At 44.3% G+C, this 135,394-nt stretch overlaps 5 protein-coding genes and 1 pseudogene across 12 annotated transcripts; 3 read left to right on the forward strand and 3 right to left on the reverse strand.

The window, feature by feature from the left end:
- The first annotated feature begins 2,621 nt into the window (after window positions 1–2,621).
- Window positions 2,622–4,624, forward strand: COMTD1 (catechol-O-methyltransferase domain containing 1). Its single transcript, XM_036438169.2, has 7 exons — window positions 2,622–2,837; window positions 3,005–3,132; window positions 3,356–3,461; window positions 3,549–3,667; window positions 3,742–3,796; window positions 4,034–4,167; window positions 4,381–4,624. Exons 1-7 carry the CDS (start codon window positions 2,744–2,746, stop codon window positions 4,531–4,533), a joined length of 789 nt encoding a protein of 262 aa, XP_036294062.1. The 5' UTR covers window positions 2,622–2,743; the 3' UTR covers window positions 4,534–4,624.
- A 2,300-nt stretch (window positions 4,625–6,924) lies between these two features.
- Window positions 6,925–21,943, reverse strand: VDAC2 (voltage dependent anion channel 2). 3 transcript variants are annotated; one of them, XM_036438163.2, is made up of 10 exons: window positions 21,552–21,943; window positions 21,294–21,348; window positions 19,912–19,980; window positions 18,581–18,630; window positions 14,259–14,411; window positions 14,115–14,167; window positions 12,712–12,939; window positions 11,105–11,255; window positions 8,046–8,103; window positions 6,925–7,479 (listed from the first exon to the last, which is right to left on the reverse strand). In XM_036438163.2, the coding sequence occupies exons 2-10, from the start codon at window positions 21,322–21,324 to the stop codon at window positions 7,388–7,390; spliced, it is 885 nt and encodes a 294-aa protein (XP_036294056.1). In that variant the 5' UTR covers window positions 21,325–21,348; window positions 21,552–21,943; the 3' UTR covers window positions 6,925–7,387. The 3 variants fall into 3 exon arrangements, with proteins under 3 accessions (XP_036294056.1, XP_036294060.1, XP_036294059.1); XM_036438167.2 differs by lacking the exon at window positions 18,581–18,630 and having other exon boundaries at window positions 21,770–21,835; XM_036438166.2 differs by lacking the exon at window positions 18,581–18,630 and having other exon boundaries at window positions 21,552–21,763.
- A 22,790-nt stretch (window positions 21,944–44,733) lies between these two features.
- On the reverse strand, window positions 44,734–105,201 carry SAMD8 (sterile alpha motif domain containing 8). 4 transcript variants are annotated; one of them, XM_045581700.1, is made up of 7 exons: window positions 104,977–105,062; window positions 96,886–97,013; window positions 70,955–71,547; window positions 58,638–58,733; window positions 54,170–54,287; window positions 49,377–49,527; window positions 44,734–49,219 (listed from the first exon to the last, which is right to left on the reverse strand). In XM_045581700.1, exons 3-7 carry the CDS (start codon window positions 71,530–71,532, stop codon window positions 48,915–48,917), a joined length of 1,248 nt encoding a protein of 415 aa, XP_045437656.1. In that variant the 5' UTR covers window positions 71,533–71,547; window positions 96,886–97,013; window positions 104,977–105,062; the 3' UTR covers window positions 44,734–48,914. The 4 variants fall into 4 exon arrangements, with proteins under 4 accessions (XP_045437656.1, XP_036294048.1, XP_036294049.1 ...); XM_036438155.2 differs by lacking the exon at window positions 96,886–97,013 and having other exon boundaries at window positions 104,977–105,198; XM_036438156.2 differs by lacking the exons at window positions 96,886–97,013; window positions 104,977–105,062 and adding an exon at window positions 76,196–76,360.
- Window positions 55,801–57,360, reverse strand: LOC118719110 (heterogeneous nuclear ribonucleoprotein A1-like). Its single transcript, XM_036438158.2, is given in 2 exon segments — window positions 55,801–57,094; window positions 57,097–57,360. Coding segments are annotated over 2 exon segments (1,113 nt in total). The 5' UTR covers window positions 57,260–57,360; the 3' UTR covers window positions 55,801–56,144.
- LOC118718971 lies at window positions 93,996–94,330 on the forward strand (annotated as a pseudogene).
- A 2,962-nt stretch (window positions 105,202–108,163) lies between the features above and the next one.
- On the forward strand, window positions 108,164–121,434 carry DUSP13 (dual specificity phosphatase 13). 3 transcript variants are annotated; one of them, XM_036438159.1, is made up of 7 exons: window positions 108,164–108,303; window positions 109,807–110,014; window positions 112,237–112,440; window positions 113,816–113,916; window positions 117,674–117,847; window positions 119,891–120,111; window positions 120,979–121,434. In XM_036438159.1, exons 2-7 carry the CDS (start codon window positions 109,928–109,930, stop codon window positions 121,179–121,181), a joined length of 990 nt encoding a protein of 329 aa, XP_036294052.1. In that variant the 5' UTR covers window positions 108,164–108,303; window positions 109,807–109,927; the 3' UTR covers window positions 121,182–121,434. The 3 variants fall into 3 exon arrangements, with proteins under 3 accessions (XP_036294052.1, XP_036294053.1, XP_036294054.1); XM_036438160.1 differs by lacking the exon at window positions 112,237–112,440; XM_036438161.2 differs by lacking the exons at window positions 108,164–108,303; window positions 109,807–110,014; window positions 112,237–112,440 and having other exon boundaries at window positions 113,816–113,920.
- Window positions 121,435–135,394: the final 13,960 nt, after the last annotated feature.

Below are 135,394 nucleotides of genomic sequence, written 5' to 3' on the forward strand. Positions count from 1 at the left end.
TCAGGGAAGCACCCCGTCTCCTCTGCCTGCAGGAGCCTGTGGGCTCACTCGGCCAAAGAAGCCGCCGAGAAAGGCAGCCACGTCCCGCTCCTCCCGGGGGCAGCTGCCCGCACCCACACGGCCCTGTGGGGGGGCCACCTCCCAGGTAAGAGGCCAAAGCCGCTCTGTCTCCCGGCCCCTGGCCTTCAGGGGCAGGCCCTGCGGCGGATTCGGAGCCCACACTCTGCTGCCCTCCCCCCCCCCCCCCCAGCTGCGGGCGCTGCAATGGAAGAGACGGGAGAGGAGGAGTCAGTGGGGGAGGGAGGCGGAAAAATTAAATTTTGCATCATCAGCAAGGTTTCAAACAATCGCTCGCCAACTGAAGTGGGTGCCACGTCCATAAGTCATCCTGTTTTATAGACCATTAGGATCTCCAGAGAGAACCTGCGCGGAGACCACTGCTTTTTGTTGAAATTAAAATGTCAGGGAAAAAGAAATAGAACAAAACAGGGAATCTGCAATTAATTACCAGGCCATAAAAATTCAATAATCAGGAGGCAGCGCGGCCGAGGGCCCAGAGGTATCAGAGCCAGCGTAACAAGAATGGAATACATTAATCTTTTCAAATTAGTTTTTTAATCTGACGGGGATATATGGTGACATGCCTCCCCTCCCCGCCAGTCCCCCCGCCCCCGCCCCTGCCCCCACCCCCTTCCCGGGCTCCAGACCGAGGCCAGGCCAGAGCGGGAGGTGGCGGTGTGAGGAGGGGAGCTGCCACACCTGGACCCCAGACAGGGGAGAGAATGGGGTGCGCAGCCCCAGCTGAGCCCGGGGCCCGCTTGCCGGCTGGCCCTGGAGGCTGGCTCCGGCAGAGGTCCGCTGAGCCAGAGCAGCTCATCCGCCTGTCCCAGCTCCAGAGGGGGTCGGAGGGCCTGGGGGGTACACCCTGGGGGGCCCTAGGGTGGTCTCTGAGCTTTGGTTTCCTCTGCTGGGCACCGGGACAGTGTCACGGCCTCACAGGGACGCCCGGTGCTCAGTAAAAGCCCCTGCTGCTTCTATGCTCACTGCCTAGACTGCAGCTCAGGCTGCAAGGAGCCCGAGGCACCGCCAGCACACAATCCAGAGTAGGGGTGTCGAACTCAATCAGAGAAGGGGCCAAAATCTAAAATCCAGCCTAAATCGCGGGCCGAATGGTTTACTGAACAGTCATAAACTGTCCTTGTGATGGAAACGCAGCGGAGTGCAGTGATGACAGCGCGGTGCGGGCCACATTGCAAGGCCTGGCGGGACGGATTTGGCCCGCGGGCCTTGTGTTTGACACGTGTGATCCAGAGCATTTATTTAGCACCGGCTGTGTGCTCAGCTCCGGGAGAGGAGACCAGCAGCCTCAGGCCTGGCCCTGGGGACAGAGGGACATGTATAGGGCCAGGCAGGATGCAGAGGGTCATGGGGAAGTGGCTCTGAGCAGGACGCTTGACTGGTGACAGGGAACTGGGAGGTGGCGGACCGGCCCACATGGGCCACCAGCACCCAGGTCCAGCCACGGAAAGCAGGGCCTCCCCGCACCTCTGGCCGGGTCTGATTGGAGCCACGCCCCAGAGCTGGCCCCTGCGTGGTTCCCACAGCTACGGTCAGTCCGGTGTTCCGAGTTTGTCTCCAGCTGGGCCTGGTCGTCAGCCTCAGCCAAGGCCCTCTCACTAACGGCTCCTCTCCCTCCAACAAGCCTGCCTCCGGGCCTTGCTGGTGCTGAGCCCCGCCTGGCAAGCCCCCGGAGGCGCTCTAGCCTGTGGGGTTACCAGCTGGGACTATGAACAAACGCATTTCACAGGAGAGGAAATGGTGAGGCCGGGGGTGCTCACGGATAGTGTGTGTCCTATAGTCGTCTCCGAACCCAGCCTCACTAGTACAAGCAAGGGCAGGCCGTTTCTCCCGCCTCGTCCAGAGCTAGGCGCACAGTAGGTGTTCAACCGATGCTAACTAGACCGTGTCCCTGTAGAACAGGCTTGCAAGGGGCCTCACCTGCCCTCCAACCTCTTCCCTCCCCAAGATGCCACCACTCCAACCTTGAATCGCAACAGCAGCTGTCAATTATTGAGCACCTACTGTGCGACCGGCTGTGGGATCTGGTGCCATTTGCAGTAAGACTGTGGTCCCCGTTTTCACAAAGGAAATTGAGACTTAGTCTGACTGGGCTCCAAGATGTCACACTCATGTCTCCTTGGCTCCCAGGATTCTAAATAAGGACATCTCAACGCCCCATCAACCCGACCTGCGCAGAGCTCTCCAGTCGGCAGCTCGTTGTGTACCCCCAAACCCGGTTCTTCACTCCTTCAACCTGATTCCCATGGTCATCTCTCCTCTGATGCTCTCAGGAGCTTTGATTTCTACCACTTGTTACTCCTTACTCTCCTGCTACACCGATGGCCCCCTCGCCCTCCCACACGTGCTCCAAGAGTCTCAGCAGAAACGGTAGGGACGAGGGAGAAGCATATCAGGATTTTCCTCCCTGACCAGGCTCCCATACCCTGCAAGCAGGGAATTTCCCCGCCGGGCGAAGTTCCGAGCGCAGCCACCAGATGGCGACCGACGCTCTGTCGGGCAGGGCTTGCAGTAAGGCTGCGCGGCCGCCAGATGGAGCCCGAGGCCGCAGCCGGCCAGCAGTGCGGGGGACGAGGCAGAACAGGAAGGCCCGAGGGTCCGCGTGCCGCCCGGGGAGGGAGCGCGAGCACCAGGGACTTGGCCACCGCCGCGCCCTGCCCGCGCCATGATCCAGCCGATGCCCCGGCTCTCGGTGCCCGCCGCGCTGGCCCTGGGATCGGCCGCTCTGGGCGCTGCCTTCGCCACCGGCCTTTTCCTGGGTGAGTAGAGCCGAGCCGGCGGCTCCCGGTGCAGAGGTCCCGCGGGCGGGGCGGGGCGGGGCGGGGCAGAGCCCGGGGTCCCCGGGGCTGCTGCTGCGGCTGAGGCTCGCCCCGGGCGGGCGCGCTGGGGTCCCAGGCCCTGACCCTGCACCCCTCCCTCCCCGCAGGGAGACGGTGCTCTTCGTGGCGACTCCGGCGGGAGAAGCGGCTGCTGCCCCCCGAGGACAGCCCCCTGTGGCAGTACCTGCGGAGCCGCTCCTTGCGGGAGCACCCGGCGCTGCGGAGCCTGCGGCTGGTCAGCGGGGCCGGGGCGGGAGCGGGCGCCCACCCGGCCACCCCGGCCCCGCGGGTCCCACGTGGCGGCGTGACCTTGGGCTGGGCGGGACCCGTGCGCGATGGGCGTTCCCGGGGCCGGGCGCTCCCCGGGGCGGCGCGCACAGCCCGCCCTGCCGGAGGGGGCCTCCGCCCGGGGAGCCCGGCGGAGCTGGTGCGACCCTCTCTCCGCCCCGCACACACAGCTGACCCTGGAGCAGCCGCGGGGAGAGGCCATGATGACCTGCGAGCAGGCCCAGCTTCTGGCCAACCTGGCGCGGCTCATCAGGGCCGAGAAGGCGCTGGACCTGGGTAGGGCGCGCGGCGCGACCCCCGGGGGTCTGGTCCCCGCCGGCCCCTCCCCGCTGTGGCTGAGCCCGTCCCTGTCCCCGTCCCCAGGCACCTTCACAGGCTACTCGGCCCTGGCCCTGGCGCTGGCCCTGCCCCCGGGCGGGCGCGTGGTGACCTGCGAGGTGGACCCGGGGCCCCCGGAGCTGGGGCGGCCCCTGTGGCGCAAGGTGAGTGTCCCTCCCTCCCAGGTCCCCGGAGGCCGCAGAAGGACATGCCGGCCCTGACCCCTCTCCATCCGCAGGCCGAAGAGGAGCACAAGATGGACCTGCGGCTGAAGCCCGCCCTGGAGACCCTGGGTGAGCACCGGTGTGGACGGGGCCCTCGGGCGCACGCTGGTGACCGGGCCCTCCGGCGGGCCTGGGGCAGTGACGGCCCCACGGGACGCGGCCACAGGCAGGTGGCGGCAATGCTGGCGGCGTCCTGGAGGCCGGAGTCCCCGAGTGGTCACAGCAGCAGGACTGGCCGGGCCGGGCTCTGGCCACGGGGACTGCGGGCTCAGCCACATCTGCCCTCCCCTCCTCCTCCCCCGCAAGACGAGCTCCTGGCCGCGGGAGAAGCCGGCACCTTCGACATCGCCGTGGTGGACGCCGACAAGGAGAACTGCGCCCTCTACTACGAGCGGTGCCTGCAGCTGCTGCGCCCGGGAGGCGTCCTGGCCGTCCTCAGGGTGAGGATGGGGCTGGGGAGGAGACCCTCAGGCTGGCAGTCCCCTTCCTCTGGCCCCGCCCGAGTCCGCCCCGGGCCCGGGTAAGCTCCTCCCTCGAGGCATTCAAGCCGATCCCCTAGGCCTAGGGCTCACCGGGCTCTTCAGGCTCCAGTCCGCGCCGCCTCCCGTTAGGGCACCGCCCTTGGGGCACCGCCCTGACGCCCGCCCCCGCAGGTGCTGTGGCGGGGAGAAGTGCTGCAACCCCAACCGCCAGACTTGGAAACCCGGTGCGTCCAAAACCTCAACGAGCGCATCCTGCGCGACGCCCGGGTGCACATCAGCCTCCTGCCCCTGGGCGACGGCCTCACCTTGGCCTTCAAAATCTAAGGTGGCCCCAGCGGTCCCCTCCGTGGAGGGGACCTGGGAATCCCAGCCATCGACCCGTTTTAAATGTCAATAAAGTGGGTCCTAGACACAACCTCTGAGCTTCCACTGAAGTGGGGTAGGCAGGGGAGGTCCTGCACAGACGGCTTCTGGAGCAAAAGGCAGCCTTCGGGTGAGCTCACCGCCATGGCCCCAGGCCCAGCCACGGGAGCCGCCCGCTGCCTAGAGGCTGGGCGGAAAGAAGTTTTAATTGACCCGCCCACACGCAATTAGACAGAGGACCCCGCTCCTCAGGTGCGCCTCTCTGGGTCAGGGCTAGGTGCTGGGTACAGCCGCCTTGGTCTCCCTGACGTCTTTCCAGGAAGGATACCTGAATGAAGTCCAATCCCAGTGCTGGGACCAGTGGGGAACCATGCCTGGGATCTGACAACGGGCCTCGCAGGGGAGGTGAGACCAGTTCAGCCAGCCACTTGCCCATGTCTGGCCTGCCCAGGTCCTGAAGGAGGGCCTGGGTGGGATCGCTGGCCAGAGGTTGAAGCAGACCAGCCTACATGTACGGCAACTGCTAACAAGTGCCCAGAGGAAGTTAGGCTTTCCAGCACCTGCACCCGTGAGCAGGAGGTGGCAAGGGAGCCTGGAGATTTCTTGTTTAAACTTTCCCAAATCCTGTAGGACGTCCAACCAACAGATGAAGGTCATGTTCAGCTAGTAAGTGTTCTCACTAACCCTGCCTCCGCCTAGAATAGTTAGGTTTTGCTACAACCTGGTGAGGCCTGGTTGGTGGAAGTGCACTGGAGGGGGCTATAAGCAAAGCCACAGGAGCCCCAGGTGGCAACTTCCATAATCTTACCGGCCCTGTAATATACCTTGTTTCAGCATCTCTCAGCCCCTGGCTATAAACCCATCCTCTCTCCCACTAAACGCACATAAGGTGCCCGTAGGTGGACAGGTCTAATTTTGTCTGTGTAGATCATTGGCAAACTGGCATCTCATTTGTGCCACACTCCACAACGTATGGGTACACCCAGTCGAGTACTGGCCCAGGCGAGCAGCCTCAGCATGAGGGTGGGCCACCAGTCAGCTTAGGGGCCACAGGCCATCCAGGGGCCCCAGGTGTTGCCAGGCCTGGGAACCCTCTTTCTCCCCGCCCACCCAAACACCACCAGCAGTTTGAGACTTTCCTGATCTACTTCATACCTTTCTTTAAAATATATATATATATTTTATTGATTTCAGAGAGGGAGAGGGAGGAAACGTCAATGATGAAAGAGAATCATTAACTGGCTGCCTCCTACACACCCCCTCCTAAGGATCAAACCTGCCATCTAGGCATATGCCCTGACAGGAATCAAACTGTAACCTCCTTGGTTCACAGACCAACACTCAACCAGAGCCACACTGGCCGGGCTACTTCATACGGTGTGTCCCCAAGCACAAGAGGCGCTTTCCGTTTTTCCTCACCTAGCAATAGGTCCCAACTCAAATAAATTGGTTCAAATCCAGCTTCCTGCCATTAAGTCATGTGTGTCTGACTCATGAGGGCCATTCTAGTCAGCCCCTTAGGACAGACAGTGAGGCCAGAAGGCATCTTTGTGCCCCCAGCACACCTGGGAGGGGGGTTTTATTAACCTTCTAATTCCTCATCATTCTTCTTAACCAGGAAATGTTCAGCAACAATCACTTTTTGAGTAATGAGTCTCAAAGCACTGTCCTATCTGTTCTTCATCTGTACTTTAGGTCTGTATAATGAATTTAGGTCTGTTAAATAAATCTCCCTTCTTTAACCATTGTTCCCATTCTTCAAACTAATCCTCCCATCAAAAAACTTGTTCTTACCTACTTTTCCAACCAAAATTATCTATTAATTTCTATTATGCAGCACAGGTCAGACGAAGGCCATGGGCCACACAGACTGAAGATGTTGCCTCTGGCCACAAATTCAGGCCCGAGCTTTAGTCAGGAAACTGCCCCCTCTCTGGGCCTATATACTCCTCTCCCAGTCCCTCTGGATCCGGGTACTGTCTACACCGTATTTCATCTTCCTACACCCAGTCTCCTCTCACCTAGTCATTATCCATAGCAACAGCACACAGGGTATGGTGTGTGTATAAAACTTCTGGCACTACCCTTCATCACTTACTCTCCAGTGCCTCCTGCAGTTAACAATGATCCAATGTAATTCTGCACAAACTTACAAGCTGAAGATGTAAAAGGCATATATATCCTCTTACTTTGTGACCTAAAAAGCTCAGAGTTACTCTAGGGACACAGTGTGGCAGAGGTTTTGGTAAAGAGCAAAATGCTCACTGGAAAAATTAAATATTAGCTAGATAACCAGGGAGATTTGACCCTGGCTAGCAAACTTTTAACTCTGCAAATACTTGGAGTCATTAATTACATATAGTTATTTTATTCATAATTTGTCATGTTTTAGGATACCAAAAGTTATTCTAATAGTTGAAATTAACAAGAAAAATTTAACCTCATCTTAAATTTGCTGATCCATTTCATTCAATGGCAATATTCAATGTTAAAGGGAACATAAAAACAACATGCACACAATTGTACAGTTTTCATAAAGGTCTATTTCATTATTGGTGGGTAGCGCATTTAACAGTTAAATACATTAAATAATGTATAGGTGACTGCAGGACTGCCGCATTGGTAACTAGATAACCAATTCAACTAGAAACCAGCTAACAAGTAACTGTCTACATACATATTTAAAACACAGCTCTTGTTTAGCTCATCCTGTTTTGATCACCTTCTTGGAGGGAAAAAAGCCTGCTGGTCACACTGGAAATATATTAAGGCCAAATCTTCTGATATCCATTCCCAGAGGTTGCTTTCAGCTGGATTAAGCCTCCAACTCCAGGGCAAGCCCCAGCTTGTGGCCACCAGCATTAATGCTCTTCCCATCTACCAGAGCAGACAGGGTGAGCTTCACGCCTGTAAACAAAAGCAGACAAGCAGGATGTGAATGAAACACCTCGTGAGAACCTACAGTCTTCTTTACTATGTGCCTCAGCCTGCCTATCACTTTCCCTCCGCCTGTCAGATGACCTGTTAGTGCCAGCCACCAGAGGGCACTTGTGAATACCTGAGCTAGCAGAGAGAATTCTGTTGACACCATCCCAGGTAAGGTATCAAGTCACAGAACATAAAAATGTTAATTATAAAGTACAAAGTACTCTAGAAAATGCAATAATGTTCAACATACTATCAGACTAAAGAAAATCATAATATGGCATCACTGATAACGGAACTGAATTATGCAAACAGGAGGATGCTCTTATTCTGAGGAGACATGCTGAAACATTTTTAGGGAAGTGTCATGATAGCTGCAATTTCAAAACAGACCAGCAAAAAAAAAAGAGAGAAAAATACAAAAGTAAACATGCGTTCATTGTACTCTTTTTGTCAATTTTGTATGATTGAAAGGTTTGTAAAATAAGAAATAAAAACTAACTTTTATAACACTATCAGAAAAACCATACTTTATCAAGAATACTTACCAGGCCTCAGAGTCTGAGTGTAGCCCACTCCAATTAAACTAGAGTTGTTGACTTTTGCCTAAAATAAAATGCAAAAACTATTAAGAAAAGCTTTGGAAAGGAGACAAAATCCCATACATGTTTCCCTATCATGCAATTATAGTGTGTTAAGCCTTTTTATTCACATAATAACATGTAATTAGTTATTAAGCCAAACAAAAACCAGGTACCACTTAATTCTTGTCCATTAAACTCAGTCAAATTGCCAGACACATCTACTGGAATGTGTCTACAGACTCCAAATTGTCCACATAGCACAAGAGCCTAAGCATTCTCATAAGAATCATCCTTGTTGAGTCTAATCTAGCAAAATTAAAACACATCACAATGTGGTAAATGGAAGCCCACTGGGCTCACTAGCTGTATGACACACAGTCTCAAAGTGTGGGGTGTGAAGTTTAAATTTATAACTTCAACACAGCACTTTCAAAGTCGTCCTAAAGAATCAAAACCATCAGTGTTCAAAATCTCCAAATGCTATGTACTTCCTCTAAGAATACGACTGACTAAACTCTTTGCCTTACATAACACCTGAGTCTTGGTCGTATGTAACTAGACTGTGTGGGAAGATGTACCAACGAAGCATCATTACCAATCCAAGCCCCTGCCCACCTCCCATAATTCTATTATTTTAGGATTTAGTAACAGACCTTCATGGGCTGAAAGGAACCCTAGAGAACAAGACACAGTAACAAGTAGCTGCATTCTCCCCCACTAATATCATAAGCCATCTCTAGGGCCTAGGAATGCTATGGTAAAGGTAACAAACTCTGAGTTCAAAACAGATTTAGAATTGATTTGATGTATACACTCCTTTACAAAGTGTATCATCAAAATAACCCAATCGAAGCCCAGCTGGTGTGGCTCAGTGGTTGAGTGTTGACCTGTGAACCAGGAAATAATGGTTCAATTCCTGATGAGGACACAAGCCACGGTTACAGGCTCAATCCCCAGCAAGGGACAAGCAAATCAATTATTCTCCCCTCATTGATATTTCTCTCTCCCCCCTTCCTCTCAATAAAATTAAAAAATAACACCCCTCCCCAAAAAAACCACAGTCCAATCCAGAGACAGAAATGATGTAACTATACAGGCAGAGGTCACATTAAACTGCACTTATATTCTGTTGACACAACAGTCAAGTTCTCATAAGCTGCCAACAACCATGTGAGTTCTCTCAGAAAGAAATGGGCCACCAGTGACCATCTTGTGCCCAACAAATTTAAGAGCCTCAGTAATTGGATTTAAGTTCCTACTACTTTAGTCAACCATGAAACTGTGATGCAGCATTAAGCAATAGCCGAAGGCGATGCCTGACTGGGGCAACAGCACTACTTAGGTGGGAAGTGGTAGATACATTTCCGAATAATCCCCAGGAATCACTCAATGGCACCCAGGCCCCAGCTTCCCCTCCCACTTCAGACTATAGGAGAGCTGCCTATTTTGCTGGCATTGACTCTGTGGTGGTGCCATAGGCATCTACCTGAAGAGATAAGTAACAAGGTAACTATCACAGAGTAATGTGCTGTGTGAATCCTGCCACGGTGCAATTAGAAACAGAGAAGGGAAAATAAATGAACCACTTCCTTGTCAATGGGAAAAGCATTCTGGGTCCTTCTCATTTCCTGATTTCAACTGCGCTAAAATAAAACAAGATTGAGGCTAAAACTTAACTGCCTAAATTATCAAAACACTGTCTTCAAAATGAAGATTATTTTATGTAACAAATAATTCTCATGGAAGGTTTAACTTTCTTTCATTCCCAGTACATTGGGTATAGGCAGTCCCTGACCTGTAAACACTGACAGAGGAGCAGCTGCTGATCTGCCTGAAATTGGAACCTACCCTCTACACCCCCTGTAACTGAAGAAAGCCTAAGGACAGGACCAGGGTGGCCACCAGACCCAGGCAACCTGGGATGGGGGGCGAGTTCTTGGGATGCAGAACTTTCAGTGATAACGCTGGGATAGGCCCAGGCAAAGCAGGACGATCTAGCTGGTCACCCTACACAGGAAGAAAATCAAAAGACAAGCAGTCTTGCCGAAACCGGTTTGGCACAATGGATAGAGAGTCAGCTTGGGGACTGAAGGGTCCTGGGTTCGATTCCAGTCAAGGGCATGTACCTTGGTTGCGGGCATATCCCCAGTAGGGGGTGTGCAAGAGGCAGCTGATTGATGACTCTCTCTCATCGATGTTTCTAACTATCTCTCTCCCTTCCTCTCTGTACAAAATCAATAAAATATATTTAAAAAAAAAAAAAAAAAAAGGCCAGCAGTCTTATCCTGGCTCTAACTACTCCCTTCCATCCCATCCCTTATTAGTACTGGTTTAAGTTCTTTCTTCAACTACAAAGTGGCATATAAACTACTGAACACTGAGATCAAATCTGAAGATATTTTGCAAAGCATAAAAAGATAAAGTCAGCCAAAACCAGTTTGGCTCAGTGGATAGAGTCGGCCTGCGGATTGAAGAGTCCTGGGTTCGATTCCAGTTAAGGGCATGTACATTGGTTGCGGGCACATCCCCAGGGAATGTGCAGGAGGCAGCTAGTTGATGTTTCTCTCTCATCGATGTTTCTATCTTTCTATCTCTCTCCAGTCCTCTCTGTAAAAAAAACAATAAAATGTATTAAAAAATAATAATAAAAATAAAGTCAAAGTATCAATTGAAGTATATACTCCCCAGCAGGAAAGAGAACTCCCTAGGACCCAAAACACTGGCTTCCTTGGGCTTAGGCAACCTTAGGACTCAGGGTTACTAGTTATATGGTTTTGAGGATTACTGTGGCCAAGATTATCAAATTTCTAACACTATCTTCATAAAAAAGCAATATTCAAAGTCCTAATCCCAATCTGTGTGTAAACTGGAGATTCTATGAACCACAGCTCACACTGTCAACATAGTAATTCAACAGACCCAAAGATTTATTTCCATAAAATATATATATATATATATATATATATATATATATATATATATATATATATATATATTCTAAACCCATATATACTAGTACTTACAGAAATGGAAGCAGTGCAATCCAACTGATATTTAGCTGCAATACCAAAGCGAGTGCTGTTGGTACCCGAAGTCCAAGCAAGGTTTACTGAAGTGTCAAGATCTTCACATACTTTCTGATAAATTGAGCCTCCAAATTCTGTCCCATCATTGCTATAAGATATTTTAAATTAATAAATCTAGAACAGACAATGTAATGTCTAAGACACTAGGTTGATACTATAGTAGCATTACATTTAAATAAAAGCCCTTGCTCACATGGGTCTCCAGTGTTCCACTGAAAATTTTCATTTTAAAAGGTCTTTTCCTGCGGACTGAAAGGTCCCGGGTTCGATTCCAGTCAAGGGCATGTACCTTGGTTGCGGGCACATCCCCAGTGGGGGGTGTGCAAGAGGCAGCTGATCGATGATTCTTTCTCATCGATGTTTCTAACTCTCTATCCCTCTCTCTTCATCTCTGTAAAAAAATCAATAAAATATATTTTAAAAATTTAAATAAAAAAAAAAAATAAAAGGTCTTTTCCCAACCTATGTCCAAAAACAAGGATTGATCAAATAGATCCAGTGGAATTACCAGCCACTAACAATCATGTTGTAGAATACTTAATGCTATCAGAACATGATCAAAATATATTAAGTACTAAGGTAAGAAGAAAAAGGGGTTATAAAACAGCCTTTTCAGTATGTATTTTATATATATACATATAAAAAGGTAAAACATTAACAATTAACAAAGATTATATACCTAAATGATAGGATTATATGAAATTTTAGTTTTCTTCTTTGTATTATTATTTTGTTATAAGGGAGAAAATAGTTTTTCAGTTCTTTTGACATATACATGTAATGTGGATTAGGCAAAAACACCATACATTTCAGACAAACCTATCAAATCAGCACCTCACACATCATGGACAAATAACCCAAATAAATGCACTACTGTGTTTCCCTGAAAATAAGACATCCTCCAAAAATACAGGTTTCCTTCTGAGTGAAATATAAAGCATCCCCCCGAAAAAAAGGTCCCCCTAGGCTCTGTCTCAGAATGCTATTGCTAAACATGAGATTTGGTCCACTGATTCTGAAAGAAATGGAGTCACAAGAAATTCACCAGGAAATTCAGGAATTGGATTGTTATGATGATGTTCCAGAAGATGATGACATGATTATCATTGAATGAGTAAATTCTTGATACTGTAGGATTCACAGTTTGTCTGGTTTGTGTTGACAACTACCGTACTACCGTACCGTATACAGGTAATAAATTTCCTTTATTTTCATTTAACAATAAATGTGTACCGTATTCTTCTTCATGGAAAAATAAGACATCCCCTGAAAATAAGACCTAGCGCATCTTTGGGAACAAAAATTAATATAAAACACTGTCTTATTTTCGGGGAAACTGGGTAGTAGAATATGGCAATGTCTTAGCCTCTCCTAACATTTTTAACTATTCACTTTTGAAGGGCACCCTAGAAATGCCCAGAGATGACCTCTTTATATGCTAAAAGAAATGCTTTAGGTTTGACCTAGATTAATAAGAAATGACAGAAGATATCAATGTCATTCTGAGATCTTACATCCTAAAATCCCACAAAAGAAATACTCACACATTAGTGTGCAGCTGGAAGTCCCCAGTCCTATAGCCCACTGCAAAGTTATTCCTTGTAAGCTTTGACTTGGCACTGTCAAAGGTCATCTGGTATCCAGCAAGCCAGCCTTCATAACCAAAGACAGCTGAACCATGGATTGCAGGTCCAGCAAAATCAAAGTCAACATCACATCCAAGGTTTATACATTCCCTCTTGTAAGAAGACTTGATTTTACCACTTTTCTTTCTGGAAAAAGAACAAACTGACTTAAAACAGATGCCAGTGGGAAAGATTTACATAACTTCTGCATAGAGAGGTTAAGACAGACAGGTTATCTGCAGTATAGCTGGAGTAAAAAAAAAGTAGCAGGATAATCATAATAAGCAATATATAAATATATGGTGTCTTGAAGGATGTGTGCTGGTTTCTGTCCTGAAAGAGTTACAGTTAATACCAGTCTCTGCAGATGACACATATCAGGATCTCCAATACTCAAATTGATAATCATTGGAACTGGTTTAGAAGAATGATGCAGAAAGGATATTCAAGTACAATCTGCCATGTATTTCGTGATTATAAGAGGTATTACATTTTTCATTGTTCATGAGCTGATGGCAGCTTTATAAAAGACGCCAGGAGTCAGAGGAAATCACCACACCCAATTAGAATTATCAAGGTTTCATTAGCAAGGATCAAATGGATGCCTTAGTAATGGAAAAACCAATGGACACCACTTCAGTATAATCTTCTATTAAAATTGGACATCCAGCCCAACCATTGTGGCTCAGTCAGTGGTTGAGCATCAACACATGAGCCAGGAGATCATGGTTCAATTCCTAGTCAGGGCACATGCCTGGGTTGCGGACTCCATCCCCAGTGTGGGGTGTGCAGGAGGCAGCCAATCAATGATTCTCTTTCATCACTGATACTTCTATCACTATCCCTTTCTCTCAGAAAAAAATTAAAACACAAGGAAAAAGAAAAAGAAAAAAAAAAGACACACACCTGAACATCTTTGGGCCTTGTTAAAGTCACTTGAGCATTTTTATTAAAAACAAATTGTCTTTAAAAAATAATAAAATAAAAATTAAACATATATAGCTCATTAACTAAAAGACAAAGGCAAACATGGGCTAAGTAGACTGCCATCAGCACAAGAAGGCTGCTTTGCATAACTGACAATCCATCACAAAAGTATATTTGAAACACATTAATTACCTAAGTTACTACCACAATGAAAAGAGGCAGATAGCTGAAGGCAAGCCAATGATGGCAACCATACTGTCCATGCTCCAAAGGCAGGAACAGAAACTTGCCACAAGGAGTCTGGATAAGCTATCAAACAGTAAATATGCATCTTTACTAAATATACAGAAGAGGAATGATTTGGAATTTAGAGCAGATAAAATGTCCATGCTTACCCTGTGTTTGGTGAAAAGGTGGTATCAAATGTCAGTTTCAAACCTTGACAAATCTGTTTAAAGAAAAAGAATGTTTGCAATTTTATTTCCTTTTTGAAATACAAAAATAAAATAATTAATACTAACACATTTTCAAAATGTTACCTGGTCTTCAATTGCGATTTCTGTTCCCAGGGTGTTATCAGTGTTCCATTTCTCTGTGAAAGTCAGACCATACTCACACCATTTATATTTGGTCTCCAAGGTCCCAGTAACTTTACCAGTGTCTGTATTAGATGAACCAGATGTTGTGAATTCCTATTAAGACAATAAATAACTTCATGAACTTTTTCATAAGCATTTAAGAATCCACCAACTCCCTTTCTTACACATGCACACACAGAGAAACCACTGACACACTTAGTAGCTTCATTAATCCTTTTTTTCTAGCTTGCCAAATATTCCTACCCTCTACTACTCAGTATACACAAGAGTGAAAAATTAACCTGTAAATTACTAACTGTTACCTTACTTACAGCTGACATTTCCAACCAATGATAAGTTAGCCTGTTATCTAATTCTCAAATGAACAAACTGTACAACTTTCAAGGAAACTTCTACTAAGGTGATTTTATTTGGGATTCAAAAAATCAGTGCGGGAGGCATGTGGGGGAGCAAAGAGAATGTTTTGGCACTATATCCAATATACTTGATATTGAATAAAACACTAAATAAGCCACTATGGTTATCATAGATCCCATCATTACAATAAAAGTTTACAGTAACATATATTGTATTTACTACAATTTGTTTCCTGGAAGTCCTTAAAAGGAAAGTATCCCACTGTAGGAATTCACACAGTGAACAAATTATTTTTCTAAATTCTTAGCAATCCAATATTCTGTTTCTGTGAGATAAAAAGGATCTTCACCAGGTTTCATGCCTTTCCAACCATCTTTCACATTCTCATTAAATAGGGAGCCCCAGCCAGTTTAATTCAGTGGGTACAGCAACAGTCTATGGACCGAAAGGTCCCAGGTTCGAGTCCAGTCAAGGGCACGTACCTCAGATGCAGGCTCAATCCCTAGCCCTGCTCGGGGCTCGTGTGGGAGGCAACCAGGTGAAATGTCTCACATCGATGTTCTCACTGCCTCTCCCCCTCCCTTCCACTGTCTCTAAAAGTCGATGGAAAGCCCTAGTTGGTTTGGCTCAGTGTATAGATCATCAACTTGTGTACCAATGGGTCCTGGGTTCGATTCCAGCCAAAAGCATGTATCTTGGTCACAGGCTCCTCCCTAGCCCATGCCCTGGTCAGGGAGAGTGCAGGAGGCAACCAATTGATGTGCTTTTTCACACTGATATTTGTCTTTCCCTCTTTTCCACTCTCTAAAAATCAATAGAAAAATATCTTCGGATGAGGATTAAACACACACACACACACACACACACACACACACACGCACACACGGGGGGGGGGGGGACAAGCAGGGGAAAGGAATTACAGATTTGCTCTACAACTGGTTTATATCATGCATAATATAAACTAAATTATGGACAATAGATGATATCAGCAGAAGAAATCTAATACAAGGATCAATTTGAAGTATATTATATATAACTTTATGTTTATAGCAAATGTAAATAACCTGCAAATCCCTAACTGCACACCAACTAAAAAGGAAAGCATAATATGGAGGAGGTTTTATCTGAGATTTTAAGTTTGCCACAGATAACCCAGAAATCTAGTAATCTTTCAGAGCTCAGTATACAGGCAGGCAACTGAAATCTTCCAAGATAAAATATTAAAAACCCCTCTGAGCACACTGACTCACAATTTGTCTAATGGCCAGAGGGCCACTGGAAAGCCACTTCTAAAAAAGACAGCTCATCTAAACTAAGAAGGGAAGCTCAACTAAAATTGTGATACTTGCAGAGGAAACTTAAAAACTGTGCAGTGAGAGAAAAGGCCAATCACCCTTTGTTTAGAAAACAGAACATTTGCCTAAATTGCTCAGCAGTAAAATAGACTAAAAGCATTAGGTCTTATACACAACCTCCTGAAATTAAATGTCTTCATAAACAAGAATTTCAAGCCAAACCCTGGTACTCAATGTCTATACCAAAACACACTGGTAAGTTAGGAAAGAACATGGCTGTAAGATTAGGGGGCCTGCATGCATTTGTGTTCACTAAATGTAACACTGAGGAAGACATTTAACTTTTCTGGGCCTCAGCTTCCTCAATCCTGTATGCTAATTAGACCAAACTGCCAGATGAAACCGAACTGCAAGGGCCGAGCCCCTTGCACTAATTTTGTGCATCGGGCCTCTAGTTACAATATAATTCTCTAGGATTAAACTGAACTGACACTGAAAGCTTTGCACATGCTCTACCCAAAAGGAAAAGCATTATTAAAACTAAATGGAGCAAGTTCTTCTAGCAGGAACCTGTATGAATAGCTATTTTTACTCCTGAGTCACAATGATTAATGATTCTTGAGGTCCCACCCACTACCTTCCATCTATCCATAGATTAAGAGCTCAAGACACAAAACCAAGATCACACTGTGGAACCAAAACTGGGCCAGATGTGACACCACTGGCGGAGCTTAGACCCTTCACTTCATCACCAGATATTTAGGCTTCTATGTTCTGGGGTGGCCTGGACATTTCTGCAGTTCAGGTGAGAAAACAGAACCAGCCATTAATGGGACTTGTTTGTGGCCAAATACATAGTACAAGATCAGTACCATAGTTGTTGTTGAATTACCGTATTTTTTGGGCAATAAGACGCACTTTTTCCCCCCCAGAAGTGGGGGGAAAAAGTCCCTGCGTCTTATGGTCCAAATATAGCCTACACATATACTTTAAAAAAAAAGTTTTTTACTTGCCCGGCTCTGTGTGGTCTCTGTGTGCTTGCCCGGCTCTAAAATGGTTCTAAATGCTGCTGTTTACTTTACAGGGTTGATTACATGTGTTTATGACTGTGATGTTGGGTTTTAATGCACATAAAATATTTTAGGACACTATTTGTTTCAGAATCTTTTTTTCTTCATTTCCCTTCTCTAAAAACTGGTGCATCTTATGGTCCGAAAAATACAAAAATGGAAACAAAAACATGCTACAGTATATATAATCCAGCTCCTTTACATCCTTTATGATCTTAAACCTAATTTCATAAAACTTTCCTTAACCTTGTCAACAGTAAGCCCTTCCTTCCCAACAGTTTCATAGATCAAACAATCTAGTACTAGATATACTTCTCTAATTGTTCCCCAGTTTAGTTTATTGTCTATCTAAAAAGTAAATATTTTTTAAACACAAAGACTCTTTACTTTTTTTTTTTTAAGGAGGCCTTTTGTGTTTCAACAAATACTCAGCAAGTGTTTATAGAGGTTAAAAGTGGAAACACAAGAAAATAAACCCCGAGTCATTGCTCTGAAACACGTTATCTTAAACAAGTAAGTCACTGACCCACTGAATACTCAGGCTTCTTTTCAAACCAAAGAAACCAACTGACAGACATGACAAATATAAAATTCCAGAAACTCAAGTCTAGACATTAACAAACTACAACATAGTTAATTTGAAAACCAGTTACATGCACTAAGATAATTAACACCTACACCAAGAACTCATCAAAATGACCAATAATAGTCAATATGCACACACTATACCCCATCCCCCAAATAATCTCAAAACAGTTTTAGAGGGAGAAAAAAAAATATACACAAATTTTTACCTTTCTCCCTTTGAGGGGATTTGTTAGGCAGAATTAAGACACCAAGTACCAAAATATTAACCTCTTTAAAAATATTCAAATCAAGCGTTGCCAGTGTGTTTCAGTGGGTGAACATCAGGGTCACTGTTAGATTCCCGGTCAGGGTACATGCCTGGGTTGGGGACTGGATCTCCAGGTGTGCAGGAGGCAGCTGATCAGTGCTTCTCTCTCATCGTTGATGTTTCTATCTCTCCCTCTCCCTTAATCTCTGAAATCAATAAAAATATGGATTTTTTCTTTAAATATTCAAGTCAAGATTCTCTGAATTCACAAAACACATGTGAAAATCTCCACAAAAAAGGGCTGCTAGAATATGACCATTATATAAATGATTAGTACACGATTAGTACCGGTAAATCACTGAATAGTTTTATGCCCAGAATTCTTAATGCTTTAATAGGCATTGAAAATAAAGGGTTATGAAAATATATAACAGGTTCCCTGTCTTCAAGCTTGTAATCTTACTGCATCTAGTCCCAAGTGGTCAGTACTGTGTTCCTTGTGCATACAAAGTAGTATCGCAAAAGACCACATGAAAAAAGGCCAAAGTCAAAATAAATCAAGTTACATGAAAATCCCTTTAAATAAAATTGACTTCTGCCTTTCCTTTACAATAAGATGGGTAGACATTTTTGTTTTGAATATTTTATGGGTACAAAATTATAGAAAGGCTCACCAGAACTTAGACTTAAATATCTAACACTCACCACGCCACTGCATGACTTTGTTTTCACGTCCAGTTTCACCAACCCAAAACCTTAAAGCAGAGAGCAAATTATAATAGTTGACTATACATTAAAAAAAGAATCAAGCCGAAACCGGTTTGGCTCAGTGGATAGAGCATCAGCCTGCAGACTGAAGGGTCCCAGGTTCGATCTGGTCAAGGGCATGTAAGTACCTTGGTTGCCGGCACATCCCCAATAGGGGGTGTGCAGGAGGCAGCTGATTGATGTCTCTCTCTCATCGATGTTTCTAATTCTCTATCCCTCTACCTTCCTCTCTGTAAAAAAAAAAAAAAAAAAAAAATCAATAAAAAATATTTTTAAAAAAATAATCAAGAATTCACATACTGGGAGGGATAAAAATGTACGATGAAACACAACACTCAAGGAAAAATTTTAAATTATTCTATGTAAACTGGCATGTAAAGAACGGAACATCTCCACATCTTTGCCTAGTGTTTTGGTGTATTAGCTGGCACAAAAAAAAAAAAAAAAAAAAAAAAAAAAGCAGCTTTCAAACCATTCTAAAACCTAAAAATGAAAATCAATTCAAACCTCATAATAGCCAATAGTTTACAATAAACATTTAGAACTTTTATCGAAAAGGGCTTATCTTGGGATTAATAATCTAAATAACTGGGGGAATAATCTAAAGTAGAAAGTGGGAGGAGGGTTGTGGAACCAAATCTTTGAGAGAGAGAAAAAACACACACAAATTCACTTAACAAATTCCCTTGAAAAAGTCCAAAACAGCCGAAATCGGTTTGGCTCAGTGGATAGAGCGTAGATCTGCAGACTAAGGGGGGGGTGGGGGGGGGTGTCCCAGGTTCGATTCTGGTCAGGGACGTGTACACTGGTTACAGGCACATCCCATCCCTGGTGGGAGGTGTGCAGGAGGCAGCTGGTTGATGTATCTCTCTCATGGATGTTGCTACCTCTCTATCCCTCTCCATTCCTGTGAAAAATCAACAAAACAAATTTTTAAAAAAGCAAAAATCCAAAACAGTAATACATAACAACAGGAATAATTCTAGTCAACCAAGGTCTAAACTACATCTGAAAGAAATGAAAACACCAGCTGTTTTTTCTTAAAGGTAAAATCCTTGAAGGACAGTTTGAGAATATTGGAGGAAATTGGGGGAGAAGGGGATGTGGACTGTTACAGAACTATTTTAACAGAAATCTTACATAAAATGTATCCAAATAATAATTAATGCAGCAAGATATTTACAATTTGTAGAAATTAATTTCACTAAGCAATCCAAACACACATTTTCACCTCCAGTTAAAAAAAAAAAAAAAATTTAAGTTCTTACCAAATCCTTTGTTGAAAATATCTCTGGCAGCTTTGCCAAGGTCAGCATATGATGGAGGAATACACATTGCTGGTGAAAGAAAACATTACAGTGTTAATGTTTCTGTTCTCCACTTCTGTCCAAGAACTAGATTATGACCCACTGCTATCTTTAAATTCAAACAGTCCAATAAAAAAAAATAAGGAAAATAAATGGGAGCAGTCCAATTTGTTGATGTGGTGTGTTTTTTTTGTTTGTTTTGTAAGACGAACAGCTTTATTAAAAAATTAAGACAAAGACAAATAAATGAAGTAGCTAAATAAAAAAGAGGATAGCAAAGTCTCCCTATTCCCACAATCTTAGTGGCATGGGCCTCAGGCTTGGGGCATCCAGGAGTCCAGCAGCCCGAGTGTTGATGTGTTTTTTGACACCACCACAAGTTACATGAAAACTATAGCTCTATTAAAGAGATATGGATAACCACAGTAAGTGACTATATACAAAGTTGGAAAATTCCTTCCAAAAGAAAAAGTCTTTCTATTCCTAAATTTGCAGTGCCTACAGCCTCACCTCCTAGGACAGGACTAGTACAAAGACTCACACACACATGTCTATCCTTATAGATGTATCTTCCAAAACTCACTGCAGTGGGCTGATTTATTTAACCAAATGAGATAAAATGAAAACCTAAGACGAGGTCCTCTCTCCTCCACATATCCCTTAGTATCCTCACCGAGATCGAAACATTCTGGGGTGGGGGAAGAGAAAGGTACCCAATACTTTGGGAATTTAAAAACTAAACTTAAAAAAATAATAATAATACAGCCATCTACGTCCCAGTCAAAAAAACGTCTACAACTAAAAAGTAAATGGCATTTTACACACATTAATAGGAGTCTCCTCAGCCAATGCCATTGGACTTAAGGGCGAGCGATCTGAGCCAGCACCAGCTCATTCATTCGGCAAAGTGCGCCCACGCCCTTAGGATAAGAGCACGTGTAATGACCTTGCGCTCCCGCCGGCAGAGCAGTTACTACTTCCTCTGGAAAAGTGACTGACCCATTCCCCCAAAAAACCAAACCCCACAATTAATAACTTTTTTGCTTTCGAGTTCGTCAAAGACACACCCCCAAAACGGAAGGTGAATGCGGCCCCGCACCAGCTCCCCCGGCCTAGTCCCCGTATCCGAAACCCAGCAGCCCTGCCCCTCTGCTCCGCGGAGCCAGGGGGACTGGACCCGGGGAGTGGCTACGGAAGAGGGCGAGGTCCCCGGAGAAACGCGGGTGCAGGGAGCGATGGGGGGAGGGGGGCGGGGAGAAGAGGAGGAATTGCGGTTATCCGGCCCACAGGCTTCGGCTCCCAGAACCCACCGCCCCGGCCCGCGGAGAACCCGCTGTACGTACGTCGCGAGCAGCTCTGTCCGTAGGTCGCCATGGCGAGGCCGCGGGAGGAGGTGGTCTGCGGAAGGACAAGAAGCGCAGTCAGCGGGAGTGAGGGGGCGGCAGAGGGGCCGGAGGGGCTGAGGGCTGAGGGGGGAGAGGGGCGAGGGGCCGCAGGGCCGCGCGGCCATCTTAGGGAGCCGGGCCGACCCCAGCCCCCCGCTCGGGCCTCCCGTTTGGCCGCCTCACTCCCCGGCCCGAGTGAGGCGGACGCCGCAGTACCTAGTGATCTCCTGGGGGGGCCGTCCCGCCGCTCCGCTCGCAGCTGAGGCCGCCTGGCTCGCTCGGCGTCGGGCTGCGGCTACCGCGGTGGAGGGCGAAGTGAAGGAGACACCGTTCCGCCCGCCGCAACCCAGTCCTCCCCCTCCAGGCCCCCGCCGCCAGCCCCAGGCTGTCTGCCGCGCCTGTCCCCACAGCGCCGCCCGCCGCCCGCTTCCAACCTGCTCCGCAACGGCCGCGGGCACCAACGGCACCCCCGCCCCCTGGGTGGGCCGGCTCGGTCCGTCGGCGGGGGCCGGAGTGGCAGACGCCGCGGGCCCTCCGCTCAGGCAGCTGCGCGGGCAGCCCCCGACGCGAGGGGGCGGGGAACGGCGGGTGTAGCGCGGTGGGCGCCACGCGGGGGGGGGGAGGGGCGGAGGCCCGGCGCGCGCTCGCACGGGGGGCGGGGCGCCTGGTGCGCGTGCGCGTGCGCCCGCGCGAGAAAACCACTGGGCGCGGCCGCACGCCCCGCGAGTCACGTACGCTCTCCCACTCCCTTCCCGCGCTCGGACTCCCTAACCCGGCCGGCCGCCCCGGGCAGGGCGTCTTCTAGGGGCCAGTGGGCGTTATCCCGGTTGCCCTGGGCAACGTGTGCTTCTGAAACAGCCTCTCTCCAGATCCCGGAGAGACGAGCGGGCACCGGGACGTCATCCCAAGTGTTGGCCCGCCGTCCCGCCGTCCTGCCGTCCCGCCGTCCCTCCATCCGCCTCCTAAGGCGCTGCAGTTGCCGCTCCCCCGGGAGGGGCTCTCGGGGCTGCCCCTCCCTGAACAAACTGGGTGCGCCTCGGGGTGCCCCGCCCCTTCTCGGCTCACGCCGCCGCCTCTCCATCTAGCGGTGGGATGCTCTGCACATGGAGGAAGCCAACTGTCATGGGGAGCCCCACTGACCTGGCCTGACAGCGCTGCACCAGCCACCTGGGTGTGCAGGAGAGTGAACGAGCCTTCGAATGAGACAGACCTGGAGTCAACAGGCTCCCAAGTCAGTGTCCAACCTCAACAGTTTATCCTCTCCGGACCCCAGTTTTCTCATCTAAAATGATGTTAAATGAGATGACGTGGCTTTTATTTTTTTGTTATTGACAGTATGACAAGTGTCTCCCATTTCCCCCTCCTTTGCCCCTGAGGTAAAGTGGTTTGTTTGGGTTTTTTAAAATATATTTTAATGATTTTTTTACAGAGAGGAAGGGAGAGGGATAGAGAGCTAGAAACATCAACCAGCTGTCTCCTGCACGCCCCCTACCGGGGATGTGCCCGCAACTAATGTACATGCCCTTGACCGGAATCGAACCTGGGACCTTCCAGTCCGAAGACCAAGGCTCTATCCACTGAGCAAAATCAGTTTCAGCTGAAGTGGTTTTAATAGCCATTCAACGGTGGACCATGAGAGATCCCCTGCCCCCATTCCCTCTGGCCCCAAAGGCCACCGCTGCTCAGGTGCTGCCGGGGTCCCTCCCTCCTCCTCCACCAGGAAGAGGGGGTTTGGGGGGCTTCCACAGTCCAAACCCGATGCCAGCTGCCGTGGTGGATGCCCTCCCTTGGCGGGCCCAGCCAGCAATCTCACCTGGTCACAGGAGGGATTGCTGTATCCCGGTAAAAAGGCTCAGAGCAGAGTCTGCTCAGAGTTCAGGCACCAGAAGCTCTCATTCTCCTTCAAGCTCCAACAGGTTGGGCTGAATCAGCCTGGCTGGGCCGGGAGCAGGTCTGCTCTGGCCCGTGTTTGATGCTATTGTGAGACTAATAGCAGAGATTAGCATCCCATCCTAACCAGAGCTTAAACACCACCACCTAGAGAAACCTAGTCTCCCCTCAGCCACCCACACCTGCAGGAGGACTTATTCACACTGAGCTGCAGTTGTCGCCCTTATCCGCAGCTTCGCTCTCTGAGGTTTCAGTTACCTGTTGTCCAATGAGGTCCGAAAATATTAAATGGGAAGTCCCAGGAATAAACAGTTCATGTTTTAAATTGTGTGCTGTTATGTTGAAACCTGTTTGGCTCACTGGATAGAGTGTCGGCCTGCAGACTGAAAGGTCCCAGGTTCGATTCCAGTCAAGGGCATCCCAGTGGGGGGTGTGCAAGAGGCAGCTGATCAATGTTTCTCTCATCGATGTTTCTAACTCTATCCCTCTCTCTTCCTCTCTGTAAAAAAATCAATAAAATATATTTTAAAAAATAAAATAAATTGTGAGCTGTTCTAAGTAACAAGATGAAACCTGGCTCCTTTCTCACTCACTCCCACCTGGGTGTGGGTCATCTCTTCCTGCCTGTCCATGCTTAGTAGATGTCTTGGGTTACCAGGTAGACTGACAGGGGATAGCAGTGCTGGCATTCAAGTCACCCTTATTTTACTTAATAATGACCCCAAAGCACAAGAGTAGAGATGCTGGCAACTCGGTTATGCCAAAGAGAAGCTGTAAAATGGGTGTCTGTATAGGATAAAACTATCTATGGGGCCAGTGCTTTCTGTGGCTTCAGGCATCCCCTGGGGGCCTTGGGACATATCCCCTGCGGGTATGGGGTGTGGAGGAAAATGGGTTCTCTGGAAAGTAACCTCACAGGGTGATCTGATCATAAATTCCCCTAGGCAAAGGTTTATCTTTGCCTCGGCAAGCCTTGTCCATTGTTCTTGCACATCTAGGTTACCACACCTGTGTAATACTCCTCAAGAGAAGTAACCACCTTCAAGAGATTAACTTGTCTGTAACCCAGTCCCCGCCTTACTTTCTCTCATGTTCGTGTAATCTTTCTTAAATTCTATCCTTGAGTGTCGCCCTGCAGACTGAAGGGTCTCAGGTTCAATTCCAGCCAAGGACACATGCCTGGATTGTGGGCCTGATCCCCAGTAAGGGGCGTGCAGGAGGCAGCCAAGCAATGATTCTCTCTCATCATTGATGTTTCTGTCTCCCCTCTCCCTTCCATCTCTGAAATAAATAAAAATATATTTTAAAAAATTATTAAATTCTCCTTAACTTCAAATCCCTAAAAGAAACTGCAAAACTGTTATTCTCCAGAGCATTTGAGGTCTTGCTTCCTAGTCATTGTCATCAGTTTATGCTCAAATAAATTCATAAAAATTCACTACAGGTTTAGAAGTTCTTAGTCAACAGGGGGGACTACTGTATCTGTAGCATTTTTTAATATATATTTTATTTTCATTTCAGAGAGGAAGGAAGAGAAAAAAAGATAAAAACATCCATGATGAGAGAGAATCATTGATTTACTGCCCCTTGCACAGATCGAGCCTGCAACCTGGGCATGTGCCCTCACCAGAAATCGAATCATGGCCTCCTGATTCATAGGTTGATGCTCAACCAGAGCCATGTCGGCTGGACTATCAGTAGCATTTTAAACCCCAGAGAAGTTCACTTTGCCGCAGAACACTGATCTGAGGCTTTGCCATCTATAAACCCAAGGAATATACATATTTACATAATTCCTAATAATCAGGAAAAGAATCATGACAATTTATTTCGAAGTTGGAATATATATATATATATATATATATATATGTGTGTGTATATATATATATATATATATATATATATATATATATATATATATATTTCCAAAGCCCTTAAGCCAATGCAGCATTATCTGCATCACCTGTAGGGAAAGCAAAGTCCATTCAGATGCAGTCCCTGCTCTCAAAGCACTTACAGCATGTGGTGTCAAGAACTTGGAAGGGCCTAAGCTTTTACCCTACTTGCCTGCTAGAAGGAAGCCTGCCATGGTTTCACAGGCTCGTAGGTTCTGGCAGGAGACATGAGCCCGGAAGGTCAGAGACAAAGGACTGTGCTACTAGTGGCACAGCAGAGAGCATAAGCTTCCTGTTCCAATCAGCTCCCCTGGTCCTCTGTGGCCCACAGGGTCATGCAGGCCAGCCTGAGACTCAGAGGGAGGCAGTCGTATATTTGTCAGGAAATAAAATCTGCCCTTTCCCCAGGAGACACTGCCCCTAGCTCCTAAGACAGTTTGAGATCAAAACTGTCACAAGACCTGCGGAAATGCCACAGAGAATTGTCCAGTAGCCAATGGTGGGGATTCAGGAGTTGTCAGTGCAACGCCAAACGTAAGCACACAGAACTGTGGGCACCATCAGACTGAGGAAACACTTGCACTACCGTTTGAAAGTAGGACTTGTCAAAATGAAAAAGGCAATAGGTCAAGGATGAAAAGGCAACATTCTAGAAAAAGGCATGTGCAGAGCTTGAAGTGGCAAGAATCATTTGGAAACCACAAGTGATTAAGATGGAAACATCTATAGAAAAAGTTGAGAGACTAGTCTAAAGATGTTGACTGGAGTCAAATCCTGAAGGTCCTGAAAATAGCCAGTGAGGAGGAGTCTGGGATGGCTGGAAGCAACATTTTCTCTTTTGTTTTTGGTTTGTTTATTTGTTTTTCTTTCTTTTTTTCTTTTATGTTTTTTTTGTTTGTTTGTTTGTTTTTTAGCAACATTTTTAACTTGAGCAACTGGGAGGACAAAGGTTCCACTCATTGTGGGAAGGGCCACCAGAAGAGGAACAAGTGTGGATGGGCCAAGAGGATGATTCAATTTCAGATAAGTATGAGAAGCCAGGGCCAAATCTATATAAATGGAGTTGTCCAATAGGCAGTTATAAAGCCTAAGAGAAAGGTCTGGGTAGGAGACACTGGCATAAAAATCTTAGTTTTAATTATGACGAATGGGTCTGATTAAAGTCGTTGGAGATGGGGTAGGAAGGCAATAGTAGAAGCCTTAGGAGCATTGGTGTCTTAGGGGCAAGCAGCAGAGGGCTAACGAAGAAAACTGACTGACGGGTCCCGGCTGAAAGAAAGCTCAGGAGGAGGTACAGTGGGTGGAGGAGGGTGTCAACAGTGTCACATCCTGAGGAGTGGTCAAGTGAGGTCATGACAGTGTATTAGTCACTATTACTTAATAGCTTGAAACAACAAATATTTTATTATCTGAAAGTTTCTGTGGGTCAAAAAATTAGGGAGTGGCTTAGCCAGGTACTCCTGGCCCGGGGCCTCCCCTGAGGCTGCAGGCCAGATGCTGGCCGAGGTTGTAGTCTTCTGAAGGGTCACCTGTGCTAAAGGGTCCACTTCCGAGGTGGCTCCCCACGTGGCTCCTGGCAAAGAGCTGCAGTTCCTCACCCCGTGGCTCTCCCCAGCAGGCCGGCTGCTTGGGGATCCTCAGGACATGGCAGCTAGCTTCTCCCAGACCAGGCGATCCAGGAGACACACTGAAGCCTTAATGTCTCCTGTGTTCCTGCCTCAGAAAGCATTTCTGCCTCATTCTGCAGGTAAGAAGCGAGTTACTATACCCAGTCCACATTCAGGAGGAGAGGAATTAGGCTCTGCTTTTTTGAAAGGAGTGTCAAAGAATTTGTGGGTATATTTTAAATCACCACAGTCGGTGCTCTCTAGTCACATTATTTACAGTTCTGTCAAAATACACTAACTCTCTCCCCAAACCTAAGGCCTTTATAGCATCAGCAAGAGGCTTCTCAGGTGTAGTTCTTTAAAAAAAAAAAAAAAAAAAATTTATCTCAGAGATGAAGGGACAGGGAGAGAGGAAAAAAAACATCAATGAGGAGAGAGAATCATCAATTGGCTGCCTCCTGCACAACATATATATAAAAGCCTAAGGATAGTACATATGTCTCTCACTGACAACCAGGGAGCAGACGCTCAACACAAAGGCATGGATACATGGAACAGACTGATGAATCTCAGAGGGAAGTGGGGAGGGCAGGAAGAGATTTACCAAAGATCTTATATGCATACTAGAGGCCTGGTGCATGGATTCATACACCATTTGGGTCCCTTGGCCTGGTCTTCAGGGATCAGGCCAAAACCAACTTTCAGGCATCCCCCAAGGGGTCCTGGATTGTGAGAGGGTGCAGGCCAGGCCAAGTGACCCCACCGGTGCACAAATCCATATATATGAACTGCTTCAAAAAGGAAGACAGATCGTCTGTGTCCAGATATGGAGAGGTGGGCATGGGCCTTGGAGTGTAGGTTCCATGGCCCCTGCAGACTCCTCACCCTGCAAGAATAGGCACAGTCTGAGAAGAGTTAGAGTGGGTCCTTCTAATTCTCCTGCCCAGGTCCAAGGGCAATACTACTGGATCTAGGACCTGGGAATATTCAAGTGAAACAAACATTCAGATGAGATGAGAGCGAGGGGACTGTAAGCCATGGTTATGGTTAGAATGTGGGATGCTGGGATGTAAGATTTAGCAGTGGAGCATTCTGGGTGGTGAGTAACCAGGGAAGGGTGGAGGTGAAGTGAAGTTCACTGGAGTTGAAATGGTCAAGGACGACAGGTGAAGCTAGGCCCTGGTTGTTTCCAGGGATACTGAAGTCACTAGGGTAACAGGTAGACAGGAAAACTGTGAGTCAGGTGTCAAAGTCCTCAGGGAATGGGAGTGACCGGGAAGCTAGTCATAAAGGAGGACAACAAGGAGTGTGGAACCTTTTTTCTGCCAAGGGCCATTTGGATATTTATAACATCATTCGGGGGTCACACAAAATAATCACCTTAAAAAGTAGCCTGCTATATGCGGCCAAACACTTAACAAATTCACCTCTAATGCCTGGGCAGGCCCAGACCAAACGATTTAGTGGGCTTTATACAGCCCGTGGCCAGACATTCCCCACCCCTGAAGCAGAGGATGGTAGAACGGATGGCATGAGCCTCAGAGGAAGTGATTTATAGGAGCACCGAGGAGTGAAGGAAGTGGCCGCCCTTCCCATCCCCAGGTGCAGCCTTAGTGTGGGGGAGGCGAGGAGAATGACCAGTCCTCCCTGGGATCCCATTTCCACAGGAGAAGGTAGTTTGTGCTGAGGTGAGGAGAGTGGAAGAGCATTCAGTGGTGAAACTCGGGGTAGTTTGTTCACAATAGAACGTGAGCTTCTAGAGGTTCTAGAGACACCGTAGGACGGGTGGCAGGAAGGGCGGCAGGGAGGACAATCCAGGGGGAAGGAGCACAGACTGTATGGGGACGGAAGCTAAGAGGAGCACAGATGAATACGGGGACTTAAAATGTATTTTGGGGAGTTAGGAGCCATGGCTGGGAGTGAGAGGCATCCTAGGATTAACTGGATTCAAAAGTCAAGCCAGTACCAGTGAGAAATCCCTGAAATTATGCATGAAGGACAGTGAGCCTGGCTCTGTGTGTGCAACTCTGAGCTGGCATTCTTCAGAACAGGAAACATGAAGACCTCGGCTCTAGACTGTCAAACCCCAGCGGTGACTCGAGAGAAGGAGGATCATTTAAAGCTCTCCAGATGGCCAAAACCGGTTTGGCTCAGTGGTAGAGTGTCGGTCTTCGGACTGAAAGGTCCCAGGTTTGGTTCCGGTCAAGGGCATGTACATTGGTTGCAGGCACATCCCCAATAGGGGTTGTGCAAGAGGCAGCTGGTTCATGTTTCTCTCTCGTTTCTAGCTCTCTATCTCTCTCCCTTCCTCCTCTCTGTAAAATATCAATAAAATATATTAAAATAATAATAATAATAATAATAATAATAATAATAAAATAAAGCTCTCCAGATGACACGCAGGAGAACTCTGTTCTGATTTAGTATTTAATACAGGGTGTCCCCAAAAATGTATTAACACTTATTAGTACCAATGGGTTAATCTGAAAAGAAGAAACGCCAATGGAGTGATCAGCTGTTAAAGTGTCTGCATTTTGGGGGTACACCTGGTATGTGGTGATTAAAGCCTACGGTGGAGTTAGACTTTAATGGGACACAAATTAAGTGCAAGCTCCATGCAGTTCCTTCCCATTGCTATTCCAGTGGAGTGGTTATGGGCTGATGCAGATTGAGATAAAGCTATTTATCATCTACCGTGTTTCCCCAAAAATAAGGCATCCTCCGAAAATAAGACCTACTTATAGGTTTCCTTCTGAGTGAAATATAAGGCATCCCCCCGAAAATAAGGCCCCTCCAGGCTAAACATGAGAGATTTGGTCCACTGATTCTGAAAGAAATGGAGTCACAAGAAATTCACCAGGAAATTCAGGAATTGGATTGTTATGATGATGTTCCAGAAGATGTTGTTGACATGATTTTCATTGAATAAATGAGTAAATTCTTGATACTGTAGGATTCACAGTTTGTCTGGTTTATATTGACAAGTACCGTACCATCTACAGGTAATTTCCTTTATTTTCATTTAACAATAAATGTGTACCGTATTCTTCTTCATGGAAAAATAAGACATCCTCTGAAAATAAGACCTAGCACATCTTTGGGAGCAAAAATTAATTTAAGACACTGTCTTATTTTCGGGGAAACAGGGTAGTTACCCGTGACAACACTGTGAAACGTGGTTCTGTTCCTTGAAGAAGCTCACACCTCCCTCTGTGGGAAAGCATAGTCCAGAGTGATGGGGAGAATGCCGAGAAGCTCCTGCTCAGGAAACCTCAGTAGCTCCCGTTTGCTCACAGGACAAGGTCCCTGATAAAAGGAAGATGGACCATGACCCTACTCTGCCTGCCATCTCAGCCATGTTTCCCCCTTGCCACCTGTGCTACGTCAATTCCCAGACTAGTCCCAAACCACAGTACGTTAGTGCCACTGCATCCACCTGGGACGCCCCCCACGCCATCGTTTGGAGCTCAGCCCTCTGAATCCTTTTCAATCCCATCTGAAAGGTACTCCCACCACAGTTAGTTCTGACTCACCAGCTACACAGTTATCCTACTGCCTCTGAACTTCTATGGCATTTGTTACTTTATGGTGTGGTTTTCATATTTCCCCAATATTTTATTACAAAATTTTTAAATATACAGAAAAGTTGAAAGACCTGTGTAATGAACACTCATATACCTACTATCTAGATTCAACAATTACCATTTTGCTATATTTGCTTTATCCCATATTTATCTATGTATCCATTCATCAATCCATCTTACTTTGATGATGCATTTCAAAGCTAGTCACAGATATCAGTACACTTCACCCATAAATACTTCAGCATGGTTATCATTAACTAAAGTTCAATATTTATGTATTTTAAAGTAAAATTTACATACATGTCATGTTTTTGTTTCTTACTGATTTGAGAGAGGAAGAAAGAGACATGTTTGTTTTTTTTAAAAAGCCTTTTACCTTCCCTATCAAACTTTTCTTTCTTCTCTTTTTTTTTAAAGATTTTTTTTCATTGATTTTGAGAGAGAGAGAGAAAGAGAGAGAGAGAGAGAGAGAGAGAGAGAGAGAGAGAGAGAGAGAGAGAGAGAGAAACACCCACATGAGAACAAAACACTGCATGCTCCCCACCAGGAATCCAGCCTGAAGCCTAGGCATGTGCCCTGATGGGGCATTGAACTGGCAACCTCTCAGTGCCCGGGACAATGCCCAACCAACTGAGCTACACCACAAATTCTTAACTATGAGAACCATTTCTACCCCCATCCACCTACCCCCACAGTGTCTAACAATGATGCCATCAGTAATGACAAACACAATAAAAACAGCCCTGGCTAACATACACCAGGCACTGCTCTACACGCTTCATCGAATCCTTCTAACAACCCTATGAAACAGTTACTATAAAGATACCTGTTTGACCTGTTAGATAAGAAATTGGAGCCTACGGAGATTCGGTGACTGGCCCAGGATGCACAGCTAGTTCTTTAAGTGGTGGAGAAAAAATTGAGCCCCAGCTTTGTCTGAATCTAGGGCTCATGCTTTTCCCCACATTCACATTGCCTCCCCATTGTCTAAGCCTTACCATGGAGGGTGACTCATCATACTTATGGGCCAAAGAGTCTACTGCTTTGAACCATTCTGGTCATGGCCCATGAACAGAGAACTCAGGACTTGTCCCGGTGAGCTTGTGGTGAGGGTGGAGCCTCCACAGTGCAGGTGAAGGAGGGAAGGGAAGCTGGCTTCTCCGGACTTGTCACAGGGTCACAGGGTCACAGCGGAGAATGTCCATGACGCACATCCCCCGGGCTGCCTGCGTCTGCTGTGCGGCCACCCTGCCTCTGGGCTGGCGTAGGAGGAGGGCGCGGGAGAGTTCTGAGGCCTTGGAGATCACAAGGACGGCTTGGCCGGCAGCCACTGGACACTCAGTATGGAGGGAAACTGCTGAGGAAGCCGGAGGGACAAGGGGCCTTTGTTTCTGGCCGTAGGAGGTCGGTCAGTTTGACATGGGGTGACCCTCTGTCGCTCCTCGCTGTTTAAGTTCTCTTGGACCTTGGTTGGAAATAAAGCAGCTGATTTCAAATGATTCATATGCAATGTCTGGAGCTTGGGGGCAATCTGAGGGGCGATTATGGCTGCAAGTAATTAGCGATTAACTTTGAGGGACACACTCTAGCTCCAATCTCCGCCAGCATCCCTGCCAGAGAGCACAACTCTGAGTGCATGGCTCCTCTTTTCAGAACCCTTCATAAGGCACCCCAGGCTCCGGGTTAAATATAGGTCAAAGCCCCCACCAATAGGCCTAAACCCAACTTTCTAAGCCCAGGGTTTTACCGAATGCTGATTGCACGGGGCATTAATAGAATTTACATGTACAGAAGGAGCTCCATAATCAAATAGGTCTGGGAACTGTTGGGTTAAACCCAGGCTAACCCGTTTCTTCAAGGGGAACTTCTCAGAGCTTTGAATTATCGAGCAGGATTCACCTCTGAGAGGAGAGGGCAATATGCTCCAATTCTTTCAAGATGGATCCTGAGATTAGTGCTCCATAGAAAGTGTGCTGACTCAGCTGTCATTCTCAACAGGGCCACCCTGAAATCTAACCAGTCCTTCCAAGCCCGTGATGGCAGCCAGGAAAACACAATGCTCACATCTGCTGCTGTGTGGAGCACACCACGCTCACCACTCCGGCTGCTGCCCCTGGACCCAGGAGAGCCACACCGGCTGTGTCCAGCGGATGCTGAGCATGGCGGGGGGCCTCCTGCAGGCCCAGCCCTGCCGAACGTGGGCTCCTTCCACTGGCGCCCTTGGCTTGAGGAAGCGCCTTCCACCTGGCTGACACTTTCTTAGACTGCACTCATCTGAGCCTTTCTGTGCCCAATCTTGCCTCCTGCCTATACCAAAATCTGAAGCTTCTCCTGCCTTTTCTCCTTTGCCCTCCACAGGCATATCCTCAATCTCTCTTGCACATGTAAGTCCATCTTGGCTTCCGCAGCTCAGAGGACATACACACACCAGTGCACCTGCCTCAAAGCCTTCCCGATCCAGCACCTCTAGGGGCCTCACGTCACTTCGATGGCATCTCCTTTTCGGCCTGCACAGGGAAGCCTCTGGGGACTGTAGGGAGGTTCATGGATTCTGGAAGAATCCCAGAGCGTGAAGCCCAACTCTGTCATAGCGTATAACCCTAAGGAGGTTTCTCAACAAGCTTGTAAGAATTAAATGAAATAGTACTTGTAAAGCACGGAGCATGGAATAGGTGCTCAATAAACATGACTATGAGCATTTATAGTAATTTGTGACTTTCTGCTCCCCCATCACATTGTACACTCCTGAGGGTGGACAGGGTCATGGCCATCTGCAGAAGGAAAGGGGCATCTCAGAGAAGAGGGCAGAAGAGCCAATCAGGAGAGTTGGCCAGTGGTGCAGGAAGTATGAGTATTTAAATAGATATGTATAAAATAGAAAATGCTTATAAAGTATGTTAGATATATATGTTTGTGTGTGTATATATGTCTATACATATACATACACATATGCACACATACTACTTAAATATATGACAGAACCATGATTTCTAAAATAACTGTCCAGAGGAGGGCCAGGAATCCAAAGGCGTGCCTCTGGCCCTTTGCAGAGGTGGCCTGTGCACCCCGTCAGCACAGCCTGGAAGGGCTATTTTCATAACCAAAGCCTAGACTCAAGCTCAGGCCAGGGGGCCAGGCCACCTTGGTTTTAGGGTTTTCCCATGGTGTCTGAGTCGGTGGGAGAAGCACAGCATCACAGTGGTCTTCGCAGGAGGAAGCTTCAGGAATTCCTAGATCTGTCTACATGCCTGGCCCATGGCTCTGCCGCTGGGGAGGCTCAAGAAAGCACGACCCCGGTCCCAGGACCTGGCCTCGCTCTCCGATGGGAGGACAGACTTTCACACGCACCTAGCTCTTCTCAAAGCCTCATTAGTTCCTCGACACTCCAGGAAATGTTAGCGAAGAGAAGAAGAATCAGCACTGAGACAGATGCCTAAGGCCCTGGCTGGTGGCACAGACCAGCACCGATAACCTCTTCGCTCACCAGTAGGCAGGTGTGCTCGTGCTCAGCAGTGTCCTCCCAGGGATGACCCTCCATGGCCAGTCTGTTTTCCTTCATGTAAGGCCCTTATGCCACAGGAAAACTCCATGGGATATGATACGTGCATAGAAGTGGGCTTTTTTTTTTGGGGGGGGGGGGTTTGGGAGGGATGCCTGTTAAGAGTCAGGGCTGTTGCTACATCCCCTCACCCCACCCCAACAATAGAAAGAAAGCTACTAAGCTGATCGGGAGAGTTGGCCAGTGGTGCAGGAAGTGTGAGTATTTAAATAGATATGTATAAAATAGAAAATGTTCACATCTAAAGGCTAACCTGCACCGGGAACACCTCCTTCCTCTCCTCCAAAACAGCATCGGTTTTCTGTGAGTTTCCAGCACTTTTAAGAGACAAGCTACAAAGACACACCATTTCAGTGAATCAGATTGCTCTCTGCTCTGCCGCTGCCGCCGACTTCAAGTAGAGTTAATGCAGATGAACTAGATCCAACTGGCAAGAATTGGTTTGACCGAATCACAAAGCACATGAAAAGAAATCCAGCTTTATCGCCTTCAGGAGTCTTGTGGAACTTACTAATAAACTGCTCCTTGGCAGAGGTCTTAAGGGGAATCTGTTTTAATGAGCAGATGAGAATATTTTCTAATTCAGTCCATCAGTGGGTTATGTGGGAAGGGTTGCTGGTCAGGTGCTTAGTTACTTGAAATGCTTAACTCTTGTTTATATCACAGTATCTTCGTTGGACAAACCCTGTATTTATAAATGGCATTAAAAAACTATCCAACTTGCCATTCCTTCAAAATGAGTGAAGTCTCAACGAATGCTGCAATAGCTCTGTTAGCATGAGACCCAGTCCCTGAACTCATCACCCAGAAGGAGCCATCAGGTTCCACGTGGACTGTTCTTCCCACTAGGAGCAATCCCATTCTTTCAGATTTCATGACACACGTTGCTTCCTCTCTCACTTTCTTCAACAAATGTTTATTGAGCAGCTAGTATGTGTCAGACACTGACCTGGAGACAATCACATACCAACAATCTCCCTGTCTAGAAAGGGAGACAAACACAAATAGGTTTCATCAAGTGCTGTTGGTGCAAAGATTGCTAAACCAACAAAGGACGGTGGCATTACGAGAAGTCAGTTCAACCTGAGAGCATCAGAAAGGCCTCGGAGTTCAACAGATTTTTACAAACGGAGGAGGTGCTTGTGCAGCAGACAAGGAGAGCCGGAGCAAGGGCAGCACATAGGAAAGATGCCAGGCATCCTACAGCATGGCCTGTTGAGCAAACTGCAAAGAGGGCAAGAATGGAGATTACAACAGATGGATGATAGGGGAGGAGGTAGCAGGTTCAGAGGTTACAAGCAAGGCCAGGCTGGAGAGGTCACTTGAGACCAGGTCACAACCTACCACAGACTGGACCTGCTCAGGTTCTACCTCCTTCTTGAAATTACAAGCATGAAATGATAAACATATAGAGTCCAGGTCAAGGGGGCTATGGACTGCCTGTCCTCAGTACTGGGCCCACAACAAGAGTATATGTAGGCTGATGGTGGCAAACTAGGGGGCATCAATGAAGTGGAGGGGGGTGAGGTAAATTTGGTGCCTATTACTTCATTTTGGCCACAGGCACAAGGCTAACTTTATGATCACTTAAAAAGAAAAAGGATTACTCATTTTTAAAAATTGATTTTAGGGAGAGGAAGAGCGAGAGAAATATCAATTTGTTGTTCCACTTATGTATGCGTTCACTGACCAGGGATTGAACCCACAACCTTGGTGTATTGGGACAATGCTCTAACCAAATGAGCCACGTGGTCAAGGCTGTGATTTCTTTTATTTTCTTTTTTTATTTTTTAAAATTGATTTTGAGAGAAGGGAGAGGGAGAGCAATATCAATGTGAGAGTAAAACATCAATTGCCTGCCTCCTGCTTGCCCCCTACCCAGAATCAAACCTGCAACCTTTCGGTGCATAGGATGACACCCAACTGAGCCATGCCAACCAGGGCAGGTTGTGAAAGTTGCCTGAAAATTGTTGAAAGCCTCTGTGTTGGTCCATTTAATTTTAGGCAAAGCCAAGTGAGAATGCACCAGTGCCAAAGAAACCAAGATGGTGGCATAGGGTAGACACCCGAATGCAGCCTACCACAACAAATTTGAATTTAGAACTGAAAAACAGGGGAGGCATTGCCCTGAAGCGCCAGACGGCTGGCTGAGAGGAGGCTCTGCCATCTGGGAAGGAGAGAGAAGGCATGCTGAACCTCAGGAACTGTGAAGGTACCGAGAACTGTGTGCGCGAAAAGGCGCTGGCTTAATTCCGGTGCGGAGAGGAAGGGCTGGACCGAGATTGCTGCTGGCTTACTCCCTGCACGCAGAGAGGGCGGGCCGGGCTGAGTTCGCTACTGGCTTACTCCTGGCGCGGAGAGGGCAAACAGCTAAAGCGGCTGGCTTTCTTGTCCGAGAGGAAAACAGAATCACCCTATTGCTCTGATAAACGGCCCCAGACAGGGAGAGGCCAGACTGTCAGGCAGTGGGCAGAGATCTCTTGGAGGTGTGTGAAGCCAGAGGCCATTACTTGGGGAGGAGCCGAAGGGAAAACAAAGTTTGTCTGCACCAACCCGAGACTCCACACTACCTGTGGCTGAGCACAGAAGCTCTCCCAGAGGCTGGCTTTCTCTAAGGAGGGACTTGCAGGAATCCAAAGCTTGTCTGCGCCTTTACCAAAGAGGTGTGTGCGCGCCTGCAACCAATCTTCCAAAACTCTCCACGAACAGGACTTTTCTAAGGCGAGACTGACAGGGAACCAAAGATTGTCTGCACCACCCCGAGACCCCGCCCTATTCAAGCAGAGTACGGAAACCATCCTAGCTGAGACACTTCTGATCCTCACAGCCAATTGGCTTGGAGATCAATGCTTCCCAGTGATACCAACAATAAGCAAGGCTTAACAACAAGACTGCACACACAGCCCACAAAGGGCTACACCAAGACTGTCTACTGCAGGTAACTGGGCTCTACCAGAACACCTAGCACACAAAGCTATTCCATCAAATCAGGGAAACAACTAAAATGCAGACAAGAAGAAGGACACAAAGGAAGGAGATGGAGGAAAAGAAAAGATTGGACATTGAGTTCAAACCTACAGTTATAAGGTTATTCAACAATATCCTAAAAAAGGCCGATAAAATAAATGAGACCTATGAGGATATGAAAAGGGAGCAACTAGAAATAATAAGGGATCAATAATAAATGAAGAAAACATTGTCTGAAATAAAAAATATTATACAAAGTCCTAAAAACAGACTGGAAGATGGCAAGAATCAAGACAAAGATTTAGAACACAAAGAGCCAGAGGACACTCCTCTGCAGAAGGGAGAAGATAAGAGAATCCAGAAAGTTGAAGATAGTATAAGAAACCTCTGGGACAATTTCAAGCAAACCAACATCAGAATTATGGGGATTCCAGAAGAGAGAGAGCAAGATACCGAAAGAGTACTAGAAGTAATAGTGACAGAAAACTTCCCCCACCTGGGGAAAGAAATAGACTTACAAGTCCAGGAAGCCCGCAGAACCCCAAACAAAAGGAATCCAAGGAGGATCACACCAAGACATATCATAATTAAAATTCCAAGAGCAAAAGACAAAGAGAGAATATTAAAAGCAGCAAGAGAAAAGCAGGTAGTGACCTATAAAGGAGCACCCATAAGATTGTCAGCTGATTTCTCAACAGAAACCATGCAGGCCAGACAGGAATGGCAAGAAATATTCAAGGTGATGAATAACAAGAACCTACAGCCAAAAATAATCTACCCAGCAAAGCTATCACTCAGAATCAAAGGACAGATAAAGCGCTTCACAAATAAAAAAAAGCTAAAAGAGTTCATCACCACCAAACCAGAATTATATGAATTGCTGAAGGAGGTTATTTAGGAAGAGGAAGAAGATAAAGATAAAAATTATGATCAATAAATACGTAGCTATCAACAAGTGAATCTAAAAACCAAGGGAATTTAAAAATCTGATGAACAATATTAACTGGTGAATATAATAGAATCAGAGGTATGGAAGGGGAGTGGACTGACGATTCTTAGGGAAAAGGGGAGTGGGGATGCGGGAAGAGACTGAACAAAAACTGTGCACCTATGGATGAGGACAATGGGGGATGGGGAAAGGACAGAGGGTGGGGTGGGAACCTGGTGAAGGGGAACAATTGAGGGGGGGAAGAGGATCACATTTGTAATAATCTGAACAATAAAGATTTATTAAAAAAAAAAAAAAAAAGAGAGAGAATGCACCAGTGATTCACCAGTGAGACTGCATGTAAAATACAATAACCTCAGAGCCAAGACCAGCCTCATGGAAACAGACTTCAGGACAGTATGGAGCTGGCTATTAGCCAAGAAGGCTGGAAAAACACACTCTGACCTCTTAAAGAAGTACCACCAGGCCTTTCAAAATATATAGACGGGAAGGGGTTTTAGAATAAAAATGTTAGGTGTATCAGTTACCTATTGCCGCCTAACAAATCACCAAAACGTAGTGGCTTAAGACCATTTACGACTATGATTCTGCACAGTGACCGGCCAGTTCTTTTCCTGGTCTTCCTCGGGCTTCTTCACACAGCTGTGTCTGCTGGTGGGGCAGCTGGGGACCGGCTCAGCTGGGATACCTTGATCAATGAGAACAAACTATTTCATCAGGGTAGCTAGGTCTCTCTCATCTTAGGGCCAACGGTCACTTAGGATTCAGAATATTGTCAGTTGCTTTGTGAATTGGTGCGTTATCTGCTCCCGAATATCTTGATAGACCTAGTTCTGGCCACACAGAAGCAAGAGTTCAAGACGGCATGGGGGAAGGGTAAAGCTGTTCCTATTCACAGATGATGAGATTATCTACAGCCATGTAAAAAATCCCGGGGTTGTCTACAGCTATGTAAAAAACCCCAAGGAATCTACAAAAGAACTTCTAGAACTAATACATGAGTTTGGCAATGTCACAGGATAAAAGCTCAGAATCCAACTGTATTTCTGTAGACTAGCTATGTACAATTGGAAGCCAAAATTAAAAGATGAAATGGGGGCGGGAGAGTAATAAAAAACTAAGCAGGATACTTGGATAATTATTTGTGTAAAGCTTCAGTTTACAGAGGACTTCCCCAATCCCCTGCAGAAGCCAGGAAGGAACCAGGAAGCGTTCTCACTCCTCCCCATTCTGAAATGCCCTTAATGGAGGTGCCTCAGACACACTGAAAGCTTCCTCGGTGGTTCTGATCACCTCCAGGTAGAGAAGCAATCTGACGGGGTATCAGCATCAGCAGGGAACCGGTTATAAATGAAAATTCCGCCTATCCACAGACTCCAACGCAGGAGGGGAGAGTCTAGACTTAGAGCTATGTTGGAACAAGCCAGGTGATTCTGATGTGCACACTATACTTTTTTTCTATCGGCAAGTTGTGTAGTGCCCAAGTGCCCAAGGCATGTGGGCTGCTGGAGGCTTATAGCACCTTCTGCTGGTGCCCATCTACAAAGGCCAACTTCGACCAAAAAAAAAACATATATAACTGGATTGCCAGCCTGTGGATTTCTTTTCTTTTTTGTTATTTTCTTTTCTTTCCCCTCCATTTTTTAAATTAAGGTATTATATGTTTATATAATATATTTTATTAATGGTAACGTATGTTACCATTGCCCCTCCACCCCACTCCCTTAAATGCCCCCAGTGTTTGTGTCCATTAGTTATGCTTATATGCATGCATACAAGTCTTTCAGTTGGTCTCTTATCTGCCCCACCTCTAAAGTTTTTAAAAAATCCTGGTTCCTTTTACACCCACTGCTGCCTCCCTCCACCACCGCATTTCTGAGATCATAGTGTTTTCTCTTTGGCTCTGAGGCAGCTGTCATTTCCTTGTGCATCCTCCATTCTTCCAAGCTCCTAAATAAAGAACCCAGAGGAGCTTGGTGAAGCGTTCAGGGGTAACAGGACAGGTGCCCTCACAGGAGTGGTAAGGCCTTCTCCGCCTTGGCCTAGCCATAATGTCACTCTGGCTACAGTGGAGTCAGGAAGCCAAAGTCTCTCACTGGCTTCCTATGACAATTAAAGCAAAATCTCGTCCTTATCACGGCCTTTGAGGCCTGTGTGATCAGAGGCTTGGCTACTTCTCTTTCGCTTCCCCTTGCTCATTTAAGCCAAAGTGGCTTCTTGTCTGTGGAACTGCCAAACCGGTCCCAAAGGCCCGTGCCCCTGCTGTTCCCTCTGTCCCTAGATAGCCACGTGGTTTCTCCCTCATTTCGTTCAGGCCCCCGTTTAAATGCCACTTCCGCAGGAGGCCTTTTAGTACTTGTAGAGGGCCCCTTGGGAATGCACATGGACGACCTTTAATTATCATCAGCTGAACTCACGGCATAGGCAGAGCCATGCCCAGGGAACATGTTTCCCCAAAATGTGGGAGACAGTTATCAGTACCGTCTCCCACATTTTGGGGATTTTTTATCTTTATCCATGTGCTTGGAATAAGGAACGAATAGGACCTTGACTTACCCAGGTCTTAATATGCTAAATCCCAGGAATGAGGGAATGAATAGGACCTGGGCACACCCAAAACTTCTTTGACCTTAACCCCCCTCTGGAAATAAATAAATGCAGTGTTGTCTGTGGTGGGTGTTGACTGTCTCTCCATCAGAGTGGCAATCCCCTACCTGGGTCCCAGCTTGAATCTATTTCTGTGTCTTGGTCTCTTTTTTTCTTTAATTTCTTAATCCCCAGCTCCTCCACTCAGGAACCTGTTGTTTTCTGTGCGGGTCGCAGAAAACAGTACTGTCAAGTAGCAAGTGCTCCCTGTCACTCTCTATCCAAGTGTGTGTGTGTGTGTGTGTGTGTGTGTGTGTGTGTGTGAGAGAGAGAGAGAGAGAGAGAGAGAGAGAGAGAGAAGAGAGGACACTTGTGGCTACCTGAAGAGTCAATTCCCACCAGCCAAAGATCACCAGGAGACATGGTTGCTGTGTCTCAGGTGGTTGGACATCATCCTGTGCACCGAAGGGTTGTAGTGCTATTCCAGTCGGGGCACATGCCCAGTCTGTTGGCTCAATCCCACCTTTGACAATTTATTCTACAGATAAGCTTGCACACATGCAAAGTAACATGTTATTCAACTTATTGAAGCATTGTTTAAATGGTAAACAATCTAAATATCCACATTTCAGGAAATGATTAACAATGGAATATCATACTGTCATTAACAAGAATGAAGCAGCCTGACATGGCTCAGTGATTGAGCATCAACCTATGACCCTGGAGGTCACAGTTCAATTCCGGTCAGGGTACATGTCTGGGTTGTGGGCTCGATCCCCAGAGGGGGTGTGCAGGAGGCAGCCAATGAATGATTCTCTCTCTTCATTGATGTTTCTCTCTCTCTCTTCCTCTCTGAAATCAATAAAAAATATTTTTTTTTAATTAACAATTTTTTGCTGAAACTGGTTTGGGTCAGTGGATAGAGCGTCAGCCTGAGGACTGAAAGGTCCCAGGTTCAATTCCGGTCAAGGGCATGTACCTTGGCTGCGGGCACATCCCCAGTAGGGGGTGTGCAGGAGGCAGCTGGTCGATGTCTCTCTCATCGATGTTTCTAGCACTCTATCTCTCTCCCTTCCTCTCTGTAAAAAAAATCAATAAAACATATTTAAAATAAATAAATAAAATAAAAATTAACCATTTTAAAAAAAGAGTAATTATCATAGGCACCACTCTGGAATGAATAGAGAAGAAAATCCAGAATCCTGCCTGGACACTTAGGCTTATCAAATTTCTGCATGTGAGATTTCAACCGTGTTGAAGTCCCTCAAATTTCATCATCACTGCTGAAACTGGTTTGGCTCAGTAGATAGTGCGTCGGCCTGCAGACTGAAAGGTTCTGGGTCAGATTCCAGTCAAGGGCATGTACCTTAGTTGCAGGCACATCCCCAGTAGGGGGTGTGCAAGAGGCAGCTGATCCATGATTCTCTCTCATAGACGTTTCTAACTCTCTATCCCTCTCTCTTCCTCTCTGTAAAAAAAATCAATAAAATATATTAAAAAAAAATTTCATCACCACTGCCAGAATGCTCCCCAGCTAAGCCTCCAAAATCAGTCTTTGTAGAAAAACAGAATCAAATTTCATGCACTATGACGTCTTATTGATGAAGGATGCTGATTAGTCTGTATCAAAAAGCCATTAGGTACAGGTATTCTCCTTAGAGTGGGATCCAGGGCTCCTCAGGCTGGACAATGAACAGGGCATGGTGGTTTGTAGTTCTGGCTCTCACGGGGAGCTCTGTGAGCTGAGAGCACACAGCATTTAAATAGCACGCTACTCTAGCAGAGACCTTCGAGCTAGCATCTGGCCTTCTTCAAAATTAGAGCTGAGGGTGACAACTGAGCTTCTCTGAGGCATTATATTACCCCAATGTCGTCCTCAAGTCTCCAGCAGGGCCGGCTCCCACCCCACTGCATCCTGGCAGCCCAGCACTCCCGCAGACAGTGCTGGACACAGGTATGCTATCTGTCCTGATTCCTATCACACCGCCTAGGAGCAGGAGGCACTCATTTATGTTGTCTTGATCTTCCTTGACTCGGGGCAAAGGCCTCCTGTAAGCTACTCCTAGTCCTGGTTCCTGGACCTACTAGCTTGGGGTCTCTAGCTTTCCCTTCATCTCCAGGGATCTTTTGTGTACTTTCTACTATCTCCAGGGTTGGCAAACTATGGCTCGGGAGCCACATACGGCTCTTTGGCCCCTTGAGTGTGGCTCTTCCACAAAATACCACGGCCTAGGCGAGTCTATTTTGAAGAAGTGGTGTTAGGAGAAGTTTTAAAAATTTGGCTCTCAAAAGAAATTTCAATTGTTGTACTGTTGATATTTGGCTCTGTTGACTAATGAGTTTGTCAACCACTGTACTATCTTATCATTCTCTCTGACTTATGCTTTTGCCCTTTACCAATTCCAGTTTTATAGAACTACTTATACTTTTCTCTACAATTTAGATCCTGGCAACAGGCATTCCCAATGCTTCCATTTATAATATAATCAAACACATATCCCATCAACAGTTCCTTATTACACACACAAACCAAATTTTTGCATGAGAATTAGAGCTCTCTAAGCTTTTCAGTGTCCTCAGGAGTTATCCTTCATGGAGGGCTCAGCTTAAGTTTCAGGAGTTTAGTTAATTCTCCCTGGACTCTCAGTCCTCAGTGAGCCTCTTACTCTCTCCAGCTACCATGAAGACAATAAATTTGTCTATTGCCTCAGTTGTTTCCAAACATTTCCTTCCCCTACCCTCAATCTCCCCGTCTTTCCCCCCTTCCCGCCCCCAGCCCCAAAGGGAAAGCTTATTAGGAAAGCCAAATATGTCAAACACCAACTCTGGAAGAAAATGGTACAAGCTTCATTTCCCTTCCCCTACCCCTGAAGATGTTCAACCAAGGAGTTTAAAAACTACTGGTCTAGCTCTGGCTGGTTTGGCTCAGTGGATAGAATGTCAGCCTGTGGACTGAGGGTCCCAGATTTGATTCCTGTCAAGGGCACATGCCCCGGTTGCAGGCTCTATCCCCAGTAGGGGGCGTGCAGGAGGCAGCCAATCAATGATTCTGTCATCATTGATATTTCTCTCTCTTCTCTCTTCTCTTCTCTTCTCTTCTCTTCTCTTCTCTTCTCTTCTCTTCTCTTCTCTTCTCTTCTCTTCTCTTCTCTTCTCTCGTCTCTCTCTCTCCCCCCCCCATTTCTTCTCTGAAATTAATAAAAAATAAACAAACAAAAAAACCCCGACTAGTCTATTCCACCAATGAATGGTGTTAGCTACCTTTTTATGTCATCTTCCTGGTTCGATTATTAATTCCCTAGGGGCACAGGCACTATTTTATTGACCTAAACTTAACTACAATTTCAGCAATATGTACAAAGCTACAGTACTTTCTTAATTTGGCCCTTAATACAACCTATGAAGTAGGCATCCCTGCTCCCACCATTTCACACATAAGGTTAAGTGGGGCTGGAAGAAATGGCCCCATTTACTCAGTGGCAGAGATGTAGCTCATACCTCAAGAATCTAAATCCAGTGCATTTTGTTGTTGTTGTTAATCCTCAACCAAGCATATTTTCCCCCTTGATTTTTAGAGAGAGTGTGAGGGAGGGAAAGAGACAGAGGGAAAGAAACATTGATGTGAGAGAGACACATCGATTGGTTGCTTCCTGCATGCACCCTGACCACAAAGGCATGTGCCCTGACTGGAATCGAACTCGGAACCCTTCAGTCTGAGGGCCGATGCTCTACCCACTGAGCCAAACCGGCTAAAGGCTCCAGTGCATTTTCTATTCCACCAAACAGCCTCTAGGTCTATTCTGGACTATTCTTTTCTAGAGTTCCTGAGAGAAGACCAGCTGGGGCCAGCACCAGTAATTAGTAATCATGAAGACAAGCTCAATTGTGGATTAAGCTCATATGGTCCTGCATCTGTGACCATGGTTAGCGTTCCAACCATTCCATGATTCTGGGCACGGGGCTATTCCTAACAACTTTTCCCCTTGTCTTCCTAACGCTGACCTGAGGGGATGATGGTGTCCTCCTAAATAATCTCATTTAAATCAAATACAAAACAAAAACTTTAATGTGTCCAGGAATAAGTAGATATGTGCTTCCCTTCCCTCCCTCCTCTCAATTTAATCTACAATTTTTCTAATACCCCCAGGATGATCACTTTTCTTTCCTAGTGTACAGAAAAGAAAGGGGAAAGGGAAAACAGCTTATCTAATGAACAACTAAGAATTAGAAAATGCCAGGGACTAGATACATTAGGATTTAAAGTTGCAGGGCCCAATCATTTGCAAAAATAAAAATTCACGGTATAAAAAAAAACAGGCCAGCTGCATTAACAGTGCAAAGACAAATAAGAGACTGTAATCCATCTTTCAAATGTTTTATTTTTAGTGTTTTAAAACTTTTTAATAGAACAAAGATATAAAATAATATATATTAGTTATATCTGGATTTAATTTAGAATCAAGATATTTACTTATATACAATACTGTGCTTCAAGGTATGGCTACCACAGGAACTTTCACATCTTCAAGTAATACTAGTTTCTCTGTGGATAGGGTGACATTTAGGTAGAATTCTTGAAACAAAACATGCTAACTTCAATTCAAGCTAATTTTGTTCCCCCCATTATGTACCAGTTTTTACTTCCTTTTTTCCCCCTTCACATTAGAAATACTTTAATTGTCCTAACAATCCATAGATTCTCGGAATAAAAAATTATTAAAATTAAGCATTTTTAAGATGACATTACTGATAACATTGCTTGGTTATGTTCAGACAACTCAGTAGTTCAGCTTGAAACAGACCTGAAATAACAATGAAATTACCAGAGTCATCCTTCTCTCTCCATATGCTCAAACATGGAGTACACGGAATAAAAAAGTCCTTTGGTTAACTTAGGGTGGAACATACTCTAACAATCAACTTTTTTGGTAGCTGAATTATGGCTTATAAATTTCACAGATATTTTTATTGAACTTGATGCAAAGTAATGGCCATGTTTTAGTTACTTTAAATTAGTGGCATTCACTGGGGGTAAGGGGTAAGCAAGAAGGGGACCCAAACCAATTTCCATAGTAATGTCAGCCATTCAAAGTCACTCAGAGACAGAGAGGGGGAAAAAGAATCTCAACCTCTTTCCTTTTTCATTGGTCACCTGTAGCAGCCTGGCTTTGACGTTACCAACAATTCTCCTCTATAAAGGTACAGGGGAAATCTGGGCTAACCTTTGTACCACTGCAAACTGCCTTAACTGCCAAGGAAAGATGACATTAAAACTGGCACGCCTTGTTGGCTTTGCAGCTATCTAAATGAAACATACCCTGTTTAAGTACGCTATTGAAGTATTCTAAAAGAGAGCTTTCGTGTCTCAAATGCCTGAATACCTTAAAGAACCATTACTACAATTACCTTTGGCAAGGGATAACTTAAGTCTACAAAAAGACTATCAAAGAATTAAACTTATTAGATCAGAGTGTTTAAAAGAAGAATGTAGTTAATTTTCCCAAGCATGTTGGAATTAGAATCCTTTAAAAAAAAGTTTACTATGCAACTAATGATGAAACTGCCTTTTGCTGAATCCAGTCGAAGCAGGTTAGTGTTATGAATATGACTGTGAATACATAAACACTTTCCAAACAGATGTTCCTAAAACAGACTGTTTCCTATCAGCTATTGAAGCATTTGGCTCCTCTGCTCTCTCTCCATTTACAAATTACTGGATTTTGGAATTCTAACAACCAGGCAGGTGTAGGGTAGAGAAGAATGCCACTTGCCATGTTACACTACCAACAGGGCTCTTAGTCAATGGCTTTTTTTCATGTGAGCAGTTCACACTTATTAACTGACTGGTTCTAAGGCTACACTCAATGCTTTCTGGTTTAAAAGGATACTACTAATAAACCGACCCAGTATATGACAGTTGTTTTTTACCCTAGCAATTCCGCACAGAGAACTATGGAGAGGATAGGCATATTGAGAGTTCAGCAGCATAGCAACAAAGGTTCCTCTCAAATTATTTGGTGATAACAGTAAACTTGCCTTCTTCAAAATATCCTACTCCCTGTGAACTTCAATTACCTTTTCAGTAACACTGACCAGTATAGAATTCAAAAATATAGATCATGCTGTCCCAGGAACATAGAAAATGCATCAAAGATTTTGCATATACCTCCATTTTGCACCCCAAACAAAAACTTTCTTGGTTCCTTCTATAATGAGGTCTCAAGTGTAAAACTGAAGAACCTAATACAAGGTCACAAAATATGTAGATGAAAAGCATGTAGCTTCTCTACCTAGTCACATTCACAACTATCATGTAAATGTAAATACCACCTCAACTATAGTTTAGATTTTACCAAGAAAAAAAAAAAAGAAAAAAATCTGGAAATTTTTGGACAAACAAAAGTGACAAAAATATATGTTTCATATTAAGAGGAAAAAAAAACACCACGGAAAATAATTTTGTCTCAAAGTTTTCTAAGAAAGAGAACTGGAGATGACCGATTTATGTAAACATTGTCTTGTAATAGTTATAGAAATAAATTATAAGTCTAGCTTACCTTTTCCTCAAAACAGATTTGATAAATACAAGGTCTAAAGTTATCTTACAATCCTTACTGCCGTCTGCTGTTAGGCACTCTCAATGTCTATAGCTCTGCGAATTAGTTGCAATTTATTCTTTCTATTTTGTTCTAGAATAGAATCCCTATGAAGGAAATAAGACTGATGGTAGGAAATTTACCATTAAGTAGTTGCTTAACATTCTTACTTAATGCTGCCACAGATTTTTTCCAAAGCCAACATAAGTCCCTCCAAAGCTAAAGAAAAAATGACAGTACATCTTTTGACATGAAGAGTCTAATTCCCCTGACTGTCAAAGGACGCATCCTTTACCCTTCATGATTACACAATTTCCTTAGATGAAGTATTGGCATTTTTGTCCCTAGCATGTAATAGAATCAACAGTTTGAGATATTATAAGACTCTCTTGTATGAGATTTAAAAGTATAATAACTTGCCTTATGCCATTTCTCAAGTGAGAATAAAAAATAATGTACAGAGCAGACTCAAACTGGGATCATGCAACATTGACTAAAACTTGTTCGAATAATATTCCTTTCCAGCTCAATCCATTTAGGATTCTCCGTAGCTTATACAAGGTGGGGATATAACTCAAAGTGCAAAAATAAAAGGTTTCAACCAATAAGAACCAGGCTCCTGCTAGATAGCCTAATTTTAGACCTCAACATGCCAGCACCTTTTCTAATTCCTTGTTTTAAAATGGAATGTAAAAACTACACAATTAATAATCTAAGTGGCTAAGCTCATCAGTTGGGCTTCAAATTCCAATCCCACAATCATCCTACTGTCACAACTACTCTATAAAACCATTAAAAGTGAAGTGACAGATATTATTTGAAGTCAAGTTCCTACTGTCAAAAATAGCAACTAAGTTATATCTCTTCCTAATTGCCAAATTAAGACTAAATAGAAAGAATGTATGTACACAATTGTATTTAAAATATAAAAAAACAATAAAACCTTTCATATCCAAATATGTCTGTGGCCAAGAATGAGAAATTTCAAAGCCCCCAAAGTTATACTATGCTCACAACCTGTTATAAACTTCTTTTCAGAAAGAGAAAAAAATATTTTTTGCATGCATATCTCCATACTCAAGGACATAAGAACTTTATCTAATGTCTGGTAAACACTCCACTGTTTTGCTCATTAAATAACATCATTAAAAAGCATAAAACTGGACTGCCATCTTACTAACAGCTATAGCACAAAGTTATTCCAGGTACCTACATCACTAAAATTCAGCCAATATCCTTTTTTATGGATGCAGCTATTTTTCCTCATGAGTTTATGGTCATACTGAACCCTCAGAACAAAACAGGAACTGCACTTTCGTTGCATCTTTGGTGAAAAATGCCTGTATTATACTTGTACTCTGTCATCTCATGTATGGCCCCTTTCTCTTCTTGTTTCAGGAATCCTGCTATGTTCAATATACTTTCCTTAAAGGCAAAAATTGTTAGTAAAACCGATTACTTTCCAGAGTTGCATTTTTAAAAAGATAAAGAGATTAATTCAAAGAACAAGTATTGTTCATTTGGTAGGGGATTTTCCTTTGAAAATAATAAGAAACTTCAAAAAATATTATTTCTTGACTGGAATCCAACTTGAAATAAAAATTAAAAAAAATCTTTCAACCAGCAAATTGCTTAAGTTGATTTGCTTAAGTTCAAAATGCAAATATTCAACAGGTAAGGGTAACACCCTGACTTCAATCACATTACTTCTGCCAAAAGAGAAAAGGCAAAAAACATCTATTTAAGCTTTCCATTCAAACAGATACGTAAAGACTCTTAATCGCTCCTTCATGCTTTCTATAATCACAGCCTTGCTCAGAACAGGGAACTTTGTCAACATCAAAGCAAAAAAAGCAAGGCATCCAGGAACAACCGAGGGGGAGAAAGCAAAGTTACTCACTTTCAAGAACTACTGTATATTTAATCATGAACCCATAACATAGTCTTCATCCAATTAGTCTTTTCATTATTGCTGGCTTTGAAAACGGCCAACAATATTCATTAGGTACTGTGCCATTAACATTACACTCAAAAAAAGAAAACATGGGAAACCAAATTCTTGCTCTCCTACTCTGCTGATATGCTCTGGTATTAGCTAGAGTATGGTAGTACAAAAAGAGTCTTGTTGTGATATAAAAGGCAATAAACACATCAATGGAATAGTGTTCATGAGCAGCCAAAATGAAGAAAATTCCAAAGAGGTTGAGAACCCAGGATAAAGTGTGCAAGAAATTCCAGCTTCTTGGTGAATCTGGGAAAAGGACAGAAAGATAATTTTAAAACCACATTCCTTCCAATGCCTCTTACACATGTTTCTTAGGACAGTCTCCCATTATTCATAGAACTTGACACCCTTCCCACAGCCTCCTCTGCACTTAGCCATCTAATATGCATCACCAGATACTTACATTCAGTGACAAAGAAGTTCAGCATAGTTAGGACGACTGTGTGGCCACTGAACATGTAATCTCCACAAGTGTGAACACCGGTTAGGGTCATACCAAAGCCACTCCAAATGGCAAAGGCCCGGTGTAGTTTCTCCCACACACTGCCATATATCTATAAAGAAAACTATGAGTTAGTGCTTTAGATGCTTAAGGAGGTAAGAGATCTGAACATCCATTCCCATTGAAATTCAAATGCTGCCTGGCTGGGTAACTCAGTTGGTTAGAGAGTGGTCCTGATACACCAAGGTTGCAAGTTTGATCCCCAGTCAGGGCACATATAAGAATCAACCAATGAATGCCTAATAAGTGGACAATAAATCAATATTTCTCTTTATTCCTCCCTCTTTCTAAAATCAATAAATTAAAAAAAAAAAAAAAGAAATTCAAATGCTGAATGACTTAGAAATAAGATCTAAGCAAAAGCAACCAGAAGACTCCAAGACTAATGAACTCCAGATATCAAGAATGCGTGGTCAAAGCTTGTCAGTACTCAGAAATATTTTGGTAATTAAATAAATAAAATCAATATAATTTGAACTTTTCTACTAGGAGTTTCTTTATAAGAAAAAAGGTGATCACAATACAAAAGTTATTCTAAAGTTTTTAATCTTGCCAATAAGAAATAGGCTGTGACAAAGACAATGGCTACCAATCAATATCCATTCTCCCCTTCTTCACTGGTTACAAAATCTCAAATGTATTTGAAGTGACAATGAACTCAATCGAACGAAACATTGCATTCTCCAGCCTCCCTTGCAGCTAGGCGAGGCTATGTGATTAAATTCTGTAAAAAACACACACAACATTATGAAAGGGTAAAAGGTTTCTGAGAGAGCTAGTCTCTCTCTCTTTGGTTGTCACATAGCTTTTAGTCAAAGATTAAGAAAACATGTTATCATTTATAGTCAAAGATTTTAAAGTATGTTAGTTATGGCCTGCCTGAAAAGCAAGTTCCAGGAAATAATGTTTAAAAGTATATTTTGCTTGAGATAATAGAAAAATGTTGCTAATTAAGCACAAAACAATGATAGCTTAGCCTTAATAACAAAGGTCATGAGATGTTTAGTTTCTGCTTTTGCTCTAAAGATGTCACTGACATGCAATTATGAGATATTTTGCAGAATCTGGGTTCCTTAAACAGATAGATCACCCAATCACAGCGACAAAGGCACCAAATAAGATGTCAGGAACTGAATTAACCAGACTAAGGAAAACCACAAAAGCTTGCACAAGAACTAACCGATGTGCTTCATCCTCAGACCCTAATTTGCAACCTTCAATCTTTGCCTTTAAAAACTCTTGCCCAAAAGCCATTCGGGAGTTTGGGTTTAAAGCAATAGCTTCCCATTTTCCTGGTTTGGCACCATGGCAATAAATGTATTTCTCCATTGCAAAACTTAGTGTTCAGTGTTTGGCTTTGCTGCGTGTAGAGTGAGTGGTCTGATCCCCTGGTTAGGTAACAAAATATCTTCAATAGAAATTACAATTTCATTACAAAGCTCACTTGCTGATTATACACTAATCAGCTTTTTCTGCCTTAATGAAAGGCAGGAGATTAAGAAGAATTTATTAATAGAGAAAATAAAAGAGAAGATACTAAAGTACACAATTTGGTTCTTTAATAATGAGAATAGGGTTAGAGACGTTACTCTCATGAAAGTAAAAAATCAGGCAGCCCTAACTGGTTTGGCTCAGTGGATAGAGTGTAGGCTTATGGACTCAAGGGTCTCAAGTTCGATTCTGGTCATGGGCATGTATCTTGGTTGCAGGCACATCCCCAGGAGGGGGTGTGCAGGAGGCAGCTGATCAATGTTTCTCTCTCATTGATGTTTCTAACTCTCTATCCCTCTTCCTTCCTCTCTATAAAAATCAATAAAATATATTTTAAAAATCAGGCAGTGGGGAGGGGGGTTGTAAGATATGTACACAGATAATAATTTAATAATTTAAAAAATGATTAAAAAAAAGAAAAGAAAGAAAGAAGTAAGAAATTATTGCTCAGTTACTCAAGTCTCCTATCCTTTCCAATCTCAAATATCAGAAAAATTAAGTTGTAACCTCACAGCAGAATGAGTAAGATGACTTGATGAGAAAAGGTGTAAAAATTTGTTTTAAGAATTCCATTGATTAATTTAAAAATAGGCATCTTCTTGGTTCTGTCCCCAAACCTCTTACTTCTGAGAATGAGATTTTAAGCAATTAATTTATTACAATGAAAATGCCCTAAAGAGTTCACTGTAAAGGATTTGATTGCCTGTTAATATCACCTTAACTTTCTACTTTTAATGACTGCTACAAATAATATAGGTCAATAAGTAGGTTATCTTATAATTCCAAGCAATTAACAGCATTTAGGGCAGAATTTGAATAGAAAGCTCCATTATTAACTAACTGATCATGAAAAATAGTAATTAGAGGCAGTAAGAGAGCTGTCCATACTGTAGAGTGATGGAGTCTAATTTATTTTTATACTAGAGGCCCAGTGCACAAAATTCGTGCACTGATAGAGTCCCTAGCAGCTGCCATTCAGGAACTCCCTCCCTTCCCCTGGCTGCCTGCTGAAGCCGCCCCCTGGCCGAACTCCTGGAAGAACTCCAGTCGAGGGGACAAAATGCATACTACATTTTTATTATATAAAATGTAGTGTGTGTGTGTGTGTGTTTTTTTTTTTTATAAAAGTTGCAGTCCAATGCACATATATTTAGTAGGTGACACATAATTAAATCCTTTGGCTACCGGAAATTATCTTTTCAATATAATAAGTTTTCTTTAAGTCACTTTTAATCAATTAGAATACTAATGGAGGAAACTGTTCTACCCCTACTTCATATCATGTACAGAAATAAGTTCCATAGATTAAAGATTTAAATATAAAACAAGACTACAAAAGTTTCAGATATCATCTTTCATTAATCAGAATGGCAGTGACTCAAAAGATTAACAGCAAATGGTGCTGGCACATAGTGGTGGGAAAACTGATATGCATACATAGTTGGTAATAGTGCAAACTTATTTTTTTCTAGCAGACATTTGAACAATACATCACAATTTTTAATTTTATAATTTTAATTTTATAAATAAAATTTTTATAATTCCACTTTCAAAAACTTGTTCTTTGATTTTATAATTCCACTTTCAAAAACTTGTCTTAAGATGATTAAATAGTGAAACAGCATAAACGTATATGTATGACAGCACTGTTTATAAAGCGTAGATTTGGAAACCAAATTTGGAAACCTAAATGTGCATCACTTGGAAGACTGGTAAATCATGCAATGGAATACTCTGCAGCAATTGAAAAGATGAAGTATGGCTATTTATATTTCTTCAGAAAAATAGTAAACATAATATTAAATAAAACATAAGGTAAAAAAAACTATGCCTGTAATATAACCCTATCTTTTGTTTTTAAAAACGTATCTATCCAGATAAACTTATTTGAATGTTTGCATGCTTAAAAATAGCCTATATGACTAACCATGACGGTTAATAGCATCATTTATGGTAGAGTGAGAGGAATTATGCGCTTTTACTTTTTAACTTGTATATTTCTATAAAATTTGAATTTTTAAAATAAAGCATTTTATTATTTTTAAAATTTTATGGATTTTAGAGAGGAAGGGAGAGGAAGAAACACAGATTTGTTGTTCCACTTATTTATGCATTCATTGGTTGATTCTTGTACATGGCCTGACTGCAGATGGAACTTGGTGTATTGGGATGACACTCTAACCAACTGAGCTATCTGGGAAGGACTAAAGTTTGAATTTTTAGAATAAATTTATATCACTCTGTAATTAGAAAAAATTACTCTTCCTTTCTGGGACAACAACAACTTTTACCTTAAAAATGAGACATTTCTTTTACTCTGACTCCTAACTGTCATATAACCCTTCCACCTTTTTTACTGGCCAGTCTCCTGGTACCTGGAGAAAGTTTGCCACCCTTCAGCTCAGGGCGTTAACTTTTAGCTCTTGATCACCTTTGGCTGTCTAATCTCCCCTAATCTGCCTAAATAGTTGGCATTTCAGCTATTTATATCGCAGCAGAAGAAGTGACATTTAATTTGGTTTTACACTTTACAAACATGAAAATAACAAAGGTGTTAATATATTCATTTGAATATTTTGGAACACAACTAAAGCATGGAGGCAATAAATTGTTTTGGCCAAATTTAATGAGGCACAACAGCCAATTTTGAATATAAAGTAAAGGTGCTTTTCAGGATATTTTTATTTTTTAAAGCAATTCATTACCCAGGTTTTTTATTCCCAGCTGCATAATCTCTTCTCTCTCAGTTAACCAGAAAAGATCTCTACAGTTTACCAAAAAAGCTACAAAGTATAAAACAAAAACAAAAAATCAGCCATTATTTAGTACATTCCAGAAAGAGTAAAGTGGGTACTATTTTAAATGGAATATAATCAAACTGCAACTTTTAAAAAAGGAGAGATAAGAACAGTGAAGGGACCAGTTATGTAATATGAAGAATTAAAGATGCTGAGGATAGTGGGGAAGGGAACATGATTAATCCAAAGAAATTTTCTATAGATCAATGGCTAGAAGTGACAAAGAGGCAGATTCTGGCTTAAAATATTTACCAATTCATTTCTAGAGGTTTATTACAGATACTGGAAATACTAAAAAAGCACATTTTAATAGTAAAAGCAAAGTCTTAGCCCTACTGTATAAATGGTGCCATCAACCCGCCAACAGGAAGAGGAGAAAGGATGATAAAGAAGGTAGCAGGCTACCTTTCCAGTACACTGCAGGTGCTGTCCTGGCACGGAGAGGGAGGTCACAAACATGGTAAAGCAGCGAAGCAAGAATACAGTGCCCATCAGACTACAGAGCCTTCGCAGAAGTATTGACCTGTGGACAGAGCGACCAAAAAGGGAGAAAGATCAGAAGAAAACAAACCAAAATAACCCAGACATCAAATGTTCATTTAAAGGGAAAGCAAGCAGGAATACTACAAGCTAGACTCTTGGAAGAGGACAGAAATCTTAGAGACTATCACTGTCCAGTAGAACTTTCTGCAATGATGAAAAGGTTACACAACTGCACTGCCCAACATCTGAAATGTAATTAGTACAACTGAGGAACTGAATATTAATATTATTTCATTTTCACTAATTTAAATTTAAATGGTCACATGTGGCTACCACCTACCATGTTGGACAGTGTAGACCTAAGAGCATCATTTCATTGATAAGAAAATATGGCTAAGAGATAGCAAAGAGTTATATAAAAGAAAAAACTAGTACCTAGCCTGACTCTTAGCTTGGTGTTAGTCCTATTACTCATATATTGCTCATAAATTATTTACTTAATGAGAGGTAAAGTTGAATACGTCATTCTAGGGAAATGATTGCTCATTAATAGCATTGTAAAATTGTTAATGATAGCAGCTATCTACTAAACGTTATCTTCCCTAATTTAAACTTAGCTCTCGGCTGACTCAGTAGTTGAACATTGACCTATGAACCAGGAGGACATGGTTCAATTCCCGGTTGGGGCACATGCCTGGGTTGCAAGTTCGGTCCCCTGTGTGGGTTGTGTAGGAGGCAGCCAATAAATGATTCTCTCTCATCATTGATGTTTCTATCTCTCTCGCCCTCTCCCATTCCTCTGTGAAATCAATAAAGACATATGTGGGGGGAATAAATACTGTTTTTTTAAATACTAAGTTTGACATTACATATATCTCTAACAAAAAATTTAAGTGCATTGTGACACCATTTGTACTGTTATATTATTTTTTTAAATGTCTTAAAACCAAATCAGAGAATGAGATACTTAAATTCAGTGACTATGCTGGACATGTTTTCAAAATGCTACTCCCATCCTAAAAAAAAAGCAGTGGACACAGGTTGAGTATGTTTTAAACTTCAGTGTGTACACCTGGGATGGAGCCTAGGATTCTGCATTTTACCAAGAGCTTAGGTGATTCTAGTGAAAGTGGCACAAAGTCCACCTTTAAGAAACATTTTCTTTGGGTTTTTTTTTTTGAGGATAGTAAATCGTTTATTGATTACACATGATAATGGATGATACACAAGCTTCATATCCATGTATAATTTTATCTGGTACCATAATTCAATTTAGATATATTGCATAGGATGTGCCAACAATCATTAATAACCAGATGAACTCCACGACTCTGCTTGGGTGACCCTTTTAATGACGAACTCCAGGTCACAACACAGTAACTGTCAATTCAACTACCCCAAAGTTTCTGAAGACAACGGCTTCTGTGCCCAAGCAGGTTGTGAGTAAATTTCATATGGAACCTGGCATCACCCTGAAGGAATTCTAGCTTCACACTGTTGGGGTAATTTACCAAGATGGCTTCAGAGCAAACTAACTTTACACAGCACATTTAAAAAAAAGACACATTTATTCAGCGCCATGATCAGACTATTACATTTAGCAATCAACAGCATGGATGCAAAAAAAAAAAAAAATCTACATTAAAACCCTTGGTTGGAATGCTTTACACTTTCTACAGAACAGAAACTAAAATAACCTGTTATACAATTAGTCACAAGTAAGTCCTCGAGTTTTTTTGCCCATTCACATGAGTATTGTCTAACACATGTCTTCTTTGTTGCAGCTAGGCCCTGTCACCACTGTGTTTGGCTGAGTTCACAAATCTGTTGTAACCTGTAGCTTTCCTGTCACTTCTCTGGCTCTCCTCTTCTGCTAAGCTTTGTTTCCTGGCAGCAATTAAAACCTTCTGCCACTGCCATAGCTACTGCTGCTGCTGGAACCGCCATAGCCACGTTGGTTTCGTGGTTTGGCAAAGTATTGCCCTCCACCACCATAAGGGCCAGAGCTTCTGCCTCCAAAGTTTCCTCCTTTCATGGGCCCAAAATTTGAAGATTGATTGTTGTAATTGCCAAAATCATTGTAGCTTCCACCACCTCCAAAATTGCTTCCACTACCACCGCCAAAGCCGCCTCCGTCTCCTCCATTGTTATAGCTGTCATAGCTGCCACTCCCGCCATAGCCACTGCCCTGGCTTCCATAACCCTGTCCACCACTTCCATAGCCTCTGCTTCCTCCAGAGTAACCAGGGCCGCCTCCTCCATAACCACCATCATTACCAAATCCATTATAGCCATCCCCACTGCCACCATATCCACCGCCACCACGGCTGCCACCAAAGCCACCTTGACCACTGAAGTTTCCTCCACGACCAAAGTTGTCATTTCCACCAAAACCACCTCCACGACCACCCCCGAAGTTTCCAGAACCACTTCGACCTCTTTGGCTGGATGAAGCGCTAGCCATCTCTTGCTTAGATAGGGCTTTCCTTACTTCACAGTTGTGGCCATTCACAGTATGGTATTTCTGAATGACAGTCTTGTCCACAGAGTCATGGTCATCAAAGGTTACAAAAGCATAGCCCCTCTTTTTGCCACTGCCTCGGTCAGTCATGATTTCAATTACTTCTATTTTCCCATACTGTTCAAAATAATCTCTTAGGTGATGTTGTTCAGTGTCTTCTTTAATACCACTGACAAAAATCTTTTTCACAGTTAAGTGGGCACCAGGTCTTTGAGAATCTTCTCTTGAGACAGCCCTCTTTGGTTCCACAACTCTCCCATCCACCTTGCATAGCCTTGCGTTCATGGCTGCACCCACCTCCTCCACAATGGCATAGGTGACAAACCTCTGGAGTGCTTGGTGTTTGGATCTCTCATCACCATACAGTCCGTGAGCGTTCCCCCTTGCTCAAAATGGCTCCTCAGACTCTCATCGGTTGTTTCAAAGCTCAACCCTCCGATAAAGAGCTTCCGCAGCTGCTCTGGCTCTTTGGGAGACTCAGACTTAGACATGATGCCTGCAACAGGGGGGATTCCAACGATGCTCACTCCGCAGCGTTCACCAGCAGAAAGGAGTGATCCAAGGAACGTATCTCCATTTTCTTTGATTTTTAAATATCAAACTTTGCATTTAACTGTCCATTGAAATCTAAAAAGGTTTACTAGAAAGAAAACTCTTTCTTGTTTTGAAGAGTTGATAAAATTAAAATCTACAGGGTCTTAGAAGACAAAGCTAAACCAAAGAGCAGTAGGGATACACATGTTTTTAAACCACCTCTGGTTTTAAGCACTATTGCTACAAACCAGGAGAAAATGAGGTGCAACATGGCCTAAAAGTGTCACATAATTAGCAATCATCAACCTGTCTTTTCACCTTCAAAGCACTGAAATTATTGCTGCTTAGGACCTAATGCCCATCACTGCTTTTCCACAAGCACTCCCCGGTGAGAAGAAAGGAGCAAACATTCAAGAAAGTTTGCTACTCCTCTTCAGTGTCCAAAGACAATGGATAGGAGATCCACAACTTCCTGGCTCTTTAAACTTTTCTTCACTATGCCTTACTTTTTATTTAAACCAAGTAATTTCCCCTCCTAAGGTAGGAAAGGAGCCTCCTTTTATCCTTCTCTTTTTCTAATAAGAAAAAGTTTTCACTTTATATTTCTTGGTGAAAGTGCCAAAGAAGCACTTCCCCTATTCAGCAATTTCCTCTACCATCCAGAGTAAAGCCAAAACCAGTTTGGCTCAGCGGTAGAGCGTCCGTCTGCGGACTGAAAGGTCCCAGGTTCGATTCCGGTCAAGGGCATGTACATTGGTTGTGGGCACATCCCCGGTAGGGGGTGTGCAAGAGGCAGCTGGTTGATGTTTCTCTCTCATTGACATTTCTAGCTCTCTATCTCTCTCCCTTCCTCTCTGTAAAAAAAATCAATAAAATATATATTTTTAATAAAATAAATAAATAAATAAAATTAAGTAAACTACACTGCCTAGGCACGCATGGTATGTGTAAAATAACCTCTTTTTTCATGGGCCTCCTCCAAACAGAGAACCATTTCTTCCACTCAAAGTCCTTAGAGGAGTTTCTATCCTTCTACAGAAAGTGACATTTTTTATGTTTCCAAAGAAAGATAACGGCTAGATTGTCAATGGTTGGCCCATGTCTGAACATCACTATTTCTGTTCTTTCCCTATAAAATACACCCAGAATATTACTAAATAATGTAGGTATTGCCTCTGGCGGACTCTTTTGTTGATCAAAATCAAAACATTCTCCTATGCCAATAACTATATTGTCACAAGAACTAGAGAAGGAAACTGCAAAGGGAGAAACAGGTTTGGTGACTTTTACACAAGACAGACAGAACACTTTCGGTGTTTTAATGAAGTGAAGTACCTGTGTTTGTGAAGAAGAAGAACCAGGATCCAAATATAGCACAGAATCATGCCACATACTTCTGTCATAGCAAAGGCCCATGGGATTCTAGGAACGCTAGAACAGAAAAAATTAATTTTGGGCTGAAGTATAGCACAGAAATGACACCACTCTTTTCAATAAGACACTCTTCTAATAATGGCCTTAAAATTGCTTTCTATTAGTACAACTTTCATCCCTCAGTTTACTTAGTTTTGATGGTGTGTATCCTCCAGTTGTTTTCTGAGAAAGAGGGGCTAGAGGATAAACTTGTTTTAATGTTAGATTTATTTGAGGTTTAACTTAGAAACTAAACAACTTGCCCTTTTCAGCTCTGCAGTTCAATGAGTTTCAATAAATATTCAGTCATATAACCACTACTACAATAAAGGTATAGAACGTTTCCGTGAGTCTCTTGGGTAAATACCTAGGAGTGAAAGTGTCAAGTACATGTATAACTTCTTAAGAAACTATCAGACTGTCAGTTGCATCATTTTGTATTTCTACCAGCAATGTATGACAGTAACAGTTGCTTTGAATTCTCACTAGGCCTTTTTTATCAAAAAATTTTTTTTCATTTTAGCAATTCTAGTAGGTGTGGGGTTGGAGAGTAAATAAATTGAGGCTTGCAAATTTAAAAATATCCTTGGGTCTAGACTTATATCTAATTGGTAGTTTGCCTGGACCAAGAATTCTAGGTTAGACATTATTTTCCCTCAGGGTCACCCATCGCCCTAGCTGGTTTGGCTCAGTGGATAGAGCGTCAGCCTGCAGACTGGAGGGTCCCATGTTCGATTCCGGCCAAAGGGACATGCCTGGGCTGTGGCTCAGTCCCCAGTAGTGCAGGTGGCAGCCAATCAATGATTCTGTCTCATCACTGATGTTTCTCTCCCTCTCTTTCTCTCTCTCTCTCTCCCTCTCTCTCTCTCTCTCTCCCTTCTTCTCTAAAATCAATAAAATACAATGGTAAGATATGTATACACATAATAACTTAATAAAAAAATGAAAAATAAATAAATAAAATATATATTAAAAAAAAAGCAAACTGGGAATGCAAACAGGGAACAGAAGAACACTTCAAAAACATTCATGTCCTCACAGATAAGAGATGTCGCATTCTATGAGATAGTAACAGTAGCCTATAAAAAAAAGTAAAATTCAGATAAAAAGTTTTTGGAAAATAAAAAACGGAAGTAGCCCAGCTGGTTTGGCTCCATGCTTAGAGCCTTGGCTCACACACCCAAGGGTCATGAGTTCTATTCTGGTCAAGGGCACATATCTCCGTTGCAGGCTCTATCCCTGGCCCCATCAGGGCATGTGCAGGAGGCAACCAGTTGATGTGTCTCTCACAATTGATGTTTTTCTTTCTCTGTCTCTCTCTCTCCCTCCTCCTCCTCCTCTCTCTTAAAAAAAAAAAAAAAAAAAAAAGCAATGGGAAAAATATCCTTGGGTGAGAGGGGGAGGAGGAGGAGAAGAAATTTAAAACCTAGCAAGATAATTGGAACATAGATTTGCTGAAATGGCCAGCAGATAGAACAGAGATGAAAGAAGCAGAGCCCTGGCTAGTGTTGCTCAGTGAGTAGAGTGTTAGCCCACGCACCGAAGGTCTTGGGTTTGATTTCCGAAGGGCACATACCTGTGTTGCAGGTTCAATCCCCAGCCCTGGTCAGGGCACGTGCGAGAGGCAACCAATTGATGTGTCTCACATTGATGTTCCTTTCTATCCCCCACTCCCTTCTACTCTCTCTAAAAAAAAAATCAATGGGGGAAAAAATGTCCTCAGGTGATGATTAACAACAAAAAATTTTTTTTATTAGAGGAAAAAAAGTAAAATCAATCCAGGGGCCCCACAGTGAACAAGTGGGATTTCTTATAAAGAAAATGAAGGGGAAGATACTATCAAAGATATAACTCAAGGAAATTTTCCAGAGCCAAAGGACATGACTTTCTAGATTGAAAGTGCCCACTGAGCACCCAATATAAGAAATGAAAAATTTCAAAATACTGAATATAGTAAAAGATCCTAAAAAAGTTTCTTAAGAGACAAAACAGGTCACATGCAAAGATTGGAAATCCAAATAGCATCAAACTTTTAGCAACAGTACAAACTAGAAGACAATGGAGCAATGCCTTTAACTTTCTGCTTTTTCTGTTTGCATTGGTGTTTTTCTCAAATACTTGGTGATTCTTGACTGACCATTTATATTTGATAGTGAAGTACTAAAAAACAACAACAAAAACCTGATGCTCTGTGTGCATGGACAGAGCTTGTCAAGCTGTAGATTTATTTCACTTGTAATTGAGCAGAGGTCTGGTAAATGAGATAGGGGTATCTTCCTACAACCGTATCTACAGTTCTTTTCTCTCGAGTAGGTTTTCCAAGGAGAGGACTGTTTTCCTGCTTGGAGGACTGGGACTGGGTGGGAGTGGAGATGGGAAATAAGTCTGGCTACTTAAAGAAGCTAGAAGTCTCAGTTATCATTATGTAGATTTTCAGTTAATTCTCTTGAAAACATACTGGAAAACATGCATCTGTGTTCTCATGTGGGCCTGTGACTCCAATTCCTGAGTCCCTCACATTCAACTACTCTGGAGAATACACTACCTGTCTTCTATTGTAGTAGAGCAGGTCTAAAAAATTCTTTAAATGTATTTTTATTTAAAAAAAATATATATTTTATTGATTTTTTACAGAGAGGAAGAGAGAGGGATAGAGAGTTAGAAAAGAGAGAAACATCGATCAGCTGCCTCCTGCACACCTCCCACTGGGGATGTGCCAGCAACCAAGGTACATGCCCTAGACTAGAATTGAACCTGGGACCTTTCAGTCCGCAGGCCAACACTCTATCAACTGAGCCAAACTGGTTAGGGCTCTTTAAATTTATTTTAATGAGCAGAAACCGGTTTGGCTCAGCGGTAGAGTGTCGGTCTGCGGACTGAAAGGTTCCAGGTTCGATTCCGGTCAAGGTCATGTACATTGGTTGTGGGCACATCCCCAGTAGGGGTTGTGCAAGAGGCAGCTGGTCAATGTTTTTCTCTCATCAATGTTTCTAGCTCTCTATCTCTCTCCCTTCCTCTCTGTAAAAAATCAATAAAATATAAAAAAATAAAAAATAAATTTAATGAAATCTTCCATATTTACTCCTATTGATATCTGGTCTTGAGATATGCTTGGTGCCTCCTATTTTGAGTTTTCCTAGAGCTCTATGGTACACATAAATTCACCTTTTGAGCATTGCTAGTCCCAACCTCACAACAGGCACTTAACTTCTACTTTCCAATTTTTCATTATTATCACTATTTTTGCCTTCATGGGATTAAAGAGACTTCTTTCCCTTTTGCTGTAATTTTAGTGGAGTGTTGAGAGAAAACTGTCAAATATGTACTCAATAGCTCATACTTATAATACAAAGCTTTCTAAAATGCATTATACCTGTACTAGAGGCCCGGTGCACAGAATTTGTGCCCATGGGGGAGTGGGTGTCCCTCAGCCCAGCCTGCACCCTCTCCAATCTGGGACTCCTTGAGGGATGCCCGACTGCCCATTTAGGCCCGATCCTAGTAGGGTTAGGCCTAAACAGGCAGTCCGACATCCATTTCACAATCCAGGACTGCTGGCTCCCAACTGCTCGCCTGTCTCCCTTCCTGATTGCCCCTAACTGCTTCTGCCTGCTAGCCTGATCACACCCTAACCACTCCCCTGCCAGCCTGATTGATGCCTAACTGCTCCCCTGCCAGTCTGTTTGCTCCTAACTCCCCTCCCCTGCAGGCCTGGTCACCCCTAACTGCCCTCCCCTACAGGCCTTGTTCCCCGCAACTGCCCTCCCCTACAGGCCTGGGTCCTCCTCCAACTGCCCTCCCCTGCAGGCTTGATAGCCCCCAATTGCCCTCTCTTGCAGGCCTGGTCCCTCCCAACTGTCCTACCCTGCTGGCCTAATCACCTACAACTGCCCTCCCTTGCAGGCCTGGTCCCTCCTAACTGCCCTCCCCTGCTGGCCATCTTGTGGTGGCCATCTTATGTCCACATGGGGGCAGCCGTCTTTGACCACATGGGGGCAGCAATCTTGTGTGTTGGAGGGATGGTCAGTTTGCATATTACTCTTTTATTTGATAGGATAGAGGACTGATGCATGGGTGGGGGCTAGCTGGTTTGCCCTGAAGGGTGTTCTGGATCAGGGTTCCCTTGGGGCGTGAGGCAGCCTGGGCGAGGGGCCATACCCTCCAGTGACCCAAGTGGAGGCCCTGGTATCTGGGATTTATTTATCTTCTATAATTGAAACTTTGTAGCCTTGAGAGGAGGCCTAGGTCAGCTAGAGTGTGCAGAAAGCTTGGCTTCCTCCATTACTGGGGAAACACAAGCTTCCTGCTCACTCCATGGCCACAGCCATCTTGGTTGGGTTAATTTGCATACTTGCTCCTGGTTGGCTGGTGGGCATGGCTTGTGGGTGTAGCGGAGGTATAGTCAATTTGCATATTACTCTTTTATTAAATAGAATATGCCTTTTTCCTGGATAGAATTTAATTTCCTTTGATAATACAGAGTCATCACTGTGAGCACTGATTATTATCTTGAACACAATTGAACAGAATAATGATTTCAAGGACTACTGAGAAATAAAGGGCAGTTAAGATAATTCTTTCCCCATTATTTACGTTTCTTTTTATAGTGCTTCTGTGTCCTCTCTTGCTGTTATGGTTATCAGCTGGCCCTTCTCATTGTTCTAAGTGGGCCTGCCGGTAGAAGCATCCCTATCTCCTTCTAATTTTGTTTATGTTGTGCTGAAGCTCTTGGAATTGTGTCAAATAAGCTTCAGAAGCAGATTCTGAAACAAAGATCTGTGTGAAAGTGACTAGGAGTGTTCCCAAGGGAAAACCATAGCAGTGGGGAAATGAGATCAGGAAGGCAAGGAAGCAAGGCAAATATGAGACATCAAACACAATCCCGGGTGGAACTCAGGCAAACATAACTTTGTCTCAATCTTGTAGGGCAATTGGGGGACAGTGTAGGTTGTCCCAATCAGGCCAAAGACAAATGAAATATTAATACCCTACTTCCCCAGTCATTGGTTAAGGGGTGCTGTTAGAGAGATGTACATTTCCAAGCACTTTTGGCTCTCTTTTAAAGCAGGCAAAATGCACTCCAGCAGTCCAAGAGCAGCTCTCCAACAAAGACACATTTGCTGGATGCTGGGAATACCAGTGAGCAAGAATATGGCAGCCAGAACGGAGATATAGGAAGAACACTGACATTACCTGCTACCATTCTCCTATGAATAAGGTTTAGATACTTAAGAGCATGGAGTTGGTAGTGGGTGACACTATAGAGAGTTAGGCAAAATTTGTTTTCAAATCCCCATTGTGACTTGAAAACATGTTCATACAAAAGTTTGTATGCTAATGTTTATAGCAGCATTAATAGTAGGCAAAGATTAGATACATAACTCAAATATTCATCACTGACGAATGGATAAACATGTTGTAGTATATCTATACAATGAAATATTATTCTGTAATAAAAAGAAATAAAATACTGATGCATACTACTATGTGGATGAATCTGAAAAACACGCCATTGCCTAGCTCCGTGCTTAAGCACTGATCTATGAGCCAGAAGGTCACAGTTCACTTTCCAGTCAGGGCACATGCCCAGGTTGTGGGCTCGATCCTCATTGTGGGGCATGCAGGAGGCAGCTGATCAATGAGTCTCTAATCATTGATGTTTCTATCTCTCTTACCTCTCCCTTCCTCTCTGAAATCAATAAAAATATTAAGAAAACATTTAAAAAAAAACCATTATGTTAAATGAAAAGCCAAAAACACACACACACAAAAGGCCATATACATGATTCTATTTATATGAAATGTTCAGAACAGGCAAATCTATGGAAACAGAAAGTGGTTGTCACGGTGTGGAGAGAGAAAGAAATGGAGTATGACTGATAAGAGATATAAATATCTCTTGGGGCCAAAGACAATGTTTTGGAATTAGTGGTGATAGGTGCACAACTTTGTACATATACTAACAATCACTGAATTGTACACTTTAAAGACTTCATTACTCTTCCAGATTATTTCCCCCCATTATGCCTTGTTATAATCATCTAATGACCACAGCATCCATTATATCATTTCTGTCATTCTCTCCAAAACTACACCTGTTATAATTTGTATTCTTCTCACTCCTTTTTTTAACTTCTCCTCCTATGACCTTGTCTTTTACTCTACTTCAGAGACCCACACCCAGGGTTATAATATGGATCTTGTCATTACCAAGATTATTCTTTATAATCTTAACTTCAATAATCTTATACTAACCAATACCTCTTATTCTTTCAGACTACAACTTCAATAACTCTGAGATCTAAAGTCCATTGATCTTATAACATCTTCACTGTCCTTCATCCACTTCACATCCTCACACCCCTCCTTACCCACCTGAGTCCATGTACAGTCATTATAATCACTCTCTTGCCTTTGTTCCTTCATTGCACTGCCTAACAAAATTTCAACCCTGCTTAAATCCAATTCTCCACCTATTCCCTGCCTGTACCAGTGGTAAAACACACAATGCCAACACAACTATCATACTAACTAAAGGAGGCCCTTAGTGCTGCTATTATATCACACAAATCTATTCACTCTCCTAGATAACTATTTTATACATCATCCTTTCTCCTCAAACCACCAACCTTCTCTCCATTTTAACTCTCTGTTTGCAGAGAAAATAAAAACAATCAATTAATGGAACATCAGAAGAATAAACAGCAATCTTCTTCCTCTGTTTCATTCTTTACTACATTCCCCTCTATTATGGATGAACAATCCATGTGTCTACCACCTCTCCTATTCACTGGATCCCATCCTTTTTCAAGGACATGACTCCAAAAATAGTACCCTCTCTTTCCACCAACATCATCCCGCACCCCGAAATTGGGCCATTCCTGTAATATAGTCCATCCAAAACAAAACCCTGGTGATTCCATATCCTTTCTTCTTTTCCCCAAACTACAGCTTCATTTCTCTGCTACCCTTAAAAGAAAACTTACAAGACTCGACTGTTTCCAATTTCTTTCCTTCCAATGTTTTTTACTTTTTAAAAATTCTGATCATACCAAAAGAGAAGTTGAATAGTTTATATTTTTCACTTATATCTATAAATTGTTTATAATAATTAACATTTTTCTATATTTTCTCTATTCACTCTTTCTATAAATACCTATATAAACACACTCTTGTGGAGGAGACTGAACTCCCCGCAAAGTAAGTTGCAGACATTATGACACTACTCCCCTAAGTACTTTCACATGAATCTCCTAAAACAAGGATATCCTTTTCATAGCCCAACACACTGAACCCACGAAACTGTAACACTGCTTAGTGCTATACTACGTCATTCAATATGAAGTTCATAATCGAATTTTCCTACTTAACCCAAAATGCCCTCTTCAGCAGTATTTGTTTTTCTTGACATAGGATCTAATTAAAAAGTTCACGCATTGCTCTTGGTTGTGTCTCTTCAATTTTCCTTAAAATTCCCACTGCCTGGCTTTAGTCTGCCACAACACTGACATTTTTTGAGAGTCTAAGTCAACTGGTTATCTTATAAAATGTTACATGTTCTGGATTTGTCTAATTTTCTCAGGATTAGATTTAGGATACATATTTTTGGGCAAAATTGTTACATAAGTGATTTGTGAACACCATATCCAATGCATATAATATCAGTTTGCCCCCCTGTGAAGATACTTTAATCACTTGGTTAAAATGAAACATGCTAAGATCTTGCCATTGTAAAGGTATCTTATTACTATTGTAATCCTATCTAATAAAAGGGTAATATGCAAATTAACCATCACTCTGTCACAAAGATGGTGGCGCCCATAGCCACAAGATGGCGGTGCCCAGTCCTCTCAGCCCAACTGGAATCCCCCAGTCCTGAGGGGGTGGCTGCTGAGAGCGGGAAGCATGAGCATTCTGCCCAGTCATGGATGGACTTCTGGGCCATGGGCATGGAGTGCCCAGGCCCTGCAGAGAGCTACTGGTGCATGGATTTGTGCGCAGGGCTACTAGTTAAATAATATGTGAGATGATACTTTCAGATCATGTCACTATCCTGCTCCCCAATGGCATTTTACTTAATGGATTTTAGCATCCACTAATTTTAGCATCCACTTGCCTGAATAAATGGAGGTTACAAAATAGTCCATCCACATTTATTTGCTGGTATTATTCTTTAAGAACTTTCCCTCGCACCCTACCATTTTTTGCTTGTTTTATTTATCACTGTAGATTCATAGATTCTTTTTCTTATACAATATAGGGGTTGGCAAAAATAAGTTTACAGTTGTGAGCACACAAAAGTTTATTCTTGTATTATTCATTAATTGCTGTATTTCAATTGTAAACCTACTTTTCCACACTCCTGGATATTATAATTCATTACCATCACTATTCTTTTTGATGTTCTAACTGTCCAAATTTGATCAGTGGGAGCCCCTTCACACCAGCTCTTATGTTCTTTTGATATGTTTCCATAATTGCTTTATGGTACAAGATCTATTGTACTTCAGGCTCATTTTTTACTTTCCTTGCCCGAGACTTAAAATCAGCCATTTCTCTAAGGAATCGTGGTCTGGGGTTCCATTTAGGAGGGACTGATAGTTAGAAACCATAATCTAAATAATCATGGTGCTTACTGCTACTGAGTTTTTCCTATAAATCTTTCGTATTAGTTCACAGAATTCTTCCTCATTTTTAATTAATATATAGATATATTTTATTTTTTAAAATATATTTTATTGATTTTTTACAGAGAGGAAGAGAGAGGGACAGAGAGTTAGAAATATCAATGAGAGAGAATCATCGATCAGCTGCCTCTTGCACACTCCCTACTGGGGATACACCTGCAACCAATGTACATGCCCTTGGCCGGAATTGAACCTGGGACCTTTCAGTCTGCAGGCCGACACTCTATCCACTGAGCCAAACCAGTTTTGGCTATACAGATCTATTTTAAATATATTGTTATTGATTTCAGAGATGAAGGGGGTAGAGAGAAAGAGAGATCAATGATGAGAGAGAATCATTGATCAGCTGCCTTCTGCATGTCCCCTGTGGGGATTGAAACCAAAACCTGGGCATGTGCCCTGACTGGGAATCAAACTGTGACCTCCTGGTTGTTAGGCTGATGCTCAACCACTGAGTCACACTGGACAGGTGCCTCATTCTTTCTTATCATTAAACAGTACTCTATTATGTAGATGTTCCATTCAACTAGTTTTTCATGGATAAGCATTTAGATTATTTCCAATATATATAATTATTACAAATAATGTCACAACAAATAACTTTGTGCATATGATGTTTCATATTTGTGGAGACATACTTTTACATAAATTCCAGTAAGTCTCACATTCTCTCTTAAATTCATTAAAACCAGTCTTTTGCCCTTTTAACTTTTGTCAAGGTAACTGATGACCAACATGTTGCTAAATCATCGTTCAATTACCCTCATCTTACTTGGCCCATCAGCAGCACTTAACATGGCTAATTATTAATTATTCCTGCCTTCTCAAATTGTTTTTGTTTTGTTTTTAACTTGGCTTCCAGGATACATAACTCTCTCTCTGCCTTGACATTCTCAATCTTGTCAGTTACTTCTCTTACCTCTAAATGTTATAGTAATGTTCTTTGGCTCAGTTTTCAATTTTATTTTCCCTCTCACTCCCTAGGAGACCTTATCTAAGCATCATAGCTTTACCTATACCGGTAACTCTTCCAAATCAGCCTAGATCTCTCTGGATTCAAACTCATCTTCCCATCTCTTACTTGATTTGGTATAAAAGATAGCTCAAACTTAACATGTCTAAAATCAGACCATAAATCTCTCCAAGTCAGCTCCTTCTACAGTCTTCCCATTTCTGTAAAGGGCAATTCCATCATTCCAGATACTCAAGTCAAAAATCTTGGGATAATTCTATTTTTTTGTTGTTGTTGTTAATCCTCCCCTGAGGATATCTTTCCATTGATTTTTAGAGAATGGAAGGGAGGGTGGGAGACAGAGAGAGACACATCAGTTGATTGCCTCCCACATAGGTCCCAATCAGGGCAAGGGATTGAGCCTGCAACTGAGGTACATGTCCTTGACCAGAATCAAACCCAGAGTCTTCACTCCACAGGCTGATACTCTATCCACTGAGCCAAACCAGGTAGGGCTTTTCTCTTTCACTCATGCAACTCATCAGCAAATCCTGTTGGTTATATCTTCTATATATATTTAGATAGAGATTGACTCTTTTATACCATCTCTACCACTACTATCCTCATCCAATCCATCTCATCTTTATCTAGATTAATTTAGTAATTTATCTAATCCCTGCTTTCTTACTCCCAGTCCCCCAGGCTATTCTTTCTTTTTTTTTCATCCACTTTTTTTTAAATTATGTTATTATATGTGTACATATCTTACCATTGCCCCCAACCTCACCCCACTCCCATACATGCCCTCACCTCCCAGTGTTTTTCATCCATTGGTTATGCTTATATGCATGCATATAAGTCCTTCGGTTAATCTCTTATCTCCCCCAGGCTATTCTTAATACAACAATTAGAAGGACCTTTTAAAATGGAAGTTAGTTCACTCTAAATACTTCCCAATGGCTTCCCTTTCACTCAAATGAAAGCTAAAACTCTTAGAGCTGGTCCCTGCACAATCTGGATTCCTGTTTCCTCTCGGACCTCATCTGTAACTGTTCTCCCATTTCTCATTTGCTATTCTTTACACTTGCTAAGGCCATACCACCAATTTCAAATTTTTGCACGTTGCTGTTGTCTCTGCTTAGCATACTCATTCCCAGATAGCCACATGCTTTCTTCCTTACTTCCTTGGGTGTCTTTCTTTTCAGCTGGGAAAACTGTATAGAATAGGGAAAGAGATAGAGGGACCTAACAAGCTTCTTGAACAGCTTCCACTTAATTCTTATTTTAGTACCCACCACTCTTTCACCTCCAATATCCAGAGTTTTGAGAAATCTGAAACATAGATTGGATTGGTTCTTAGTTTTCTTGACTACTTGTTTCAGAATTAGGTTATTTTAGGTTTGCTAGTTGCCACTCATCTGCTTTCAAACTTCCAAAAATATATGGCTGTTTTCTTCTCTTTTATCTGATCCATTCTTATGGGCGTATAACTTAAAGCAAACAAACATTAAAAACCTCTGTACTATGCTTTTAGTAGAGGTTAGAGAGGGGACTAAATATGGATATATATGTCATTGTACCATCAAAGTGGACATTTTAATACAGTTGATTAAAAAACATGAATTATTAGGCACATTCAAAAGGGCAAAATACTTTATAAAAATAAACAAGAAACCACTACAAACTTTTAAAATACTTTTAAAAAAATCATAAATATAGCCTTGGCTGGTGTGATTTGGTTGGGCATTGTCCTGTGCACCAAAAGATTGTCGGTTCAATTCCCAATCGGGGCACATGCCTGGGTTGCAGGCTCAATCCCTCATAGGGGGCATGCAAGAGGAAGTCAATCGATGTGTTGCTCTCACATTATGTCTCTCTCTCTCTCTCTCTCTCTCTCTCTCTCTCTCTCTCTCTCTTTCTCTCTCTCTCTCTCTCTCTTCCCCTCTCTTCTTTCCTCCCTCCCTCCCTTCTGTCATCCTCTCTCTCTAAAAATTAATTTAAAAATCTTTAAAAACAATAAAAATAAAAATGTAGATGTGTGGACACCCTTAGTTTAAAAATAACAATCACAAATATAAAAACCAAGTTTTGAGGTTTGTTCTAGTCTTATTTTTCATACACACACACACACACATACGTGTGTATATATATATAAAACATATTTTTATTCATTTGGAATTTTATAAAAACAATGAATCAGTTTGTATTATTTGTGATAATCTCGATTTATTTGGTGATACAGGAGACCTCTCTGTATTTTTGGAAAAGCAGAACCCTGATCATCATTTAAAAAAAAAGTAACCAAATCTCATTTATTACAAATTTCTGGGAAACCCCTTTAAAATCTGAAGTGCCCAGGGAGCTATAATATACTTACAGAAAAATAAATTAAATAGTGATCTCTCCCACTCACCTAGGGTTAAGGTCTGGTTTACTACAACATAAAAAGGCAATTTCAAAGCATATTATTCCAAATTATCAGATAAAGAAATGAAAAGGATATACCAATCAAAAGAACAATAACAGTTATTATAAATATGTTTTTATCATTGCTGGTATAGCAATCTTCTATAAATTTGGCAAATAGAAACAAAACTTACCTGTCTAAGAATATATCTGGGAGTGGTGGGTAGGTCTGCATGTCAGGCACTCGCTCATGGACTATAACCATAATGAAAGATGTAAATCCGAATACTATAAAAACATATATACAACTCAATATGGTCTTCCAGTACTCTGGGTCCAATCTTCGAACAGAATGTTTGTTTTTACCATTCATGTATTGGTATTGATCAGAATTCAAATCAATGATGGGTCCATCACAGTCATGTGTAGGCTCTCCATTACAGAGCCACTCTGCACTCTGAAGAGCACTGATGAAGGGGGTCATGGAACTCATGGGACTGTCACTGTTGTATCCCATCTCTTCTAAAACATCAATATGTATTTTCTGCAATTTCCGGATGGAAAGCATTAATCTTTTAATGTCCCCTAAGACTTTGATTTCCAGAGGGGGAGACCGGAGATCATATTCAGTCAATGTTAGCAATGTGATTCCATCAAGTCGGTGCTTATTGCATAATATGTCCACATATTCAAAGAAGCCTTCATCCTTCAGCCAAACAGCCACATGTTTGGTTGTCCAGCGGCGAATGCAGAGTTGATTAGGACCAGCCATTTCCTCCTCCACTGTCTGTCAAGGGAAAACAGAAAAACAAAACAAAAACTTCAGTGTGTCTTAGCAACTCCTTTGAAGACCAAATACACATAAACATAACAGAAATGGTAATTTACCTACACTGCCCTATTGGTTTCTAGAATGAAGAAACAAATCCTATCTAATAAAGAGGAAATATGCTAATAAACTGCACCTTCCTCAAAAATGGTGGCACCCACAGACACAAGATGGTGGCGCCCAGTCCCCTCAGCCCCACAGGAGAGCCTGCCTCTGGAGTCCCCCAGTCTCCTCAGCCCCCCAGAGCCAGCCCGAGGCACAGGCAAGCCTCAGGTGGCAGCTGCTCAGCCGCCCAGGGCCGCTCGAGGCTCAGGTAACCAGAGCTGGCTGAAGCTTGTGCTGCTGGTAGTGGCAGCAGCAGAGGTGTGATGGGACATTGCCTTCCCCTGATTGCCGGGTTGCCTCTGGCCCCTGAAGACTCCCAGACTGTGAGAGGGGGCAGGCTGGGCTGAGGAACACCCCATTCCGGTGCATTAATTTCCATGCACTGGGTCTCTATTTTTCAATAGTGAGTGGTTTTCAATAGATTAAAAGTCTAATAATTTTATGCATATAACCCCATTATCATAAAGGAGGCTAATGACCAAACATTTTTACAAAAAAATTATTTTATAAATTGCTTTTCCACACCATAGCAGCCATAACTTAATTATATAAAGCTTACTATTGAAAGAATTGTTCCTATGCTGGGACCTCCTCAGTAGAAGGGCTCACTAGCAGCCATTTCTGTTTACTCTGCCCTGGTGATTCCCTGAGGCCCTACACCATCCAATTTGCAACCCCCACCCAACCTGTGTGCAGCCATTTTGCATATGAATGACCTTCCTTGCTCAGGCTTCAGACTTTGCTAAAATCTCTCAAACAAGCTGCGGCTGGGTCAGGAAGCCCCAAGCCTATCAATAAGAGGCCCAAGACCTGGCACTAGCATCAGCCTGCCTTGCTTCACAGCTGGGCCTCACCTGGGGACTTCCAAACCAGATACAAAGAGGAGGAATCTACAGATCTCTCTGTAGTTCCTGCTGGGTGGCCCCAGGCAGTGGCTGACTTTGCATCTCTCTGGAGACCCAAGAGCCAGTGCACCCAGTGGTCAGCATTAGACCATACCAGATTACAACTCTACACATCCATAAGTGACACACTCAAGGGGCCGATTCAGTAAGCACCAAAGCCCCACTCAAGAAAGTCCTGCTCCATAGGGGTGCCTCCTGCACAGAGCTCTCCCACTGTAGTTGCAGCTGGTTGCCATAGCCAATTGGCCTGGAAGTCAATTCCTCCCAGTGATACCAAAAGCAACCAAGTCTCAATTGTAACAAGACTGTGCATACAACCTAGAGTGCTCAGCTCACGTGAGGCAGGCTAAGCCACTGGGCCCTATAGGACACCTATTACACAAGGCCACTCTATCAAATTAAGGAGACATAGAAGCTCTACCTAATACACAGAAACAAACACAGGGAAGCAGCCAAATGCAGAGACAAAGAAACATATTACAAATGAAAGAAATAGAAGACAGCAAACTATTGGATATAGATTTCAAAACCATAGTTATGATGTTACTCAAGAATCTTTTTGAGACATCAAAGGGACTTAGTGGGACTTTTCAGGATCATAGTGAGAATGCCAAAAAATGGAAAAGGACCAGTCAGAAATTAAGCACATACTGACTGAAATAAGGAATAACATACAGGGATTCAATAGTAGAGTAGAGGATTCTGAGAATCAAATCAATGACTTGAACTATAAGGAAGCAAAAAAACACCCAATCAGAAGAGCAAAATGAAAAAAGAATAAAAAAATATGAAAATAGTATAAGGAGCCACTGGGACAACTTCAAGCATACTAACATTCACATTATAGGGGTGCCAGAAAAAGAGAGAGAGCAAGATATTTGAAAACCTATTTGAAGGAATAATGACAGAAAATTTCCCCTACCTGGTGAAAGAAATAAAAGAAAAAAAAGATAAAAAATATGAACATTGAAAAAGTACTAATACATATCTAACAACAATTAACTCTAAAAATAAAAATAAGTGAATAAGAAATCTGATGAACAAAATAAACTGGTGAATAAAATAGAATCAGAGGCATGGAAATAAAACAGGCTGACAATTCTCAGAGAAAGAGGGGTAAAGGGGGGAAGGAAGAGATTAAATAAAGATCTTATATGTATACTAGAGGCCCAGCTCGAGATTTCAATTGTGCCAGGAAGTGCGCCTCCTGCTGTGTGAGGAGGCACCCGTGGGGGCCGGGACCTGTGCCTGATTCACACAGCACCGGCCACTGTGGGAGGCAGGCTGGACCGGCGCCAAGGAAGGTCGGGACCCAAGCCTGACTCATGCAGTGCCAGCCTTCGCGTGAGTCAAGCTGGACTGGTGCCAAGGGAGGCGGGACCTGTACCCATGCCGGACTGGCAGTATCCCCTGGCCCCCCTGCCTGTGTCCGCTCTGGGGCTGCCCGAGATGCCATGCTGGCCCGGGCAGATCCCCCTGCTTTTGTCTCCATCTCCACTCCGGACCTCACCTGGGCACTCAAAACCTCCTCCTGTCTGGTCGTGACCCATTATGGAGTCCTGGCCTAATTTGCATATTACCGCTTTATAAATAGAGATATATGCATTACCTATGGACACAGACAGTAGGGTGGTGAAGGCCAGGGATGGGGCAGGAACCAGGTGAAGGGAAACAATGGGGGGGGGGGAACGGTGGGGCATCTGTAATATTCTCAACAATAAAGATTTTTAAAATAATAAAACAAAACAAAAAACCCCACACCACAATGGTAGATAACTAATTTCAGACACCCCTTTAGATTAAGCATATTTTTTGTACTATGCAAATAACAATTTCTATAACATCTATATAGCTTTTAAACTAGATATTAATATTTATAAATATCTTATTAGCTCAATTTTTTCTATACTTTGAATATTCCATTGTAGAACTGAATAATGAATTTCCTTCTTAAATTTTCAAGATTTTAGTGATAAAAATTTTAAACCAAAACTGTCATTTCAACAAATCCATAAATTTGAGGACCCAAACTTTATATTGCATATTATAAGTGGTTAAGAATGTATTATTCCAAAAAGTACAAATAATTTTTATTACATTGATCCCATACAGCACTGTTTATGTTCTTTTTCCATTTTAAAACTTCCAGTAACTTGGACCAATATCAGGTTTATAAACTTTATCAGGTACACAGGAGACAAAGGCCTACATGGGAAAAACCTATTTCCCTAAAATACTTTTTCAACTACTAAGGCCTGTGGTTTTCTGACATTTTCCAGATCTCTCAAAACCATATTTCCTTCTGAGATGATTTTTATAAAACATATTAGGCAAACTTTAAATTACTTAATAAAGAGTAAAGAATGATACAACAAATACCCAGATCCAATACAAATATTCCGTTTCTTAATATGAGTATTAGTTTACAGATATGTTGTTTATGAAAATTCATCAAACTATTCAATATATATACTTATGAGCTACACTTTTCTCTACATATGTTAAATTTTATTTAAAAAGTTTGCTTTCAAAAGCAAAACAAAATATACAAGTAAATGTCCTTTCCTGATAGCATCCCCTTCCTCTACTCCCAGATGTAATAAATAATTCCTGATTTTGGTATTTACTATTCCCTAGAACCATGGTCGGCAAACTGGTTTGTGAGCCACAGGCGCTCTTTGGCCCCGTGAGTATGGCTCTTCCACAAAATACCACAACCTGTGCAAGTCTATTTTGAAGAAGTGGCGTTGGAAGAAGTTTAAGTTTTAAAAATTTGGCTCTCAAAAGAAATTTTAATCGTTGTACTGTTGATATTTGGCTCTGCTGACTAATGAGTTTGCCTTAGAACATGCATTTTTGGCTATGAAACAGCTTCTATGCTTCCTTATGCTGAGGAAAGTAAAAAACTGCTACTGTTCTGCATTCTCTCCCTACCCACACTCTTGACAAAATCACTTGAAAAAGGCAGATACTTAACTACATGAGCACCACTTACACCATCAAAAATATTCAGCAAACAAGAAATACTCTCATTAAATATTTACTTATTAATTACTAAAAAGCAATCCTAGTTTTTAGAAGTCTTAAATCATATTTTGTTTCTAAACAGAGATTTTAATATTATCAATACACAATAGCTTTCCAGTCTTAGAAAATTAACAGCAAACCCATCCATAAGTTATCTGCACATTTAAAAAGGCTGTCTAATTCTTATAGGTTGAGAGCTACAAAATATTCTTTCTCTACTCTTTTATCTATAGCGTATAATCACCTGTCCCAAATTTATTCACTTTAACACATGGAATTTACACACATTGATGCATATCACTGAATACATAAATATATATAATATTCCATCAATGTATGGTTTCATTATGTTTTATTTATATACATAGCCAGATGGTTTTATCCTACCCACTAAGGTACGAATATATCTTTTCCCCAACCGCTCTGAATAAATTACTTCATCCTTGAAAATCCAGCAAGCACATGCTACAATTTCTGCAGCAGTTACAATGCAGCTCATTCCACAAAACAAGGCTTGACTTCTGTTATTTTACTTCTATGCTACCTTTCACCTCTTTCCAACAGCTTACCATCAATGGGTTCCAAGTCACTCCCATCCTTGAAGCATTATTTTTCAGTATAGTTCTGTATCATAAACTGCTCAAAATGATCTTCTTTTTCATTGTTTTTTCTTTCTTTCTTACATGACCAGTTCTTTAGACCCTCAATCAGGCTAACAGACCAAGCATTGATGGCGGTGGTGTGTTAGCTACTAGAAAATATGAGTTTTCAAACAAGGAAGACTCCTGGAAGTCTGAGAGCCTGCAGTGGCAAAGCCCTAAAAACATGACGCATTCCACTGTTGTGCTTCATCGGGTTGGGGCATGTCCTTTAATTGTATGCTACTGCATATAGTTAGGGGCCCATACTTAGCTAACTCTGTGAAAACCTGCATTGAAGAGGTATATTAAAAGATGATAAAAGGCTTAGGACCAATTTAATATTTATGTTGTGCTAAAAGAACTACAGGAAACAGGAGGCTTTAAAGGAAGAATATGACTGCTATAGATTTCATACAAATCTATAAAATGAAAAAATGAGGTGAGTAAATGTTTAAGAACACTTTTGGCTTTAACCAATGATTAATATGAATCAATTATCAGTTAAAGGGATTTCTGCTTCTGACTAAGATTTAACCTCCCACCTGGAAGAACCAAAAAGCAGACAAAATATATGAGGTAGGGAAAACAGTTTCAAGACACTGGGTGTCAGATGTCAAAAGAGATCCCAAGAGACAGGAACTAACTAGGTGAGCCCTACTGCCCCAGCTCACTGCCTTGAGTGTTTTTAGACAGAGTGGCACCGGACAGAAACTGGATGAGGCCTGGCAGACTTACAAGGTTGAGGAGATAGAGCTGAGAGTCTGAAGAGATCAAGGTGGCTAGTGTTCATGGGATAGAATACTGGAGAGCAGAAAGATGCACAGAGAATTTGTTATGGACTAAACAAGTCCGTGTCGTCACTCCCCCTCCCCCCACCCAAATCCATAACCCCCAGTGGGATAGTGTTAGGAGGTGATTTCATCCTACCCACTGAGATACATTCATGAGGGCAGAATCCTCATGAATGGAATTAATGCCTTTATACTGGTAAGAGATCCCCAGAAAGTTCTCTCATCCCTTCTGCTCTGTAAAGACAGAAGAAGACCATTTATTAGCCAGGAAGTGGGACTTCACTAGACACAATCTGCTGGCACTTTGATCTTGGATTCAGCCTCCAAAACTATGGGAAATAAATGTGTGTTGTTTAAGCAACCCGTTTTTTTTTTGTTATAGCAGCCCAAACAGATTAAGATGGGAATCCAGAGATCTGCAGAGTCTCCCTTGAATGTGAGGTTGAATGCTGATCAGTGCATGTGTGTAACGAAATAAAACAAGACTGAAAAAAACAAAACAACCATCCAAAAGATTAGAGGGAACAGTGCCCAGTACTTACTCAAGGCCAATAACAGTGCCTATTACAAACAGCCAGACTGAAAAACAGTATCTTATGATTCATGGAACACTGGGTGGATTATACAGGAAGATCTTATCAGAGTACTGAGGCAAAAATTAATCGCAAAGCAGTAATTTTTAATGGGGGGGGGCACAATTTGTAAAGACATACGGCAATTTCTGGAGACATCTGGTTGTCACAACAGGGGCTCACCTAAAAGAGGCTAGCTAGGGATGCTGTTAAGCCTTCTGCAATGCACAGAACAGCCCTTCACAACAAAGAATTATCTGGCCCAAAATGTTATAGTGTCGATATTAAGAAACCATGCCCTGGACTCCCCACATCTCTGGTTCAGTTGAACAAATCTTAAAATCAAGACCCAAAAGGATCAAATTGTTTTTAAGTAATTAAACTACTTAAACTCTTTTTAATTAAACCACAGCAAAGCTTAGGAATATTAGTAGAAATAGAAAAATATTCATGCCTGACAGATGTGGCTCAGTGGTTGAGCACTGATCTATGAATCAAGAGGTCAGAGTTTGATTCTTGGTCAGGGCACATGACCCGGCTGCAGGCTCGATGCCCAGTAGGGAGCATGCAGGAGGCAGCCAATCAATGATTCTCTCTCATCATCGATGTTTCTATCTCTCTCTATCCCTCTCCCTACCGCTCTGAAATCAATAAAAGTATACTGAAATTCATAACATCTGGCATCCAAGCAAAGATGATCAGGCATGTAATAAAGTAGAAAAATTTATCTATAATGAATAGATAAATTTTGATCCAGATAACAGAATTAGCAGACAAGGAAATTAACCATTATGAAAAAAGTGTATTATATATATATTCAAAAGGTTAAATAATGACATGGACACATAAAATGATCCAACTCAAAATTCTGCAGATTAAATGACTATATATATATAATGAAAAACACATGTAATAGGATTAATACCTGATTAGACATTGCATAAAAAAAAAACACAACACCTGAAAACATAATAATAGTTCAAAATAAACACAAGTAGAAAAGAGACTAAAAAAATAGTTTGATTTTTAGAGAGGGAGAAGGAGATAGAACATTGATGTAAGAGACTGAAATCTGGGCATGTGCCCTTACTGGGAATCAAACCAGCAACCTTCTGGAGCACAGGATGATGCCCACGTGAGCCACATCGACCAGGGCAAAAAGACTTTTGAAAAATGAAGATAATATTATTCTGCCTTTAAAAGGAACTTTGAAGACAGTGAGCTAATTTAAACAAGCAAGACTAAAAGACAAATATTGTATGATTCCACATGCATGAGATACCTAGAGTAGTCAAATTCATAGATACAGAAGTAGAATGGTGGTTTCCAGGGACTGAGCATAGGAAACAATAAGGAGCTATTATATAACTAGAGGCCCTTGCAGGAAGATTGCTCCAATAGGGCTTCCTGCTGCAGTCTCTGTTGCCCTGCCTGCTTCCCTTCCTTCTCCATAGCCCTGCTGGCTTCTCTCCCTTCTTCCCACCCTGCATGCTTCCCTTCCTTCTCTGCCACCCCACTTGCTTGCTTCTCTGCAGCTTCTCTCCCTTCTGCAGTGCTTGGCTTCTTTCTATGGTGTCTTCAGTCTTCACTCTGGCCTGGATATGCAAATTAACCGCTATCTTGGTTGGGTTAAATTGCATATTCACCCTGATTGGCTGGTGGGCATGGCTTGTGGGTATAGTGAAGGTCTGGTCAATTTGCATGTTTCTCTTTATTATTAGAGAGGATGGGTACAGAATTTCCATTTGGGATGATGAAAAAGTTCTAGAACAGGACGGTGGTGATAGTTGCACAACAATGTGAATGTACTTAATGTCACTGAACTTAAAAATGGTTAAAAAAAATGAAAAGAACATCAGTGAGAGGTGGGACAACTTCAAACAGCCTAAAGAGGTATTACTATAGGATAAGGAGAGGACAGAAAAATATTTGAAGCAACAATGGCCAAACATTTGCCAAATTTAGTGAATACATATCTAAAAAGTTTAATAAACTCCAAACATAAATACAAAATAAACTAATCAAGGCATATCAAAATCAAATTGCCCCAAACCCGTGACAATGAGAAAATCTTAAAGGAAAAAAAGAAAAAATAGACACATTATGCACATAAGAACAAAGGCAAAAATGATAGCAGATTTTTCAAAGGGAACAATGCAAGCTAGAAGATTGTGAAACAATGTCTTTAAATTACTAAAAGAAAAGAAAAAACAAACAGTCAATGGTTTCTTATGCCCAGTGAATATCATTCAAAAACAGAGGTAATATAAATATTTTTTTAGACACAAAAAGGTCGAATTGTTTCATTGTAGAAGGTTTAACAGACCTAGGCCAGCAAGTGCAGGCGGAAAGCTTGGCTTCCTCCGTTGCCTGGGAAACCCAAGCCTCCCTCCTAATCTCTGTGGCTGTAGCTATCTTGGTTGGGTTTATTTGCATACTCGCTCTGATTGGATTGTGGGCGTGGCTTGTGGGTGTAGCAGAGTGGTAGTTAATTTGCATATTACTCTTTTATTAGGTAGAATAGTCAATGAAATCTAAAAACAAAGTTACTTGAATAAGTCAGGTTAGTAAGATTGTTTGATATAAGATCAACATACAAAAATCAACTGTATTTCTATAGTATACTAGAAATAAACAATCAAAAATTGAAATTTATAAAACAATTAGAGGCCCTGTACAAGAAATTCAAGCACTTGATGGGGGGGTCCCTCAGCCTGGCCTGCGCCCTCTTGCAGTTCAGGAGCCCTCAGGGGATGTCCGACTCCCAGGGGAACGGACCTAAGTCATCAGTCAGACATCCTTAGCGCTGCTGCAGTGCTTGCCAGTCTTGATACCAGCTTCTGGCTGAGCAGCGCTCCCCCTGAGGAAGCAACACTGACTACCAGGGGCCAGCTCCTGCATTAAGTGTCTACCCCCTGGTGGTCAGTGCGCATTATAGTGACCGTTTATTCTGCCATTAGGTCATTTGCATATTAGCCTTTTATTATATAGAATACCATTTATAATATAATAGTATCAAAAATATGAAATACCCATCTCTCTCTCAAAAATATGAAATACCCAAGGATAAATCTGACCAAACGTGGGAAAGACCTATATACTAAAACTATAAAACACAACTAAGAGAAATTAAAGATCTATATCATGAGAGATGGGTGGATCAAAAGAGTCAATATTGTTAAGATGTTAATTCTTCCCAAATCTGGCCTATAGATTCACTGCAAATCCAATCAAAATCCCAAAAGGCTCTTTTGTAGATATTGATAAATTTACAGTCATGTGCCATTTAATGATGGGATAAATTCTAAGAAATACATCATTAAGCAATTCGTTGTTGTGTAAACACCAGAGTGCACTTACACAAACCCAGTTGGTACAGTCTACTACACATCTATATTATATGGTAAACCCTACAGCTCCACGGCTACAATCCTGTACTGAATACTTTCGGCAACTGCAATACAATGGTAAGTGTTTGTGTATCTAAACATAGAAAAGGTATCATAAAAATATGGTATAAAAGATGAAAAAAAAAAAAAAAAAAGGGACATCTGCCGGAACTGGTTTGGCTCAATGGATAGAGCGTCGGCTTGGGGACTCAAGGGTCCCGGGTTCGATTCCGGTCAAGGGCATGTACCTTGGTTGCGGGCACGTCCCCAGTAGGGGGTGTGCAAGAGGCAGCTGATCCATGACTCTCTCTCATCGATGTTTCTAACTCTGTATCTCTCTCCCTTCCTCTCTGTACAAAATCAATAAAATATGTTAAAAAAACAAAAACAAAACACATGGCTTTATCCATTAGAAAATGATAAAATCTTTAAAAAAAAAAAAAAAAGGGACATCTATATAGGGTACTTAATATAAATGGAGGTTAAAGGACTGGAAGTTGCTCTGGGTGAATCAGAGTGAGTGAATATGAAGGCCTAGGACATTTCCGTACTATACCGTAGACTTTATAAACACTGTACATTTAGGTCACATTACATTTATAAAACAAAATGAGATTAGCCCTGAATGGCTGGCTCAGTTGGTTGGAGCACTGTCCCATACAACAGATGGTTGTGGGTTCAATTCCCAGTCAAAGCATAAACCTAGGTTGCAGGTTTGATCCCTGGTTGGGAGCATACTGGAGGCAACTAATCAATGTTTCTCTTTCACATTAATGTCTTTCTCTCTCTCTCTCTCTCTCTCTCTCTCTCTCTCTCTCTCTCTCTCTCTCATCAAGGCAAAAACATATCCTTGGGTGAGATTAAAAACAAAAAAACAAGATTAAATAAAACATAAGATAAAATGATGCAATCAGATGTAAACATGAGATATATGAGGCTGCTGCTAGTGTAGCATGGCATACTGTTTTGCAGCAAACTTTTTTTTTTAAATATAAAGAATACACTCTAAAATAACAATTGAAAGCATAGTCAATACATAAACCCAGTAATATAGCTGTTTATTATCAAGTATTAGGTATACTTTTTTTTGTTGTTAATCTTCACTGAAGTATATATTTTTCATTATTGGGAAAGGGGAGGGAGGGAGAGACATCAATGTGAGAGATACACATCAACTGGTTGCCTCCCATGTGTTCCTGACTGGGGCCAGGTATTGAACCTGCAACCCATGTACATGCCTTTGACCTGGAAGGAACCCAACCCTTCAGTGCAGGCCTGCACTCTAACTGGCCTAGACATATGTGCTATTCTTTTATATTACTGGCAGCAAAGTGGGTTTGCTTACATCAGCATCACAACAAACATGTGATTAATGTGTTGTGCTATAGCATTTTGACAGCTATAATGTCACTAGGCAATAGGAATTTTTCAGCTCCATTATAAACCTATGGGGGGTGTCCCGCAGCCCGGCCTGCACCCTCTCCAATCTGGGACTCCTTGGGGAATGCCAGACTGCCGGTTAAGGCCCGATCCCAACCAGCAGTTAGACATCCCTTTCACAATCCAGGACTGCTGGCTCCTAACCACTTGCCTGCAACTGCCCTCCCCTGCTGGCCTGATGGCCCACAACTGCCCTCCCCTGCCAGCCTGATTGCACCAACTGCCCTCCCCTGCCAACCTAATTGCCCCCAACTGCCCTCCCCTTCCAGGGCCTGATTGCCCCCAACTGCCCTCCCCTGTGGGCCTGATTGTCCCCAACTGTCCTCCCTTTCTGCGACCCACCTCCTTTGCCCGGACTCGCCTTAGTCGAGACCAGCCTCCTCCGTGCTGCACAGAGCCTCGAGACCCCCACGCCTCACCATGGGGAGCGGCTACTAGGCCCTGCCTCCACTGTGCACAGCCATCTTGTGACAGCCATCTTGTCACGACGTGCGGGTCTGATACAACCACAGTTGTATTATGATCTATTGTTGACCAAAACTATCTTTTTTGTGACACATGTGTGTTGAATTTCCCTTGTGCTTGGAATCTCTCCAGGAAAAGCCCAGTCCTTTCTTAGGGTTGCTTGATTAGGTCAGGCCCAGTGAGGACAACCTCCCTTTCTTAGTCAACTATGGCAGATAACAGAATCTAATCACAGGAGTGACAGCTCATCACATTTATAGGCTCCTCCCATTATACAAAGGTCATTAGAGGTACTTTAGAATTCTATCACACTACCCTAATCAAGATAAAGTAGTATTGGCATAAAGATGAATGAATCAATAGAACACAGAGAATCTAGAAATGGACCTAAATGGATATCTCACTTTTTACAAATGTGCAAAGGCAATTCAGTGAAGAAAGGATATTCTTTTCATCAAATGGTACTGGAACAAATGGATATCCATATGTTAAAAGCATCAATATATACCTCTCACCACATATAAAAACTAACTCAAAATAGATCACAAACCTAATTTAAAACCTAAAAATAGAAAGCTTCTAGAAGAAAACATAGGGGAAAATCTTTCTGACCTTAGGTTAGGTAAAGATTTCTTACATGATACCAAAAGCAAAATCTATCAAAGAAAAAGCTGATAAATTGAATTTCATTTGTCTGCATAAGGGACTAAGGAACTTTTATGGTTTTAGTTTGCAAATTCCTGCATTGTTTAAATCTTTTAGTGTATTTCCATCCACTAAAAGAAAAAAATACATTGAATCAATACATACTCATTGAAGAACATTTAACATATTTTTAAAATCACCCCCCAAAGAACTATTGCTTGTAATTTGTTATATAAACATTCTTATAGAATGTTTTAGAATTAGAAATCATACCATGAATAATCTCTGTCATTTAGCTTAACATTACTGTCTGAGTCCTGTCTAATGGTATTAAATTATCCTCTGAAAAGGGCATTCCATTGTATGGCTATACAATACTAAAATTTGTCTATCTCTCATTGTTAGAATTTATTCACAATTTTATTACTATTACAAATAGTACTGTGGTATCTTAGATTAGCTTTCTGCAAGTGGAAAACTATCAAAGAATCGAGGTGTTATTTAGGCAACTAAATTCCCAAGTACGTCATTAAAACTTGACCCAAATTTTTAATGCATGCAAAGCTTGCTACTTGTTCAAAATGTTAATTAGTATGTATAAAGGAATCATTTCAATTTAAGATAAAAATTTTTAAAGTTTATTCTGAAATATAAGCAATTAAGAAATTATTTAATTATAAAAGGTCAGTACTGTATTAACAAAGCACTAAGAGAAATGTGCATTCAGGCAGAATCATTAATCAAACTTAGTTCCAAGTCATAGATAACAGATAAAGAAAAGCAACTAATTGTTCTGTACAAAATCGAACAGAAGATAGCTTATCTTTTGGGTGGACCATGATTAGAAATTTTTAAAAATGATTTAAAAAATTCAATTTTTAGCACATCAACCTTTTATTTACTTATGAATTTATCTCTTTTCTTTCCAAATTGAGTTAATACTAATGAAAGATTTTGGCAGCCTGAGAGTAAAAGAACTCAGTATATTTCTTATGATGTTCTTATCTCCATACTTAATAAAATGAAAAGAGTTTACCATAAATATAAGAACTTTAAATCTGGTATTCCTTAAAATTAGTATAACTACTCTCATCAATGAGCCTTTAGTGCATCCCATTAGAGTGACCCAAATCTCTTCACAATAATATAAATAACTCAAATTGTGGTCTACCATATTAAAAGTATTAAGTACTATATGTCAGATTTAATAAACTAAGCACAATCAGTCCAGAATTGCAAAAGGAGATAATGACTATCAACAAAACCCTTTTCCTACCCTGCCTGTGGAAGTTATTTGTTTGCTCCACCCTACCTCTGTGACTGAGCACTGGCCAGGACAGTCTGGCCACTTTTGGAAATAACAGCTTGGCTTAAGAAGCATTACCTGTGACTGCTATGAATCACTACTGACTTAGAGTGTGTGACTAATATGCATTGGCAAGTAGCATTCATTCTTTCCAATCTCTCTTTAGTTGTTTTCTGCTACTGCAGAGGTTGAAAGCTAAAAATGATTCCCCAGGATCTTGCAAGGAGCATTCTAAATGTGAATTGAATTCAGCCAACTAAATTTGCTGACATGACATGTAGAAAGTGAGGTCAAGTTGTGGCCATTTTACACAAGTTTAGGTTATCCACAAGAAAGAATGTGAAAGTGCTGTTTGTGTGCGGTGGTGGTGGTGGTGGTGGTGTGTGTGTGTGTGTGCATGCTTACGCACACACGTGTAATTTTAAGTCACTACTTTTTAAAAATATACTTTATTGATTTTTTTACAGAGAGGAAGGGAGAGGGAGAGAGAGTTAGAAACATCAATGAGAGAGAAACATCGATCAGCTGCCTCCTGCACACTATCTACTGGGGATGTGCCCGAAACCAAGGTATATGCCCTTGACCAGAATTGAATCTGGGGCCTTTCAGTCCACAGGCTGATGCTCTATCACTGAGCCAAACCGGTTAGGGCAGTCACTAATTTTTTAAATGTCAGGAAACAGTTACAGTTATCGAGCACTACTGGCTTCCTTATATGATGATATGTTCTTTGTGTGTATGTGTACTAAACTGTATATAAGAAAGCTTACTATTCTAACTATTTTTAAGTGTACAGTTCCGTGGCATTAAGTACATTCACATTGTTTGCAACTATAACTACCCACCATCCATTACTAGGAACTTTTCATCAGTTCGAACGGAAATTCTATATTCACTAAACAATAATTTCCCATTGTCCCCTCTCCAGCCCCTGGCAACCATTACTCTACTCTGTCTTTATGAATTTGACTATTCCAGATACCTCAAATAACCAGAATCATATAATACTTGTCCTTTTGTGTCTAGCTTACTTCCCTTAGCATAATATCTTCAAGGTTCATCAATACTGTAGCATGTGTCAGAATTTCTCCCCTTTTTATGGCTTAATAATAGTACATTTATGTATATGTCACATTTTGTTTACCCATTCATGCATCAATGGGCATTTGGGTTACTTCAAATCCTGCTTTCACTTCTTTTGGATATATTACCATAAGTGATATTGCTGGGTCATTTAGGAAATCTGTTTAATTTTTTCAGGAATCACTATACCATTTTTCAAAGCAGCTGTACAATTTTAGTGTCCCATCAGCAGTGCACAAGTGGTCTAATTTTTCTATATCTTTGCCAAAATCCTCGCCTTATTATTTTTCTTTATTGTTTTGTTTTAATAATAGTAATAGTAATTGGTGTGAAGTGGTATCTCGTGGTTTTGACTTGATTTCCATAATGATAGTGATATTAATCATCTTTTCATGTGTTTATTGGACATTTGTATAGCTTCTTTAGGGAAATGTCTATTCAAGTCCTTTGCCCATTTTTTAATTGGGTTATTTTTTGCCATCGAGATGATATGTTCTTAGACTAATAGTTTTATGCTGGCCTTCTAACACCCTAATAATACCTTTGCAGACTATGGCAAAGTAGCACTCCTTGAGTAGCTTGTTTCTTGCAAGTGAACCCTGATTGAATATACCAGTATATGCCCTTCAGGTTGCCATCTTTCAAAGTCAGTGAGGTACCCAAGTAAAGGCTTCAAGCTCTCTCATAAAGACTACATTCTGGTTCCATTCTAAGTAAGGCAAAGTAACCTGATTATGTTTCCTTGAATATCCTGAGAAATTGATTAAGCATACTATGTTTTTTATCCTCTTTTCTAATTAAATATATATATATATATATATATATATATATATATATATATATATATACTTGGATTACCTTTAGAACGAGTGACATGTTCTATTTCAATAAGTTATACAACTATTTTTTCTCAACCAAGCATACTGTAGTCAGTGGAAAAAGGTTTTATAAAATGTCCCATTAATAATGTAAACAAAACAAAGGCTATTATCTGGCCACTGCATCTATTAAGTAGGTTCAACAATAACAAGAATTAAGAAAGTAGACAAATAAAGCAGGGGTTGGGGCCTGGGAGGAAAATAAGAATAGAAAAGTATCTCACTAACTGGTTTGGCTCAGTGGATAGAGGGTCAGCCTATGGACTTAAGGGTCCCAGGTTCGATTCCGGTCAGGGGCACATGCCCAGGTTGTGGGCTCAATCCCCAAGAGGGGGGCAAGAGGCAGCTGATCAATGATTCTCCTTCGTCACTAATGATTCTACCTCTCTCTTCCTTTCTGAAATCAATAAAAATATATTTTAAAAAAGAAAAAGAAAAATAACATATTTAGCACATAAGGCAGCATGAGAGCTTAGTGGGTTTTTGTTAGGTTATTTTGTTTTATTTTTAGAAAAGATAGTAGGGATTACTAAGAAGATCACTGAGGCCTATAGGATTAGCACATAAATTTTCAACAACCATTATTAATTGAATGTGCAAAAAGGAAGTAGCAACCAAGATAATTTAATAACTGTTTCCCAATCCCCTTCCAAACAGAATCATTAAACAAAACAGGAGGCTATAAAAACGAACAGAATCTTACTATCTGTGACAGCATGAATGGACCTAGAGGGTAATGTGTTAAGTGAAAAAGTCAGAGGGAGACAAATACCATATGACTTCACTTATATGTAGAATCTGAAGAACAAAATAAATGAACAAACAAAATAGAAACAGACTCATAGATTCAGAGAATAGATTGATGTTTGCCAGAAAGGAGTAGGTAGGGTTAGGAGGCTGGGTGAAAAAGGTGAAAGGATTAAGTACAAGTTATAGTCACAAATATAGTCATGGGGATGTAAAGTACAGTATAGGAAATATAGTGGGTACTTGAAATATGGAGCCACTTTGCAAAGCACATGGTTGTCTAACTACTATACTGTATACTTGAAACTAACTGTAATTAAAAAATGAGGTTAAAAAAAAGAACAGGAGATGCAAGATGGCAGCAAAGGTAAAAGTTTCACTCACCTCCTCCCTGGATGAAATTGAATTATAACTAAGTTATAGAACAATGAACCTGAATAACCAACTGAAGAATAGCTGAACTGAAGTCTTACAACTAAGTATATTATTGTTGAATAACACTGAGTGGCCAGATTATTATGCACACACACATTAGAGGCCTGGTGCATAAATTTGTGCATGGGTGGGTTCCGGACAGCCTGGCTATGGGGAGGAGACATGGGCAGTTGTCCAACCTGCCTGCTGGTCGAACTCTTGATGGGACAATTTTCACATTAGCTTTTTATTATATAGGGTATACATTGAGTGGCCAGATTATTATGCATTCAGAGGTCATAATAATACAGTCACTCAGTGTATATAGAAGAAGCCATAGTGAGACTGGTAGGAAGGGCAGAAACACAAAAAGGGCTGATCCTACACCTATGTGCAGTAGTTGAGAATCAGGAGGGATATCTCAGCTGGAATACCTCATGAGAAGCAAGGGGTCTCAACCCCACATTGGATGCCCCAGCCTGGAATACCAGCACCAGAAAAAGAAGCCTATATAACATCTGGTTGTGAAAATCAAGGGGCATACTATCTGCCAGAGTGAGATGGGAGACTGCTAAAAATCCAGGCACCCTTTTAAAGAGCCAATGTACAAATTTATTCACAGACACTCACCCTGGCTTCCAGCGGATGAATGGTGGCTCAGAGCGGACAGGAGTCATACAGAGAGAAACTGAGTAAGGTGGCTTTGGGAAGAAGTATAGGGGGACATGCACCATTATCCCTGTGCTGAGCCCCTCTCCCTCCTTACCCACAAATGCCAGATGCCACCTTTTCTGGAGTCGAGCACTCCATTCCAATAGGCATCAGTCCATGGGCATACAGTAGACCCACCCTCCAGACTCCCAGTGGCCCCAAAGCTCACACCCTGGGGAGGAATAAGCTGGCTGGGTCCAATCTCAGCTTGCTGCAGTCTTTCTTGGAAGGCTTTTGAGAAGGTCCGAGCTGACTCAGGAGATGTTAGAGACATGCAGGTAGAGACTGAATTGTGTGACTTTTGGGCGGGGGCCATTTTTGCTCCACATGCTCCAACCACTGCCGTTGGTTCTGTGGAAAGCCCTTCTTCCACAGGGCTAAATCTTAATCTGTTTTAACCTGATGGACTCTACTGGCCCCACCCTGACAACTCCCTAGAACACCACCCCACCCCAAAGGTCCACAGGCCTTGGGTGGGTGGTAACTGGCCATGGTATAACCTGAGACTTTTGTTGAGTGGCCTCAAACTCAGCACTGATGTAGAGTTTGAACCCATATCAGTCTGGTGACCACCACTCACCCTTATCTGGTGACTCACTCAGAACACCTCATACATCTCATATTCACTAGAGACTCATTCAGATGCTGAGCCTAACAGGCAGCTGGCAGATAGAGGTGGATCTTGGGGAGCCTTGGGTTCTTTGCTGTCCTGACCCAGGTTCAGTAGTATGGAAGCTGAAATTTGGTACATAGCTTGGCCCTTCCCATGTACACATAGACCCAGCAGAGGCAGCCACCAATAATGGATCACTTTGTAGATACTAACACATAGCCCAGGGCCAGTCACAGGCAGCATCTGACATTGATCTGCACTGGAGTCCTTTGCAAGAAACCGCAGAATCAGTATACCCTATGGTTGGCTTCAGATCACATCAGAGCATGACCCAATTAACTCCATAAGCCAAACATCCAAGGGAGATCTTGGCAGGCACAAGAACCTCATGGGGTCAGCTCCCACACAGCAACACGAACACTGGTTGGGGTCAATCCTCACGGACAGACAGCCTAAGGGTCAACCCACCCATGGACAGTCTAACAACAATTAAGACTAAACTACAATAGGAGGACTCACATAATTCACAAGAGGAATGTTCCTGGAACACCAAGTTCAGAGATAAACAGCTTCCCAGATAGGAAAAACCTAAAGGTGTTCATTACCACCCAACCAGACTGCACCACTAAGCCACACAGGCTACCTGCTACATAAGGCCACCCCATCAAGACAGTGAGACATAGCAGATCTACCTAATATACAGAAACAAATACAGAGAGACAGCAAAATGAGGAGACAAAGAAACATGCCCCAAAAGAAACAGGATAAATCCCCAGAAAAAGAATTAAATAAAATGAAGGAAAGCAAAGTAACAGATACAGAATTCAAAACAATAGTGATAAGGATATTCACTTTAGGGGAAGAATAAATGAACACCTTGTAAATATAAACAAAGAGATAATAAAGATTAAAAAGGACATAGAAAAAACATAAAAAGGAATCAGTCAGAAATGAAGAATGCAATATCTGAAATGAAAAATACACTAGAAAGAATCAATAGATTAGATGAAGTGGAGAACCAAATTAGCAATTTGGAAGACAAGGTAGCAAAAAACACCCAATCGGAACAGCAAAAAGAAATTAAAAATGAGCCCAGTGGTTGAGTGTCGACCCATAAACCAAGAGGTCACTGGTTTGATTCCCAGTCAGGGCATATGCCCAGGTTGTGGGCTCAATCCTCAGTTTGGGGAATGCATGCATGAGGAGGACAATCAATGATGTTTCTCTCTCATTGATATTTCTAGCTCTATACCTCCCTTCCTTTCTCTCTAAAAATAAGGGAAATTTTTTTTAAATGAGTATAGTTTAAGGAACCTCTGGGACAACATAGAAGCTAACAGCATTCCTACCATAGGGGTATGAAATAATGACTAAAAATTTTCTACCGTGGCAAAGGAAATAGACATACAAGTCCAGAAAGTGTAGAATCACAAACAAGATGAACCTAAAGAAGCCCACAACAAGATACATCATAATTAAAGTGGCAAAGATTAAAGACAGAGAGAAAATCTTAAAAGCAGCAAGAGAAAGACAGTTATCTACAAGGGAGCCCCCATCAAACTGTCAGCTGATTCCTCAACAGAAACATTCAAGCCAGAAGGGATTGGCACAAAATATTCAAAGTGATGAAAAGCAAGGACCTGTAACCGAAATTACCCTACTGAGAAAGGCTATAATTTAGAATTGAAGGAGAGATAAACAGCTTCCCAGATAGGAAAAACCTAAAGGTGTTCATTACCACCCAACCAGTATTACAGGAAATGTTAAAGGAACTTGTTTAAGAAGAAGAAGGAGAAGTTAATATAATACTGAATGTCAACTGTAATTAAATTTTTTTTTTAATTTTAAATATATTTTTAATATAATACTAGTTTTATTATAATATTATAATTTCATGGCCTGGTGCATGAAATTCGTGCATGGGAGGGAGGGGGGGAGGGGAAAAGGTTGTCCCTCAGCCCTGCACCCTCTCCAATCTAGGACCCCTCAGGGGATGTCTGACTGCCAGTTTAGGCCAGATCCACAATCCAGAACTGCTGGCTCCTAACTGCTCACCTGCCTGCCTACTTGATTGCCCTAACCACTTTGCCTGCCAGCCTGCTCGCCCCCAACTACTCCCCCACTGGCCTTCCCTCCCCAACTGGCCCCCCCTTGCTGGCTGATTGCCCCCAACTGTTCCCCCCACCCCCGCTCTCCAACTCCCCCCCTGCTGGCTTGATCACCCCCAATTCACCCCCCACTGCCAGCCTGATCACTCCCAACTGCCCCCCACTGCTGGCCTGGTCAACCTCAATTGCCTTCCCCTCCTGGCCTCATCACCCCCTAACCACCTCTGCCTCAGCCCTGCCACCATGGCTTTGCCAGAAGGACATCCAGAAAGTCTCCAGGAAGGTCTCCCAGTCTAATTAGCACATTACCCTTTTATTAGTATAGGTTGAATATCAACTGTAACTAAAATTAAACAAGTTTTTAAAATATTTTTTATTGATTTTAGAGAGAGAGGAAGGGAGAGGGAGAGAAAAAATATTGATAAGAGAAACATCAATTGACTGTCTCCTGTATGGCCCCTACTGGGGATCAAGCAAGCCAGCAACCCAGGCATATGCCCCGACTGGGAATCAAACCATAGACCTCTTGGTGCACAGGATGGCACTCAACCAACAGAGCCACACTGGCTAGAGCAAAACAAAATTTTAAAGTTCCATAAACAAATCTATTAAGAGGACTGATTTAGGATTCCCAACAAGGGACAAATAGGAACATTAAAATAAGAATAAATTTGCAACTAATTTTTAAAAAATAAATACAGACTTAAGAAATGTTAAATTGTCATTTTATTTGTTCATGAAGACAAAATAAAGGATATATCAGGTCAGAAGAGATAACTGCACTAAATAGGAAAGTATATTCAACCAGTACTAATAAGTTTGTTGTCATAACCTTCAAAGGAAGAAGACAAGAGTAATACTCTTCCTTGGTGTGAACTACCGGCAGTTAATCCCTTCTAAACTAAAACATTCCAGGAGGACTTGTTTAACTTTTGTATGATAAGCACAATGAGGTGACAAGGATAATCAGCTATCTAATCAATACTTCCAGGTATAGGAATACAGGGAACAGGATGTGCAGGTATAAGATGTTTGATGTCTGCAGAGTGCTGTTCCTTTAAGAGAATATATATCCTAACTCACACACTCCTTAAATTCTGAACTATGTATTTTCAGAAAGTAATACCAGGTAATAATTAGATTAGCTAACACTTAAGTGCCAGGAACTATTCTACGTATTTTACATTTATGCTCAAATAATCTTACAATAACCATATAAAGTAGGTACTATTATCTTCCTCACTTTACAGATGAGATAATTGAAATAAATGCGTTAAGTAACCTGTCCAAGATGAACTTGTCCTAGTAACTAGTACAGACAAGTTTTCAACCCAGGCAATCTCATTTCAAAGTCCACGTTATTCACTACACATACTACCTCACATGAGCTAAGTACTCTTGTACTTCTGTAGGGGATGAGTCTCACAAATATTCCATATTTTCTAATTATCAGCAAACAGTCTTCAATTATATTAAAGATTACATCAGTGAAGCTGCCTATTAATGAAGGCTTTCTGAATCATAGATTTGCACTGTTCAGCCTCAAACAGTTACTGTCTGCTACATGCAGATGTCAGACACTAATGCATTCCCCAGTGACAGTCTTAAGATGCCTTCAGATTATATTTATTTACCCATTAAATATTCATTGTGCACATAATGAGTGATATTGCACTAGACAATGTGACATTTACTTAGTGAATCTGAAACATCCTACCCATAATGATTTTACAGTCTAGAAAGAGATATTAAAGAGATTCCCAAAAAAGTAAAAGAAATCATAGCTGCTATTTCTTAATATGCATTAGCCTACTCAATTCTCAAAACAACACTAACAAAACTTTTGCTTTTGTAACTTGTTAAAAACAAACAAACTGGAAAGTTAAGGAAGTGGAGAAAAGAGTTATTTCCAGTTGGTAAAGAGGAGTGTGAGGAACTAAATGAAAAACCTAAAAAGAAGAAAAAGCAAAAGCTCCAGGAGAATGGAACAGAAGACCCACCTGTTTCTTCACCCAAACCCAGGAAAAGGAAATCTTTGCCCATGGAGGAGTTAGTTAATAATGATCGCGAGGCAGCTACCAATGGAAATCTTCCCAAGAGGAAGAAATCTTTAACCAAACCAGAACCCGTTAGTGAACCCGAAGAGGCAGCAAACAGGAGTGTTCTCAAGAAAAAGAGGAAACTCTCTTTGAAGGAGGAACCTCTCAGCAGTGGACCTGAAGAGGCTGTTAGCAACAAGAGCTCAAAGAAAAAGAAAAAGCTGAAGCTGGCCCAGGAGGATTAGAATGGACAGTACTCTGGTAGGGTATAACCACCAAGTTACCCACCCCCTAAGTCCCAAAAAAGAAAAATCACATAGAGAAAAAAAAGAAAAGAAAAGAAAAAAGATTAGAGAAGAGTGCTTGGAAATGACATTTGAGCTAAGTCTTAAAGAAGGGGTGAAACTGTGGACGAAGACAGAGATAGAAGAATAATTGTCAGGAGCAGTGTGAGGAGGGAGAACAATCCCAGGACTGAGCTAAGCCGGCGCACTGCTGCATTCCTACATCCCGCTCTGATGCCCTGACGCCCTGCCACCATCGCCAGCACACCCAAGAGAAAGGCTGAAGGGGATGCTAAAGGAGATAAAGCCAAGGTGAAGGACAAACCACAGAGAAGATCTTCCAGGTTATCAGCTAAACCTGCTCCTCCAAAGCCTAAAAAGGCCCCTGGCAAAGAAAGGAGAGAAAGTACTGAAAGAAAAAAAAAAGAAAGCAAGCTGATGCTGGCAAGGATAGGAATAACCCTGCAGAAAATGGAGATGCCAAAACAGACCAGGCACAGAAAGCTGAAGGCGCTGGAGATGCCAAGTGTGTGCATTTTTGATAACTATTTCTGGTGACTGCACAGTTTGAAATACTATTTTTTATGTTTTATAAAAAGGCAAAATTTTGGCCGAAACCAGTTTGGCTCAGTGGATAGAGCGTCAGCCTGAGGACTGAAAGGTCCCAGGTTCGATTCCAGTCAAGGGCATTGTTCCTTGGTTGCAGGCACATCCCCAGTTGCGGGTGTGCAAGAGGCAGCTGATCAATGTTTCTCTCTCATCGATGTTTCTAACTCTCTATCCATCTCTCCTCCTCTCTGTAAAAAATCAATAAAATACTAAAAAAAAAAAAAAGGCAAAATTTTGTTTTACTTTTTTTTTTTTTTAAACACTTCATTGTTTTTTTGGGAAGGACATATAGTACTACGTAATAGAATGTCTCCAAAGCTGACTGACATGGGGGGAAATACCCTTCCCTTCTAGTTTTGAGAAACTTCCTCTTGGTTCCTGGGAGGAGGGAGCCTCTTGAGTTGACACACATTAGCCACTTTGGCACAAACACCTTGTCGTGTGGGAAAACTAAAATTGGTTTTTATGTCCTTTCCTCCCTCTCCACTTTAAGCATAGACTTTGGCTCTCTTAAGCCCAGAGACCTATTTTGGGAGAACTGACCCACCAAAATTGGTTTCCAATATGTTGGACAATCTGGATTTCCTAGTGTCACCACTGAGATGGCATCCTTCAAAAGAGCAGCAACTCCTTTGTAGATTGTACATCTACAGATTGATATTCTCTGCCATTTTCATTTCATTTCCTAAAAGTCAGGGTTGGCTTGTGAAAAGTTGTTAAACAACATGCTTAATGTGAAATGTCAACCCTCATTCTAAACTTTCTCTGTTCAGAGCGTCAGAGGAAGATTTCGTTGGGTTTTATAGTGGCTTTCTGATTTTGGTAGTTCATTGAAGAAGGGAGTTTGAAAATTGTTGTAAACTGTTAACAATTGTCTGCCCATGTCCTGCCTGAAATACCATGATTGTTTATGAAAATTATCTCTAATAAAGCTGGATACAACTTTTGGCTTGGAAAAACAAACAAACAAACAAACAAGCAAAAAAAGAATAATTATCAGAAGAGTGTACAGGTAGTGAAGCTTGGTGCTAGAATGAAAAGTAATGGCTGACAGAATGAATGAAACAGCTTCCAAAAAGTAGAGACACAGGTTGAAGGAAATACTACAGCAGATGAAAAGATACCACTGTTTGCACTCATAAACTTTCTGACAGGTACATTAAAAATAAAAAAGCATTATGTAGACGTCTGCTTGTGGGGAAAAGGAGTAAAACTATTTTCCCTGTTACTCCCTGGTCGTTATGTATAAAACAAACATAAGAGGACTGAAAGGTGAGGACAGAAAGGCAGTGTAGAGAGGCACTTTGAAACAGGAATTTAGAAAACACAATGATGAATTATCTGGGTGTTTCTGTTTGTTTATTTTGCCACAAATATCACAGAGTGGATATTTGTGGCAAAGTCAAAAATCTGAAAATGCCAATGGGTGCAGACAAAGATTCTTAAGAAAAGCCTGTTTTCTCCAGCCAAAGGGCCAGGCTGAGTGGAGAGCCAGAACTAACTAACACCACTACCCCCTGGTGTTCAGGGATAAGGAAGCCAAGCACAACCCCCCATCATTCCACTCCTCCCATCAAGGGGATAATAATGAGGTTCCTCCAATGGCTCTTTCAGCCACCAGACTGGAAAACCTGAACTTCTTACCTGGCACTAAGAAAGTAGCACCTGTAGAAAACTACAATATGAGCGACTAATATCCTCCATGAATACAGATAAAAAATTCTTAACAAAATATTAGCAAATAAAATCCAGCAATATATACATATATATTAATGTATATATATACAGCATGAGTAAGTGGAGTTTATTCCAGGGTTGCAAGGCTGGTTCAATATTAAAAAAATCAAACAATGTATTCTACCATGTTAACCAACTATAAAGAAAAAACACAAGATTATATCAGTTCATTCAGGAAAAGCATCTGACAAAAAAAAATGCATCAAGAATACACATTCATGATTTTTTTAAAAAATTTCAGAAAAATAGAGATAGAGAGGAAATTCTCAATTTGGTAAAGAGCATGTATAAAAATCTACAGCTAACATCATATTTAATGGTGCAAGCTGAATACTTTCCCATAACCATGAGGAAAGGCAAGGATGTCTACTCTTTATATTGTTATTAAACATAGTACTCAAGTCCTAGCCAGCACAATAAGGTAAGGAAGGAACTCAAAAGTACAATCCAAAACAAAAAATAAAAATGATAAATTAGACTTCAACAAAATTAAAACTAACTATATAGAAGATCCTGTGAAGAGAAAGCAAATACAAGCTACAGACTAGGAGAAAATATTTGCAAATTACATACCTGAGAAACAACATATATCTAGAATATATTTTTGAAAACTCCCCAAAATTCAACAGTGAAAAGCCAAAAATCCAATGAAAAAAATGGGCAAAAGACATGAAGAGGCATGCCACCAAAGATATATGAATGGCAGATATACACATGAAAAAAAATGTTTCATCACCACATACTAGGGAAATGCAAATTAAGACTATGCTGAAGTATCACTACTCACCTATTAGAACAGCTAAAATAAACTGTGACAATTTGAAATGGCAGCCAGGATGCAGAGAAACTGGATCTCTCACATGTTGCTGGTGGAAAAGTAAGATTGTACAGCCATGCTGGAAATAGTTTGAGTTTCTTAAAAAAAAACAAAGAAACATGCACTTACCATACAACCTAGCAATTGTACTCCTGGACATTTTATCCCAGAGAAATAAAAATGTATGTCCACACAAAAACCTCGACACAAATGTTCACAGCAGAATTACCTGTAATAGCGAAAAGGTGTAAAAAAACAAAATATCCCACAATATGTGAAGAGTTAAAAAAAACAACACTATGGTACATCCACATCATAGAATACTACTCAGCAATAAAAATGAATAAACTATAGCCGAAACCCGTTTGCCTCCGTGGACAGAGCATCAGTCTGCGGACTGGAAGGACCCAGGTTCAATTCCAGTAAAGGGCATGTACCTTGGTTGTGGGCACATACCCTTGGGGGGTGTGCAGGAGGCGGCTGGCCGGTGTTTCTCTCTCACTGATGTTTCTAGCTCTCTATCCCTATTCCTTCCTCTCTGTGAAAAATCAATAAAAAATATATTTTTAAAATGAATAAGCTATAGATACACAAAATAATTTAGATTGGTCTCAAGGGCTTTCATGCTGAGTGAAAAAAGCCAATCTCAAAGGTCATATATAGTATGATTCCATTTACATCACATCCTCACAATAACAGATTAGACAGATAGCTGAAGCTGAGGCTGCGGGGGGAGCCCGGGTCCCAGTTGTTGGAGGGAAGCCGGTGCCGGCAGTCAGGGGAAGGAAGGCCTACTCTTGGATGAATTTCGTGCATCGGCCTCTAGTTTTTAAATAAAAAAATCAAACTATTAACAGTTACTCCTCTGGTTGATTCTTTCACTCTCTAAATTAAATATTTCTACAATGAGCATAAAATGCTTAATAATCAGAAGGAAATGGCCCTTTTGAGAAAATGAAAATAGTATTTTTCACTGCTTGAAGCACATCACACTTAAATAGAGATGGGTAGAAAATTAAGAAAATCAATTAAATTCAATTATTAACCTATGTATGAATATACATACTAAATAAAAGATAAGAAAGTGAGGCAAGCAACAAGACCAATAAATCCAAGAAAAGATCTGATTATAGATCCACTTCCCTCTCCCATAAACAGTGTGACTAGAAAATGACTTAACCTTTATACTCTGAGATAACAAACAGAAACTAATCAGAAACCTTAAAACGCGTCTCACTTTATAATTTAGAATGACAGAATTCTGACAATGTTAGAATTGGAAGTAAACTGGAAGGATCAGGTACATACATAAATTCCTTAATTTACACCTGAAGAAACTAAGGCTAAAAAGTTAAATAAATTTAATTTTAGTTAAATAGCTAGACAGCTATTCCACAACAGAATCTGATATAAAATCCAGAAAGCACAGTAGTTAAGAGTGCTGTCTCTGGAATCAAACTGCCGAGGTTCAAACTGTGGATTTATCAGTTACGGTTATGTGACCTTGTAGTAGTTACTTAACCTCACTGGGCCTCATTGTTCTGCCTGTAAAGTGAGGAGAATACTACTTCCTACACCAGAGGCTTGTTGTAAAGGTTATGTGGAATAATACATGTAGTGCATTTATAATAATGCTTGGTAAATAGTCTGCTCAGTAAATGTAAGCTAGTATTGCCATCATTATCAACTCCTCTTCCTGATAGTTGCCCTAAGCCTAAAATTAAATCATTAGGAGTGTCATCTGTCAACTAATAGTTAAACCCACTCTTAATTCTGGAAATCTTTTGGTTAATAAAAAATAAATAGGAGTTTTTGAAAACAAATTCTAAATCTTATAAACGTTTTGCTTAGGGTGGAATTAATTTTCAGCAAAACAACAATATAATGAAGTAACATTAACTGAGAAACAGAATAGCAACACAATAGTGATTTCAGTTAACTAATGCAGAATTCTGCACAATGACACAAGTCTCTCAAACAAAGACTTATTTAATATCAAATATAACTAAAAAAAATTTCAACAGGAGCATTTTTTAAATATATCCCATACATAATTGATTATTAATACCTAAAAATACTTTAAGAATTTGGGAAGAAATTGGGGTAATTTCCTAAAGTGACAGGATCCAATAAGTGGAAAAACACAAACTATTCTAAAGGCTTGATTATGTAAACACACAAGAGACCAATGGCTTCTAATTTATAGTTAGGCAACCTTTAGAATACAAAGGATATATCAACAAAATGAAACTTTTACTCTCTCTGTATAAAGGTTTACAGAACCAATGTCCATGTTTAGATTGTGACTGTGGTGGTTTAAATATGCTGGATTTTTCTTGTATAATAGTTTCACCTGATGGTGTTTGTACATACACAAAACACTCTAAAGTTCTAGAGTATAGCTGTCTGAAACAATTAAAAAACCATATATTAACTTTAAAAACCATGCATTCAAATGCCCCTAAAGGAATTTAGAACTGATGCAACTTGATTCACATAAGCAAAATGTGCTGTTTTTGGAAATTACTGATCTGATATATAGTAAAGATTTAAGTTTTTGTTTCTAAGTGACATATGAAATCTAAAGAATAATATCCACAATCCAAAGCCAGAAAAAGAGGGATTATTAATAATTATGCAAAGTCAGTGTCAATATATTCTCCTTGGGGCAATTATACATTATAGTTGCATTCACTCTAAAATAAGCTTAAAATTCACTTTTACCTAATAAGGCTTATTTAATATGCATATAATAGATACTGTAACTTGTAGATCCACACACTAGAGCATAAAAGTAATTTTTATGAAAGCAAAAAGCCTAAACTACAATGTAGGAGGATAAGATTTACTTTGGGCATTTAGGTCTATCTAGCTTTTAAATCCCATTTTAAATATTTAATCCTAAATTAAAATATTTTCAGTGAGCAAACTGATCTTTTGATCTTTATAAAAAATTGCTTACTTTTTCTTAGTAAGGAAAAGGGCATCTTTTCTAAAACACCTACGAAATCTGCTATAATTACAAAACAATTTCTAAGATGTTGAACCAATTCCTATCATCCATTTTTGACACTCCAGCAGTGATTTTTCTTCTGTTTTGTTGTGTCCCACTTCTGAACAGAATTTAGGACAGTACATTTGAATAAATCAAATAGCCTCCTCAGTTATATCATGAGACTGCACCTCTGTCCTGGGACATTTTTTGCTGCCAGGACCATTATATTATATTATTATAATTTTTTTTTTAAAGTTATCATTCATACCAATGAGCACAAACTTTTTCTGGCTCCAATCTGTCTTTAAGACTCCTGCTAAAAAAAATAAAATAAATTTAAAAATTAATTAATTAAAAAAAGGCTCCTGCTATCAGGTTGCACTTAAGTCTACACCCATCTAGAATCGTCTCAACTCAATGAATAAGAATCTAATAAACAACATTGACCAGTTTACATCCTCAGTTATACAAACACAACAATCAAAATTTAGTGGTAAATCTGATGAAGAACTTGACCTGACTGCATGCCAGAGCATACCAGTAAAAAAGCCAAACACGTAAAATTATAATTCTCATTCTATTCACTAAAATAATATTTGGGTAGGCTAACAGTTTGACATATTGATTGGTAAAAATCATTTTAAAATATGCTACACTCCCAAATCAAATCAACATAATGGAAAATGAGAAACTGGCTCAAGACTTCAAATTCCATTACAATATTGTGAAAATATATTGGATTTGGACCCAAAATTTAATGTATGGTTTTGGCAGTCTTTGACTTTCATCCCAATAATTTATTGATGAAACTGACATTGACTTAATTTAGTCTTAAAATTTCCAAACTAAAACCAATTATACAGCATTTCCAATAATACAGTTTAACTTATAGGAAGACCCTAAATTAGCATAGTTCCTACCTCCTACTATAATTTCCTACCTAGAATTTTAAGAGAACAGAAAAAGGGTCAAGATAATAGATAATAGACACATTACCACCTCTCTTGTCCTTTGCCATAATTCAAAAGCTTAACAAAACCCAAAATAAAAATTTAAGACAAATGCAAACATAGGTCATTGACTCCACAATACTGTTTTAAGGTACATATCACAAAATACTATTTTATAATTTAACCAGAGGCCCGGTGCATGGATTCATGCACTGGTGGGGTCCCTCGGCCTGACCTCAGCCCTCTTGTAATCTGGGAGCCCCCAGGGAATGTTGGACTGCTGGTTTCGGCCTGATCCCTGCAGGCCAGGCCAAGGGACCCCACTGGTGCATGAATCCCTGCACCAGGCCTCTAGTATTAATATATGCATATAAGATCTTTGGTTAATCTCTTCCCATCCTCCCTCCCCCGCTCCCTCCTTCCTTCTGAGATTCATCTGTCTGTTCCATATTTCCATGCCCGTGCACTGAGTGTCTGTCCCCTGGTGGTCAGTGTGTGTCATAACTACCAGTTGAATGGTCGGACGGTCGCTTAGGCTTTTATATATATATATATATCTATGCTACACCCCCAAATATATATAGATACTATGATGAAATATAGATATATATATACAAAAATCTATAGATACTATGATAAAACTATGTATTACAAACTGTAGAGCTAAATGCCCAAAGTAAATCTTGATAGATAGATAGATAGATAGATACTATGATGACACCATTATAACCAAGTTTTCCTATTTTCTGCTATCCTATGCAAAAGCCAGGATAGACTCACTTTATGTTACATTCTGTACTGAAGTGATTACTGGGAGGGCTCAATGTGAGGTGAAGTAATACTATTTCAATATGGAAACATGAAGTCCAGGCTCAGCTTAAGATCCAGTGATGGTGCTGTGTGTAGGGAAGGAGAGAGTGCAGGAATATTCACACCACAGGTCTGTCACAATTCCACAGCCACATATTCAGATGGCACATTAGCCAAAGGCAGCAGGTAAACACTGAATTGTTCCCTAAGTGTGCCTGACCCATGCTCTTCTACTTTTAATTAACTTCTTGATTTCTCAAAGCCAACAGAACTACAAGACCTAAAGTAAGAATGACTGTCATGATTACCTTTAGTCAAGTGGTTCTTTCTGGTTTTGCTCAAATATTATCCCTCAATGTGTTACATCATACTCTTAGAGAAAAAAAACAAACAAAACTAGATTTCAAAAGTTTTCAAAACCACATGCAAGCAAAAATTTAAAAAACACATATACTGCCAGCATTATTGGAAAAAACACTCATATATGATTTTAAAAACACAAAGATACAGCATTCTATAAATAAGAATACCTTATTTGTAAGCAAATACAAACACATGAGAGAAAAGTGGGGGGAAAAATTAAGTTCCCCCAATCTGCAAAAATTAAAACAATTAATCTGGGCAGGATAGTGTAGTCCTTTCCTGTAACCTAAGTCCATGAAAAGAATTACACTCAGATCATATTGTATTTCCCACTAATAACAATCTTTAAAAAGAGCTTCGTCAGTAATTTAGCAGTATATAGATTTGTATTCATATCTCATATAAGTCAGTTTGATGGACAAAAAGAATCAAAACTACAGGAGCTTTAAATTTAAAAAACGATCCCAACCTTCACTAACAATATACCAACATATAAAGAATGAAGACAGAAACTTTCCATTCATAAGTCAATGTGAATGCGAATCTTTGCAGAATAGAATGAGTGCTACTGAAATCAAAACTGATTTTTCTAAATATGTCTGGATGTTCTGCCATCACAGTCATGATGGCTTCTTCTGGATTAATATACATTTTCTTGCCTTAGAGAAAGTGCTAAGTGATTGTGAGAACTATCAAAGGGAAAAAAATATCTTTTAGGTCTGCTGATATATTAATTGTACAACTCCAATTTCTTTTTTAATTTTTCAGTAACATGCTACCTAAATTTTTATATGTCAAGACCTACTCAGAGCTAAGTTTGAAGATAGGTTTCTACAGGACCTCAGTGTAGTGAGGACAAGCTGAAACATAAACTTCTTCAACTCTATAAACCAGTTAAAGAAAAGGGAGTTAATCTTTTGACAACAGCTAAAAGCAAAGCTAACTGGCTTGGCTTAGTGGATAGTATTGGCCTTCGGACTAAAGGTTCGTGGGTTCAATTCCAGTCAAGGACATGTGCCTGGGTTGCCAGCTTGACACCCAGTAGGGGGTGTGCAGGAGACAGCAGATCAATGATTCTCTCTCATCATTGATGTTTCTCTCTCTTCCTCTCCTTTCCTTTCTGAAATCAACAAAAAAATATATATTAAAAATAAAAAATAAAAGCAAAGCTAAGAATTCATCTCTCCTTTGATGAAATAATTACTAGTCCATTGAGCATTTAAAGATATGACATACATACATAAACTAACTTGAACACTTGTTGCAACTAATAAATTTGAAGAATAAGCAGTTGATAAAAAAAAGCATTTAGAGTAGAAATACCTGATGAAAAGTTTGCTTTGAAATAGGCAACAACTTTGCAAAATTTATAATCAGATAAGAAATTATAAAAGTAAAATGTGTGAGACTTTGCTAAAGTCAAAGATCCATCAAGTCATGTTATAATTTAACAATTACAAAAGGAAATTAACTTATTTATACTATAGCAAATGTAAATGTTACAATCATTATTTTTCTGGAACAATTATTATTTTGGTACTATTTCTTCTACAAAAAAACAACAATACCCACCTATACCCGTTCTGTTAACTGCCAATTACAAGCATCATCTAATATTTTCCTAGATCACTATACTAAAAATATTATTCGTACAATCTCAAAATTGCATTAATATTGGTCCTGCAAATCTATCAACAGTAGCCCTCCAATTTTCAAGAGCAAACTCAAATCCTGGAGTTATGGGTAAGGGTAAAATCTGGTAGGCTCCTGGACTGCAGTGATTTCACATATAGTTGTCTGTACCCTTTTAACCCAGACACCTGCATTAACCATATTTTTACCCTTCGGAAACACACATGTGTCAACGCCAGCTGTCAAAGAGTGGCTCCGCTCAATACTGAGTATGTGTAAAACCTGAGTGCCCAAATTTTTGTTTCAGGTTTAGTTGTTTTTTTTTTTTTTTTTTTTTACTTTAAAGGCAATGCATTCAATCTTTTTAAGAATCTAAACGTCTCTAGCGTGTAACACAAACTTAAATGTTAAAAAGTGCAAAGAAGAAAAGAAACATGCTGTTGAAAGAAATCCAATATTTACAGAATCGCTCCTTTCACTTATACTAGTAGTTTCCTAACAACACTTCCTTTTCACAATTTCCCAGCCCTTTCTCAGCAAATCAGTGTTTACCGCGGCCCCTCCCGCCCCAGATGTCAAAAGGATCCGCTGTCCACAAAGCCCCATAACGCAAGTGCACCCCACCCTCGGCGCCGTCGATGCTTGGAAAGACACTCGTGAAAGTGCCAAAGCCCTAAATGACATCCCCAAGGGCTCCGTTTCTTTTTTTAACTCCATTTCTCTTTTTCGGGCCCTTTGGGCCAGATGACTTCCCACCCAGAGATGTCCCCTCCCCTCCCAGTGGAACCTACATGCTTCCCCTAAGTCCCGGCCCTCCAGCTGGCCCGCCCGTCCCCGCCGGCTCCGTCTGTCTGTCCGGCCGGCCCCGCGGTCCTCGGCCCAGGTCCCCGCTGCTCCGCTCCCTCGCCCTCGCGGCCAGATCCCGGAGCATCTCTCCTCGGTCCCGAAGCCCGCGGGGCCCTCCCGTCCCCCTCAGCACCCCGCCTTCCCACCCTCAAGCCCTCGCCCCTCAAGGCTCCCTCTCCCTCCGGGTCCCGCTCCCTCCCGCCCCCTCAGCCTCTACGTGCCCCCCCCCCCTCCCCCGGCGCCTGGCCATCGTCAGGGGCCCCCCTCGGGCCCTCGGCTCACAACCTCCATTTCCCTCAGGTTCCATTCTAGAGCTGCTCCCCGGGCTCCTCAACCGTCTCCCGGGGCCCCTCCGGAGCCCTGTCCTCGGCAGCACCCCCGGGGGGCTTCGGCTCGGACACCCCGGCCGCCCTTGGCGGCAGGTGCCCCCACGCTCCCCGATCGCCAGCCCCCGCCGCCGCTCACCTCTGTGGTCTGAATCGGGCTGCCCCGACCCACCTCCGAGTCGGCGTCCGAGGCGCCGTCGGAGTCCGGGGCCCTCCGAGCCTCGCCGGAGTGGAGCGCCCCGAGCGGCGGCGGGGGCGGAGCCCGGGGAGGGGAGCCGGCGGGGAGGCGAGAGCGGTGGCGGCTGCGCGCAGGCATGGCTCTTGCCCGGGTCTCCGGAGCGGGCAACTGCTCTTAAACCAAACCGGAACTGCCCCGGGAGGCGGGGCCCCGCTGGCGGGAGGCGGGGCCCCGCTGGTGGGGGCGGGGCCAAGACCGGAAGAGGGGCGGGGCTCCAGAAGCCAGGGAGAACGTAGGCAAGGAAACCCAGGAGCGCATGCGTCAGGCCCAGAGCGAGAAGATAAGGCCTGAGGAGATGAGGCTGGTGAAGATGGGGAGGGGCCGAGAGGATTGGTGAATGGGGTTTGAGGACCAGGGGAAATTACCCTGATTCCTCTAGACTCTACAGAGCTCCTCCCCAAGAGCCAATTCCTGCTGATCCTTGTTACCATGTATTGCCCCTTTCCTCTCTGACAGTGCCTATGCCAAATGCCATTTAATATCTCACTGAATCCTTCTGCCAACTCTACACGGCCAAGAAACTTGTCTGAATTATGGCAGTTAATATGTGCCAAAGCCAGTATTCCTACTCAAATCTGCCTAGCTTTAGAACCCATGCTCTTCTCACTCCACTATACTGCCCCGCCCCGTGGGAACTCCCCACCCTATGCTTAGCACTGGCATCAATCAAGTCCAAAACCATCTGTGACCTGGGCTCTGGCCCCTCCTTGGCCTTGCTTTCCCAACCAGTGCAAGACAGGCTTCAGTGGCTCTGATGGACATGGGGACAGGTTCTGGGTTGGACAAGCTTACATGGGATGTCCTGGTGTGGACTTTACCCTCAAGCTGGCCTCAAGGCCAGGACAGCAGGAAGGCTTCCTACTGCCGCTGGTACTTCCCCTGCCCCATCAGGACCTTCATGAAGTCATCTGAGAGCCAGCAAGTCATCTCATCTCTTTTGCCAATACCTAGCTCTGGGAGAAGGACCCGTGTAGACCTTTCTCAGTTTCTCTTGTGGAGACAAAAAGCCCTTATAATTAGAGGACTTTCCCTCCCTACTCAAAAAATGTTTCTTATGACAGGCCCTTAGGCTCTTCAGAAAGTCTAGGGCAACATTCACTTCCTTTCTTTCTTCCCTTTGACATATGATACATGGCCCATTTCAGCATTCTCTTTTGAGAAATCAGCCATCTGCATGACAAAATCACTGTCCAAACCTTCACTCGTGAACCCTGTGGTACCCTTCAAATGAGGTCTTCCATGCCTACTCTCCACAGTTCTCTGACTCTACAAGTCAGGAAACTTCTTCTGAGCCCTAGACTCTGGAGACTCATGCAACAGCCATGCAGTTCTGACTCAGACTGCAGAGCTTTTTCTGTCATTGATCTGTCATCTCCTTTCCACCCTGCATCTCTACTTTAACCCAGTCCTCAGAACAGAATAGCCTTTTCGGGCTTCTTAACATGTCCAAAAATGTTTCTTATATGTTATATTAATGTTAGAAACATATAATATTTTCTTATATGTTAGAAACAGAACATCCTTTGTTTCACTAAATCTTCACAATTCTTTTTTTAATCCTCGCCCAAGGATAGTTTTCCATTGATCTTTAGAGAAAGAGTGGAAGAGAGAAGGAAATACAGAGAGAAACATCGATGTGAGAGAAATAGATTGGTTGCCTCATGCAGGAGCCCTGACCAGGGCCCAGGCTGGGGAGGAGCCTACAACTAAGGTACGTGCCCTTGTGCTCTTGACCAGAATTGAACCCTCGATCCTTCAGTTCGCAGGCCAACACTCTGTCCTCTGAGCCAAACCAGCTAGGGCAAATCTCCCCGATACTCTGAGGTAGGTGCAATTACCCTTACGTTGCAGACGAAGAAACTGAGATAAAGTGGTTTGCAGAGTTATGTCCGATCCCATGTGGTCCATGGAGTTTGGGGCTGGAGGGGGGGGGATGACTTGGGGAAGAAAATGTCCTGTTCCCTCAGGAGGCCCCGGTGACTTGCTGAGTCACTTCTTTCTGCCCCACCTGTCCCTGCCAATCTCCGACAGGAGAAGTGACACTGGAGAGGCCGGGAGGAGCGACTGCGGAGGCCGGGGAGTGGGTGGGCTGGCCCATGGCTGAGGCCTCGCTCCGAGACCCAGAAGCCACACCTTGCCCCAGTGTTGTGGAACTGGAGGAGCTCCTGAGGGCAGGGAAAATCTCTTCTTGCAACCGGGCGGACGAAGTTTGGCCCAACCTTTACATCGGAGATGCGTGAGTAATAGCTGGCTTGAGGGGCGCGGCGGGTGGGAGCAAGAACAGACAGCTCCTGGGCTCTTTACCAGAGAGAGGAGAGGGATGGGAGCACGAGGAAAAGCATTCTATAATATCTAGACCAGAGACTTTCTCCAGAAGTCCCGTGTGCTGGGGACAGTGCAGCGATCCAATGCGGCCACCAGGGGGAGTGGGGCCTTTGCCCGCCTGAAAGCGGGGAGCTCCCAGCAATCCCTGGAGCCTGCTGACATATCCAGGAAAATTGGGGCATCTCGGGGGCAGAGGCCTGGGGAATGGTGACGTGGATTGGCCAGAGAGCTTCCCTTCCTGGTCTCAGCCCCTCTCCTCGGGTCACAGAGGGTGAGGAAGCCTGACTCACGGTGAATCAGGAAAGTTGTCACCCCTAGACATTTGCAGAATAGAAGCAGGTATGAGGCAGAGGCCAGTGGAGGCTGGAAGCATGTGGGAAGGCCTGGGGCAGGAAGGGCGGGGAGCTCGGTCTCAGGGGTGAGGCAATCCTTTTTCCTTCTGTCCCAGCCAGCAGGGGCGCAGACCTCAGGAAGCAAAGAGGGGCAAAAGATAACTCCCCGTCCCACCACAAGCGCTGAGGGTGGCCCTGTGAGCTGTGGATCCAGCTCTAGCTTGCTGGGTCCCTTCCCCCTTCCTTTGGACCCTAATGGCTCCATCCCTCTGAAGTAGGCAGGGGGCCTAACAGAACCTCCCTCCTGGATCCCATGGCTCAGCCAGCATCCAGCCCCCTCCCTCCGCCCCCAGGGCCACAGCAAATAACCGCTTTGAGCTCTGGAAGCTGGGCATCACCCACGTGCTGAACGCCGCCCACGGAGGCCTCTACTGCCAGGGCGGCCCTGACTTCTACGGCAGCAGCGTGAGCTACCTGGGGGTGCCGGCCCACGACCTCCCCGAGTTCGACATCAGTGCCTACTTCTCCTCCGCAGCCGACTTCATTCACCGCGGCCTCAGCACTCCTGGGGGTAGGCCTTGGGGCCTGATCTCAGGTCCATCCTGTCCCGTCATGGGGGTTAGGGGGGGGATGTCTCGTTTCCCTTCACACATCAGTGCCCTCCCATCCCTAGTTTTTATTTAAAACGATTTTTCCCCCCTAAACTGTGAGAGAAAGTTTGTCTAGAAAGTCACAGAGGTGGACGTGAGCCACCGAAGAAAGGGGCCCGGGAAGCAAGCCTCAGGGCCAGGGAAGGGCCCTGGGAGCCCAGGAGAAGGAGGGAGCGAGGAAAAGGCACCCGGAGGAAAGCGGGGAGGCAGCGCTGGGCTCTGCACAGAGGGAGTCGCCCTGGTCCTCCCCAAGGCCTACGAGGAGGACCCCAACCATCCCTAGTTTTTTGTGTGTTTTTTGTTGTGTGTGTGTGTGTGTTTTGTGTGTGTTTTAATATATTTTATTGATTTTTTTACAGAGAGGAAGGGAGAGGGATAGAGAGCTAGAAACATCGATGAGAGAGAAACATCAACCAGCTGCCTCCTGCACACCCCCCACTGGGGATGTGCCCACAACCAAGACACATGCCTTTGACCAGAATCGAACCCAGGATCTTTCAGTCCGCAGGCCGACAATCTATTCGCTGAGCCAAACTGGTATCTGCCCTTATCACAGCACTTTTTAATGCTCAAAACACCCGGACATTCCTTGGTTCTCCAGCCATTCCCTTGCCAGCTGTTTACTGTCTCTCTGTGCCAGGCACTGAGCTAGGTGCTGGGAATTCACCCTTAGGCCAGGCAGGCTGTCTGCCCTCACGGGACTTGTCGTTACGTCTGCTGGGAAGACGGTCAACGCGTAAAGCAGTACGAGTGCTGCGCTCGGGAGTGGGGAAACGTGAGGAGCTGAGGGAGCACAGGCAGGGAGCTCAGGGCCGAGGACGGGGGGCAGGGTGACTTCCCGCGGCAGCGGTATTCCCCGGGCCACGTGCAGAAAGGATGAGCTGCTCCATGATTCAGGCGCCACCATGAGAGGCCAGGAAAGCCTATGCAAAGAAGCTGAGCCTGGCAGGTGAGCAGTAGACGTGAGTCAGCCCGGGAGCAGGGGAAGGATTTGCAAGGCGTTGGGATAGCACGCGCTGAGGCTGGAGGCCAGAGGCCATGACAGCATCCAGGAGCTGAAAGTGACACTGCAACAACCTCTGGAGCTGATGGCCGGGGTGGGGCAGCCTGAGCTGGGGTCAGCTGGGGCCAGGTCATGGCGGGTCTCATACGCCATGCTGAGGGCTTTGGGGCCCAGCCCAAGGGGTCCGCTTTGCCCGTCTCCCCACCAAACAGAATGACAAGTACCATGAGGCTAAATAGGAGTTGGTCTACGCATTTGGCAGATCATGACACGGAGGTCCCTACCTGTGGAATGCCTTTGCCAGGGCTTGGCGCAGCGTACACCCAAGGCAGAGCGGGGAGAGGAACGTGGGCCCCCACCCCAGCCCCGGGTGGGCCTGCTAGCGGGAAAGGGTCTTCTCTCACCCGGATGTCTCCCGCAGCCAAGGTCCTGGTGCACTGCGTGGTCGGCGTGAGCCGCTCCGCCACCCTGGTCCTGGCCTACCTCATGCTGCGCCAGCAGCTGTCCCTGCGCCAGGCGGTGATCGCCGTGCGGCAGCACCGATGGGTCTTCCCCAACCGGGGCTTCCTGCACCAGCTCTGCCAGCTGGACCAGAAGCTGCGGGGCGCAGGCCGGAGCTGAGGGGCCAGGTGAGGGCCGGGCAGGGTGAGGGAACAAGGGGGGCGAGGCCGGCTGCAGTTAGATGTGAGAGGCCAGCTGAGAGCTGGGCAGGGAACAGGAAGAGGGAGGCTGGTGAGGGCTGGAAGTGAAGGGTCAGGTGCAGGTGGCTGGGGGAATGGGACGGGACAGTTGAGAGGTAATTGTTAGGGCTGACTGGCTGGAACTGAAGGTTGAAGGGGGCTTGGCCCACTCTCCAACCTGCTGGGCCCCTCACCAACCCAAGGCCCAGCGAAGAGAGGCCCCTCTCTCCCAGCCTACCCAGGTTCTTCAGACCCCAGAGAGGATGGAAAGAAAGGGCTGAAAAGCTTACAATAGAAGAGGTGAGGCCTTCCTACCTGATCTTGATGCTGACCTGCCCCACCTCCTTGGCCAAAAGCCTGTGGGGGCTCCTTAACCCCTCTCCCCCAACCCATGGGCAGCAGCCCAACTAGTCCTGGAACCATGGACTGTCTGAACCTTCCCACAGCTTCAGCTCGGGGAGAAAGTGCGGCTGCAGCTGTTGCTTAAGTTCAGTTAATGCTCACCTCAGCCCAGCCTCACCATCCCCACGTGAGGAAAGAAAACAGGTGCTGCCACCAGCCATGACCCCTCAAACAGCCCTGCTGATGGGAAGCTCTCCTGTCACCATGCCAATCCATTCTCTCCTTCCGCCCAGCACCCGATGCCCTACCTGCCCCCACCCCCGCCACTCAGTCTGATAGAAGGCTCTCCCTAACCTCCCTCCTCTCTGGTTCTGGGACCCCGTTAGGACATAAAGGTTTCACTGAAGTCTAAGACTCCTCCCTGCTTCCATTTCCCTGCCTCTTGTTCTGTGTTCAGCGCCTTTGGAGCAATAGCACAAGGGGGACAGGTCCCTGGCACCTGCTCTCTGCAAGCCCCTCCCCTCCTGCTGGAGGCCCGGGCCCCCAGCTGCCTAGTAGACGGACCTGGGCTACCCCAGCAGCACTCTGCTTCCATTTCTCTGGCATCAGCCCTGCCTTGTCCTCCAGCTCCCCGGGAGGAGGCACAGTGTCTCTTCCTGGGGTGGGACCAGGACAGGACTGTGGGGGAGCTGCAGAGTGCCCACTGCCCTTCTCCAACCACGCCCAGGCTGGGTCTGTTCCCAGCTGGTCCCAACAGCCCACCTTCCCAACATCACACCCCCCCCCCCCGAGTGCCATCAGCTGGGGGGTTAGGCCCCAGAGCTGCTGACCACTCCCTGAGCCTGCCTCTAGCTCCTGCTAGCCAGCTCCTTCCCTCAGCTCTCCTCACCCTTGACTTTGGCTGTGCCGCCCCACCCACTGGCTCACAGGGGCTGCTGGTAGGGATGGGGGGCTGGCCTAGGCTCTCCTGATGGTTGGAAGAGCAGCAGTTTTCTCCTCCTGCTAAGAGCACGGCCTGAATCTTCCCCCAGCTCCACTCAGCAGAGCTGTCTTGGTCTTTGAATGCATAGCTGGCTCAAGCAAGTGGGGGGCAGGGCGTTCACATTAGCGATTTGACCCCTTCACACATGCTGTCAGGAGGGTGAGCATCTTGGGAATGGGGATTAGGGCAGGACAGAGGGCTAGGCTTGGAATCTGGGGGGTGAGTGTAATGGGAGGAAAGGAGGGTCATAGCTGGAGTTGGGCGCAGGCCTGGGGCCAAGCTGAGCGGGAAGCTTAGTGGGGAGCTCTGTGGGCACGGGGCACGGGGAGCCAAGAGGAGGGCCGGAATGCACGCTCACGCCTGCTCTTTCCTCTAAGCAGGCTTCCAGAGCCTGGGAGAGCGGCAGCTCTCTGATCAGGCCCAGTCACCCCACTTCCTAGGCCTGAGGCTCTCACATACCCTCACCCTAACCCTCAGCATTTTCCCACCAGGCAGCTGGCTTTGGGGGAGCCACCTGAGCTACAGCATTGCACAGTTCCTGGGGGTGCATCCCCCCAATAGTCTGTGCACCTGGAGCCCCGGGGTGTTGTGCAGTGGGCAGCCTGTGCAGCCCTACACCGCGGCCCTGGAGCCGGGCACTCTGCAAAATGAGGGGCCCAAACCCTGTGAGCCCCGGGTCCCAAACCCACCTCCTCATCTCTCCCAGCACCGGTGCCCTCTTGACCTTACCCAGAGGGTTCGAAGCAGAAGCAGGTGTAGGTGGCAGCTCCTATCCTGAGCCAATGATGGGGGCCCAGGCAACCTGGCCTTGGCTCACCTGCTGTAACATGAGCTCATTCTCCCGCAGAGCTGGTCCCTGCTCCCTGCCACGGGGCTCTGCCACTCTGCCACCCTGGCACTGGCCCTGCTGGCGCTGCTGGGGGCTCTGGCCCCGGGGGACGCCCAGAAGATGGTAAGAGCCCAGTGTGGGGTCCGGCCTACCGCCTGCTACTCCTTCCGCCTCCTTCGGCTGCCCGCACTTTCTCTCAGCCGCTGTCTTCAGTCCCCACAGGTGGGCATGGGCCCTGAGGGGTGGGGTGGGCGGGGTATGGGAGGAGATCGGAGGAGATCGCAATTGTGCGGGATAGCCCTTGTCCACAGCCGCCTCCACCAGCTCCCCTGGGCTCAGGGAGCCCTGGCAGGGGCTGGGCCTCATTCCCTGGAGCCCAGACTTCAGAGATCCTGTAGGTGTGGCTGTGGGGGTGCACAGGTATGCGTGAAAGGTACCTGAGAGTGAGTGAGAGAGCACCGAGGTCTAGGTATATGAGGAGGGTCTCTGGAGAGCAGGGAGGGTTCTTTTCTTAAAATATATTTTATTGATTTTTTACAGAGAGGAAGAGAGAGGGATAGAAAGTTAGAAACATCGATGGGAATCACCGACCAGCTGCCTCTTGCACACTCCCTACTGGGGATGTGCCTGCAACCAAGATACGTACATGCCCTTGACTGGAATCAAACCTAGGACCTTTCAGTACGCAGGCCGATGCTCTCCAGGGGTCCTCAAACTTTTTAAAGTGGGGGCCAGATCACGGTCCCTCAGAGAGCTGGAGGGCCGGACTATATGAACTACTAATTCCTACTGTAACACCTCAGCTGCGCTCACTGCCCAAAAAACCTGGCGGGCCGGATCAGACTCCTCTGCGGGCCGCATGTGGCCCGCGGGCCGTAGTTTGAAGACGCCTGGGAGCCAAACCGGTTTCGGCGGTGCAGGGTTTTTAATAGGCCCAAATCCAAGGTCTCAAGCTGATCACAGTTAACCTTCGGAGGGGCCTTAAGGACCATCTCCCTGGCCACACGGAAGTGAGGCCTGGCTCAGAATGCCTCTGGGGAAAGAGGAACTCGGCGGAGGGCAGAGCGGCTTCTGACAGCTGGACAGGGCGTCGGAAGACCTGCTCTGAACCCCACTGACCCCTTTGTCTATCTGTCTTCCCACTTCCCTCAGCCCGAGTCTTCTAGATCTTATTGTAATCCTCAGCCCTCAACTAAAGGCCCTGGGCCTGGGTTTGAAGTTGGCGGTCCCGCTGGTCTGTGTATGATTTGGGCCGCTCTCTTCCCCATCCTCCTCCATGGAGGATCCTTCCAGCTTCAACTTTCTGCCCATGTTCCCCCCCCCCCCCCCACCCCCCCCCCCCCCCCCCCCCCTCAAAAGCCAAGGGAGCTTTTGAAAGGGCTTATTTGATCTTCCTTCTCCCTGCCCACAGTCAGCATCCACACCCAGTCATGCTGCAGGCATACCCCGTGGCTGCCTCTGCTGAGCGGGGCCAGGTGCTGGCTGGGTGTGGCACTGACCACGCCATGGGACCGGTGGGGGCGTGGGGAGTGGCAGGAGAGGCCAGCGAGGGAGAGCAGCACATCATGCTTTATAATTAAACTCCAATCCAAAATAGAAACAGCAGCGAGTGCGCGGAGACAAGCGGCTGGGAGTCAGCAGCACAACGTGCCTGTCAGAAAAGACCAAGACCGGAGCCCGGGCCACATCCCCCCGCAGGTGGGTGAGTGCCCCTATTGCAGGGGGGGCACAGAGCTTGCTGGGGAGTGAGGGCCAGGGCACCCGGGCCTGCCTGTATTGTGGTGGGGGTAGGAGGGACCGGGTTAGATTGGGGGATGGACTGGTCAGATAGAGGCACAGACAAAGCATAGCAGAGCCAGAAAGACCTGAGCTTGAATCCTGGCTCCCATGCCATGGGCTGTGTGGCCCTGGGTATATTGCTGAATCTCTCTGAGTCTCAGTTTCCTCCCCTGTAACATGGGGATCATGATATCACCTGCCTCATCCGGCTCCTGTGTGGACTCAAGGAGAAAATGCACACACTTAGCTCTGGCTGGTACACAGTACATCCTCAGTGAGAGGCGAACAGAACAATAATCACGGCCAGACAGAGAAAGAGACATCAGGAAACACAGAGGTAAAGACCACGCCTCACTGTCCTCTGCCATGGCTCAGGCTTGAATAGGTAACAGTAATAATAGTGGTGATAACGGCAGTCAGGTGTCCCATGTATTGGACATCTACCTTGAAGCAGAGCCTGTGGGAAGTGCCTTCCATTTATCACCCCATGGGGGTCACTGGCTCAGAGACGTGCGCACAGGTGCGAGCACCGGGCCTGGGAACTCGGCCCAGGTCTGCCCTCCTCCAAGGTCTGCTCGCTGGGTACCAACCCGCCGGCAACTCACCACTGGCAGCCCACGAACACCTCTCTTAGGCTTCCTTCGCCAGACTCCTCAGAGAGAGATCTCCCACCCCACCTGTCCCGCCCGACCTGTCCCACGGCCACGTCCCACCTGGTCTGCCTGCGAGGAGGAGGGCAGAGAGAGTGAGCAGCAGGGAAGAGCGGGGGGCTAGCTCCTGGGGCTGTGTGAGGGGTGGGTGGCAAATGGCTGCCGCCCTGAGACAGCCTGGCCCGGCCCGAGGCCACCGCCAGGCAGGGCTGTGGAGCAGCCCAGCTCCTGGGGAGGGTGGGAGACAGAGGCCGTTGGAAAGCAACGCAGGAAGGAGGAGAGATGCAAAGGCAGAAGTGTGTGAACTTGTAATCAGCAGTGACACAAGAGCAGGCAGAGCTGGTACCTACAGAGGCATCGGTTAGCTTAGGGCAGTGGTCAGCAAACTGTGGCTCTTTGACCCCTTGAGTGTGGCTCCTCCACAAAATACCATGGCCTGGGGGAGTCTATTTTGAAGAAGTGGCGTTAGAAGAAGTTTAAGTTTAAAACACGTGGCTCTCAAAAGAAATTTCAATCATTGTACTGCTGATATTAGGCTCTGTGGACTGATGAGTTTGCCGGCCACTGGTTTAGGGGGAGATGCAGGAAGGAGGCCCGAGTGCATGGGGAGAGCAGCCACGCCGGCCTGTCCCTGACGGAGCTGGGCCCTGCGTCACCCTCAGGGGGCCGAGGAGCTGTGAGAGGAAGTGTTGGGCAGTCCAGGTCTGGGGGTGGCAGAAACCGAGGGCGCTGCTGCAGCCACCACCTCCCTGTCCATGGTTGTGCCTGGAACGTGAAGAATGTGTCACGGGGCAAGGGGCTGCCCATGGTGAGCTGCCGGCGGGTTGGTACCCAGCGTGCAGACCTTGGAGGAGGGCAGACCTGGGCCGAGCTCCTAGGCCTGGTGCTTGCACCTGTGCGCAGGTCTCTGAGCCAGTGTCCTCCGTGGGGCTCTGTGAGGTGGTACAGGGAAGGCACTTCCCACAGGGGCTGGGCCTGCCTCCGCTGGCAAAGCGGGATGGGGTAGACAGGTGGGGATCCCTCCATGAGCATCAGGAGGGAGGGGCTAGATGGGGTCTGACAAGAAGTACCCTTAGTCCAAGGGAAAGGTGCCTAGCTCCCTGGGCCTAGGTCCCCTAGGAGGTTGAGGGGGGGCTGTGGCTGAGGAACCCCAGATCCTGGATCCCTCTGCTGTCTCCTCTCTGCTCCCTGAATCAAAGCCTGGCTGCCTACTCCCAGGCACAGCTGGGCTGCGAGGCACCCACTGGCCACTGGGGGGCAGCCTTACCCCATGCCAAGCTTAGAGGCCTGAGCCCCATCTGCCTTGCCTGGGGCTCAAGCACCAGCTGGCAGCTTCAGACCAGTGTGGCTTTTGGATAATTCTGGCTGCCCGGGGGTGTACCCCATCCTACCCCACTCTCCACCCTGTGGTTGCTGCACACCCAGCCACTCCTCTCTTTCTCAGGTCAGACCCCTACAGACACCTCGGTGGGCAGCACCAGGGCATTTAACGTGGGAAGAGAAATGCGGCCAAGACCGAAGCAAAGACTTGCTTGAGGCCAGACTCTCCTCCCTCCCTCTCCCAGGTTCTCCTCCCCCCACTTCAGGCAGCAGCTCCCCCTCTCCATGGGCAGTTCCAGGCCTAAGAGCCTTTAATCCCAAAGAGAGGCCCCGCATGGAGAAGGCTGGGGTTTGGAGGGACTGCACTCCCCCCTACAGGGGCCTAAGTCTGCTCTCAGTCCCCCTTCCCCCACCCCCCCCACCCCAAGAGGAGCCCTGGAATTCTAGCCGCTTCACAGCATTTGTGTTCTGGGCGGAACCCGCCCCAGCCCCATTCCGCTCATGTGCTTAGCCCTGTCCTTGCCCTCACTCCCCCACTCCCGGCCCTAGACCATGCCCTAGGTAGGTGGCAGGCCGCTCAGCATGCCCTGAGAGGTCACCGTGGGGGATGAGGGGGAAAGCGGGGTCTTCACTTCCGCCCTGCCCGCCGGCTGCCCGCTGGGTGAGCTTGGCCAAGCCAGTGGCCTCCTGGGTGCCCGTTTCTCTCTCTGGTCCTGGCACCGCCTGCCAGAGAGAAAAGATGTTTTTTCCAGTTTGTACCTTCCCTAGTTACTGGTTGAGAGGGCCGGGGGCAGTTAGCCAAGAGAGGCACTCCTTCCCGGGACGACACCAGACTCACGTTCTGGTGCCGCTGACCGCTCAGCTCAGCAGGGGCTCCGACTCCCAGAGCCAGCTGGTTCCTGAGACAGCTCACCCCACCTGGGTGAGGCCTGACCCGCAGCGCTGGCCCGAGCCATCGGGGTAAGGAGGAAAGTCCCGGGACTTACGGGCACACGCGTACCAGCAGCTCCCCGCAGAGTTGAGTGGGCTGGTGACCACTCTCTGGAGTCCCCAAAGGTTGAAACTGGAAGACTTGGGGACTGAGCTGCGGGGTCAGAGAACCGGACTGAACCCACAGCCTCGCTACACACCGGCCACAGGGTTGTGGGTGGCACTTAACATTTTCTCTCTGACCTTCAGCTCTCCCCCAGGTAAAATAGGGACCTACCCCTGAGAGGCCCTGGGCCCCTGAGGGGCATTAGCTCATTCAGGATGGAAATGCAACAGACGTCCTGCATAGCCAGGCCCCTCCCTCCAGGGATGGACTCTGCGCTCCAAGCTCCTGACATGGAGGTCAGCCCAGGAGGTGGGCTGAGATGAGCTGCCCAGGCCGCGGCCGGCCTACAAGCCCCAAGTGACCAGCGACATAAGGGGTCGGATCTGCACTGACTCATCACCACAAACAGGGAGCCCCAAGGGCCTGGGCCAACGTTTCCGACCTCCAGGGCCTCTGGGGAGAGTGGGAGAGAGGGCAACAAGAGGTGATGCCCTTGCTCCTGGGGAAACGGTCTGGGGCTGGGTCTCAGCCCAGCTGGGTCGGTTAGTAACCTCACACCAACCCGCTGAAGCCCTTCCCGCACCATCCCAGAGCCACTGGGCCTCTGGGTGAGCAGGACCCACCTTCTGGGGGCATGCCTCTAGCCAGCACGGTGTCCACCCTGTTCCAGGATGGATTCCCTGCAAAAGCAGGACCTCCGGAGACCCAAGATCCACGGAACAGTCTCTGTGTCCCCCTACCAGCCGCCCACGCTGTCCTCCCTGCAGCGCCTGCTGTGGGTCCGCCGGGCCACCATGCTGAGCCACATCGACGAGGTCTGGCCCAACCTCTTCCTGGGAGATGCGTAAGTCTCCACGTGGGAGAGGGGGAGTAGCAGGGGAGCCTCTTCCAGAGCCCTCCAGGGGCACAGGTGGTACCCATTGCCTCCCGTCATCCCTTTCCACAGGTTTCTTCCCTTTTATAGAAATTGCTTTTTGAATGGTGGAAGTAGAACACTCATTACTTGTGCCTCAGAAGTACCTTTTGAACCCTTCTCGCTCTAACTCTTCCCCTGTGGACAACCACTAAGTGTTGAAGTATTTCCTTGCTTTTCTTTACGCTTTTACCATACATATACCTAACCCTACAATTAGTTTACCCTGTTTCCCCAAAAATGAGACATTGTCTTGTATTAATTTTTGCTCCCAAAGATGCGCTTATTTTTATTTTCAGGGGTTGTCTTATTTTTCCATGAAGAAGAATACGGTGCACATTTATTGTTAAAGGAAATTTATTACCTGTATACGGTACAGTAGTACGTACATTTGTCAACATAAACCAGACAAACTGAGAATCCTACAGAATCAAGAATTTGTATTTATTGTATTTATATTAAATTGTATTTACTCAATGACAATCATGTCAACAACATCTTCTGGAACATCATCATAACAATCCAATTCCTGAATTTCCTGGTGAATTTCTTGTGACTCCATTTCTTTCAGAATCAGTGGACCAAAACTCTCATTTTTAGTCTGGGGGGGGCGCTTATTTTTGGGGGATGCCTTATATTTCACTCAGAAGGAAATCTGTAAGTAGGTCTTATTTTCAGAGGATGTCTTATTTTCGGGGAAACAGGGTAGTCTATCTTTTAAAGTTAGGTGAATGGAATCACATTGTGTATGTTTTGTGCGTGACACAATTTGTGCAAAATTGTAATATTCACCCATGTTATTTTTATTGCTGTAATAATATCTGATTGTACAAATACTACATAGTTGATCCGTTTTATTGTATAAAACACTTGAGTTGTTCCCACTTGTTGGCCATTATGAACAGTGATCCTAGAAACATTCCAGTGACACACACGAGTTACATAGGGTACATAGAGAGAGTAGAACTCCGTTTCGTTTTTTTCTTAAAATTTAAACATATGGATCAATATATGTAGATTTTAGAAATTTTTCTTAATATTTAGAGAATAGGGATATTGTTCACAGTATGGCAACTATGCTTCCTCCCTACAGATAACCAGTAATAAAATCCTTGTTGACTTTTAAAAAATGCACACATACACACATACACACACCCACACACACATGCATACATGCTTTTCCACATTTCTTTTTTATTTTTACAGAAAATGGTATCACTTTATAATCCTGTTTTGTCATCTGCTTTATACAGAAAGCTTTTTTAATGAAATCATGTTACATATTTTTAAAACCTTCTTAAACTACATTCTGTTTTGTATTGTGCATTTTCCATAGGTTCTCAATATAGCATGAACACTTTCTTTTTTTAATTACATTTATTGGGGTGGCATTGGTTAATGAACCCCCTCCTTGTTCACCTATTTCAGTGGTGGCATAGTATGTCATTTACCTTACACACTCAGTCACCTATTCGAGGATATTTAGTGCTTCCCCCCAGATTCTTCCTTTAATTAAGTCCCTAGAAGGAGACTTGCTGGACAAAGCATGTGAACATTTAAAAAATGTCTATTTTTTTTTATTGATTTCAGAGAAGAAGGGAGATGAAGAGAGAGATAGAAATGTCAATGATGAGAGAGAATCATTGACTGGCTGCCTCCTACACACCCCACACTGGGGACAGAGCCTACAACCCAGACATGTGCCCTGACCAGGAATCGAACCGTGACCTCCAGGTTCATAGGTCAATGCTCAACCACTGAGCCACTGAGCCACATTGACCATCTTTTGATGCCTGAGGCAAAAATGCTCTCCAGATAAGTTGGCCCGAGTGAAGGGAGTCTTGAACTCTAACTAGAGGAAACCCTTCACCCGGGACCAGTTCACTGTTCCCGCCTCTCCCCTTGATGGCAGTGGCAGAGGAGGGAGACCTGCCCCACCTCCCAATCCCAGCCTCCCTTGCACTCTCCCTCCAGGTACGCAGCCCGGGACAAGAGCAAGCTGGCCCAGCTGGGCATCACCCATATTGTGAATGTTGCCGCGGGCAAGTTTCAAGTGGACACAGGTGCCAAGTTCTATCACGGAATGCCCTTGGAGTACTATGGCATCGAGGCTGACGACAACCCCTTCTTTGACCTCAGTGTCTACTTCCTGCCTGTCGCCCGATACATCCGAACTGCCCTCAGTGTTCCCCAAGGTGGGCTCCGGGGAAGGAGGAGGCGAGGAGGAGGTGTGGTGGGTGAGAGCCAGGGCTGTCCATTTCCCAGCAGCGCTGATAGGAGTGTGTCCTGAGCCCACAGACCTCTCCAGCACCCACCACCCATAGTGCAAATAGCTTCTGCCATTTATTTATTTATTTTAGATATATTTTATTGATTTTTACAGAGAGGAAGGCAGAGGGATAGAGAGCCAGAAACATCGATGAGAGAGAAACATCGATCAGCTGCCTCTTGCACACCCCCAACTAGGGATGTGCCTGCAACCAAGATACATGCCCTTGACCGGACTCAAACCTGGGACCCTTCAGTTTGCAGGCCGATGCTCTATCCACTGAGCCAAACCGGTTAGGGCGCTACTACCATTTAGTGAGCATACCTTTCAGAGACTCCCTGGCAACCACCAATCACAGACAGAACGAAGGACCGGTGTGGTCATCAGTATAACCCTATCCCTCCGTGTGAGAGCAGCTGTGGGTAGCAGGCCCAGGACCTAGCAAAGGCTTTGAGCAGACCCTTCTACAGCAAAGCCTTGGCATCGGGCTGCAGGGACAGGGGAGAGGGCAGAACTGGGGGGAAAGAGAGACACAAACCCAGAGGACCCTAACAGTCCCCTCCTCCCCCACTCCCCACCAACTCACCAGGGTTTCAAGGATGCCGCAGGAAGAACCAGGAAAAGGGAATCCCAGCTGCTAACCTTACTCCTCCGCTAACTTCTTGTGTGACCTTGAGCCAGTTGCTTTCCCTCTCTGGGCCTCCTTTGCACAGTGTCCACAGTGTCAGCATTCTTGGGTACTGTGGGCTGCAGGCTGGCCAGGTAACTGACGCGAGGCCGGGTCTCCCTGCAGGCCGCGTGCTGGTCCACTGCGCCATGGGGGTGAGCCGCTCGGCCACTGTCGTCCTGGCCTTCCTCATGATCTACGAGAACATGACGCTGGTGAAGGCCATCCAGACGGTGCAGACCCACCGCGACATCTGCCCCAACTCGGGCTTCCTCCGGCAGCTCCAGGTGCTGGACAACCGACTGGGGCGGGAGACGGGGCGGCACTGACCTGGTGGACAGCCAGGAGCCCTGGCCCTCTGGTTAGCGTGGCCCCACCCACCAGCCTGGCCCTGGGGACAGCAGCCTCTGCTGTTTCCTGGGACCTTGAGATGAACTTAGCATGTGGGGCTTCGCTGAGGCAGAGGCAGGGAGAGCTGGTTGGTTCCCTTGTAGCAGGTGGATTTCCCTGACCCAATCCAGAGATTCTTTATGCAAAAGAGTTCAGTCTGTCTCTATAATAAAAGGTTCATCATAATCAAGAGACCTTCTGGTGGTTTGTGGGGGGGGAGAGGGGATGGCCACGATATCCCAGAAGGCTCGGCGGCTCGGATGCAGTGTGATGGCGGCCTGGAGGCGGGGTCTGAGTCCCTGTCAAGTCTTCGTGGAAAAGGAGGCCAGGGGAGGATCCATTAGTGGTACCGGCCTTGGGAGCAAGAGGAAGGAGTGGAGTACCAGCGCGGAGAATTAGCTGACCTTCTTCATGTTGTCCTCCTCCTGCCATCACCAAGAGCTGGATTGCCTGAGTAAAGACCAAAGTTCGATGCATCACTGTCTTCTCTATGAGGCCCTGGCCAGTGTGGTTCAGTTTGTTGGCACATCGTCCTGTGCACTGGAAGGTCCTGGGTTCGATCCCCAGTCAGGTGCATGGGTGGGGGCAGCTGAACAATGTGTCTCTCTTACTTCGATGTTTCTCTCTCTCTCTTCCTCTTTCTCTAAATATAAAAAATAAAAACAAACAAAATACCCTCTCCACGACTCACTGTGTGCAAAGAGCACCTCTTGAATCCCGTCCATCTTTTCATTTACAGTCAACTCTCAAACTCACACCACCTAGAAAACGGAGGGTTAAACAGGAGGACAGGGGCTGAGGAGGAGGTACCCACGACTCCTAGGTGAGGGTGGTTATATGACGGGGCAGGACATTTAGCTCCGAGTTCTCTGTACTTGAGCGCTAAGAAAACCACATTAAAGCCTGCAGTGTCCTCACCTGTAAGTGGAACAAGGTGTTATGAGGGTTATAATTGGTCTGCGATTCCTTCTCCCTCTCTGGTTGCCCCTGTTTAGCCCTTGCCTTCTCCAGCTGACTCCTAAAGGCCACCGTTTCTTAGGGTTCTGTCCTTGGCCTCTTCTCCCCCCTCAGTGTCCTTGCCCTCCTGGGCAGGGGGGACGGTCCTCTTGCTCCCACAGCCTCAGTTCACATCTCTGGACCGATGACTCCCAGATCCCAGTGGCCGACCCAGATCTCTCTTCTGAGCTCCAGCCTCTGTATCCCACCGGCCGCCTCCATGTAAATACTGCCCCTGAACTTCAAATGCAGCTGAACTTTCCATCACCTCTCCACCCGGACCACTTCTCCTCTTAGTCTGGCAGCCACTGTTACTCGTGTCAGTGATGGGTGTCACCTGGACTCCTGCCTCTCATCCAATCAGCCTATCGATGCCTCCTCCCAGATACAACTTGGATCTGCTCACTTCACTTCCTGTTTGCTGTGACTACTCTAGTTCAAGCCAAGCTCATCTCTCCCCTGGATTCTTATAACCACCTCTGCCTCCAGCCTGGGCCCCCCAGTCTCCGTGTGGCATGCCAACATCTGACCAACATAAAAACCTGACCACGTCACTCCTCTGCTCACAGACCCTGAAGTACAAAGACCTTGACGAAGCATAAAGATACTTCCTTATCTGAGAAGTTCTCAGACCTCCAGCCATATCTCTTGCAATGCTGTTCCCATACATACCACATCATTAAGAAACAGTAAATCTACTTGCAGTTTCCAGAATGCACCACACTCTCGGACCTCTGCTAACGTGCACCCGCTCCCAGTTGCATCCCTGAAGGCACCACTCTCCCCACTCTCCACTGCGGTCTCCTCGAGGCTTCAGCTTAGACATCTCTCCTGGGAAGCTCTCCTAGACCCCCGGCCTGAGGGAAGTGCTGCTCGCGGGCTACCACAGTGTCCTGCCACCTCTTAGGACACCTCCTATCACTCCGGATTATCGATATAATCGCCTGGGCCTTATCCTCCTCCAACTGCGGTCTCGGCCCGGCTTTCCCTGGGCTGCAGGTCCCTCCCCAGGGCTCCCCCTCTCTGGCTGTGCCCTGCCTTGGGTGCAGCTGTGTTTCCGTGGACCGGAAGCCACAGGATGGCGCCACTGCCACCCAGCATTCTCTGAAGACCCACGAGGCGGAGCCGATCCCAGCAGCTCTGGACTGGGCCTTCCTCCAGAGGGTACCTGCTCTCCTCCAAGCTCCACCTGTGCATCTCTCCTCTTGGTTACCCTGACACTGTCTTCCCAGTTCTCCTTGTCCCCTCTGACTCCCCTCCCTTCTCCTCACCAAGGCTCTCCGGAGGCTTACGGGGCTTTCCCCTTCTCTGCCATCTGGTCTCTTTCCAGAAGCAAGTGCTTTTTCTTTGTACAAATCAGGTGGCCCCTCAGCCCAGACCAGGCTGAAGCACTCCTGGGCTTGGTCAAGGAAAAGATCTCTCTTCTAAGCAGACAGAGCTGCAAGTCCAGGTGCTCGACCGAGGGATTGGGCGCAGGCTGTGTTTCAGCTCCCCGTTCATTCCTTCTGCAATTTATAAGCTGTACAAACAGGCTGCCTGATCTGGGATGTAGGGATTGATATCCCCATTTTACAGATGAACAAACGGAGGCTCGGAGAAGAAGATGAAATGGGACTGAAATACTGCGTCCTGGATCTAGACCCTCTGGGCTCTGGCCTCAAAGGGCAGGTACTGCCCAGCCAGCTCCTCTGCTCTCCTCCCTGCAGAATTTGGTTGGCCCTAGTTCCAGCTGGCTGTCGGTGCTCTCTGGGCCTTTTCCAAAGCTGGAAGATGGCAGAAGGGCTGCCGCCGCTGTGCCTGACCAGGCAGAGTTCCTCTCCAACCTAGGGATTGAAAATAAATCTCAGTCCGTTCTCAGGTTGTTGAGGCCCATAATTACGCAGAGCAGACAAAGCTAGTCCCCGTTTGGCAGCCCAATCTGCTCACCCCAATTCTCTTAGATCCCTCCGGTGCCTGACAGCTCAGCCTTGTTGCTATTTCTTGCTCATGCACTGTCAGCGGGAACCAAAATAGCGGCTCTAAATTAACATCCGGGGCTATAAGCGTGGGCCACCTGCCTCTGCCGCCGAGGTGGGATGCCCAGAGGCTGAGGTAGAGCCACACCCTGGGGCTTGAGTGTCTCCAGGTCACCTTCTTGGGGCTCTGAGGGTTAGGCTTAGTCTAGGGCTCCAGGGGAAAGAGGGAGGGAAGCCCCGAGAAAGCAGGTGGTGAGAGAGCCAAACGGAAACAAGAGGTCGAACTCCTGACGGGTGTCTCCGCCAGGAAGCCTTCCTGCCTATTGCACTTGCCCCAGAAAGTCTGTGCTGAGGCGTCGACTTCCCCTCTTGTCTAGAGCAGCCCCATGAAAGGCATTGGGTATTGTCAGGAGCATGACTTGGGACAAATTACCTGGATTCAAATCCTACCTCTGCCCTCTGCCAGGTGTGTGACCTCAGTTAATCTCTCCACACACCTCTGTTTCCGCATCTGCAAAACGGGAGTAATAATAAGCAACATATAGGATTGTTGTAAGAATTAAGTGGGGAAGATGGAAAGTTCTTTGTATAATACAACATGTGGCAAAAACGAGAGCTGTGATTATTGCCATGGTACATAGTCCAGGGGCTCCTGGCATTGTCTGCTATGCAGCACACCAGTCTTGGACTAATCGTTGGCAGTGGGATGAATGGATGATTAAAAATTAGCTGACCTAAATGCAGCATGGTGTTCTGGATTGGATTCTGGAACAGAAAAAAGACATAAGTAGAAAAACTGGTGAAATCTGAAATAAATCTGTGGTTTAGCCAACAGCATTACACCAATTTTAATTTCTTTGATAACTATACTACGATTAAGCAAGAAGTTCACATTAGAGAGAGCTGGGTGATGGGTATACAAGAAATGTCCCCACTGATTTTAAAACTCTCTGTAACTGTAAACATATTTCAAAAATAAAACTTTAAAAGGCATTACTGACCATTTCTGACTGCTTTGCATATGCCAGGCATTATGCTAAGTGCTTTAGTTGCAATATTTCTTTTCTTTTCAGTTTCATCCACAATGCTTTATTTCTTTAGGAAAAAACACAAATCAGATACAGCAAAATGTTAAGATTTGGTCACACTGAGTTGTGGGAATATGTATTTTATCTTTTTTGTGTGTATTTCAAAATTATTTTCTAATTTAAAAAATAAAAACAAACTGACTGATTTTTTAAATTAGAAACATCTGGCCTGGCCGGTGTGGCTCAGTGGTGCAGAGAGGTTAGACCAGAGAGCAGTTAACTTCAACTGAGAATTTAGCAGGTACCAGTGCATATCAGGGTAGTTAACGGCTCTGACAAACAAAACTATTTCTCCCTCACAACACAGGTTGATGGGACGTGGGGGGAGTGATCATGAGGGGATATAAGAGATAAGATAGATCACTTCTCTTGCAGTTCCATGGCCTAGACTCAGGCCACGGTCACACCTAACTACGGGGAGGCTGGGAAATGTAGTGTAACCAGGGTGCCCAGGGAGAAGAGGAAACCGCAAACATGGGTGAGCATACGCAGGCTTTTTCACAGCACGTGTTGACATGAGACATAAATAATCATTTCATTCTCATAAGCCGTAAGAGGTAATACTACCATTAATATTTCCATCTTACAGATATGAACGAAAACCAAGGCTCACAGAATTGGTTTTTAAAATATATATATATATTTTATTGATTTTTTAGAGAGAGGGATAGAGAGTTAGAAACATCGATGAGAGAGAATCATCGATCAGCTGCCTCCTGCAACACACCCTACTGGGGATGTACCCACAATCAAGGTACATGCCCTTGACTGGAATCGAACCTGGGACCTTTTAGTCTGCAGGCTGATGCTCTATCCACTGAGCCAAACCGGTTTGGCTGGAGTTGTGTTTTTAAAAAAATATATTTTTATTGATTTCAGAGAGGAAGGGAGAGAGAGAGAGAGAGAGAGAGAGAGAGAGAGAGAGAGAGAGAGAGAGAGAGAGAGAAAGAATCCTTTATCATCTGCCTTCTGCACTGGGGATCGAGCCCACAACCCAGGTATGTGCCCTGACTGAGAACTGAACTGTGACGGAGGTTGATGCTCAACTCTGGCCAGGCAAATGTCTGTTCTTAAACACTGCCTGAGCCTCCATTCTGGGTTGACCTTGGTGACTTGCTTATCATTCAGTTTTGGACAAAAGTGGCAGGAACTTCTGAAGCTGGGTCTTAAGATGCCCTGCGGCTTCAGCCTGGGTTTCTCTTTGGAGCCCCGAGCCACTATGCAAGAAGTCTGACTATCCTCAGAGCAGCCAGGCTAGCGAGGCCTTGGGTAGGTGAGCTGGCTGGCAGTCTCAGCTGAGCCCAGCCTTGCAGCCTCCCTGCCAAGGCACAAGGCATTGGAGCGACCCTTGTCTGGATCCTCTAGACGAGCACATCTGCCAGCTGAATCCCACTGAGTGCCCGCCGTCAACGCCACATGAAGTAGAAGAACCTTCCATCGATGCCTGAATTAAGGACCCACAAAGTCATTCTACATAATAAAAGCCTAATAAGCAAATCAACTGCGTGGCAGAATAACTGGCGGGACGACCAGTCGCTTTGACATGCACTGACCACCAGGGAGCAGACGTGCAACACAGGAGCTGCCCCCAGCCTGCAGGGGCTGGGGCCAACGAGTGGGTGGTGCCAGGCTGGCCAAGGTTGGTGGCAGTGGGGGCTTCCTGATCACCCTGCCAGTCATCCCACAGATCGGACCTGATCACTGGCTAAGCTTAGGAACCCTACCTGTTCACTGATTTCGTGCACTGGGCCTCGCCTTAGTGGGATTTAAGAAAACACACTTGTTTTTAAGTCACTACACATTGGGGTAGTTTGTTACATGGCAATAGATAGCCAGCACAGTGGCAGAGCAGTCCTGATGAAAAGCCCTGGTCTTCACCACCGAATGAGCCGTGGGAGGGATGGGTGAATGAGAAAAGAACAGAGCAGCTGCATCCATCCATCCGGGTTGAGTGCTTGGCAACGAGGTTCTACACCTACATAGGAACAAAGATGACAGAGGAGCCATGGCCTGTATGGAGAGCGGAGGATGGCTAGGGGCCCAAGGGAAATATTGGAGGCAACAGTGTTGAGGTGGGCAGGATAAAGAAGCTACCAGAAAGGGAACATCCAACTCCTCACCTCCCTCCCAAGCTCTGTCCTAAGCTGCAGCCCCCCTACCTTCCAAGCCAATGGACTGTTGGCCACCAGGAGCCCCTGTAGGTCTGCTGGCTTTGAGCTCCCAGCCTGGTCTTGACAGCTGCCCCCTCCACTTCCTTCCACATGGGGAGTGGGGCGAGCCGCTGCAGTATGGACTCTGTAGGCACTGGGGTCTTGGGGAACCCTGGTTTGAGGGAAATTCCAAGGGAAATATCCCACCCACCACTACCTACCCAGGAACTGCCCTCCCGGCCTGCAGGAGGAGCCAGCTCCCATTATTCTTTGCTCTTCCCAGTTTATTCCGCCAGGTGTGTGCCTTAATCTTTTCATCCAAGCTTCCTGGGCCCTTTGATGTCTGGTCAGTCTGGTCTTCTCTCCTTGGGAGCTGCTAGAATTTCCCCTCCTCTGAGAATTCCTGCACCCCAGCTGCTACTTCAGAACGTCATCAGCCCACCGAGCACTCCCTCCCTGGCTGCAGCCCCGTACAGGTATTCTGGCGTGGCCTCCTGCAGCCTCTGGGCCTACAAAGGGATTGACAACGGGACCCAGTCAGACTAGCTTTCGAGCCTTCCCAGGACTCCCACGAGGTGCTGTTGACCAGGGGGGCCATCCTGACTTTTGAAGCGGGCAGGGGAGGAGGGTTGCTGGTTCAACTGACACGAGGAAATACACATACACACGTGCAAAGAACTGAGGACCAGCTCATTTCCCCAGGATTATGTGTGTGTGCTACAAGGGGTGCTTTCAGGGATGCTACAGAGTGAATATCACATGTGTGAGATATGGTCTCAGAGGAAATAGAAGGTCCTCTCACCCCACCCCCAAGTTTCCCCTCAGTAGCCCTTGCCTATAAGTTCATCACTCAAGTGCAGCAGCGCCGTGGACACACAGGGACCCCGGCTCCCATTGGGACTCCCTCCTTTACACAGCTATGTGGGCCTGAGCAGATAGTCAACTCCTCTGACCCTCAGCTTTCTCGAGTGTAAACATGGGAAGGATAACAGCTTTGCCCATGGCTATGGTGGGAATGGAAAGAAACAGCCTAGTGCCTGGCACATAGTAGGTGCTTCACAACAGCTCAAGTTTCCTTCTTTTCTACTGAGACAACCAGGGGCTTGGGAAGGAAGATCTTGGGGCGGCAGGGGAGGAGGGGGAACTGGTCACACAGACCCCAGGAGAGACTTGGTCTTTTCCTACAGCTTCTCAGAACAGCAACAGGGCACAAGAGGGCATTCACAACCAGCCTGTTGCTAAGAGGCCATCATCTGGATCTACTTTCACGTCTTTTTAAACGGATGTGTACGATTTATAAACTTTTGCCAAGCAGTTTTACATACATAAGAGGCTCTGCATTCTATTACAGGTTTTTAAAATATGGTTGTAAACTCACATTAGGATATTAGGCTGTAATGACAAACGCAGCCCTCTTACATAAAACCCTGCCTCTCCACACACTGGAATATTTGTTTAATGAAAAGAGGTTTTACAAGCTCTCCAGACTCCCAGCTCATCTTTATTCCAGTCCTTAATTTCGGGACGAAGAGAGAAAAGTTAAATGTCTCTCTCTCACACACAATAACCTCTTCATTTTTTCAATGAAAACTCTGGTGTGGTCTGGCCAAAGTCTATGAACACACACACACGCACACACACGCCTGAAGCAGGCTTATGAGAAAAATCTGGAATGTCTTGGAGTTTTGGTTTTTTCTTTTCTTTTCAATTACAGCTCAATAAAAATGTCCTCATAAAAGTTCTAGGTAAGCAATCGCTTTGCCAGAAAGATGGGGCTGCCCACATCCCAGGGAGGCCGGCCTGGTGTGATTCGGGAGGAAGGGCAGGAAGTCAGAGAGGGTCCTCACCACCCCCTCTGCCCCTAACACAACCCACATGATGGGCTCCTCTGAGGGGCTGGGGGAGTGGGGGCAGGCAGCCTCCTTCTTTCCGAACCCCCTCCAACTCTGCCCAGCCAACAGGCCAGCAGGGGCTGAGCCATGTAGCAGGCATAATATTTTGAAAATACTAAATGACTGTGTTTTTCATTCCTTTCCCTCATAACCAAGTTCCTTAGAAGAAGGGCTGCCAGGTAAAACATAGGACACCGAATTTCAGCTAAGAGACACATAACATTGCAGATAAATACGAACCACATATTTCAGAGGATACACACTAAAAATGTGTTTGTAAACCCGTCAATCCTACCTGCAAGTCATGTTGCCATTATGGCTGCAGAATTGGGAAAAGGAGGCCAAATCCAGTGGGAGGAGCCCAGAGGGTGGTCTGGAGATAAAGGGAAAGGAAGTGGATGGTGGAAGGAGAAGAGGGGACAGAGGGGGACTGTGGCAGCTGGCCGTGAGGTCTAGGGTGGTGACCTCTGTTCTCTAAGATAATGTGGGATAAATAAAAAAAGTGCACGCATGTGTGTGCGCATGTGCATGTTTGTGTGTGTGTGTGTGTGTGTGTGTGTGTGTGTGTGTGTGTTTGTGTGTATGTGTGCGTGCTCTTTACACATTTAGGCCCTGGAAGGAGATCATTCTGTCCAACATGAGCAACAGCCAGGCTTCAGGGCCCCACAGCATCAAGACCCCTCCCCAAGGTGGCTCTTGCAATAACCCATCTTGGGCAAGAGAAGAGGATTCTGAGAGCTTGAGCTTTTATTTTTTTATTTTTTTAAATATATTTTATTGATTTCTTACAGAGAGGAAGAGAAAGGGACAGAAAGTCAGAAGCATCGATGAGAGAGAAACATTGACCAGCTGCCTCCTGCACACCCCCCACCAGGGATGTGCCTGCAACCAATGTACATGGCCTTGATTGGAATCGAACCCGGGACCCTCCAGTCCTCAGACTGACGCTCCATCCACTGAGCAAAACTTGCTTCGTCTGAGCTTGAGCCTTTAATTGGGAAGAGAGTAGGATATTTGTATTTAGCAAATGTGTCCTCAATTCCCAGCAGAGTGGGGAAGGTTAGAAAAGCTAAAGAAAAAGAAAGACACTTCTTTTTTGTACCTCCCAGCGATAAGAATTGCAGCAACAAGAGGGCAGTTGTGGGATCCCTTAACTCGACCCGCGTGGTTCAGGGCCCACTCAGAGTAGGGTTTCTGGAGAAGCCCGCACACTAAAATGGAGAGAGAGACTGGAAAAGAGTTAATTTGGGAAAGTGGGGGCCAGGCGGGACTCTACCTCTAGGCTCTGGCCATTTACCATTCCTTTTATTGAGATTCTGAGACAAATACATCTCTTAGGTGGGAAATTCCAACAACAGAAAATCAACAAAAATTTACATATGATTAACAAATTAAAGTTGCCTCAACTACCACTATCTCAACTAGACTTGAGTCAATAGCTCCGACCATTCAGAGCCATCGAGGTTGGCCAGCTCTTTCTACATTTGACCACTAGTGACTCAACCTATACAATGTTCGGTTTCCGGCAGGCAGTGATATGGTATATGTTGTTGCTTTCCCCCCTCTCCCCCCAGTTTCTATAATACGGCCTCACACGTAGTAGGTGCTGCACAGGGACGGGCAGCATGGTGAATTTTCCATCCATCCCAAGCCAGGCCGACTGCAACAATAAGGGCATGGCAGTCTGAGACTATGTGTACAGGCACCGAAGTGGTGAGCTGCTTAATAACAACTCAGTGAGTTGCTTTCCTAACTCAACCCACCAGAATCTTGTGTGGGGAAATGTTCCATCATCAGAGTCAGAAAGCCTTTATTAAAACAACAACAGTTAGCTGCGAGGGCCTGTGTTAAGCAATTCATGTCACTTCTTTCTTTCTTTCTTTCTTTCTTTCTTTCTTTCTTTCTTTCTTTTTAAATATATTTTATTGATTTATTTTATTTTATTATTTTTTATTTTTTTTATTTTTATTATTATTATTTTTTACAGAGAGGAAGGGAGAAGGGAGAGGGACAGAGTTAGAAACATCGATCAGCTGCTTCCTGCACACCTCCCACTGGGAATGTACCCACAACCAAGGTACATGCCCTTGACCAGAATTGAACCTGGGACCTTTCAGTCTGCAGGCCAACACTCTATCCACTGAGCCAAACCGGTTTCGGTGGCAATTCATGTCATTTCATTTATTCCTGAACGTACAAACCCCTCAAAGTCAAATTGACAAGCTACCATCCAAACATATCCAAAACCTGGCCCATGTCTCACACCGGCTGCTGCCATCCTCAGCCAAGCCACCAGCATTTCTTGCCTGGAAGCTAGAACAGCCTGCTTATCGAGTTTCCCAAGAGCAGACATGCAGCGTTTCATTTGCTCCTCACAAAAACTCTACAGGTGGAGGCTGGTATTACTCCCAAAGCACAGAGGAGAGGGCAGGCTCAGAGAAGTTAAGAGTCTTGTACCAACTCAGAGCTAAGTGGCAGGGCAGGATTCGAACCCAAGTCCTTATATTTCGAAAGCACCCGCCCTTCACTCCTCTGCTCTCCTGCCTCCCACACACACAACTAATCACCCTGTCAAGCCTTATCAATGTCACTTTGATGCACTAGGAGGCCCCGAAGAGGAAATAGCTTTCTATCTGTAAAATAAACAGTCCTGGCAGGAAGGCGGAGGTGCTAATAGAGACACAATTGATCCACTTGCTGAGATCACTGACAGGCTGGAGTGGGGCTCAGACAGCACTAAGTCCCCTGGGGAAGGGGGACTTGGAGGGGGACCCCTGCTCACATCCCGGGCCTGGGTCCTGCGGGCTGCCGAGCAGCAAGCAGGAGGTTGGCAGCAGGCGCTCCCGGTGTTTTGACAGCCAGGGAGATACACAGAGGTATCGATTTCAGAAACATCCTCCGACCATTGGGCCTTCTCCTCCAGCACAATGGCCTCAGTCGCTGGGCTGTCACTCCACCACAGGCTAGGCTGGCCAGTGCCAGCACACACACTCCCAGGCGGCTGCAGAAATGGCCAAGGTACCCATCCACCGGATTTAAGACGGAGGGAGAGAGAAGGTTTGTAGTCATGCAGTGAGAAGGAGATAGGTCAGGCCTGGGCAGTAAAACAAATGGAACCCCCATCCCAATTCCCATCACCACACTGGCTTGTCTCATTGTCAGGAATCCAGACCTAAGAGGTCTGAGTTGGGCACCCAGCAGGACCAGGTTTTCCTACCGTCTGAGTGATGGCTGGATAAATTGAATAAGCTGTCTTGTCTCTCACGTAAGCACGTCCACAGTTCAAATCCTCCCTGTGCTGCAAGGTTAGCAGCAACACAGCCCACCAACGCACACGAATCCAGACTCCGTGACCTTTTGTTTGAGGGCACAGAACAAGACGAGGGAAAACACCTTCTCTGTGGCCTAAGTGGCATTAGCCACCAAAGGGGATAGCTGTGGGTCACACTCTTCCTGCACTGAAAGCCAGATCCCATGGGAACGAGGCACCCATGCATCCTTTTTATTTTTAAATTTACACTCTTGCCGAAAGCAGTTTGGCTCAGTGGATAGAGCCTCGGACTGCGGACTGAAAGGTCCCGGGTTCGATTCCAATCAAGGGCATGCACCTTGGTTGCGGGCACATCCCCAGTAGGGGGTGTGCAAGAGGCAGATGATAGATGTTTCTCTCTCATTGGTGTTTTCTAATTCTCTATCCCTCTCTCTTCCTCTCTATAAAAAAAAATCAATAAAAAGTATATATTAAAAAAATAAGTTTACACTCAGCAAAATTCACTCTTCTTGGTCTTACTGACAAATGTGTGTAATTGTGCGACCACCACTATGGCCAACATTCTGAACAATTCCACCAGCTCCCAAACTTCTTACCAGGGTTTGGTATTGGGCTTTTGTTTGTTTTTAGCCGCTCTAAATGGTATACAGCAGTATCTCAAAATGTGCACGTATGTTTGTGATATGTGGAGACCTCCAAAAAGAAGCTCAGGGCAGGGGCTCCTGTTTCTAGGGCCTATGGGTGATATTGTCAGGGACTCAAACAAATTCTCCCCTTGGATTGGTAACTTATCCAAGGAAATGTCCTCATAGGCTTTAAAAAAATAATTTCAATTTTTCAATTACACTTGATATACAACATTATTTTAGTTCCAGGTGTACACCATAGAGATTAGATATTTACATACCTTATGAAGTGATTACCCAGATAAATCTAGTACCCTTCTGACACTATACATAGTTATTACAATATTATGACTGTTTCTATAACTGGCAATATGTACATCTCAATGCCTTCCCTTCTTCTCCTATCGCCCTCCCCCTCCCATCTGGGAATCATTAAAACATGCTCTGTATGAATTTCCTTTATGTTTTGCTTGTTTATTTGGATTTTGAGATTTCACATGTAAGTGAAATCGTATGGTATTAGTCTCTCTCTGCCTAACTTATTTTACTTAGCATGGTATTCTCTAGGTCCATCCATGTTGTTGCTAATGGCAAGATTTTATTCTTTTTTGTTTTTGTTTTGGCTGAGAAATATATATATATATAAATATATATATATATATATATATATATGCACGCCACATCTTCTTTATTCATTTATCTATCAATGGGCACTTAGGTTGCTTCCATATCTTGGCTATTGTAAATAATGCTGCAAGAAACATAGAGGTGCAAATGTCTTTTTAAATTAGTGTTTTAGATTTCTTTGGATAAATACCCTGAAGTGGAATTGCTGGGCCATATGGTCATTCTATTTGTAATTTTTAAAGGAACCTCCATACTGTTCTCCATAGTGCTGCACCAATTTGCAATCCCAGCAACAGAACGTGAAGGTTTCCTTTCCTCCAGATCCTCACCAGCACTTGCTGTTTGTTGATTTATTAATGGCAGCCCTTTTGATATGTGTAAGGTGATACCTCATTGTGTTTTTTAATTTGCACTTCCCTGATAATTAGTAATGTTGAGCATCTTTGCATATGCCTAATGGCCATCTATATGTACTCTTTGGAGAAATGTCTATTTCAGTCCTCTGCCCATTTTTTAATTGAATTGTTGTGTGTGTGTGTGTGTGTGTGTACTTGGTATTAAATTGTATGAATTCCTTATATATTTTGAATATTAACCCCTTATGGGATGTATCATTGGTAACCATCTTCTCCGACTCAGTAGGATGTCCTTTTTTGTTGATGGTTTCCTTTGCTGTGCAAAAACTCATTAGTTTGATATCGTCCTTGGTGGGCTTTTTTGATAAGAAAGGGAGGCCCTAGATTTAGCCTGCTTGGGAGGTACATAAACATAAAGGAAGAGGAAATCAGAGCCTCTTGAGGACTCAGCTCTATAGGAGAAGGTGGAAGGCCAAGAGTGTAGGTAGGTAAAGGAAAGCTGTGATGATTGTACAGACAGAGAGGAGCTTTGTGAATGTGGTAAGTATAGAGATAGACGTCTCTGGATGGAGAAATTCCCCAGGCATGAGGTCCATGCAATAATTTTCTAAGACTAGGGAGGTGAGACATTGAATGTGGAGCTGTCTCCTGCTCTGTGCTATGGCATTAGATGGGTGAGCTTTGGAGGAAGAGGTAGTGTCCAACTTGGGGTGAAGCTGAAGTAGTGAGAGGCCTCGAGGGTTAAGAGGCATAAAGACTGTATCAGAACAGACTTGGGAGAAATGAGAGGCACCCTGCCTATACCTGTCCCACAAACAGGCTTTCGACATGCAGTAGGGGGCTCTGGGCTTCCTGCAGAAGAAGGGTCTCCATTGTTTTTTTGGTTTTTTTTTTTTTTTTTTTGGTTTTTTTTTTTTTAATATGAAAGAAAAGAGAGCCCTCTAGGAGTGAGGAGGACATATAGCCATCAGACTACACACATCTGCCAGAGATGTGGCCTCGGCCCTCTGGGCTCCATCTGGGAGGGCACCCTCTCTCCTGAGCTCCAGCTGGACTCAGCACCCACATAATCTCCATCTATATCTGAATATGGGGAAAGTAGAGGGAGATTCCGGGGGAGAGGACTTTGCTCATGAAAATAACATGGGTCAGAGAAATGGTAGTGGGAGGGAGGAAACTGTGACTGCTGCT

The sequence above is a fragment of the Pipistrellus kuhlii genome, unplaced genomic scaffold (genome assembly GCF_014108245.1).
Source record: "Pipistrellus kuhlii isolate mPipKuh1 unplaced genomic scaffold, mPipKuh1.p scaffold_m20_p_15, whole genome shotgun sequence".
In the NCBI taxonomy this organism is placed as follows: Eukaryota; Metazoa; Chordata; class Mammalia; order Chiroptera; family Vespertilionidae; genus Pipistrellus; species Pipistrellus kuhlii.

Bases quoted from the DNA above. Each gene is read 5' to 3' on its own strand.
- VDAC2 (XM_036438163.2), bottom strand. From the start codon at position 21,324: ATGGCGACCTACGGACAGAGCTGCTCGCGAC. The intron at 19,981-21,293 runs GTACGTACAGCG...TTCTTTCACCAG, and splicing joins CGGACAGAGCTGCTCGCGAC to CAATGTGTATTCCTCCATCA. The intron at 12,940-14,114 runs GTAAGCATGGAC...TTCTTTTTCCAG, and splicing joins ACCTTTTCACCAAACACAGG to AAAGAAAAGTGGTAAAATCA.
- SAMD8 (XM_036438155.2), bottom strand. From the start codon at position 105,153: ATGCCTGCGCGCAGCCGCCACCGCTCTCGCCTCCCCGCCGGCTCCCCT. The intron at 71,548-104,976 runs GTGAGCGGCGGC...TTCCCTTGACAG, and splicing joins GCCCGATTCAGACCACAGAG to ACAGTGGAGGAGGAAATGGC. The intron at 58,734-70,954 runs GTAAGTTTTGTT...TTTCTGTTCTAG, and splicing joins CCAGATATATTCTTAGACAG to CGTTCCTAGAATCCCATGGG.
- COMTD1 (XM_036438169.2), top strand. From the start codon at position 2,744: ATGATCCAGCCGATGCCCCGGCTCTCGGTGCCCGCCGCGCTGGCCCTG. The intron at 3,462-3,548 runs GTAGGGCGCGCG...CCCCGTCCCCAG, and splicing joins CGAGAAGGCGCTGGACCTGG to GCACCTTCACAGGCTACTCG. The intron at 3,797-4,033 runs GTGAGCACCGGT...CTCCCCCGCAAG, and splicing joins GCCCGCCCTGGAGACCCTGG to ACGAGCTCCTGGCCGCGGGA.
- DUSP13 (XM_036438159.1), top strand. From the start codon at position 109,928: ATGGGTCTTCCCCAACCGGGGCTTCCTGCACCAGCTCTGCCAGCTGGA. The intron at 113,917-117,673 runs GTGGGTGAGTGC...ACCCTGTTCCAG, and splicing joins CGGGCCACATCCCCCCGCAG to GATGGATTCCCTGCAAAAGC. The intron at 120,112-120,978 runs GTGGGCTCCGGG...GTCTCCCTGCAG, and splicing joins TGCCCTCAGTGTTCCCCAAG to GCCGCGTGCTGGTCCACTGC.